The sequence below is a fragment of the Salarias fasciatus genome, unplaced genomic scaffold (assembly GCF_902148845.1).
Source record: "Salarias fasciatus unplaced genomic scaffold, fSalaFa1.1, whole genome shotgun sequence".
NCBI lineage: Eukaryota > Metazoa > Chordata > Actinopteri > Blenniiformes > Blenniidae > Salarias > Salarias fasciatus.
In genome coordinates this window covers 120,924-257,326 of record NW_021941403.1, presented here as the reverse complement: position 1 = coordinate 257,326, position 136,403 = coordinate 120,924, and the positions used below count along the sequence as shown (strand labels likewise).

The 136,403-nt window shown below is 43.3% G+C and overlaps 4 protein-coding genes and 1 long non-coding RNA gene across 10 annotated transcripts in view; 3 read left to right on the top strand and 2 right to left on the bottom strand.

Annotated features, from left to right (window-relative positions):
* Nucleotides 1–16,536: 16,536 nt before the first annotated feature.
* Nucleotides 16,537–41,982, top strand: LOC115385757 (major histocompatibility complex class I-related gene protein-like). Of its 5 annotated transcripts, none has more exons than XM_030087836.1 (11): nt 16,537–16,721; nt 23,201–23,467; nt 24,433–24,711; nt 24,994–25,308; nt 25,689–25,776; nt 26,327–26,343; nt 26,452–26,528; nt 28,844–28,944; nt 29,008–29,077; nt 29,151–29,212; nt 29,284–29,599. In XM_030087836.1, the coding sequence occupies exons 1-7, from the start codon at nt 16,643–16,645 to the stop codon at nt 26,457–26,459; spliced, it is 1,053 nt and encodes a 350-aa protein (XP_029943696.1). In that variant the 5' UTR covers nt 16,537–16,642; the 3' UTR covers nt 26,460–26,528; nt 28,844–28,944; nt 29,008–29,077; nt 29,151–29,212; nt 29,284–29,599. The 5 variants fall into 5 exon arrangements, with proteins under 5 accessions (XP_029943696.1, XP_029943694.1, XP_029943695.1 ...); XM_030087834.1 differs by having other exon boundaries at nt 26,452–26,574; XM_030087835.1 differs by having other exon boundaries at nt 28,844–29,077.
* LOC115385762 (uncharacterized) lies at nt 41,376–58,507 on the bottom strand. The gene is made up of 3 exons (XR_003931169.1): nt 58,497–58,507; nt 48,654–48,658; nt 41,376–41,508 (listed from the first exon to the last, which is right to left on the bottom strand). It is a non-coding gene; the product is annotated as an uncharacterized LOC115385762 (long non-coding RNA).
* LOC115385758 (class I histocompatibility antigen, F10 alpha chain-like) lies at nt 54,278–67,562 on the top strand. The gene is made up of 5 exons (XM_030087837.1): nt 54,278–54,444; nt 54,836–54,941; nt 63,749–64,015; nt 66,469–66,747; nt 66,946–67,562. Exons 2-5 carry the CDS (start codon nt 54,887–54,889, stop codon nt 67,314–67,316), a joined length of 972 nt encoding a protein of 323 aa, XP_029943697.1. The 5' UTR covers nt 54,278–54,444; nt 54,836–54,886; the 3' UTR covers nt 67,317–67,562.
* Nucleotides 67,479–126,030, bottom strand: LOC115385756 (class I histocompatibility antigen, F10 alpha chain-like). Of its 2 annotated transcripts, XR_003931165.1 has the most exons (9): nt 125,862–126,030; nt 122,093–122,359; nt 81,888–82,166; nt 81,375–81,689; nt 80,859–80,942; nt 80,712–80,729; nt 79,978–80,463; nt 69,325–69,331; nt 67,479–67,490 (listed from the first exon to the last, which is right to left on the bottom strand). XR_003931165.1 is itself a non-coding variant. In XM_030087830.1 (7 exons), exons 1-7 carry the CDS (start codon nt 125,914–125,916, stop codon nt 80,396–80,398), a joined length of 1,086 nt encoding a protein of 361 aa, XP_029943690.1. In that variant the 5' UTR covers nt 125,917–126,030; the 3' UTR covers nt 79,910–80,395. The 2 variants fall into 2 exon arrangements, 1 of the variants encoding a protein (XP_029943690.1); XM_030087830.1 differs by lacking the exons at nt 67,479–67,490; nt 69,325–69,331 and having other exon boundaries at nt 79,910–80,463.
* A 9,063-nt stretch (nt 126,031–135,093) lies between these two features.
* Nucleotides 135,094–136,403, top strand: part of LOC115385763 (class I histocompatibility antigen, F10 alpha chain-like) — a 16,454-nt gene continuing 15,144 nt past the window's right edge. The window contains exon 1 of the mRNA XM_030087838.1: nt 135,094–135,148. Coding sequence (XP_029943698.1) covers nt 135,094–135,148 — 55 coding nt within the window. The remainder of the gene's footprint in view (nt 135,149–136,403) is intronic.

The following is a 136,403-nucleotide window of genomic DNA, read 5'->3' as shown; positions in this document are numbered from 1 at the left end:
GAAGGGTTTTCCCATCCACTTCAATGTTAAAAATAATTTGAAAAAGTTGAAATATTTCAAAAAGTTGAAGAAAGTTGAAAAAGTTTAAAAAGGTTGAAGAAAAGGTTTAAAAAGTTGAATATTTTAAAAGTTGAATGGTTAAAATCGGTTAAGATTTGAAGAAGTTATAAGGTTCCAAAGTTTGAAAAAATCTCCATCCGTTAACATGGGGCAAAAAGTTGCACAAAAGTTGAAATATTTCAAAAAGTTTAAGAGATATTAAAAAGTTAGAACATAGCCGGAATGTCCTTAAAAAGCTGCACAATTTGATATATGAATGGTTCAAATCGGACAAAATTTGAAGGAGGAGAAGCCTGCCAAAAAACGGCGGAAGAAGTCAGAATAAGTAAGAAGAAGCAGAATAATAAAGCTTAGGAATGTAATAGTGTGAATGCCTTCAGCATTCACACAACTAGAAAAATTTGCAGTTCCTGAAGAAACTGCAAGTGTGAATGCTGAGCTGAAAATGCTAAACTGTAATGCAGAAGAAGTTCAAGAAGAAAGGTTGAAAAGGAAGTTGACAAATTTTGACAAAGTTTGAAAACACTGCAAAGAGTTGAAAAAGGTTGATAAAGGTTGAAAACCGTTGAAAACACTGCAAAAAGTTAAAAAAAAAACCTTGAAAAAGGTGAAAACGCTGCAAAAAGTTGAAAAAGGTTGAAAAGACTGCAAAAAGTGGAAAAGGTTGAAAAAGTTTTAAAATACTGCAAAAAGTTGAAAAAGTTTTAAAAAAGGTTGAAAACACTCTAAAAAGTTGAAAAAGGTTGAAAAAGGTTGAATACACTTCAAAAAGTTGAAAAAGTTTGAAAAAGTTGGAAAACACTGTAAAAAGTTGAGAAAAGTTGAGAAAGGTTGAAAACGCTGCAAAAAGTTGAAAATCGTTGAAAAAGTTGAAAAACGCTGCAAAACCTTGAAAAAAGTTGAAAAAGTTTGAAAACGCTGCAAAAAGTTGAAAAAAGTTGAAAAAGTTTGAAAACGCTGCAGAAAGTTGAAAATCGTTCAAATAGTTGAGAAATGCTGCAAAAAGTTGAAAAAGGTTGAAAAAGTTTGAAAACGTTGTAAAAAGTTGGAAAAACTTTAAGAAAGTTGAAGAAACAGCAGAGTCAGTGTCAGAGTAACAGAGGATCAATGGAGCTCCAGTCTGAATGGAAAAGTCCAGACTCATCAAGCAGCAGCAGCACAACAGGTGTGTCTGTTGCTATGGAGACCAGCTGCACAGCAGCCATGACAGTGAACCAGCAGTTCTTATGGAGTGCGCATGGTTGAGAAAATGTCATTCCTCGAGGACCCAGAGGTGACATTGAAAAAGATTTGTTCACAATCAGATTCAGAAGTCTTTCATGAATGTAATGGTGCAGGAATAATGTCTGTAGGATCTTCCATTCAGCCATGGCGATGGTACGAACATGAGCGAAGTTTTGGATTTGAGTGAGAAAATCTCTCTCCAAAATGCATTGGAGCAGATGGGAGAAAATCCTGCGCTCTCCTCACAGAAATGCAGCTGAAGAGAGAACCGTTTGAGATAGAGACAAAATGACTCAATTGTACGGGTCACAACAAAAATGGCTACGTTTAGAGAGGTAATTGTGCAGATTGAGCCAGAAATGTGGCCAGGGGGACGAGAAAAGAATTATTTTTTCGGTTTAAATTCAGAGCCTCCCGCACTCTAAATTCCTTTCTCCCACTCTAGCTTTTCCAATACACACCCATTGTAAACTCCAAAAACGGCTGAAATGCTCTCCGTACTTGAAGGCTCACAGTTTAAATTTGGTAAAAGATCTGGACATGATATAACATACCTGAATAGAGGACAAAAATGCCTACATTTTGCAAGTAAAATGACGTGTCTACGTCAAAGTATGACAAAGTTGTAAGGGGTCAAATTTGAAGGAGTTGAAAGGTCAGTTGAAGGGTTTTCCCATTGACTTCAATGTTAAAAATAATTTTAAAAAGTTGAAATATTTCAAAAAGTTGAACAAAGTTGAAAAAGTTTAAAAAGGTTGAAGAAAGGGTTTAAAAAGTTGAATATTTTAAAAGTTGAATAGTTAAAATCGGTTAAGATTTGAAGAAGTTATAAGGTTCCAAAGTTTGAAAAAATCTCCATCCGTTAACATGGGGCATAAAGTTGCACAAAAGTTGAAATATTTCAAAAAGTTTAAGAGATATTAAAAAGTTAGAACATTGCCAGAATGTCCTTAAAAAGCTGCACAATTTGATATATGAATGGTTCAAATCGGACAAGATTTGAAGGAGTAGAAGCGTGTCAAAAAACGGCGGAAGAAGTCAGAATAATAATAATAATAATAATAAAGAAACAGGAAAATAAACGTGTGAATGCCTCAGGCATTCACACAACTAGAAAAATTTGCAGTTCCTGAAGAAACTGCAAGTGTGAATGCTGAGCTGAAAATGCTAAACTGTAATGCAGAAAAACTGAATAAGAAAAGGTGAAAAACCCTGAAATAAAGTAGAAAAAGTTAGAAAAACACTGCAAAAAGTTGAAAAAGGTTTAAAACACTGCAAAAAGTTGAAAAAGTTGTAAAAAGGTTGAAAACACTGAAAAAAGTTGAGAAATGTTGACAAAGGTTGAAAACACTGCAGAAAGTTGAAAAGGTTATAAAACACTGCAAAAAGTTGAAAAAGTTTGAAAAAAGTTTGAAAACACTGCAAAAAGTTGAAAAAGTTTGAAAAAGTTGGAAAACACTGTAAAAAGTTGAAAAAAGTTGAGAAAGGTTGAAAACGCTGCAACAAGATGAAAACAGTTGAGAAAGGTTGAAAACACTGCAAACAGTTGAAAACAGTTGAAAAAGGTTGAAAACGCTGCAAAAAGTTGAAAAACACTGAAAAAGGTTGCAAACACTGCAAAAAGTTGAAAATCGTTGAAAAAGTTTGAAAACGCTGCAAAAAGTTGAAAATCGTTGAAAAAGTTGAAAAACACTGCAAAAAAGTTGAAAAGGGTTGAAAAAGTTGGAAAACACTGTAAAAAGTTGAGAAAAGTTGAGAAAGGTTGAAAACGCTGCAAAAAGTTGAAAATCGTTGAAAAAGTTTGAAAACGCTGCAAAAAGTTGAAAATCGTTGAAAAAGTTGAAAAACGCTGCAAAAACTTGAAAAGTTGAAAAAGTTTGAAAACGCTGCAAAAAGTTGAAAATCGTTGAAAAAGTTGAAAAATGCTGCAAAAAGTTGAAAAAGGTTGAAATAGTTTGAAAACATTGCAAAAAGTTGGAAAAACTTTAAGAAAGTTGAAGAAGCAGCAGAGTCAGTGTCAGAGTAACAGAGGACCAATAGAGCTCCAGTCTGAATGGAAAAGTCCAGACTCATCAAGCAGCAGCCAGCAGAACAGGTGTGTCTGTTGCTATGGAGACCAGCTGCACAGCAGCCATGATAGTGAACCAGCAGTTCTTATGGAGTGCGCATGGTTGAGAAAATGTCATTCCTCAAGGACCCAGAGATGACATTGAAAAATATTTGTTCACAATCAGATTCAGAAGTCTTTCATGAATGTAATGGTGCAGGAATCATGTCTGTAGGATCATCCATTCAGCCACTGTGATGGTACGAACATGAGCGAAGTTTTGGATTGGAGTGAGAAAATCTCTCTCCAAAATGCATTGGAGCGGATGGGAGAAAATCCTGCGCTCTCCTCACAGAAATGCAGCTGGAGAGAGAACCGTTTGAGATAGAGACAAAATGACTCAATTGTACGGGTCACAACAAAAGTGGCTACGTTTAGAGAGGTAATTGTGTAGATTGAGCCAGAAATGTGGCCAGGGGGACGAGAAAAGAATTATTTTTTTGGTTTAAATTCAGAGCCTCCCGCACTCTAAATTCCTTTCTCCCACTCTAGCTTTTCCAATACACACCCATTGTAAACTCCAAAAACGGCTGAAATGCTCTCCGTACTTGAAGGCTCACAGTTTCAATTTGGTAAAAGATGTGGACATGACATAACATACCCGAATAGAGGACAAAAATGCCTACATTTTGCAAGTAAAATGACGTGTCTACGTCAAAGTATGACAAAGTTGTAAGGGGTCAAAGTTGAAGGAGTTGAAAGGTCAGTTGAAGGGTTTTCCCATTGACTTCAATGTTAAAAATAATTTTAAAAAGTTGAAATATTTCAAAAAGTTGAACAAAGTTGAAAAAGTTTAAAAAGGTTGAAGAAAGGGTTTAAAAAGTTGAATATTTTAAAAGTTGAATAGTTAAAATCGGTTAAGATTTGAAGAAGTTATAAGGTTCCAAAGTTTGAAAAAATCTCCATCCGTTAACATGGGGCATAAAGTTGCACAAAAGTTGAAATATTTCAAAAAGTTTAAGAGATATTAAAAAGTTAGAACATTGCCAGAATGTCCTTAAAAAGCTGCACAATTTGATATATGAATGGTTCAAATCGGACAAGATTTGAAGGAGTAGAAGCGTGTCAAAAAACGGCGGAAGAAGTCAGAATAATAATAATAATAATAATAACTAGAAAAATTTGCAGTTCCTGAAGAAACTGCAAGTGTGAATGCTGAGCTGAAAATGCTAAACTGTAATGCAGAAGAAGTTCAAGAAGAAAGGTTGAAAACACTGCAAAGAGTTGAAAAAGGTTGAAAACCTTTGAAAACACTGCAAAAAGTTGAAAAAGTTTTAAAAAAGGTTGAAAACACTGGAAAAAGTTGAAAAAAGTTGAGAAAGGTTGAAAACGCTGCAACAAGTTGAAAACAGTTGAGAAAGGTTGAAAAAGTTTTAAAACACTGCAAAAAGTTGAAAAACATTGAAAAAGGTTGAAAACACTGTAAAAATGATGAAAAGTTTGAAAACACTGCAAAAAGTTGAAAACAGTTGAATAAGGTTGAAAATGTTGAAAACGCTGCAAAAAGTTGAAAAAACCTGAAAAAGTTTGAAAACACTGTAAAAATGATGAAAAGTTTGAAAACACTGCAATAAGTTGAAAACAGTTGAATAAGGTTGAAAATGTTGAAAACGCTGCAAAAAGTTGAAAAAACCTGAAAAAGGTTGAAAAAGGTTGAAAAACGCTGCAAAAACTTGAAAAAAGTTGAAAAAGTTTGAAAACGCTGCAAAATGTTGAAAAAGGTTGAAAACACTGCAAATAGTTGAAAAAGGTTGAAAACACTGCAAAAAGTTGAAAACAGTTGAAAAAGGTTGAAAATGCTGCAAAAAGTTGAAAAACATTGAAAAAGAAAGAAAACACTGCAAAAAGTTGAAAAAGGTTGAAAAAGGTTGAAAAAGTTTGAAAACACTGTAAAAAGTTGAAAATCATTGAAAAAGTTGAAAAACGCTGCATAAAGTTGAAAAAGTTGAAAAAGGTTGAAAAAGTTTGAAAACACTGCAAAAAGTTGAAAATCGTTGAAAAAGTTCAAAAACGTTGCAAAAAGTTGAAAAAGGTTGAAAATGATTGAAAAAGTTGAAAAACGCTGTATAAAGTTGAAAAAGTTGAAAAAGATTGAAAAAGTTCAAAAATGTTGCAAAAAGTTGAAAAAACTTTAAGAAAGTTGAAGAAGCAGCAGAGTCAGTGTCAGAGTAACAGAGGATCAATAGAGCTCCAGTCTTAATGGGAAAATCCAGACTCATCAAGCAGCAGCAGCACAACAGGTGCGTCTGTTGCTCTGGAGACCAGCTGCACAGCAGCCATGACAGTGAACCAGCAGTTCTTATGGAGTGCGCATGGTTGAGAAAATGTCATTCCTCGAGAACCCAGAGGTGACATTGAAAAAGATTTTTTCACAATCAGATTCAGAAGCCTTTCATGAATTTAATGGTGCAGGAATCATGTCTGTAGAATCATCCATTCAGCCACCGTGATGGTGCGAACATGAGAGAAGTTTTGGATTTGAGTGAGAAAATCTCTCTCCAAAATGCATTGGAGCGGATGGGAGAAAATCCTGCGCTCTCCTCACAGAAATGCAGCTGGAGAGAGAACCGTTTGAGATAGAGACCAAGTGACTCAATTGTACGGGTCACAAGAAAAGTGGCTACGTTTAGAGAGGTAATTGTGTAGATTGAGCCAGAAATGTGGCCAGGGGGACGAGAAAAGAATTATTTTTTTGGTTTAAATCCAGACCCTCCCGCACTCTAAATTCCTTTCTCCCACTCTAGCTTTTCCAATACACACCCATTGTAAACTCCAAAAACGGCTGAAATGCTCTCCGTACTTGAAGGCTCACAGTTTGAATTTGGTAAAAGATGTGGACATGATATAACATACCTAAATAGAGGACAAAAATGCCTACATTTTGCAAGTAAAATGAAGTGTCTACGTCAAAGTATGACAAAGTTGTAAGGGGTCAAAGTTGAAGGAGTTCAAAGGTCCGTTGAAGGGTTTTCCCATTGACTTCAATGTTAAAAATAATTTTAAAAAGTTGAAATATTTGAAAAAGTTGAACAAAGTTGAAAAAGTTTAAAAAGGTTGAAGAAAGAGTTTAAAAAGTTGAATATTTTAAAAGTTGAATGGTTAAAATCGGTTAAGATTTGAAGAAGTTATAAGGTTCCAAAGTTTGAAAAAATCTCCATCCGTTAACATGGGGCAAAAAGTTGCACAAAAGTTGAAATATTTCAAAAAGTTTAAGAGATGTTAAAAAGCCAGAACATAGCCAGAATGTCCTTAAAAAGCTGCACATTTTGATATCTGAATGGTTCAAATCGGACAAAATTTGTAGGAGGAGAAGCGTGTCAAAAAACGGCTTAAGAAGTCAGAAGAGGAATGTAATCGTGTGAATGCCTCAGGCATTCACACAATAATAAAGAAACAGGAAAATAAACGTGTGAATGCCTCAGGCATTCACACAATAATAATAAAGAAACAGGAAAATAAACGTGTGAATGCCTCAGGCATTCACACAATAATAATAACTAGAAAAATTTGCAGTTCCTGAAGAAACTGCAAGTGTGAATGCTGAGCTGAAAATGCTAAACTGTAATGCAGAAGAAGTTCAAGAAGAAAGGTTGAAAACACTGCAAAGAGTTGAAAAAGGTTGAAAACCTTTGAAAACACTGCAAAAAGTTGAAAAAGTTTTAAAAAAGGTTGAAAACACTGGAAAAAGTTGAAAAAAGTTGAGAAAGGTTGAAAACGCTGCAACAAGTTGAAAACAGTTGAGAAAGGTTGAAAAAGTTTTAAAACACTGCAAAAAGTTGAAAAACATTGAAAAAGGTTGAAAACACTAAAAATGATGAAAAGTTTGAAAACACTGCAAAAAGTTGAAAACAGTTGAATAAGGTTGAAAATGTTGAAAACGCTGCAAAAAGTTGAAAAAACCTGAAAAAGTTTGAAAACACTGTAAAAATGATGAAAAGTTTGAAAACGCTGCAAAAAGTTGAAAAAACCTGAAAAAGGTTGAAAAAGGTTGAAAAACGCTGCAAAAACTTGAAAAAAGTTGAAAAAGTTTGAAAACGCTGCAAAATGTTGAAAAAGGTTGAAAACACTGCAAATAGTTGAAAAAGGTTGAAAACACTGCAAAAAGTTGAAAACAGTTGAAAAAGGTTGAAAACGCTGCAAAAAGTTGAAAAACATTGAAAAAGAAAGAAAACACTGCAAAAAGTTGAAAAAGGTTGAAAAAGTTTGAAAACACTGTAAAAAGTTGAAAATCATTGAAAAAGTTGAAAAACGCTGCATAAAGTTGAAAAAGTTGAAAAAGGTTGAAAAAGTTTGAAAACACTGCAAAAAGTTGAAAATCGTTGAAAAAGTTCAAAAACGTTGCAAAAAGTTGAAAAAGGTTGAAAATGATTGAAAAAGTTGAAAAACGCTGTATAAAGTTGAAAAAGTTGAAAAAGATTGAAAAAGTTCAAAAATGTTGCAAAAAGTTGAAAAAACTTTAAGAAAGTTGAAGAAGCAGCAGAGTCAGTGTCAGAGTAACAGAGGATCAATAGAGCTCCAGTCTTAATGGGAAAATCCAGACTCATCAAGCAGCAGCAGCACAACAGGTGTGTCTGTTGCTATGGAGACCAGCTGCACAGCAGCCATGACAGTGAACCAGCAGTTCTTATGGAGTGCGCATGGTTGAGAAAATGTCATTCCTCGAGAACCCAGAGGTGACATTGAAAAAGATTTTTTCACAATCAGATTCAGAAGCCTTTCATGAATTTAATGGTGCAGGAATCATGTCTGTAGAATCATCCATTCAGCCACCGTGATGGTGCGAACATGAGAGAAGTTTTGGATTTGAGTGAGAAAATCTCTCTCCAAAATGCATTGGAGCGGATGGGAGAAAATCCTGCGCTCTCCTCACAGAAATGCAGCTGGAGAGAGAACCGTTTGAGATAGAGACCAAGTGACTCAATTGTACGGGTCACAAGAAAAGTGGCTACGTTTAGAGAGGTAATTGTGTAGATTGAGCCAGAAATGTGGCCAGGGGGACGAGAAAAGAATTATTTTTTTGGTTTAAATCCAGAGCCCTCCCGCACTCTAAATTCCTTTCTCCCACTCTAGCTTTTCCAATACACACCCATTGTAAACTCCAAAAACGGCTGAAATGCTCTCCGTACTTGAAGGCTCACAGTTTGAATTTGGTAAAAGATGTGGACATGATATAACATACCTAAATAGAGGACAAAAATGCCTACATTTTGCAAGTAAAATGAAGTGTCTACGTCAAAGTATGACAAAGTTGTAAGGGGTCAAAGTTGAAGGAGTTCAAAGGTCCGTTGAAGGGTTTTCCCATTGACTTCAATGTTAAAAATAATTTTAAAAAGTTGAAATATTTGAAAAAGTTGAACAAAGTTGAAAAAGTTTAAAAAGGTTGAAGAAAGAGTTTAAAAAGTTGAATATTTTAAAAGTTGAATGGTTAAAATCGGTTAAGATTTGAAGAAGTTATAAGGTTCCAAAGTTTGAAAAAATCTCCATCCGTTAACATGGGGAAAAAAGTTGCACAAAAGTTGAAATATTTCAAAAAGTTTAAGAGATGTTAAAAAGCCAGAACATAGCCAGAATGTCCTTAAAAAGCTGCACATTTTGATATCTGAATGGTTCAAATCGGACAAAATTTGTAGGAGGAGAAGCGTGCCAAAAAACGGCATAAGAAGTCAGAAGAGGAATGTAATCGTGTGAATGCCTCAGGCATTCACACAATAATAACTAGAAAAAATTTGCAGTTCCTGAAGAAACTGCAAGTGTGAATGCTGAGCTGAAAATGTTCAACTGTAATGCAGAAAAACTGAATAAGAAAAGGTGAAAAACCCTGAGATAAAGTTGAAAGAGCTTGAAAAAGGTAGAAAAACACTGCAAAAAGTTCAAAAAGATTGAAAACACTGCAAAAAGTTGAAAAATGTTCAAAAAGGTTCAAAACACTGCAAAAAGTTGAAAAAGTTTGAAAAAAGTTGAAAAAGGCTGAAAAAGTTTGAAAACACTGCAAAAAGTTGAAAAATGTTGAAAAATGTTGAAAACACTGCAAAAAGTTGAAAAAGTTTAAAAAAGGTTGAAAACACTGAAAAAAGTTGAAAAGGGTTGAAAAAGGTTGAAAAAGGTTGAAAACACTGCAAAAAGTTGAAAAAGTTTAAAAAAAGTTGAAAAAGTTTGAAAAAGTTTGAAAACACTGCAAACAGTTGAAAAAGGTTAAAAAAGTTGAAAAGGTTGAAAAAGTTTGAAAACACTGCAAAAAGTTGAAAAGGGTTAAAAAAGTTGAAAAAGGTTGAAAACACTGCAAAAAGTTGAAAAGGGTTGAAAACACTGCAAAAAGTTGAAAAAGTTTGAAAAAGGTTAAAAACACTGCAAAAAGTGGAAAAGGGTTAAAAAAAAGTTTGAAAACACTGCAAAAAGTTATAAAGGGTTGAAAAAGGTTGAAAACACTGCAAAAAGTTGAAAAAGTTGATAGAGGTAGAAGGAGCAGTGGAGTCAGTGTCAGAGTAACAGAGGATCAATAGAGCTCCAGTCTTAATGGAAAAATCCAGACTAATCAAGCAGCAGTCAGCACAACAGGTGTGTCTGTTGCTATGGAGACCAGCTGCACAGCAGCCATGACAGTGAATCAGCACTTTTTAATGGAGTGCGCATGGTTGAAGAAATGGCATTTCTCGGGGACCGAGAGGTGAAATTGAAAAAGATTTTCACACAGTCAGATTCAGAAGCCTTTCATGAATTTAATGGTGCAGGAATCATGTCTGCAGGATCATCCATTCAGCCATACCAATTGTGCGAACACGAGTGAAGTTTTGGATTCAGGCGTCTCGAAAATGCATTGGAGCGGATGGGAGAAAATTCTGCACTCTCCTCAAACAAATGCCTCTGGAGAGAGAACCGTTTGAGATAGAGACAAAATGGCTCAATTGTACGGGTCACAAGAAAAATGCCTACGTTTTGAGGGGTTATTGTGCAGATTGAGCCAGAAATGTGGCCGTACGGACGAGAAAATAATTTTTTTTTGGTTTAAATCCAGAGCCTCCCGCACTCTAAATTCCTTTTTCCCACTCTAGCTTTTCCAATACACACCCATTATAAACTCCAAAAATGGCTGAAATTCTCTCCATACTTGAAGGCTCACAGTTTAAATTTGGTAAAAGATCTTGAAATGATATAACATACCTGAATAGAGGACAAAAATGCCTACGTTTTAAAAGTTAAATGACTTGTCTACGTGAAAGTATGACAAAGTTAAAATGGTTGAAAGTTGAAGGAGTTGAAGGGTCAGTTGAAGGGTTTTCCCATCCACTTCAATGTTAAAAATAATTTTAAAAAGTTGAAATATTTCAAAAACTTTATAAAATTTGAAAAAGTTTAAAAAGGTTGAAGAAAGGGTTTAAAAAGTTGAATAGTTTAAAAGTTGAATGGTTAAAATCGGTTAAGATTTGAAGAAGTTATAAGGTTCCAAAGTTTGAAAAAATCTCCATCCGTTAACGTGGGGCAAAAAGTTGCACAAAAGTTGAAATATTTCAAAAAGTTGAAGAGATATTAAAAAGCTAGAACATAGCACCCATGTCCTTAAAAAGCTGCACAAAATGATATTTGAACGGTTCAAATCGGACAAAATTTGTAGGAGGAGAAGCGTGCCAAAAAACGGCGGAAGAAGTCAGAGGAGGAATTTAATCGTGTGAATGCCTTCAGCATTCACACAATAAAGAAACAGGAAAATAAACGTGTGAATGCCTCAGGCATTCACACAATAAAGATACGGAATGTAATAGTGTGAATGCCTTCAGCATTCACACAATAATAAAGAAAAGGAATGTAATAGTGTGAATGCCTTCAGCATTCACACAATAATGCTCCAACATCTCCATGATACGCTGCTCAACGAGCGAGCGCTCCCCCATCCGGAGTCCCGCCCCGCAAAGCGGCACGTCCCGGTGTAAAGCTCCACAGCTCTGCTCCGCCTGCTGATGTTTCTAATTAACTGGTGTTCGTGTTCACTTGTGACCAACAGATGTTGAAATACTGACTGAAACTTGTAGTCGTTCTGGTGAACGTCGGTTTTCTACAGTTACAGTAAATGTACAAGTTTAGAGTCTTATTTTAACATTTGCTGTTACCAGCATGAGTTTACAGACATTCCTCACTCTTTAGCAAGGGAACCAGTTCATCCATAACACCGGCCGGGCGGTCCTCCAGTAGTCTACCATGGAGCTCTTTGAACAACTGGCTGTTGAGTGATTTGCGGTCGTCTCTCCTCTCCAGTGTTTGTTCTCTCAGGGTTTTTATTAAAAAGTGTTTCTCAGCCACCGTCCAGTTCTTCTGCTTGTTTTTGACTTTCCTGCTTCCTGTTTGCTGCCATATCATCACATCTCTACGTACGAGGGAACGCATGGCACAACGAATAATCCCCCGTTTAATCCGCTCTGCTGTCAGGTGTTGTTTATATGAGACACAGAGCGGATTATCGATCGGCGTAGACGACCTCGTACAATCAGATCCGAAATATAATCCACTCTGAGTGAAGCGGATCCTTTCAGGTGTTTATATGACACATTTACAATCTGCTTCTCCTTAAAATGTGATTATGAGGATTTTTTGCCCCATGGAAACGTGGCCACTGACAACTCAGTGAAAATCCTCTTTGGGCTTCAATGGACATGAAGACAGTCTGGATTAGAACTGATGTGTTGAGCGAGTTTCTCTCCTCCACTGATTTCCTCCTGACTAAACTATTGATCTGCTTCATTCACTTGTTGCTTCTCATCACTTCCTTCTGATCTTTTCTTGGTTTTATTTGATCTCAGATGGTGAAATGTTTTGGACGTTGCTTCATATTGACAGCAGAAATCAGGAGCTTTTTCCTTTATGGTGTCAGTTCCTCAAAGGACTTTTAGAGCTGCTTTCATCTCAGCTTTTGCTCTTTCAGTCATATTTATTCTGATTTTTCAGCCTCTGAATAAAGTTCTCCACAATCCCTCAGTCTTTACTCTTTTTTTAGTCTTTCGTTTTGTTTGTCACACTCTGCACCTGTGTGCACGTACCAGTGCACACACACACACACACACACACACACACACACACACACACACACACGGTCTTGTATTTCTATCCTTGTGGGGACCGTCCATTGACTCCCATTCATGTCTAGCCCCTAACCCTGACCCTTACCCTAACCCTAACCCACACCACAACAAAGCCTAACCCTAAAGAAATGTTTTTGCACTTTTACTTTTTTCAGTAACAACAACATGGTCAAGAAAACACTGTTTCTCCTACTTAGGACCGGAAAAAGGTCCCCACAAGGCACGTCGTTCCACGTTTTGCTATCCTTGTGGGGACATTTGGCCCCGACAAGGATAGAAATACAAGAACACACACACACACACACACACACACACACACACACACACACACTCAGCCAGGTCCAGAGTGCTCCTCAGGAGGACTGGGACTCTTCCCGGTGGGCCGCTCTGATACTTGGACCGGGTTGTCCCGGGCCTCCTCCCTCCACTGACAGGACCTCCGCTCGGTCTGCCGTGTGTGAAACAGGTCAGAAAAAGCAACGGCGGCCCAGAAGAAGCTCGGAGTGTCTCTGGAAACAGATGCTAACAGAGACAAGTTTTTCACTGAAACTACGGTCAAAACAACAGATGAGGACGATGAAACGGGTCAGAAGTTTAACCACAGTTCAGTTTAATCCAGCAGTCAGTGAACTGTGAGGCGTTGTGTCGTCTGACTTGATAAATCAGTTCAGTAACAGTTTGATGTGACGCTACAGAAGTGGAAAACCTTGTTTTTTTAGCCCCTCAGGAACAAGATCCAGCAGCAAGCAGCAGTCCAGAGTGGGCAGGTAGGACTGATCACTGGATCCATCAGATTATTGAATATCATGAAGATCAGTGTTGGGAAAGTAATATATTACTTTCACAGGCCGGTGTTGTTCAGCCATTGTCTTGCAGGTCATAAATGACTGATCATCACTGATGAAGAGTCGGGTGTCGACCTGCTCCATGTGAAAAACTCCCTGGAAGTCCTTGATGGTTCAGCTCCACATGAATGAAACGGAGCCAGACTGATCAGAAGGCTTTGTGAAAAGAGGGATTTGTGCTGAGAATTTAGATCCTTTTTAAAATGTGGTTTAGAGTCAGAAGCAGAGCAGGAGCCAGTGGTGATGAGGGGACTGATGCTGAATGAAAGTAATCTCCTCTCTCAGTAGAATCTGCTCCCTGATGTCCACCATGTGACTGGACCGGCCTCCAGCTTCCTGTTACCACTGTCCATCACACCAGCAGCCTGGGAGGAGAGCTTCTCACTGGAAACTCATTAGAAACACACTCAGGAGCCCTTTGACCCGGAAGAAGAGGTGGAGAGCACTTCCTGTGAGCTCCTGCAGAGGTCGCTGTCCAGAGGAGAGGTGCTGAAACGCTCTGCTGCAGTTGAACAACACCGGCCTGTGAAAGTAATATATTACTTTCCCAACTCTGATCTTCATGATATTCAATAATCTGATGGATCCAGTGATCAGTCCTACCTGCCCACTCTGGACTGCTGCTTGCTGCTGGATCTTGTTCCTGAGAGGCTAAAAAAACAAGGTTTTCCACTTCTGTAGCGTCACATCAAACTGTTACTGAACTGATTTATCAAGTCAGACGACACAACGCCTCACAGTTCACTGACTGCTGGATTAAACTGAACTGTGGTTAAACTTCTGACCCGTTTCATCGTCCTCATCTGTTGTTCTGACCGTAGTTTCAGTGAAAAACTTGTCTCTGTTAGCATCTGTTTCCAGAGACGCTCCGAGCTTCTTCTGGGCCGCCGTTGCTTTTTCTGACCTGTTTCACACACGGCAGACCGAGCGGAGGTCCTGTCAGTGGAGGGAGGAGGCCCGGGACAACCCGGTCCAAGTATCAGACCGGCCCACCGGGAAGAGTCCCAGTCCTCCTGAGGAGCACTCTGGACCTGGCTGAGTGTGTGTGTGTGTGTGTGTGTGTGTGTGTGTGTGTGTGTACTGGTATGTGCACACAGGCGCAGAGCGTGACAAAGAAAATGCAAATGTACAAAAAAAGTAAAGACTGAGGGATTGTGGAGAACTTTATTCAGAGGCTGACAAATCAGAATAAATATGACTGAAAGAGCAAAAGCTGAGATGAAAGCAGCTCTAAAAGTCCTCTGAGGAACTGACACCATAAAGGAAAAAGCTCCTGGTTTCTGCTGTCAATATGAAGCAACGTCCAAAACATTTCACCATCTGAGATCAAATAAAACCAAGAAAAGATCAGAAGGAAGTGATGAGAAGCAACAAGTGAATGAAGCAGATCAATAGTTTAGTCAGGAGGAAATCAGTGGAGGAGAGAAACTCGCTCAACACATCAGTTCTAATCCAGACTGTCTTCATGTCCATTGAAGCCCAAAGAGGATTTTCACTGAGTTGTCAGTGTGAGAACTGCTGCAGGAGCCTCCTCCTCCAAAACATCTGATCCAAACACTCAAAGAGCCACAAGCTGCAGCAAGATTCCACCAAAGCAAAGTCAATCCACAGGGAGGAAGGAGCCCCGTCCTGGAGAGCAGCTCAGAGTGGAGCAATCAGCAACTTCTCCATCATTTCTTTTGGCTCTTGCTCCATCAGACTCAATGACTGGAGCCTCTCTGGACTCTTCCTTCATGCAGAGGTTTTTAACATCTTCTTCTCGGCTGGATCTTCTCCTGATGAAGAGGAAGTTTCAGAGGCTGGAAAACAAAGAGCAAAACTTGTTCTCAGTCATTTGTGTCTGAAAGGAAGAGGAGAAATCACTGAAGAGGAACATCCAAAGGAAGAAACTTGGACAAGGAGAGTTTCTACTTTACCTTGAGGTGGTTTCTTCAAGCAGACGATGAGTCCCATGATGCAGCCTGTCAGGAGGAGCAGAGCAGCAACAACTCCTCCAGCAGCAGCTCCAGTGGGAAACCCTGCAGAGAAACAGCTGCTCAGCTCTCTGAGGAGTTTGGACATTTGGTGTCAGAGTGTGAGAAGTGTGGGACGTCTCCAAAGAGCCTCAGCAGCTCCTCCAGCTGCAGCATGGAGAGCATCCTGATCAGCTGCATCAGCACTGCTGCCTGCAGAGAGCGGCAAAGACTGCTGACAAGATGACTGTGGCTGCATTGAGGCTGCATTGACACCGTCAGTGGAACGTCTCCACATTCTGATCTGCTGCTCTCATGAGGCTCACATCCCATCTGCTTTTGGACAGTGGAAGCAGGAAGAAGACGCTGCATTCACAGACTGACAGATGGGATCCAGGCCTCAGTCACATGTGGAAATCAATCCAGATGAACTCTGGAGGTTTGGATCTCTGGGAAATGAGGGGAAAGTTCTGGACTGAAGTCAACTTCACATTCTATGATGCTGGACTTGATTTCCTGAAGTGACAAATGAGAGAATGAGAGTGAAATGAAGAGTCTCTGACCTCCATCATTTGTCTTCCAGTTGGTCCTGATGTCCCATTTGTCCAGTCTCTTGGAGACTTCCTGTCCTCCAGCCAGATGAAACACACAGCTGTACCTCCCCCAGTCTTCATCTTTGAGCCCTGAAAGATCCAGATCAACGCTCATCTGGAAGCTCCCGTCATGGTTGGGGAGGATCTCTCCTTTGACCACATCCTCATGGAGCTCCTCCTCGTCTTTCTTCCAGAACAAGTCGGCTCTGTCTGATTACTGTAAACGGTAATCGTGAAGTTTTTAGCCAAAATGCCAGAACCTGTGCCATTTTCCACAACTCTGCATTTGCAGTAGCTCCCCCACCGCCCCCCCTCCCGCCGGCTCACCGCCGCCTCGGGGATCCCCGTTACTACTGGGTCGCACAGCGCTTCTTCCTCCCCTCTAACTACAGCTAGCACCGTGTCTGGGCTCTGACCGGAGGCTCAGGGGCCAGGCAGTTCTGGAGTTCAACCTAAAGTCATTTTATTGTCCATTACAAAACCTCCAGGGCAAACAGAAGGAGCTCTCCATCTGACCAGAAGCTCCTCACCAAGGACACTGAACTCCTGACCACAGGAGACGAGACTGAAGACATGACGGACCGACACACTGACAGACTCTCAACCTGAGGAGAGGGAGTCACAGAGAGAGACACCACACACACACACACACACACACACACACACAGGACTAATACTTTCACTTTCACTGTGACACTCACACTGAATCGTCATTGGTTGAGATGCAGGTTCATGCCTTGTTTTTCTTTTCTCCCTCAGTAAAGATTCTCCAAAGAGCTGTGAACTCCTCCACATGAGAATAAAGCCTGGATCTGTCACAATGAAGCTCCTCCTGGTTCTTTTCCTGCTGGTAATCTCCAGAGCGGCTGCAGGTACATTTCATATGTTTTTACAGTTGATGAATAATCACAAGAACAATGTTTTTTTCTTCCAGTTCATTTTGCTTTCTTTCTCAGCAGAGATGTGAAGCCTCATTGAAAGTTGATGTGTAGAAACTGTTGGAAATGAGCCAAATGTTCTGTGTTACAGTTTCTCAGATAGTTTACAGTTTCTCCCATGACCACATCAGAAAGAGCTGCTGCTTTTTGTGCTGTTTGTCTGTAAAAGTCCCGCTGAGCTTCAGAACTTTCTCTCAATATATGAAGGTCAATTTGGTGAAAAAAAGTTTTTTTTTTAATCCTTTAAATGTACAATTTATAGTTGTGTACATTTTAGAACAAGTTTTGAGCACCTGTAAAAGCTACATTTGTAGTTGTGTAGTTGTGTACGTTTCGTTCTCATGACACACAGCTACACATTCTGCTTTTCCAAGAACTCAGAACTTGTTATAAAATACACACAACCACTTCAGCAGCTGCTCAAACCTTTTTCACCAAAAATACCTTGATACCAAGGGGGTTGGACGAGAGCCAACGTCACAAACAAAACAAATTCCTTTCTGTAATGATGCACTATGGTCTTAAAATACTGACAGATGACGCCGTAAAAAGGAAAAATCTTACCAAATTTTTAGACTCAGTACGATCTCGGTAAGAACTTGGTAAGAATTTTATTTGTTCTATTGGCAGATTTTTTTCCAACTTATTTCAAAGTAAACACATGAATTTCTAGTGAAACAAAAACTGCCAATAGAACAAGTGAAGATTGTCTTGATTTAAGAGAAGTTGTCTGAAAACAAGTGTTTTATCTTGCTGCAGTATAGTTTTGAAGTGGATTTATCTTAAATCAAATGAATAACACATTTCACTTCAAACACATTTTTAACGACTTGGTAAGATTTTGACTTTTTACAGTGTAAGAAGAAGAAAAAAAGCACAAACAGATATATTGCCATATAAACTAGAATAATGCATTGCTTCTTTCTAAATAGCAAAGCTCTGTCGAACAAGCTGAGAAAAACAAGGACATTTTTGTGGATCTTATAGGATTCACACAAACATCATTTTCAAACCAAAAAGGAGGAAATGTACGGAAAAAAGTCTTTCCTCATTTTAATTTCTCGTTCATATAAAGCTCCTGGTGAACCTGGGATACTTGTGATACTTCTGCTCAGTTTCTGAGCCTTCATTTTCTCAGGGTTTCAAATATATGGCCTTTGGTCCCCACAGAGAGCTCCTTCCTGCTCCGGTCATGACTTTGCAAACCAGGAAAAGAGAAGGTTAATCTGACTGAAAGTACCTGTTCCCAGCAGTTTCAAATGAAGGAGTGAACTTTTGGGCTGTTTTGGTGGTATTTTTGCTCACTGGTCGGCTCCGACTGCAAGAGATGGGCGGGGTTACAAAGTGGACGGAGAGATAAGATTAAAGTCTGGTGCAGTGACGTGTTCTTGCCAAAAGACTTTATGAAAGGCTCAACACAAAATTGCTCATGAAACAAAAACTTTTCATTTAAACGCCTGTCCTTCGTCTCCCTGCTCGTGTGTGTGGACTGCTGGTTGGAGGAGGAGCAGAGCCTGAAGACAGCGTTCTCCCCGGTTCGGGTTTCAGCAGCTGCCTGTGATGCAGGAGGGCGGCGTTCAGCTGCATCCACCAGCCTGACGCCCTCCTCATGATGCAATTCATGATTAGAAATGCATCTGGGCCGATGACGATTTGTAATCAACACGGAGGACGTCTGTGAAGTGTTTATCTTTCCAGAATAATAATCCACTGCAAATTAATTACAATAATTCACCAAACACTGACGACATGTCGTCCAAATCTGCACCTCAGTGATCGGGGTGTTTTATTCAGTTTCTTTTTAATTGTGTGTCTCATTCTCCCTTTTCCCTGGTTGAATAATGGAGGCTGTGGATCCCAGATGGAGGCGTCACTCACAGCTTTCTCTGACTGATCAGCCCTCAGGGAGGGGCGAGTCAGGTTTGTTTCTGTGTTTCTGTGTGCTCTCGCACATTTCTGGTTAAAGCTGGGGTTGGCGATTTGAATGAGATACATTTTTTTAAATACTGGTTAAAATGATCTTTATGACCCGATGGGAAACAATTCATAGCGTGTTCTTAAAGTAGTTTGGAAAATATCCGCTATCTACAGCAGGAGTAAAACGGGAAAAACAGCAACCAATCGTCTTGACGGGACACCTTTTTTTAAACTAATCAAATCCCTTCGCCGTTCGACCTGCCCCCTGCGCGTACATGTCAATGTCGTGCACTGACCCTGGTTCAGTGCGCGCGTAGAAGGACGGAGCGTCGTTGCAGAATGGCGGAGAAGAATGTTTGGGGCTTTACTTACCGGTGAGTGCGCCATAACTTGGCATAGTGCAAATAAAGAAAAACAAAGAAACGAAGCGCTGAGGACAGGTTACACCAGGAACGCACTGGACGCGGAAGTGCTGCGCGCATCGCGCGTACGGAACGTCTCTGCGTTTCCGCTCCCAACAGAGCTCCTCCAATGAGGTGGGAGCTGGGCGGAGCCTTGGGGAGATGCTACATTCGTGCTACATGCTGGTTTTCAAAGATCGCCAACCCTAGCTTTAAGAGTTAAGAAAAACTACTTTTTGATTTATGTGCCTCGTAACTCTTAACCAGGATTGTGAGAAGGCACAGAGAAACAGAAATGAGCTGAATTCATCTCTGTCTGTGGGCCGTCACAGAGCAGCACGTCGCTCACGGCAAAACGGAGGAAATAAAAAGTAATTCATCAAAAATTCAGAGACCACACACTGGAAGGTCAGGAGAGGAAAATCTGGTGCAATCTATCTTCTGTTGTCTGTAGGGACCCATGGTAATTGTTCAGAGGAAGTGGCACGTGATGGTTGTACAGCAAAAACTTATGTTCAGGAAAATTACACTGTTTTGATAAGTACATCATAAAACACGGGAAACTACAGTGTAAGACTCCAGCACTTACACTGTAAGACACAAACGTAACTGCCGTAAGATGATGCCAGACTGGAAGTTTGAATTTGCTCCTGCTCAGAGATATTGACCTTTGAACTTTGACTTTGGTGCTTCTTTTAAAGCTTCTATTGTGACAATGAAAAATGCTAGAATCATGGGACCAGCTGTTATACAAAGCTCTTCAACTCCACTATCCTCTCAGCTTTGACTTGATATTATCACCAGCAGGGGGCATCACGATATGTGGTAATTTCACCTATGTATATCAGTTTTATTTGGAAATAAAATCCAAAGGAGCATGTTCCTCATCACTCTAAACTCCTAAATGTGCTTATTTTGTATATTTAGGGAAAAGGGGTATTTTGAAGATAGAACTACAACTTCCATGGCGGCATGATGTAAATTCATTGATGACATCATGGATTTTGTAGTTCTTTTTGGGGTTTGAACCAGTGGCGGCTGGTGCAGTTTTCTCCGGGGGGGGGGGGGGGCAATAACTCCAAAAACAGGGTTTCTGTCGATTTTAATGAATTTCAGAGTTTTTAAAACATTTTCAATTAAATTCAATATAGATGCAAAGTCAGAAGGAAAATTACAAGTGCAAAAAGCAACAATACTTTTGTATTACTACTTTTTGTATTACTACTTTTTGTACATAAATTTTGCCCTTCTGTCCTTGAGAGAAGCAAATTTCTCAATGATGACAAACTATTTATTTTATGATTTAAATGTGTTAATTTTATGTCAGCAATGCAAATTAACTATAAAAGTAGACTATTATTTTCTGCAAGGCCTATATTAAGATGTGTGTCTCACAATATAGCAGTGTTAAAAACATTGTGTGTACACCATTTACACTATTTAGCTTCCCTCTGTAGCTCCTCTCTGATCAGCTGGACCCAGTGTGCGGAGTTTCTTGGCCACCTGAGATACACTGCCTCTGTGTTCTTCAGAGTGTAATGGGGTATTTTCACAGCTTCACTACTTCCTGAAAATAGCTGTGCACATTCATTTCCTGTCTTGTGTTTTCTCTGACATCACGCCCTTACGCAAGTTAAGCCCCTCCCACAAGAACGTGTGACGAACGCTCCTCGACCAATCATGGTTAGAGCCTCATGGGTTCTTCTGATTGGTCAAAGATACCTGGAGCTGTCGAGATTCCTTTTCAGCTCAGAACAGAGACAGATGGAAACGCTGCGCCTCGCGGTAGTGCAATTATGCTGCACTCCTAAAGGATTTATCAATGGGTACTCTAACATTTAATCCAAAGAAAACACAGAAAAATTAGCATTGACTAGCAAAATCCTGCCTACAGCACCTTTCACTGGAATATTGACGGAATAATACATTACATGGCGCACAGCCATATAAACATGTGCAAAACCCTGAATGTGCTCATATTCATATTTAAAAACCCGGTCGAAAGGGACATGAAATATTGTTCTGTGCATGTTCTATCCGCAAGGAATCTTGATCTTTTGAGTACACAAACTACTTGTCATACAGTTTAATTGATACGATGTAAAGAAAATGTGCGGAAACGGTCGTTCAGTTCTTCTCTTTTATTGAAAAAACGGTGCATCGCATCAATGAACATTTTACCACGTCTTACCGGCTCACACTCTTTTTCTAACAGCATGCAGAGAGAGCCTGCAGCGGCTGCAGCGATCTTCTTCCTCTGTGGTGTCTGTGTAAAATAAGGTTGAACATGCAAACAGCACACCTAGTGGCATGAAGTGCAAATGCAGTCATGGCGTCGTCTGTGCGCCGCGGTTTGAATGGGAATAGGCGAACTAGGCGGCGGCCTAGGGTGCAGTGTAGAGCGGAGGGCGCCGTGGCCGTACAAGGGTCACCCCGACCCGACACGCCGTGTTCCGTGTGAGCACTGCTCTGCGCTGCTCCGACGCTGCATGTGAGTACCCCGACGCTCCTCACAGCTCACATCTCGTGGACTCAATCTCGTGAGACATCTCGTCTCATGGAATTTGCGTCTCGTCCCACCCCTATTCTTCAATGATTTGAAAGATGACAAGGGAAGTAAAATGCAGAATAAGAGCACATTTAAAAAAAAAAAAAATACATATGTTTTTTAGGGCTGTCACTTTAGTGCATTAATTAGATTAATTAATTACACCGCAAATTAGTGCACTAAAAAAATTAATCTGAGATTAATTGTAGCACACTTGGTTGGCAATTCAATGTGAATGAAACACTTGTCTTATTTAGAGGCATGTTATACTTGTAGTATTCATTTTAAATTGCTGTATTAAGTTAGCTTTAGTATTCATTTTGAATTTAGTTTTAGTGGCTATTTGAGACTCAGCCTTATTTTATTTCAGAATTTTTTTAATCTGTATTTGTACTGGATTTTTGAATGCCCAATTGGTTTGCTGGGATGTACTTAAACTTTTTCTTCTTTAGAATTTCTTTAATGAAACACACTGGAAGCGTTATTTAAGTTGCCTGATTGGGCTTAGAATTTATTTTAGACAAGACGTCCTGACTTAGTTTCATTCATCATCAAAAATGTGGATTTAAAATCTTCTCTTCTCAGTATATTTATTTGATGAGTCATGAACTACAATTCTGTAACGTCCCTGAATTTGAATTCTTCACTTGGGGACCTGAAGCAGACATGAGATTAAAATGCGATTAATTAGATTAATTAATTACAAAACCTGTAATTAATTAGATTAATTTTTTTGATCGCATGACGGCACTAATGTGTTTTGTGTTGTGGAATTACGTCTTCGCGAGGTGGTGCATCTGGTTACCATGGTACCGGCCGGGGGTCACATGATCAGCACTGAGGGAAAAAGTTGGGAGCTGCGTGTCTGAATCGCCAACGGATTCAGGGCACTATAAAGTCCACTGTGTAGTCCAGCACTACGTAGTGATTGAGGGGTTAGGGCATAGTGTGGACATTCGGACACAGCCAGAATGACATGCAATGACAATTCAATTCAGCTTTATTTATGAAGTGCCAATTACAACATGGTCGTTTCTAGACACTTTTACAGAGAAACCCAACAGATCCACATGAGCAAGCATAAGCGACCGTGGAAAAGAAAATTTCCCTTTTAAAGGAAGAACCAGGATCAGAGGTGGCAGCTTTCTGCTATTCCGGTTGGGGTGAGGGGACAGAAGGAGAAGGAGATAGGACAGTTTCTTGTATCTACATACAATTCATATACAATCACAGGGTACATAGGCTACAAGAGGAACAATCATCAATGACATGTAGTAATACAATGAAATTACAGTAATACAATGAAATTACATTGAAACAAGAGAAGGAGCAGAACTGGGAGCCGGTTCCACATGGTAGGAGCCCGGGGTTAAGTAAACCTTACACCCACTGGGTCCGGGTTCCTCGATTAATCAGTGGAGCAGCTTTTTGATGAACATTTTTGTTGAACATTTTTAAAAGTAAAATGTCTCATTTGTGATTGTAATAATGTTGACAGTGAATATTGTTGAGTGATTTTAAATTTGAACTTGCTCTTTTTCTTACAGGGAAGCACTCTCTGAAGTATTTCTTCACTTCATCCTCTGAAGTTCCAAAGTTTCCAGAGTTTGTGGCTGTTTATTTGGTGAATGAAGTTCAGATCATTCACTATGACAGCAACACGAGGAGAGCAGAGCCCAAACAAGACTGGATGAACAAAATCACAGAAGATGATCCAACGTTCTGGGACGATGAAACTGAGAGGTTGAAGCTGAATCAGCAAACCAGTAAAGTAAACATTAAGATCTTGAAGCAGCGCTTCAACCAAACTGGAGGTTTGTTCAAATGTATTCTTTTTTCCTGACCTCTGTCTTCAGTGTGTTCACTGTTTTTGTGTACAGTCATGAGTTTTGTGTGGACACAGTTGACTTGACATTGACTGATAGTAAATGCTGGTTTCAGATGACAGATTCAGTAGTTTATCAATTGACTTCTTCTGTTCTCCAGCTCACATCCACCATCTGGATGAACCTGATCACAGTGTGTTTCAGTGCTTTGACAAAGACACACGTTCATTGAACTCAGTGACTGACTCGATCAACTCACTTTATTCAAGTTCAAATACACAAATGAAATAATCTTTGAAGGTTTTCATCACGTCAAACTCTGGTAGTTTCTTTTACTTCTATGAAGTGAAAGACTGCTGACCTTAATTTCTCTTGTTTAGCCCACAGTCTCTATGTTTTTTGTTTACTCCAAATATTGTTGTACAAATATAAAATGCAAATTTTTCGTGAGAAATCAGCATTTCTCACAATGAACTTTTGTCAGTTTTAGAACATTTTAAATTTAGATTAAAAACCACAGTTTGTATCTTCTGCTTTTCACTTCTTGTTTATTTTAGTTTAAACTGCAGGGTTAATTGTCAACAGTCATGATGTCTCGTGGGCAGCATCATCCCCTCACAGCAGGAAGACCTCAGTCTCAGTGGAAATTGCATGTTCTCTCTGTGCCTGTGTGGATTTCTTCTTCCATCAATCCACAGATGTTCTTGTTCTGAAGTCATTCCTCTTTGTGGCCATGAGACTTTAATGAGAGTCAAACTACTGCGAGTGTCTGCTGACAGTTCAGCTCAGCAGTTTAAATGAAACACTTTTTCCACTGAAAATCAGCATTTTCTAACCTGAAATCGGAGATTTTCACACATATCCGTGTGTGTGTGTTTGTTACATCAAAAGTTGACAGATAAATGTTTTGGATGTGACTCTGGTTGAATGAAGTCTCTCTTTCTGTCTCTCAGGTCTTCATATTGTCCAGGTCATGTATGGCTGTGACTGGGACGATAAAACTGATGAAGTGAACGGATTTGAACAATATGGTTACGATGGAGAAGATTTCCTGTCTTATGACTTGAAGACAGAGACATGGATCGCTCCAAGACCACAGGCTGTCACCACCAAACTCAGGCTGGACAATAACAAAAGCTATCAGACATATTTAAAATATTATTTTACCCAGGAATGTCCTGAGTGGCTGAAGAAGTTTCTGAACTATGGGGGGAGTTCACTGATGAGAAAAGGTAAAATCACTCCTGCAGTTTTGAACATTTTATCTGTTGTTCAGCACTCTCCTGCTGTGTTCTCTACATGTTTTCTGATCCACCTCTCACACGTTTCTCTCATCTCTCCATCTTAATTTTCCTCTTTAACACCACATTACTTCCTTCATCAGACTTCACATGGCTCATATATTCATAGTTGTACTGAATTCCATTCCAACTGCAGGACATGAGAGAGAATCAGTGATGTTTTCCAGGTGAGACTCTAATAAAGTGTGAGGTGTCTTCCTGCTTGTTCTCCAGATCTTCCCTCAGTGTCTCTCCTCCAGAAGACTCCCTCCTCTCCGCTCACCTGCCACGCTACAGGTTTCTACCCCGACAGAGCCGACTTGTTCTGGAAGAAAGACGAGGAGGAGCTCCATGAGGACGTGGTCAAAGGAGAGATCCTCCCCAACCATGACGGGAGCTTCCAGATGAGCGTTGATCTGGATCTTTCAGGGCTCAAAGATGAAGACTGGGGGAGGTACAGCTGTGTGTTTCATCTGGCTGGAGTTCAAGAGGACGTCCTCATACCACTGGACAAACGTGTGATTCTGACCAACTGGAGCAGTGATGAAGGCGAGATTCACATTCATTTACATTACCCTCAATTTTTTCACTTTCCAGGTCATTTTGAATCTGATTCTCTCCATTTATTTCAGTGCAATTTGTTTCTGACACTGTGTTTCATCAAAAATTTTGATTTTTGAGTCAAGGTTTAATACATCATCATAATTTTCCTCCCTGATAAAAGTTCCTCAGCTGTGTTTAACTGTGCTGTTCAGATTGAACCTTCACATGGTGGATGGAACATGTGCCGACAATGAAGAAATGCTGACATTGTTAGTGTGTGCATGAGAAGAAAACAGTCACCAACAACAGATCATTTAGTGGTTCACCAGTGACATCAACTCTCAATGGAGACAAAACAAGCTGGTATTGTGTTGGTTTCTTTACAGGGTTTCCCTTTGCTGCTGCTGCTGCTTTTGGATTTGTTTGCATGATCATCCTGACAAGCTACATCTCTGGACGCCTCATTGATAAATGGTAAAACTGTAAATGGACTACACTTATATAGCGTTTTTCCTCTGCAGTAACAGACTCCAAAGCGCTTTACACTGCATTAGAATGCATAGAATCTATCCAGGTGGAAACATCCATTTCCTCATGAAGTCAGAGAGCGTTGACTTCTGGAGGCGTCAGTTTCTAGAGTGAAACATCAAGTGTAGTTTTAGTCCTCCAGCCTTGTTATCAGGGGCAGATTGTAGTTTTCTCTTCACAGTGAATGATTTGAAGAAACACAACCAGAACAAAACAGTTCATCAGACAGACGATGTCACATTTCATTCAATTATTACACTGCTTTGATCGTAGTAGCTCAGAGGAAAGACTTAGTGGAAATAAAGTCAGCCAGTGAGAATTCATTAATATTTCGCAAAAAAAAAAAAAAAAAATGTAAAAAGGTCCTGGAATTGAACCCTGAATATTTCTTCGTGCTCTGACCGCTGCAGTAAAGACATGAGATCTTTTTCAATCATCAAACCATCGAAGAAAATTTGCAATAAAAGTAAAAGTCTCTATCTTTCTGTTTTTCAAGGTGCAGACGCATCAACAGTGAGTATTTTACTGCTGACGTTATGATTTTAAATTCAACACAAACAGCTCGACAGAAACCTCTGAGAGCAAGTTTTCTGCTTTAACACATTAAACTTTGTTTTCTAGTTGCTTGAAGTTCATCAAAGGAGAAGATCCAGCTGTGAAGAAAGTGAATACATGAAGAGAACAGATCATATAAATAAGTCTGTAGTCTCCAACGTTACGGTCTAACCGATCAAAATCTGACAGGTTACTAACATCTGATGTTTGAACTGAAGACCTTTGACAAATTTCTCTGTTTCACCTGCTCTGTTACAGTTTTTCTCCATTGGTTTGGCTCATTTCTTGAAACCGAAATTACATTTTCAAAACAACATGGACAAATCTCCAAACTACCCTGTAGCTGCTCACAACAGAACGGCATTTCTCATTCATGTCATCACATTTAAAATGTCTTAGTGCATGTCTCAATGTCTCAGAAAATCTTTACAAATGATGAAGCACAGTAAGGATAGATTTAGCACAATTCCCAAGTGAATAGGTCATGTTGATCTAAATTGATTGATTGATTCTCAGTCTGATGGTTGTTCTCTCCAAAACATATCGGTATAATTTCATTGTATCAGTCACCTCCTGCAAAATCATCTGTTCAGCTGTCAAAATTAGTCAAAAACACACGTCAATACCATGAAGACCAGACATGGAGGTGTTTGCATGAGGAGGAGGAGGACAGTCAGGAGATTGAGGAGGGAGACCAGTGAAGAAGTGAGCTGTGAAACTCCAGCTTCATTTACAGCACATTGGGCTACATACAATTTTCCTTTTTGTTTTGTTACCTCCACCAAGGAGGTTATGTAATCACATCGGTTTTTTGGTTGGTTTGTTGGTTGGTTGGTTGGTTGGTTGGTTGGTTGGTTGGTTGGTTGGTTTGTGAGCAACATTACGGAAAAAAGTTATAGACGGATTGCAATGAAACTTTGTGGAAAGGAGGGTCTTGGGCTAACTTAGAATTCATTAAATTTTGGTGACGATCCGGATCACTGTCTGGATCCAGGAATTTTTTAAAGGATTCTTTATCATTGAGAGATAGGGAGTCTTTCACATGGTTGGGCATAACCCAACAATAAATGACAAGGGGGCTCAGCAAACAATTACAGTAAGTTCTTCAAGGACTCTAACAGATATCAGCTGCTGATCCAGATCAGGAAGTATTCCGGATACCAGGATCCACAACACACAAAAATAGGGGGATTCCGGAGTGTCAGTCACTGTGAGGAAACACACTGAGATATGAACATGCAACGAACAGCTTTCTCCCATAGATCGTTTCTGTTGGGGAGAAATAAAATGTTTTTTTTTTTTTTTTTATCACATATGGTGTTCTTATTGTTGTTGGTGACTGATTTGAGCTGTGGCGGAGGTCTGCGCCTGTGCCTCTCTGAGTGTCAAATTGTACTTTTTTGTTTTTTGTTTCTTTGTTTTTATTTTACAGTATATTGAACTCTGATGGATGGAAGTTGCTTTGTGTATAAATAGAAATTATAACAGTTTCCTTGGAGGTATGAGAGCGATGTGTGAATCAGAACTTGAAGGTTTTTCTTACTGAAAAATGCTTTTTGTCTCCATTTTCTTATACACAATATTTTCTGTTAGCTAAAAAACCCAAAGAAGAAAATAAAAACTATCATAGTAACCACTGTGAATGAAGGACTGGGCCCAGACAGAAAGGTAGATGAGGAATGTTTCAGTGGTCCTTTGCCCTTAATGACATAACAGCTAAACATTTTGACTGTCAGTGCTCGCACAATGTCAAAAGGACAAAGCATTTTGAGGACACTGACCATCTGATTGACAAAGAAATTTAGTTTTTCCACCTGAGTGAACTGTTTTGGAAGAGACCTGATCTCTGACAGGTGAACCGTGGTTCTGCTGAACCGTCCAGGTTGTTTTTGGCAAGAGAACAAAGAGAACTGAGAACATCCGGTCTGTTTTGAAAAGTGAGCCGAAGCTGTTGAGAAGGATCTTTATATTTTGGAGGCTCTGACTATTTATATGGGAAAGAAATGAAGCTTTGAAACATGTGTGAACAGTTTTGAGAGAGAGATGAGCTTTTGCAAGTGAACTATGGTGTCGAGCTGAACAGTAAGACCATTTTGCCAAATGATCTTCGAGTTTTGAAAATGTAATTTCAGTTTCAAGAAATGAGAATAGAATAGAAGAATAGAATAGACTATATTGTCATTGCACGGGGGGGGGGGGGGGGGGGGGGGGGGTAGTACAACGAAATTACATGGGAGCTCATATAAAGCTACAATTCACCTCGATTAAAAAGTCAAGGACAAGAAAACTTAGGAAAAACATCAGGGACAAAACAGAAAACAACACAGGTGTAGTGGTAGGCGTGCACCGGCCTCCAGCACGCCCACCGAGTAGCCAATCCCGCTGCTGCAGAGTTGTGATTAGAGTAACTCGCCTCACCTGTGCGTCTCCTCTCCTCTGGCGTCCACACTCCATGCAGCCGATTCCAGAGACACAGACACTTCTCCTTAACGCTAAAAGAGCTGGTCACAGATTCCTAGCTCAGGCTTGGTGACCTTGCGGCCGTTCATGAGCTTTGTGGTGAGTTGTACTCGCTCGTTGTTCATTCATAAAATTATATGCATCTAATCCGCGTCATCATAGGTCTCCGGTCTCGTATGTGTGGGCTGCCTTGTAGTACCTCGCTCTCTATTTTTGCGGAAGCGCTTTATTGGTGAGTGTAAGCGAAACGTTCATTCATAAAGCCATGTGCAAATTATCATGGGATGTTTTGCGCGCTGTTTCAGACTTACAGCTGGGTGCGAGGTTTGTTTTCCCCCTGCTGCTCCTGGTTCAGAGCGCCGCCTTGGTGAGTAGTGGGGCTCTTCAGTCACAAAGTTAATCCATAAAAACATAGGCTAATACAGTTTGCTTGTTTAGGTTTCCAACCGGGCCTCCTCTTCTCCCCTGATTTGGTACTCCTCTCTGGATTTTTTGCGTTCCTCTCCTACTTCCTACTGGCTCCTTGTCTGCCGCTACGGAGCACTGTGAGCAGGGTGATGTATAGACTGTTGGACCGAGCGACCACTTGAGGGCGCTGGTGCCTTCCACAAAGACTAAGTGTGCGCTCTAAAACAAAATGAAACCAAAACAAACTGCTGTGTGAAAGTGTTTGGGTGGAAAATATTTTAAACCAACCGGAAATGTTTTATTTGATTAATACACTGTAAAATAAAGGTTATATTTTTTTTCTAAATTGCCTCTGTCCTCTTCAGTCCACCTACTTGTGCTGCCTTATTTAACTGCGGGGTTATTTTAGTTTAGTTGCTGGTTATACCAGCTGGCGTTGTCATTGTTTACAGTTTCTAAGTTAATGTTTATATCATCCCACTTCTGATGCCGCTCGGCTACACAGGCATTAGGTAACAACAGAAAAAATACAAGGGCAAGTGTAATTTGCATAAGCGCATCCACAAGATGCAAGAGTAATAAATAACAGTGTAACAGAGTGGTGATCATGCTACATGAGGCACAAACTCTTAAAGTGCGAGGACATAGTTGGGTGACTTAGTCCATGGGGGGGTTATGGGAGACTGTTCATAAGTGAGTGTGCGTTTCTGTATCCGTGGGTGTTTGCAGTGCGTATGGCCCAGGGGAAGAAGCTGTTTGTCAGTCTGCTGGTGTGTGATTTTATTGACCTGTAACGTCTACCAGAGGGCAGAAGGTCAAACAGGGAGTGGGCAGGGTGTGCAGGGTCTCCCGTGATAGCTTTGGTCCTCCTGAGGCAGCAGGATGTGGAGATGTGCTCCAGAGTGGGCAGGGTGCAGCCGATGATCTTTTGGGCAGTGTTTATGACCCTCTGCACCGCCTTCCTGTCCCCAACTGTGGAGCCTGCATACCACACACTCAGACAGTACGTTAGTACACTCTCCACAGAGGAGTGATAGAAGGCCAGCAGCAGCTTTGTGTTCAGGTTGTTTTTCCTGAGCACACGGAGGAAATGTAGCCGCTGCTGTGCCTTTTTGACCATGGCTCTGATGTTGTCAGACCAGGAGTGGTCTGCGGAGATGTGGGTGCCCAGAAACCTGAAGGTGGTGACAGTCTCCACCTGTTCTCCATTTATGAGGAGGGGTGTGTGGACCTGTCTCGTCCTCCTGAAGTCCATGATCAGTTCTTTAGTTTTGAGGACATTCAGGGTCAGGTTATTTACTGAGCACCAGCGTGAGAGCTCCTCCACCTCGGCCCTGTACGCTGTCTCGTCCTCGCCTCGGATGAGTCCGACCACAGTGGTGTCATCCGCATACTTGATGATGCGGTTGGTTGGGTGGGTGGGAGAGCAGTCGTGGGTGTACAGGGCGTACAGAAGAGGGCTCAGAACACAGCCTTGGGGGGAACCAGTGCTGAGTGTGATTGTGGATGAGTGGTGGGGACCGAGTCTCACAGACTGTGGGCGTCCAGTCAGGAAGTTTTTAATCCAGTGACAGGTGAGGAGGGGGATTTGTAGTTTGAGCAGTTTGATGGTGAGGATGTCTGGGATGATGGCGTTAAATGCTGAGCTATAGTCCACGAAGAGCATCCTCACGTAGCTGTTCTTGTTCTCCAGGTGGCTCAGCGCTGTGTGGAGTGTGATGGCGATGGCATCCTCTGTAGACCTGTTTGGCCTGTAGGCAAACTGGTGAGGGTCGAGCGAGGGAGGGAGGCAGTCTCTGATATGCTGAGAGACTGATCGCTCGAAGCACTTCATGACTACAGACGTCAGAGCGATGGGTCTGTAATCATTTAGGTTGGCTATGACCGGTTTTTTGGGGATGGGGACGATAGTGGAGGCCTTCAGACATGTGGGGACAGTGGCATGTGTCAGAGAGAGATTGAAAAGTCTGGTGACTACCTCTGTCAGTTGGTCTGCACATGCCTTGATCACTGCCCCAGGGATCCCATCAGGACCAGCAGCTTTTCTGGGGTTCACTGCTCTCAGGTTATTCCTCACCTCATGCTCCTGGAGAGAGAGAGGAGGATTTCTGGAACTGGGGGGGAGAGGGGTCAGTGACTGCTGATGGGAGGAGTTGGTGGTCTCGAACCGAGCAAAGAAACCGTTTAGCTCCTCTGCCAGTGTGCTGCTGTTGCTGCTGGAGGATGTAGAAGGGGGGTTACCTTTGTAGTTGGTTAGGGCCTGGATGCCCCTCCACATCTGACGCGGGTTGTTGTCCGTCAGATAACCCTCCATTTTCCTCCTGTAGGACTCCTTGGCCTGTTTGATGCCGCTCCTCAGATCGGCTCTTGCGATGCTGTAGAGAGCTCTGTCCCCCGCCCTATAGGCTGAGTCACGAGCTCTGATCAGGGTCTGGACTTCCGTTGTCATCCAGGGTTTTCTGTTTGGAAAGACCCGGATGCGTCTGTCCTCTGTGACGTTCTCTACACAACACCTGATGTAGAAGAGAACAGACTCGGTATATGTGTCCAAGTCCTGATCTTCAAAAATACTCCAGTCTGTGTGTTCAAAGCAGTCCCTCAGTTGGTCTAGAGCATTTCCAGGCCAGGCTTTAATGGTCACTGGGGATGGTTTAGTTTGCCTTCTGAGGGGGGTGTAGGCAGGGAAGAGAAGCAGAGAGAGGTGGTCAGATTGTCCGAGGTGGGGGAGGGGGGTCGCCCTGTATGCATGTTTAATGTTCGAATAAACATGATCCAGAGTGTTTTCTCCTCCAGTTGCACACTTAACGTGCTGGTGGAATTTGGGGAGTACAGTCTTGAGCTGTGCTTTATTGAAATCCCCAGCGACGATATGTACACCATCTGGATGGACCCTCTGTTGTTCGGAGATCCTGAGCCGAGTGCCGTGCTAACGTTAGCATCTTAGCATCTTAGCATCGTATATATACCGCGGTGATGGTGGCTACCGTTATCTCCCGTGGCAACTGGAAGGGACGACACTGCACGGACATGGCCTCTAGATCCGGTGAGCAGTAGGTGTCTATCACTCTGCTGTCCGAGCACCAGTCCTCAAGCACATAAACACAGAGCCCTCCACCTATGCTCTTACCGGAGGCTTTGGTCCGGTCGTGGCGGTGGATGGTGCGGCCTGCTAGCTGGACAGTAGCATCAGGGATGTGCGGGCGCAGTCAGGATTCGCTGACAATCAGAAGACAGCACTCACGGATGTAGCAGTTGTAGGCGATCTGTGATTGTAGTTCATCCATCTTATTTACGAGGGATCTTGCGTTTGTCAGGAATATGGAAGGAAGCGGTGGTCTGTGCGGTCGTCTCCTGAGCTGGGCTTGCAGGCCTGCCCGGCGTCCGCGTTTCTGCTTCCTATCTCCAGTGGGATGTTGTGTGTCCGTGAGAAGTCACTTGTAATATCCGTTTTAGCCCAAAGGCCGATGTCTATCAGGTCTTGGCGGCTGTATAAGTGGTCGCTGTGACACGGCTGTGTCCCAAAAAGAGTTAACAAAAAACATGATATAAAAAGGTGCAAGAGTAGCTTGGAGCCTCGAGCCGCTGTGACTGTGCGCGCCGCCAAACCGATGGAGAAAAACTGTAATGTAGAATATGGATTGAAAACTGGATTGTAATCAAATTAACAGATTTATTATTTATTTGTCTTGGCAGGGGACCAGTTAGAAGAAAACCATGTGTAGCCCTGGGAAAATTTAGGATGTAATTAATTTAGGCTCTATTACAGTTTTTCTTCAGTGGTTTGGCTCATTTCTTGAAACCGAAATTACATTTTCAAAACAACATGGACAAATCTTCAAACTACGCGGTAACTGCTCACAACAGGATGGCATTTATTATTCATGTCATCACATTTAAAATGTCTTAGTACATGTCTCAATGTCTCAGAAAATCTTTACAAATGATGAAGCACAGTAAGGATAGATTTAGCACAATTCCCAAGTGAATAGGTCATGTTGATCTAAACTGATTGATTGATTCTCAGTCTGATGGTTGTTCTCTTCAAAACTTATCGGCATAATTTCATTGTATCAGTCACCACCTGCAAAATCATCTGTTCAACTGTCAGAATTAGTCAAGAACACACACAATACCATGAATACCAGACATGGAGGTGTTTGCATGAAGGTGAGGAGGACAGTCAGGAGGGTGAGGAGGGAGACCAGTGAAGAAGTGAGCTGTGACACTCCAGCTTCATTTACAGCACATTGGGTTGCATAAAATATTCCTTTTTTTTTTTTTTTTTACAGTATATTGAACTCAGATGGATGGGAGTTACTTTGTGTGTGATTAAAAATTATAACAATTTCCTTGGAGATATGAGAGCGATGTGTGAATCAGAACTTGAAGGTTCTTTTTACTGTAAAATGCTTTTTGTCTTCATTTTCTTATACACAATATTTTCTGTTAGCTAAAAAAACCCAAAGAAGAAAATAAAAACGATCACAGTCACCATTATGAAGGAAGGACTGGGCCCAGACAGAAAGGTAGATGAGGAATGTTTCAGTGGTCCTTTGCCCTTAATGACAAAACAGCTAAACATTTTGCCTGTCAGTGCTCGCACAATGTCATAAGGACAAAGCATTTTCAGGGCATTGACCATTTTTTTGAGAAAGAAATTTAGTTTTTCCACCTGAGTGAACTGTTTTGGAAGAGACCTGATCTCTGACAGGTGAACCGTGGTGTTTTGCTGAACCCTCCAGGTGGTTTCTGACAAGAGAACCAAGAGAACTGAGAACGTCCGGTCTGTCTTGAGAAATGAGCCGAAGCTGTTGAGAAGGATCTTTATATTTTGTACAGAGGCTCTGACTGTTTATATGGGAAAGAAATGTAGCTTTGAAACATGTGTGAACAGTTTTGGGAGAGAGACGAGCTTTTGCAAGTGAACTATGGTGTTGAGCTGAACTGTAAGACCGTTTTGCCAAATGATCTTCGAGTTTTGAAAATGTAATTTCAGTTCCAAGAAATGAGCCAAACCAATGGAGAAAAACTGTAAGTTGGACATCAACACCAATATATTATGTCATGTAAATATGTTTTGAGTCTACAAGTTTGTTATGTTACAATGTGTGATTTGGAAAAGTGTGGAACTGTTTTAAGAAGAAAAACACAGAAAACTCTGGAAGTGTAATTTTCTGTTGTTTGTTTGATTATGGAGCTGGAAGGAAGTGTCCAGTTACACGAACTTGGGTGGAGCCTGGGGAGGAGAAGCAGCTGGAAAAGGATGGGACTGAGATCCGAGGAGGAAGAAGTAGAACGGGTAGAGCGGGAGAAAGGAGGCAGCGTAGAAGGAGCTGTGGAGAGAGAAAGAGAACTCTTAACTTGGAAAAAGTTGGAAAAAAGATCGAAAACGTCCGGTGAATGCGTTCCGGGAGTGGCTAACGAGGAGCTGCGTCGTCGCTCCATGTGTGGCTCTGAATGTGGAGGTGAACTGGCGTCTTCTGCACAGCGTGGAGGAGGGCGGGAGACTCCACGTGTCTCACCATGGCGGATCTGCGGCGGAGACGGCTCGGTTTATCCCGGCGCGCTGGAGGAGAGTGACGGGCGTGGCTGACTTGCTAACCTCAGGCTGGAGGACGCTGCACCTGCAGCACGGTGTGTTCCATGGGTTCATTGCTGCCCTGCACCGTGACTGCTGAGGAGGAAAAGGGTTCATACTGCCCTGCGCTGTGACTGTAAGGAGGATTTTGCCTCCCTTCTCTGCTGCTAACAGGCCTGCAACGTTTTCTTCATCCCCCAGGGGTAAAGTAACTGTGAGTGAGTGAGTGTGTGTATGGGGCCCATGTGTTTTTTCTTACTGTGATTTGAATATTAATTTGTGTAAATATCTACTGGTGTGGTTCAGAGTTTCTATTGCATATTTTGATTGCCATTAACTATTGGGTTGTTGTTCTATCTGCACATTGGGTGCATAAATTGAAGAGTGGCAGACGTTTATGTCATTTTTACTGAGGAAGGGAGTTTAAGTTCTGGATTTACACTGGTTGAAGATCAGATATTTGTTCTAATAAATTGTGGCAAACTGTTATTTTTCTCTGAACTGGTCTGGTGTCATTTTTGTTGAATTTTGTGAGGAAGTAATTTGAGTTTCCCCTGCTAGGTAACTATATACCCCAATATGGGTCTTTTGCAGTCACGTGACCATGTCACGCCCAGGCGCCATGTTGGGAAGTTCGCGGAAGAGCCTGTCAATCAAAACAGTAAGACGTCAGTTGATGAGTGCAGCAAATTGATCATTCTTTTCAAAAAATGGATATTGAAAATAAGACAGAGAGAAGCTCAACAAGGACGCTAGAGACCGATATTTGGTAAAGCTGACCTCTATTAGTAATGTAGATCCTTATGAGCTCGCAGCTAACGCATGGACAACCGATCCGCCCTGTTTCCTCCAACAACAAATATGGACATCATTTGCTATCTTGTTCATGGTGTCAGTGCTTATACATTTGAAGAATTCCGAAACTATAAATCCCTCGAGGCTCATGGACTATTTACCAACGGCTGGGTACAAGATTTATATTCATTTCAACCTGATGGATGCACTAACACTGTCATCACAGCAAAGGTAAGGCACCAGTAGCAAAAGCTCATCTAATGTGTACAACTTTTCACTTAACGTGTATTTAATTGTATATCACTGTACTGTAATTTTGTCAGTCAGTTCAAAACCTTCATAATTTATACATTTAAAATGCAAAACAGTGCTATACAGAATACAAAACAACACACCAACAATCCTATCTGTCCACACTTCATCACCTACACCTAACACTCTTACTGAACCATTCTAAGTACTTTGTTCAGATCTTTTTTTTTTTCTGTCATTTTGATTGTCGGTTTTGCTCTCCCAACGCCTGCGAGAAGCACCTCTCAAACCCTGGGCTATCCTAGAATCATCAGGGGCCATATCCTCCGCTCACTGTACCTGTATGGCGTGAATAGGAGAATCCTGTACACATGTTGCAGCAATGCTGTTCAAGTTGGAGGCGGTTGTGAGATGCAGAGAGACGGTGACAGTGACCGGCAAACCTGCATACTGGATGATACCAGGAAATCTTTCAAAAGTAGAACCACAACCAGGATACAGAATTGATTTCACAAGTTCAAAAGCAAAGAGAAAGGCTCTGAACAGACTCTTGGAAGGAAAAACTGTAGATTCGTCTTCTATCAGGGCAACACGAACAAAGGCAACAGGTTCTGTGTCAAAGGAGCAGTTGGACTCATTTTTTTAGAGCAGTTAACAAGGCATTGCCTCAAGCTGCTGTGCTATCCTGTTTGCCTGAATATTGTGAAGCATTTATTGATCCAGTTCAATCACTCACTGTACCACATTCCCTTCAGTCTCTTCGTGATGTGACAATGGAGGGCAAGGAGATATCCGTTTTGCATGAACACTGTAAATCACTTGCTGGCAGAATCTCGCTTACAAACGAGCAAGCTGACTACATAGAAAGTACAACAAGAAAGCAAAACAAATCTTCAACGTGGCATCAGTACCGTGCAGGGAGGGTCACAGCATCAAATATGCATTCTGTTTATGTCTCAAGTTTAGACAAACCTTCACAGTCTGTTGTTAATTCAGTATGCTATCCTAAAAACACAACAAACAGCTCCAGTGCCATTGAGAGGGGTAGACAAAATGAAAACCATGCCAGGGAAATGTATAGACTACAGTCTAACAGACATCACTCTGGCTCAGAGGTGACACAGTGTGGTTTTTTTATTAATCCAAAGTTTCCAGAGGTTGGGGCCTCACCTGACGGACTTGTGCAGTGCAACTGTTGTTGAAGAGGCTGTATTGAGATTAAATACTCATACAAATACCGTGATCTTACAGTGAGTGAGGCATGCAGTAGATCTGACAGGGACTTCTGTTTGGAATTACATGAAGGAGAGATTCGTCTCAAGCCAGAACACCCCGACTACAAACAAGTTCAAACTCAGATTTTTGTTACTGAGACTGAGTACTGTGACTTCATTGTATGGACAAAGAAAGACTTTGCTGTGGTGCGTGTTGCTCCGGATGCTGAACTTTGGGCAGCTCTTCTTGAAAAAGCAAAACAATTTTTTGTGTGTGTGAGTCTCCCAGAACTTGTAAGCTGCCATTTCACAAAGTTAAACAGGCCTGAACCAAGAGAGATTCCCCTTTCCTCCTGCAAAAAAAGAAGAAACAAGACACAGCATCCCAGAATAAACATAAGCAAAAATCTGTTGAAAAGTTATGGTGCACTTATCGTTGTCCTTAGAGCAAAGATGACATGGTTGCCTGTGATAACGAGAACTCCAAAACTGTTTGGTTCCATTTAAGTTGTGTGGGTCTGCAACTTGTACCTGCACAAGAAGAGACATGGTTTTGTTCGGCATGCACATATAAAATGTAAGTCAGTGTTGCTGTAATAAAGATGGCTCTACCTGACACATTACTTTGTATTGTCTAATATGTTTGAATACAGAACCCACTGTTAAGATTTTTTTTTTATAGTGAAAGAAGACAAAAACACCTGAACACTTGACAAGGAAAAATTTAATAACAGAATACTATCATTTATAGTCTAAACCAATTTCTGTGTTCAATGATCAATCAATCAATCAATCAATTTATTTTTGTATAGCCCAGTATCACAACAGTTGCCTCAGAGGGCTTCAAGATGTTACATTGGTCGGTAAAAGTAAAAACAGTGAATAAGCATAATGGTAATATGTCAATATTTACAGTAACGAGACAGAACGAAGCAACCACCGCCTTCGACCCTCACATCCGGCAAGAAAAAAACTCCAAAAACCCAGTGGGAAAAGAAGAAATCTTGGGGAGAACCACAGTATGGAGGGATCCCTCTCCCAGGGACGGACGCTTTGGCAACAGCTAGCATGAGACAATAAGAAGTAAAGCCTAGGACTATGTTGAGTACAGTCCGTTGGACGGTCCAGCACAAGAACCACGGATCCCAGCAGTAGAACTGAAGCCAGTCCACGGGCAGGACCGACAGGAGTGTCCTCCCGGTCCGGCCGGAGCTTGTTCGTAGGCCCTCGTGATAGTGGAGTCAGCAACTGAAACTGGAGAAGACTCCCCCTCGAAGGGGGGGACAACAGGTGAAAAGCAATGAACGGACTAAAGGGAATAACATTCAGACATTAGAGGACAGGGCTCAGTGCACCGTACTTCCCACAGCATTCTAGCTCCTAGGGCAGCTTTGTGGATACTTAACTGTTTAAACTAGTATTTAGTTAGTACAGTTTAGTTTAATTTAGTTTGGTTTAGTTTAATTTTGTTTAGTGTGGTTTAGTTTGGTTTGGTTTAGTTTAGTTTAGTTTAGTTTAGTTTAGTTTGGTTAGGTTTACTATAGTTTAGTTTGGTTTACTGTAGTTTGGTTTGGTTTACTTTAGTTTGGTTTGGTTTAGTTTAGTTTAGTTTAGAATCCCTAGCTGACCTGATCATAGGCTGCATCGAAGAGAAACGTCTTGAGCCTAACCTTAAATGTGGAGACTGTGTCTGCCTCTTTGACACCACTTGGAAGCTGGTTCCATAAAAACGGTGCCTGATAGCTAAAGGCTCTTCCACCTAATGTCCATTTAGAGACCCGAGGAGTCACCAGTAACCCTGCATTTTGAGAGCAAAGTGCTCTGATTGGTTGATAAGGCGTTAAAGCATCTTGGAGATAGGTCGGAGCCATCCCATTTAGGATTTTGTAAGTGAGGAGAAGGATTTTAAATCTAACTCTAAACTCGACAGGAAGCCAGTGAAGAGGTTTTAGAACGGGAGTAATGTGTTCATGTCTTCTAGTTCCGGTTAATAATCTGGCGGACGCATTTTGAACCAACTGAAAGTTTTTTAATGCACTATTGGGCAGGCTGCGAGAAGGGAGTTGCAGTAGTCCAGTCTAGTAGAAACAAATGCATGGATGAGTTTTTCTGCATCGCTTCTAGGTAGAATGTTTCTTATTTTAGCTATGTTGCGCAAGTGGAAATATGCTGTTTTACAAGCCAGGTTGATGTGTGCTTTAAAGGAGATATCCTGATCAAATAAGACTGTGGCATACTACTTACAAACAGTTGAGCAAAGATTTGTTAAAGCACCACACTGTAACTACCTTATCCAAAAGTGTGACATCTTCGCCCTCACATGGCAGTATGAGCGAAATTGGGATTGTTCCCGCCAACAGCTTATACTTCTGGTTCACATTTCCAATCACTCGTTCAACATGGATTCGAATGTGCGCTATTTTCCTGGTTTCCTCCACGTCTTTAGCATCCAACTGAGACATGCCTTTTGTGAAAGCTGGGACTTTAACCTCTGCACACAACATTCCAACATTTTCCTGAATGTCAAACCCTCTGTCAGCCAAAACAATGTCCCCTGGCATCAGTTTGTTTAGAAATCCACTATTCAGGGTAATATGCTTGTCACTTGTACGGCCCCCCCATCCTTTGGAGAAAAAACATATGGCTCCTTTAGGTGTAATTCCTATAAGATACTTCATGGTGTGGTTGTGTTTGTAACTTGAAAACATCTGGGCACATGCTTTTACATTGGAAGGTCTCTCAAATGTCAAAGCAATCAATAATAACAGCAACTCTGTTGCCAAACGATTGAACAAACTGATGTGGCATAACTTTCCGCAAAGTGTCTCTGTCTGGCCATGTAATAGAATGTCGTAAGAATGAATATAAATGTGATACTGTATCATTGAAAACTCTATACACAGTACTTGTTGAAACAAGGAACAGGTCAGAAAGAACATAAACAGATACATCTAGTCGCAGCCGCATGAGTGTTAGAAGAAGCATCTGGAACGGTGTAAGCAGAGTCTTTTTGTAGGAGGTGACAGAAAAAAGGACAGCACTTCCATGTATGTTTGATAATTAGGCAGTCCTGTGTAGTGCCTTACTTTATCAGTGTCATTTTCAGAAAAAAATCCTTCACTGAACTTGACCCTATTAAGTTGCTGCCTCAGTTTTTGATTTTCTTCTCAAAGTCTATTAATTTCTCCACTCTTCGTGATGCAGCCACTGCATTGCGATGTATCACTCTCCTGTTCAGGATGCGATTGTGCTTCACCAGTCTGATCTGTAATGGATTCTTCAGTCCCATCAGCATGCACCTCAGCATTGTCCAGGACATGATGGTCACAAAGTTCATCCTGCTGAGGCATTGTCTCCTGCTGCATGTTGTTTCTTAGCTGCTCACGGTTGCATCGTCTTTCACAGCGTGCACAGTCAGTTGGTTTGATGTCAGTGTGTCCCAGACGCAGCTATGGAGCCCAATCAGCATCACTCTCCATCATCTCATACGCTGGTTGTCCTGAAATCACATGATCAGATGAGAAATAAAAATGTTCTGTGAAGAATACGATGCAATACAGAATAATATTAATGTACATTTATTAATTAAATTGCTGATTCCTCCATGTTTTTGTCACTTTTCCTAAACCACGCTATTATGTGGCCAGACAGACACACTTGGTGTTAAGTTATGTCAAATCTGTGAGTGCAATTATCTGGTAACAGGGTTGCTGTTGGTATTGATTGGTTTTAAATTTTCTTCAATCTAAAGTAATACAAATGCATTTGTAACTGATGGTGTTATGAGTGCATGAAATGTAATTTAAAATCCAATAGGTGGCGGTGTTGCACTGTATGTAATTTTATACTACGTTCATAAGAATTAAATTTCTACTTGAATTTATTTACTTAAATGAAAGGGGAGTTCCACTTCCGGGTGATGTCATGTCAGCATCTGAACAGCTGATGGCGGAAGATCGCCTCACTGAGAAAAGTTTATCTTGGAAAAGAAGACTCAGCCTTAGCCATACGCAGGCCAAAGCGATATGCTCGTTTTTCCTTTGTAAATATGTGCATATACTGGTATTTGGGTTAATCACTTTGTTATGTTTTGTGATTAGTTCTACAGTGTTTGGTGTGGTGTTGATAAAGCCAATGAACGTCTGTGAAGGAACATCACGTCTTCACTTTGTGACTGAGGCTGGAAAAGCATTTGTCTGCATAAAATGCTATGCTAACATTAGCATCACAGACCAGGAAAACAAGCACAAAAAGATTTAAACAGTTAATGTACACTTACCTTTATGGAAATGAAGGGAACATACTCGCATCCCCTCTGATATGTGATTGAAGGTAATATTCTTTTGCCTGACAGCGGCAACCCATGCTAACCTGCGCCTTCTGGTTATACTCTCCATTTGCTGTCCTCGATCTTTCCTATGGACAGGAAACCGGAAAAACTTTATACCCAAGTGTCTTGTGTAACTCGAACAGCCTTTCACGCAACAGTAACGCGGCATTTTAATTAATTAAGGACAAGCGGAGACAGGGAAAAAAACACGGGAGGTATGCAGCCAGACTCTCTTAAACGCAAGCTCCCCAACATGGCGCCCGCTGTAACCATGACGTCATGTGCAAGAGACCCATTGGTAAACCCTTTGTGGTAGCTACCTTCACTCTCGAACCCAAAACACCCCATCAGCCTAATTGAGTAACATACCCACGTTAGTTGGTGTATATTGATGGGGTGCTACACATGTTAGAAACCAGGGGCCTCACCAGCCGGCTTGGCCTCTGGAGGGAAGTTCTCTTTGGCATCTAAGTGGCTTCATTCACTCCAACTGGTTTCTTGCCTCTCGCCACAAGTTGTTATTGCACCTCGTCATCGAACACGGCCAAATATGTACAACAAACAAATCTGGGGGAAATGGCAAGCCGTGTCGGGGGGAGGGGCTGGGAGGGTTTTGGGGGGTTGTGATACCCTGGGTCTCGGGGTAAGCAGCTGGAGCACTGGGCCGCGAATTGTTTTCTTCTTGCGAGGGGGGACGTAACAGAAAATAATTGAGAAGCACTGGTCTATGTACAGGGTTCTTGGCTCGAGCTATAGCGCCCTGGTTGTCCTCATAGATTAAACACCTGTATACCTGTCCATCAAAATATTTCAGCAGCTGTTTCAAGTACAGGCATTCCTTCATGGGTTCAGCTAAAGCCATATACTCAGCCTCACAAGTAGAGAGTGTAACTGTAGGCTGTCTTTTAGTTTTCCATGACACATATGGTCTGTTGCTGTTCAGGCTGATACGGTAACCTGTGGTGCTTATTTGATCTATTTATTTGATCTATATCTGCGGCCCAGTTGGCATCGCTGTAAGTATGGATTACATTTTCATTTTTGTGCTTTCTGAAGCATAGTTCTTTGTTGTGAGTACCCTTTAAATATCTCAACACATGCTTCACCGCTGTCCATTGATCAGTAGTTGGTTTAGTGAAAAACTGGGATAGTTTACTCACTGTAAAACTCAGGCCTGGCCTTGTACAAGTTGCTAGGTGTATTAAGCTCCCAACTGCCTCTCTGTATTTTTTCACATCGTCCATTAAGTCAGCATCAACACTGTAGTCTTGTTTCTGTTCACAAGGGGTAGCTCTGGACTTACAATTAGACATGTCAAATCTCTTTAGTATTTTCTGTACATATTTGCATTGTGACATCTTAACACAATCTGCGGACTGTTCAAAGTCAATTCCCAGAAAATGTGTTAGTTTACTCAGATCTTTCATTTTGAACTTAGATTTCAAGTTCTTTGACACGTTGTTTGTTTGGCTTTATTTCGAAAGCATGTATCCCATTATGGATATACAAGAGTACAAAAAAACCTCCACAAGATTCGAAAAGGAGTAGGAAGAAGTAAAAAACTTATATGAATCCTACCCCTTTGTCCAATACAAAATCATCAGCAAGAATCAGACAAAAGAAAACAAGAAAAAAAAAAATCACAACATTTCAGAACTAGAAATTGGCACTCAGAGAGCGCAGACCTCCGCCACAGCTCAGATCAGTCACCAACAACCATAAGAACACCATATATAATCACACAACAATGTAATCGGGGTGTGATCAGAGCGGAGCGCTGCAGCGTGCGGTGCCTCTCTCTGTCGCCCTGTCGCCCTGTGTGTGTGTGTGTGTGTGTGTTTATCTGAAAAGGAAAACCGAAAAGCAACATAATTTATGTTATTTTACTTCATTTTAATTTGAAAATTGACCGGATTCTCTCGTATTTTCCGTTCCCGACTTCCTGTGTGGTGCGATCTGCTCTGTCCAGCTTTACAACTGGCGGTGCACGGCGGGCGGCTCACGGAGAAAATAGAGAGGAGCAGAGCGGCCGCGGTCCACGGCGCGAACCGCTATGGACGCGGCGGTCCCCCGCGCCTCCTGTATGAACCGTCAGATAGGTTAACAGGGGCGCCGATCTGACAGTTGGTGCGCGGCGCTTACCACTTCCGCGTCGAAAGCGGCGCGTCCTGTGTGAACCAGGCATTTGTCGCCCCCTGTCGGCGGGCCTGCCCAACCATGTGAAAGAGTCCCTATCTGTCAATGATAAAGAATCGTTTAAAAAATTCCTGGATCCAGACAGTGATCCGGATCATCACCAAAATGTAATCAATTCTAAGTTAGCCCAAGACCCACCTTTCCACAAAGTTTCATTGCAATCCGTGAATTACTTTTTCCAGGATCTTGCTAACAAACCAACCAACCAACAAACCAACAAACCGACATGATTACGTAACCTCCAGGTGGAGGTAATAATTATTCACCAATTCTCTCAATTCCTAATAACTAGAGAATAATGGTTGGAATCAATCAACATTTTCTCAACATAAATACTTTCATTCATTTCTATAGTTGCTGAACACAAGATCTTTATATTTTCTTTTCAACACACTCAAATTAGCGCTTTTCTTTAGATCCTCAGTTAGTTTATTCCATAAATCCACACCACAAATTGAAAGACAAAAGCTCTTAACTGCTTTTTGAAGTTTGAATCCCCTCTCAGATTGTACCCTCCTTGCCTATTTGAAAACAAAACTTGTATATCACCAGGTAATGTGTTTTTCGTGCCTTAAACATAAGTATTGCCGTTTTAAATTTGACCAGATCTGGGAATTTTAATTCCTTGGATTCCAAGAACAGTCTGTTGGTATGTTCAAGGTATCTAACTTTGTGCACTATTCGTATTGCTTTTTTGTGAAGTACCACAAGTGACTGTAAATTGCTGGGATATGTATTGCCCCATATCTCCACACAATAACCAAGGTATGGCTTTACTAATGAAGAGTACACAACATATATCGTGCTTTGTAATTTAAAAAGGGTTTAGTTTTGTTCAGTAATCCAACACTCTTTGCCAGTTTTATTTTTATATTACTTATTTGCGGCTTCCAGTTCAACTGTTCATCAAGTATTACACCTAAAAATTTAGTCTCAGTTACTCATTCAATTTCGTTATCTATAATCATCCGTTCCTCAGTTCTTGTGTTTTTGTTTCCAAATAAAATATGTTTAGTTTTTTCCATATTTATTGATAATTTGTTTAGCCTGAACCAGTGATTCAGATATGTTAGTTCTGTCATTACATCATGCATCAGATTCCTTAAATTTTTTTCCAGAGCATAGGATGTTGGTGCCGTCTGCAAAGAGTATAAATTTCAATTTTTTGGATGTCATACAAAGATCATCAATAAACAATGTAAAGAGTGTTGGACCCAATACAGAGCCTTGTGATACTCCAACTGTGATGTCCAATGATGATAATCTATAATCACTAATCTGTACATACTGTTTGCGATTTTCCATGCAACTTTTTAACCATTCCAGAACAATGCCTCTGATCCCATATCTTTCCGTTTTCATAAATAATATATCATGGTTAATTGTATCAAATGCTTTTTTTTTTAGATCCACGAAAACACCGATCACATGATTACTTTTATCAATACAACTAGATATTTCTTCAGTTAGGTCAAGCAATGCAAGTGCAGTTGATCTTTGTTCTCTGAACCCATACTGGCTATCCAACAAAATGTTGAATTTTTCCAAGAAAACTTTGAGTCTTTTTTCAAACAGTTTTTCCAGTACCTTTGAGAACTGGCACAATAAAGACACCGGCCGATAATTTGAATATAATTTGCTATCACCTAATTTGTAAAGTGGCATGACTTTGGCCATCTTCATTTTCTGTGGAAAAGCTCCAGTAGTAAAAGAGAGGTTAACAGATGTAGGTTAGTGGATTTGCTATTAGGGGTGGGTTAAAAATATCATTATTTCGATATTGTATCGATACACATGTGTAGAGATGATAATCGATTGATAAATCCCACTATCGATATTTTAAAATGCAATAGATTTTACCCGTTAGGTGTTTTTGTTTGACTGACCCCTTTAGTCTCGCGTGGTTTCGTGCTTCGCGCACCATTAACACAGTCAGATCTCGCTAGATCCAGGCCATCCACGTCAGAGAGAACAACAATGGCGGAGGAGGAAGAAAAACTTGTGACACCCGGATATTTAAAAGCTGACGTCTGGCGGCAATTTGGATTCAAGAAAAAACAAGACAGCGAGGAACTGGAGAAGAACAACGCTGTGTGCAAAATATGCAAAGTGGAGGTGAAGTACAGTGGCAACACAACTCATCTCCGGAGCCATTTAATCAGGCACCACCCGGGGCATGCACAACAACCAGGCTACGCTAACAGGTCACTGGCACTGATGCAACCGACGCTGGAGAAAGCATTTGGGACGAAGTTTCCTTCCACGTCTCGGCGTGCAGAGAAAATCACGTCGGCTCTGGCAAGTTTTATCTGCAAGGATCTTCGACCATATAGCGTGGTGGAAAATGTAGGCTTCAGACATTTTGTCCATACGCTGGAACCACGTTATGTGATACCGACACGTAAACAACTGAGTGAAGTCACAATCCCGAAGATGTATGGTGATGTTAAAAACATTGCAACTGCACTGAAATCAGCAGAGAGAGTTGCTGTCACTTGCGACAGCTGGACAAGCAGAGCTACGGATTCTTATCTAACCATCACTTGTCACTACATCGACGGCAACTGGCGCCTTGTGTCCCACGTCTTACAAACGCGGGCGACTGAAGCCAGCCACACTGCGACTCATCTTGCTGAGCTGCTGACCGAGGTGCTTCGAGAGTGGGAGCTCACGGACAGAGTCCCAGCTGCCGTTACCGACAACGCGACCAACATCGTCCGGGCAGTGGCCTCAATGGGGCTGCTGCATGTGGGCTGTTTCGCTCACACGCTCAACTTAGCCTCCCAGGCAGCACTCAGAATACCCTCTGTTGCCCGACTGATGGGCCGAGTGAGGCGAATTGCAGCCTTCTTACATCGCAGCACAACGGCGAGTCACATGCTTAAAGAAAAGCAAAAGATTCTGAACCTGTGTCAACACAAGTTGGTGATCGACGTGGTGACCCGCTGGAACAGCTCTCTGGACATGCTGGAGCGCTTTTTGGAGCAACAACCAGCAATCACAGGTGAATATACCATTACCAGTCTTTGTCTTTGTTATCTGTTTTAAAAACTCGTTTGTTCTCATGTTGTATTTTGATCACTGAAGCATTATGACTAGAAAGGAGCTATATAAATAAACTTAATTCAGAAAGTTAATTCATAGTACTGTGCTGACCCGAGGTGGGCAGTGTGTGTGTGTGCAGGGTGTCGGCCTCATGTCCGCTCAGACAGACAGACAAAGACTGTGCCTGTGGCAAAGATGGATTTCAATTTAATGTATATTAATTGGACAATAAAGTTTTTCTTATCACAGCAGCGCTGCTCTCACCTGAAGTGCGCAGGAATGAACGAGACCTCTGCACCCTAACAGAGGCTGACATGAGACATGTGAAAGTTGTCCAACCACTGAAGGTATCACTCATGTTTTATAAATATTTTGTATATTCTCATTTTTGTTTCTTTTGTCATTTGTCTTGTCTTAGCTCATACTTTACTGCAGCACTTGAGATCTGTTTCAGATAGTGCTACACACAAACATAATGTATTATCATTTTTAATATTACTGAAGACAGCCACACTGGTCATGTCCGAAGAGATGACTCCAACACTCTCCGTCATTGCACCCATGCACGCCTGGATATTGGATCAGATGACCAGTGTCCCCGACGACTCACCTTTGATTAAGGAGCTCAAGACTGCTGTGCACGTCAACTTGAGTTCAAGGTATGCTTGGTTAAAATACACTGGGGTGTGTCTGTGCATGCAAGTGCACTGTATACACACTGCCTACCTGTATGTATGCAAAGCCAATGAAATGACTCAATGATGCTACACGTTGCTATGAACTCTCTTTTTTAAGATACGAGGCACTAAAAGAGACACTTTATGAAGCGTCAGCTCTTGATCCTCGCTTCAAGACTCTGCCCTTCTTATCTCAAGAGGCCTGTGATGACACCTTCGCCAGGCTGACGACAATCTTGATGGAAGCTGCTCGTCTGGAGCAAGTGGAGGCATCTGATGTAAGTTAATGAGTTGTAATGTACGTTACTACAGTATTTGTACACACACACACACACACACACACACAGGCACGTATGCACAATTAATTTATTATCCTGATCATGAATATTTATCTTTACACAGGCACAAGCTGAGGGAGCTGCTGTTTCTGCACAGCAGGAAGACAACTCCCTTGCTGCTGATGCTGCTGATCCTCCCCCAACAAAGAGGTCCAAGGAGCCTTCTGCGCTCATGTCTCTCCTGGGTCCAGCCTACAATCCAAAAGAACCAGCTGTACCAGTGAGAAGTGCAGCTGAGAAGGCAATGGACGAAGTAAAAGGATACAGACAAGTAGAGCCTCTCCCACTCTCTGCAGATCCACTGAAGTGGTGGATGAAGCATGAGAAGAGCTACCCTCTGTTAGCTCGCCAAGCGAAGCGTTATCTTTGTGTGCCTGGAACCAGTGTCCCTCCAGAGAGGGTATTTTCAACTGTTGGTGACATTATTACAGCAAAAAGGAGCTGCCTCACTCCAGAACATGTTGATCAGCTGCTGTTCCTGCAGAGAAATCTTACAAGTACCCAAGTAGTGATTAAGCAGTCATGAAGAATGGGCCTTGAGGCTGATGCCCAGGCACCCTGTTAAAAGTGAGATACACATTAATTTACATTTCTCACACTTTTTCACTTTCATGATTATTTTGAATCAGATTCTCTCCATTCATCATATTGTGAGTAGTTATTACAACAATTTGTTCATAAAACATATTTTACCTTCAAAATGAAAAGTAGCACCTCTTTTCAACCTCTACATATATTTTAAACCTGTAGTTGATGTTAGATTTATTAAGCTAAAGCTTATAATGAAGAACTGCTGACTTTCTTAGTGTGTTCAGGAAGATATAATACTGTATAAACCACAGATCCTTTAGTGGTTCAACAGTGATATACATGTGAATGGAGATAAAACAAGTTTCCGCTCTGCAGGGTTTCCCACTGCTGCTTTTGTTGGAGGTGTGGTTGGACTGCTCCTCCTGACAGGCTGCATCACTGGACTCTTCCTCTGGAACAGACGCCATCAAAGTAAAGAAGAAACATTCATTTCCTCCTGGATAGATTTTCAGAATTCTGGAGCCTTCATTTGTCAAAGTGACACATCGTGTTTAGTTTTAGTCCTCCAGACTGTCCACGGACCTTATTTTTAATGCTCACGGGACATAAATATCTTTTGTTGGTTATGAGGATCAATTCTGAACAAATTTCTTTCTCTTCCTGTCTTTCAGCGTTCAGACGCGCTAACAGTGAGTTCTTTATTATTCACTTCAACGTTATATATTCAACACATACAGCTTGAAAGAAATCAGTGAGAACAAGATTTCCTCTTTCAAACATTAAACTTTGTTTTCTGGTTTCTTGAGGTTCTCCTCCACCAGGAGAAGATGAGCTGTGAAGAAAGTGAGTACATGCGTCAGGTGACCAGATCTCATGAATAAACCTAAAGTCTCCAACAGTAACTCAAAAGCTGACAAATCCTTAACATCTGATGTTTGAACTGAAGACTTTTGACACATTTCCCTGTTTCATCTGCTGTGTTTAGAGAAAACAACACATGTAGGGTGTGGATTCAAAGATAGAAGCTGGACTGTGATCAAACATCATTTACAGGAGATCAATGAGATGCAAACCATGTTAGAAAGAAGAGAATTAACGGAGAATCAAGTGTCTTCCTCTGATGAACATTAAAGGATGAAAGACAAAGTCTGAGAGGAAATCTCATGGTTCTGATGTGATTTCTGTTTTTGTCCTTGAGCCTCATCAACTCTGCTCACCTGTATTCCTGCTTCATTCATTGATGGACCTGCAGTGTGGCATTCTGGGACCATTTCATTCATGCTGATGCTGTCGTCCAGCTGTGTGAGCAGATGTTTGGGAGTCAGAAAGTCCTGCAGCAGCAGAGAATCAGAGGAAAGGCAGTTGTCCTTCATGATGTTCAACATTTCTGTCAGTCAGTCATGATTATTTAATTGAATTAAACTAAGAGATATTTAACTGGTTTATCACAGTTAATGTAGGATTTTTTTCAGTATCGTAGTCGAAAAATGCTTTGAATCTTAATGTCTGTTTAGATTTTAAGGGAAACTGTTTTTTATTTTCAAATCAATTTTGAAATCACTGCAGTGACCGGTATGTAATGAATTTGTAGCCTCGGTCCTCCATGCTGCAGTCTTCCATGCAACATTCTTGTATTTGTTTTTGTTCTCCCCACTTTGCTCAGTCCCTTTACGTGTGAATATTTGTGTGTGTGTTGTATATGGCTACTACTGTGAATATCTCCACTGAGAGATAAATAATGGCTTAACTGTAATCTTAAATCTCTTCTGGAGTACCAGGGGTGCTGTGGCACTTTTCGTGGATCACAGCTCAGCGTTCAATAAGATCCTCCCTCACAGACTGCTGGACGAGCTCTTGTCCGTCTCCTTCATGCTTCCTGCATGAGGATCAGGAGTTTCTTGTCTCACCAGTCAGGCTGAGCGACCTGAGCGCCGACTCAGCACAGTGCTGCACGCTGAGCTCCCTGCGCTGCACACAGGACTGCACCCCCACCCACTGCTACATTTACACTTCCCAACACAGCAGGGAAGGAGCAGAGTCTTCACTTCCTGAGGCCGCTGAGGAGGAGGAGCATCTCAGAGTCTTCTGGTGTCCTTCTGTCACCGCTGTATTGAGAGAGAGGTCCAGCAGCGCCAGGGCTCAAAAGATCATTGAGTATCTACAATCATTGGAAGAACTGACAGTTCCCATCCTGGAACGTTCCATTTGAACTGCTGCCGTCAGACAGATGACACAGAGCATTCAAGAAGTAGGAAAACCAAACTTAAGGACAGTTTCTGTTCAACAGTCAGCAATCACCACACTTCCCAACTGCAATGACTCTGAATGATGGGTGTCTGCTTGTGTTTTCATCGTTTTTTTTTTTAGCACTATTAGTAGATTTTAAAGTGTTTTTCATGGAAGTACAGATTGGATGATACTTTTAAATTCCGTTTGACTTGTTACAATGACAATGGAAAGATTCCATTAAACTTTTTAATAGCTTATATAATGTAATTATTTTTGTCTTGAACACATGAAGGATTGTAGAAAAGCAAAGGACTCCTTAAAGTGTTTTCTGTCTATTTGTTGGTCATTTGAAGCCTCAGTGGATTTGTAACATAACAGAATATTTCCTGAAGACAATTCAGTAAATTCAAGAAAAGTTTTTTCTCCCTGTGGTCCATCAGACAAGCTGCTCCCACATCCCCCGAGGGGGTCTGGGAGCAGCTTGGCAGCTCTGAAACTTGAATGGAATGCAAAAAAAAAAAAAAAAATGTGCAAAATGACTCAGTAAATATTAAATGACTTGTATGTTTAATGCAAAGGAATTCATAATTTGGAGTATATATCTTTGTGGAAAACATCAAAACTGTCAACAAAGGAAACAACAAGGAAAAGTCAGAATGATTCCAGCTGTGCCCCATCTGAAGAAATTACTTTTCCACACAACGTTAATGTATAAAAAGCAGATGTTTTTCTGACAAAATGTGGTCAATGAAATTATTGTATATGTGTCTTGCTGAATAGATCCTGTTGTACACTTTTATTTGTGAGTTTTCAGTTAAACAGGACTGAAGTTTTACTGTTGACAATCTTTGAATGTAATTTTTTTTTTAGAGGAATGTGGAAAAACCACAAAGTTGGTGCCATGGCTAAAGAAAGAGAAAACTGCAGTGTTGTGTTCATGACACTGACCACAGCACCACCATGTGGTACATTTCAGTAATACTGAGATGACAGTTGATTTCTTGCTTGCTGGTGTTTAAACCCGGCTCTACGTGGCTTCAGCTCAGTTCAAGCTGACAGAGACACAAACGCCTGTGGCAGAGAGTTCACAGAGCAGAGAACTCACCCTGTACATGAACAAGTGGAGCTGTAAGGCATGAACGCATGAGAATAACCACGTCTGCCAGGACTGAGAACTGGTTTCCCTGAGTGTGCACCACTACTGCTCACCCCGGGAGTTTCAACATGACATTGTGCTCAATGTGTAAAACCCACCAATGCAGAGGAAATGTGCGATGTCATCCACTGCACTGCTGCTAAATTGTACAGTTTTTTTTTTGATTGCTAAAACACAAAAAGCAAAAATTAGGCATAATTTTCACAACCTTTACTTCTGTCCCCGATCGCTTGACTCACTTTGTTACTACTTTAGATTTCATTAGGACTCTAACTTTCCTTCTTTGCACTCTGATGTCAATTTCACATCATCTTGTTGTCAAAACACAACACACAAGTTTTCAGGTGTGCACACACTTCTCACATAAAATCTCAAAGCATCAATCCACGACACACAGATATGCAAATCTCTAAACTTTGGTCCCACTGCTTCAGTCAGTGGAGGATTGTGGAGAGGTGGGCTTTGAGGCAGAGCCGGCCGGGCTTGTTCTGCACCCCAGACGAGTCCGAGACAAGCGCCCTCATTCAGTAGGGGGGGGCAGAGAGAGGGGCTCACGTGCTGTCAGAGCCGTGGGGGGGCGGTGGTGGTGTACGCCAAGAGGAGAGGAGAGGAGAGGAGCTACGTTCCCATCCCAGCTAATTGTGGCTAAGTTAGCAAAAACTGTCAGCTCGTCAGCTGAGCCACCTGAAGACGGTGGAGGAGCTGACTTTATGAAAACACTGGCGATGGATGAGAAAATACAGCTGAGATGAGCGACCTATCCGGGGGCCGACCAAAGGCTGGATTCTCTTCCGGGGGGGAGTGGCGTTCCTCTTCCTGACGTCGAGAAGAGGAAGATTTCAGAACAGCGTGTTTGATTGTATATTTTCTTAAAAGTGGAGCCACAATTGAGGGAGTTGACTGAATTTTTCACTTCTGGGGATCATACAGAGGCTCTGGGAGGCAATATGACTGTAAAGACACCTTTTTAAAGTGAGTTTTGCATAATATGACTCCTTTAAAGGTGCATTGAGGAGTTTGCACGTTTTATACGAAACAGCACCCCCTGCAGGCCTTGGGCGTAATGCAGCTTAGTGGTGCCTGTGGCTCGCGTGCACGGAAGAGAGGAACTCCTTCTTCGCTCGTTTAGTAGCGCTCAAGTAAGATTTAAGTTTCTTTTACCTGGTGGAGTCTGTGTGGAGCTGTGGCAGTGCTAGAAGCCAGTCTGTTCTTACTTTCTGGAAGCTTCTGCTCAGTTGTTGCTCACTAAGCATCTGGAGGAGTAATGGCGGACAAGACGAAACTTAATGAGCCGGAGCGAGCATTACGTCATTCCTTTCAAATTCTCCCCAAAAAAATGCTGGTGCCGGACCGGCACTGCAACTTTCAAGTGACAATTTAGCGCTGTTAGAGGTACTTGTAATGAATATGTCAGGGCACATTGTACACATCATTAAAAATGTGGAACATATTTATGGTGGAAAATAAGTATTTTCAAGGTTGTAAAACTCCTTAATGCACCTTTAAATGGGGAAGTCTTTTAGACTTACAGCTTTTGTGCTTTTGTTCCTTCAACTCATTTTAGGGATTTCAGGTACAATTTAAATTCAGACATGAAAACAATAAATCTGGGGGATGATTTCATGACTCTGTACTTGTGGATAAAGAATTTTGCTCGACATTGAATCACATTACAACAGAGTCCATCAGTTTTGTTTTGCAGAATCACACCAAATGTTATATTGTCTCTAGAAAAGGAAGTTAGGAATGATGGAATGATTTGTTTGACCAGTTGTGAAAATCAAACCAGAATGTCTGCACGACATCACAAAAGAAAAATATATGGTCCTGAGCTCCCCAAACTGCTGTCACATCTCTGGAGTTTCCTCTGAATCTATTTCCACTTCAGGCTCCAGCATCCTGCCAACCTTCAGGTTGGTTCCTCTGAAGGGGATCAGAGGAGGACAGTAGGGATGTGAATCCACCACTCTGCTGGTCTCCTCCTGGTTCAGCTGCTGCTCTCTCATCCAGTGTGTCGTCATCTTGTGCCTGAGAAGAATCAGTGTGAAGAATTAGATTTATTTCAGCTCAAACCTTTAAAAATCGTGTGAAGAAAAGCAGAGTAAAGGAAAGAGTGGGAGTAAGACTGCAGGAGCTACTTATTAGTTTATATTTTCTGAATGTTCATTACTTTGTTTTTGCTTGTATTATTGTATATAGTGTTTATTTTGTTTGTCTTTATTATTTCTTTATTTTACAAGTCTGTTTTTGGGTAAATGACACATTATTTTCTGTTGGGTTTATTTCTGTAGATTTAATTATTGCCACGGACACCTGGAGTTTATTTAGGGAGGCTGCAGGCAGAGGACCAGCATGCATCTGGGTGGGCCGATGGTTTTTTATCAGAGCAAGAGAGGCAGCAGGAAATGAAGACTCCTATCTGTGTGCTCACTTCAGGAAATAAACCAAGATAAAACTTACTTGATTTTTCAACCCATGATTCATCAGTGGCAGTTTGAAGTTTCAGTGGAGCCGCTACGTTCATATCAGTCTTTAGTGATTCCTCTTCAGACTCAGTGGATTTCTTCAGGGCTTCAGGCTCACTGTGTTTCCTGGTGATCACGCCCTCCAGGTTATCTGCTCTTTGATTTACTGTGGTCATAAAGTCTGCTGAAGATATCTCAGCTTTTTGTTTTTTTATTAATCTTTGGCCTTGACCGGTGTATCTGTGGCAGAATCTGGGAGAGGTACAAAGTCAACAAGTCAATAAAGCCATCTTGGATGACGGCTGAAGTTTCAGAGGCTGAATGTTCCTGATCGGTGTTCGCTGACGGCAGCAGATGAAGAGTCCCTCCAGCCTGCTGGAGTCCTGTGAGTATTTCAGTGTTTTACTAAAAATGTACCTTCTTCGTGGCCATGAGGTCTTTTCTCTTTGCGTTTCATGGTTACTCGTCTGTTTGGTGGAGTTTTATCTGATGCTAAAGGAGGCGGGGTCTCCACACAGCGCTCAGCGTCTGTACGTTCTGGTTGGCAGCAAAGAGAATGAAGTCAGGAATAAGTGGTTCACTGAGAGGCTCGACAATGTCTTTGTACTGTTTGTAGGCATCATCATGGATGTTTTTATGTACTTAAATATAATGTTGGTTTCGTTTTTACAGCCTCAGTGTGTCACTTTCACCCAGCAGCTCTCACATTGAACTCTCATTACTGCTCCAGCAGCCTCACACTGCTCCTTTATTTCCTCTTTGTTGTTTCTCTTCAGCTCAGACGCTCAAAGTGTTTCAGTGAGAGAAGAAAGAGAGGACAGGTGAACATGCAGCTCTTCCTGGCTCTCTGCTTTCTGCTGGGAATCCCCAGCGGGGCTCCAGGTAGGATTCACAGGCTCTCCAAAGCCTTTTTCTGAAAATCAACTGTGTGGAAAATATCTGTTAAACTCTTCTTGTCATTCAATAATAGTAATGATAATGATAATAATAATAAATTTGATTTATAATACACTTTTCATTTCTGTAAACTAGTGCTGTCAATTTTAATCGCGATTAATCCATTGAGGTCTGCCAATTGGGTCAAAGAAAAGAACTAGAGGATAATAGTGTTTTTCCTGACATTGGGACTGATTTATGAGGATTAGATTCTTCATTGCGATTAATCTCAACTTTAAAAAAGTTAATTGTTGACAGTTCTCCATGAATTAATCACGATTAATTGCGATCAATGCGATTAAATTGTGATCAATGCGATTAAAACTGACTACTGTAACTACTGTAAACTCAAAGTGCTTCGTCAGTGCTGGAACAGTAAAAGGCTAACAGGGTGATAAAGGAAGCCGATCAATGTGGATGTTGGCAGGGGACGGGGAGGGGGGTGCCGGTGTCCTGTGATACAGCTGTGTGTCATCAGCATAATGCGAATGACGTTACCCAGGGGGAGGAGGCATGCGGAGAAGAGAGCACCGAGCCCTGGGGGGCAGAGCAGGTGGCATCATGGGAGTGAGGTTTTGCTTTGGCCTGGGCCTCCAGCTCGCTTCTCTCTCCCACACTTCAGGTTCGATCTTTAGCGTTGCAGACAGCAGCCTTCAGCTCCTCCCAGTGTGTTTCTATCTGCTCAAACGGGTCACCACGGCGTATCACGGTCGTCCAATCACATGACCCGCTGGTCGTCGATCACAGAGCTGCTTGAACAACTCGCTGCTGCTCGGTTTGCAGCCTCTCGTCTCTGAACAAGGTTTTGCTCTCTGGGTTTCTGTTAAACTATTAGGGCTCTAAATTGACGGCGCAACTTGGCGATGATCAGCGGCGGAGGCAGCGCATTCCTATTTTCGACAGGCGCAGAAGAGGGTGTCTGGCAGGTCCGCTGCACTTGCGCCGAGATGGGCGTGGCGGCGCACCAGGGGGAGGGGTCGACAGAATCAGCTGGGCGCAGTGATAGTTTCGTGCAGAAGGTGTGAGCAGGCTGGGGAGCGGAGGATCTAATGACACTGACAGCTTGTCAGTGTCATGAAAGATACACACAATCACTCATGAACCACATAATTGTTTTTATTATCTTCTTTAGCACTAGAACATCCAAGACAATCTGACAGACCATTTGGGTTTTTAGAATTCAAATAAATCTGTTAAAAATAATTCCCCTGTCCTCTAATTCTTTGACTTTTCCTAAATATGTGTCTTGTATGTTTTTCTGAAGCAAATAAGGTCCTAACAATAACACAGATAATATTACAAAGCATTTATACCTCCAAAGGCCAACAGTGGTCTGTGAGACTTATTATTTATTTATTTATTATTATTATTATTATTATTATTATTATTATTATTATTATTATTATTATTATTAGACTGATTAAAATGATGCACTTCACGGGGCTTTTTTTTCTTCTGTGATTGATTTGTTTTGGTTCATGCGCGCATCTGAACAGGGGGCTAGCTCTGACAGCAGACAATCAGACAGATGACCAAAAATATCAAGCAAATCCCAAAAGAAAGATAGTAAAAACAGGCATAAATAAGAGATATAAGGTGGAAGAAGCTTTAGCAATGATACAGGAGGTCAGTGAGGGGGAATCGGATGGCGGAGACGTGTCGGACATCAGCGATCTTGACTGGAGTGAAGAGGAGGAATGTTCTGAATCAGAGTCAGAACAGTCGCGGGACAAACAGCGAAACAAATATAATGCTGCTGCCCCAAAAATACCCGACCGACCTCCAGCTGCTGTACAGTCCAGCGTAGAACCTGCAGTGGCGCATGGAAGCGCTCACGCGTCACCTCCAGGTAGAGAATTACTGTAGGCTGCTGTCAGTTTACAACTAAATAATAATAACATAAAATGGTGTAAAATTATTATTATTATTATTATTATTATTATTTAAACTAATGTAATAAATCTGAGCACAACAGTGAACACGGTATTGACAGCAGGGGCACTGCAGCGTCTCCAGATGTGCCAGTTACAGATTCAGGTAAAATATTATATCCTCCATTAAAGTACAGCAAACCATGTATTTTTCGTTTCCAAAAATTAATTTTAGAACGAACATATTTTCTGAATAAATACCTTTGTCCTGTTGAGCCTGCAGTCCCAGAATAAAATGAGCAGGGTGAGGACGGGTCGGTGTGGGAAGGTGTCCGTCCTGGTGCGCAACCGGGGAGACTTATTTTACTAATTTTAATATGTTCTTGATTATTATTGACAGTTAATAATACAACTATTTTGTGTGTGTTGGCGTGTGTGTGCGTGTGTATCAGGGAAACGAGTGCGCGGAGTGTGAATGAGAGGTACGCTGCGCAAATGCGCACTGTAAAAAGTTCAATACATTTTAAAACCTGATTTTAGGCATTAATAAAGCAGATATGAGGCAGACGTTTTGCTGATCCACTTGATTTAATATTTTGTTTCTTTACCTTAATTTCTAATGCATTAGATTACAGAAAAGCAACCTGTTGGTGTGCTCCTGCGCAAAAACACTGCATATGACAGCCTGGCTGACCATAGTGGCCTTTGGAGGGGGGTAAGAATGCTGGCAACACGTGAAGCAGAGTGGAGGACGGAGCAGATAGCAGATGTCGCCACCATTCTCTCATAAATGATTATCCTTCGTCTGGGATGGCCGGAATGCCATGTGTGTGATAGGAATTACAGGGAATCATTTCAGAGGACATCGATCTGATGACAACTGAACCAGCAGTCCTAAGTAGACTCACCCAGCTCCGCTGTGCAGCTGCGCTGAGTGATTGGCACCTGTAATTCTTTGTGCTTTCCCAAATGTATCTTTAAGAGTTATGATGCACACAAATAAAAACAGATTTTCCCTTTCCCTACAAAGTCTGTATGTAGCCGCTAAATGCAGGGTGTCTGCATTTTTATTTCATTTGTCTGGCTCCCCAAGCTCTACAAGAGATTATTTATTTCAAAATGCAGTCATATACATTGTTGCTTCACTATGGTTTAGTATTGAGGCCAGGAAATAAAATGTATTTCATCATGTTAATGTAGCAGTGTCCTTCTTTGAAAAAAAGGAGAGGTGTTCATTTGATTGGTCAAATTGCGCTCAGCTGGGTTAAACCCACTTTCTCTCCTCTCTCTTGTGCCACCTGCGCCGGTGGGCGGGATGGAGGCGTGACTGCGCCTGGTTCACGAAATTGGGACAATTTTCTGGACACGCCCCGTTGACTTTATCCGCCGACGGCGCACTCTGCCCTCCGCTGACAGCGGGCGGATTCGGCGCAGTCAGCGAAGTTAGAGCCCTTAGTCTCAGCCACCATCCACTTCTCCTGCTTGTTTGGTTTGGAATTTAAGTCCTGTGTCCCAGTCAAGTCTCAAGTCTGTAAAAAATAAATATCTCGTGTCTCTTCGCCAAATTTTAATAAACTAAAGAGGAAAAAAATCACCTGCTTCAACAACCTGCTTTGAGCAACGCCTTGACTATCAGCCTCTACATGATCAGTTTAATTGGTGTATTAGGACTCATGTACAGGTTTACTGATTCCACGTGGTTTTTAATTTATTATTAAATTATTTGACATTTTGTCAGGGACCCCCAAGCTATGGCTCACGGACTCCTAAGGGTCCGTGGACACCAGTTTGAAACCTGCTGCTGTAAAAATGCTGTTACCATGAAAACCTATGAATTTGCAGTCCTTTTAATTAAAAAAAAGAAAGAAAAGAAAAGAAAAGATAAAGGGGAATACTAATGAGTAATTTATCAGTCTTTTAGTTTGTGACATTTTGTGCTCGTGCACACACATCGTTCACTCACATCTCGAGCCTCTCCTGGGGGCTGAGCCCCCCGTCCTTAAACCCTCGTGACGCCCCCGCTGAACCATAACCTTTAGTTTCTGATTGCAATGTATTTATTCCAACAGACTGTATAAATTGTGAATTATAAAAAAGCAAAGTATATTCCAGTATAAAATAGTACACAAACAGTCAAATATATCACAGTGAAAATGACAATATCCTCTTTGCAACCTGGAAGAAACAATGTGTAATATAGAAAGGCACAATGAAGTAAAATGTGCATTTTCAGAATCTAAATAGTCAAATATATCACAGATAAAATGTGGAATTGCCATCGGCCTGCAATCTCCGTGCCTCATTGATCCAAGATGGCAGCAGCGCACCTGTGTTTACGTTCAAAGATTTCTCCCTGATGGATGGAGTATCATTCCAGTGTAATATAACATTCAAAAGCTCAAGAGATGTAGAATGTCAACAAAATGTATTTACTGTAAATTCCAAAGATTAACAACAACCCAACTCGATGGCCGCAAGAGGCAGCAGATCAAATGATGGCGCCTGACGGCATCATTTGATCTGCTGTGTCTCCAGCTTCTCTATCCATGTTGAGGAAGGATCACACGTTATATACATCTGTTTCTGCTGTCTGCATTTCCATTTAGCACCAGGAGAAAAACATCGACAGCTCCTTTCAGAGAGTTTCCACTCACAGAGCATTAACGTAAAGTGTCAAGTTACATTAAATAAAAAAAAAAAAAAATTCACAATGGGCCATTTTCACAGCTCCACTACTTCCTGAAAATAACTGTGCACAGTCATTTCCTGTCTTGCATTATTGGCCAAAATGATTAATCCAGGTGTGTCTTGTTGCAGCAGTCTAAACCAGACACACCTGGATGTTTGGCCAATAATGCAAGACAGGAAATGACTGTGCACAGTTATTTTCAGGAAGTAGTGAAGCTGTGAAAATACCCCATAGTCAGATGTATATTTACATTTAGGGCTGCAACTATTACTTGAGTAACTCGAGTACCTCAAGTACGAAACATGATCAAGGAAAATTTGATGCCTCGAGGCTTCGTTTAATTAACCTCAAGTGGCGATGAGGTGCACGCGCATGTTTGTGTGTGAGGGAGAGAGAGAGATGTGGTGTGGATGTGTTTCACCCGGATTGATGTGATTGGCTGACATATCCAAGCGATGCCGGACCAGGTACTGACACCTGTCCCGTCATGAATTCCTGTCTGCTGGGGTCCACGCGGATCGACCCGCGGACGTCCATGCGCAGCCCTGAGCGTGACCGTGTTGTGTGTGTGTGCCGGTCGTGCCGGTGTACACTTCTGTCGGAGCGCCACAGCAAAGAAACCATGCAGTAAAGTGACTCTGAATCCATCAGGCTGTAGCTCTGTCTACAAAGACTTCCAGAGAATGGAAAACTGGTGGACGGAGAGAGAAGACACTGTCGGGAGGGATGATGGTGCGTTCACACCGGACGCGTCGCGGGCGTCGTCGACGCTTGGGACGCCTTGAAGCTGACGCTTGTGACGCTTCAAGCACGACACTTGACACCAGGTGGTCACAAAGCTCGCAACGCTCGCGACGCGCGTCATTTTATTGGTGCGCGGGAGGCTGATTTCTGTTTCCCGCTATGGCGGATCGCATCAGGAGAGTGGCTCGGCTTTATTTGTTAAATAAAGCTAGACCGCGTCGTCGTCGGAAAAGTCGCTATTGTCTGGTCTGCTCCTCTCTGCTCTGACTGCAGCGGGGAGCGCTGCTGAGACTGACCGCTTGTGAGTGCTTTGGGACGGGGGAGGGGCTCACGCAGCACCAGCTGCTCATTGACGACAGCAACGAGACGTCCTGTCACGTCTCCAGAGCACCGGAGAAGGTTGCTAGATTTGTCGCTAGTTGCTTTTGACAAAAAAACGTCACCAAGACGCTTTGGAAAGTCGCCAGATTTAGCGAGAAAGTCGTCAAGTTGGCAACACTGACTGGCCCGCATCGGTGCTCGGATCACTCGTAGTGACGTAGCACCGGAGGGATTGTTTCTGATTGGTTGACACCCAGCGGCAGCGCGTCGAAAGTTCAGTTTTCCCAACTCTCAAAAAGCGTTGCTCACGACGCTCCTGACGGCGGGGACGCGCGTCGTGGGCGTCGACGCTTGAAACGCTCGAAAAGCGACGCTCATGACGCTCCTGACGCTCCTGACGCTCCTGACGCACCGCCCCGCCGCCTGTCGCTCCACGACGCTTGTCCACCATATACTTTGCATAGAAAAGCGCCGCTCACGACGCATCCGGTGTGAACGCACCATGAGAAGGTCTGCCGACAGAAGTGAAAGTGTAATCGCTCAGGTGCCACCCCGCGTTTCAGAAACAGAAAAGGCTAAATAAACTCCAATACTAAATGGTAATAAACTAACAATAGCCCAGTTTACATGGGTGTTTTTTCAAGCAGATTGAAAACAATTGCTTTAAATGCGTGTGTATACATAGACTGCATACAAAGCGATCCACGATGAATCCTCGTTTAGAAGGACCCTGGGTGAAGCGGATTATACGGCGTCCTGTGTCATGGGCACAAAATCTCTGGAGGAACTTTCAGGTCTTTAGCTCTGCAGCAGCAGTCCTCAGCGCCCAGCAGTGTTTTTATCTGCTGATATCTGCTCAAATAATGTCCCAAATCTCCATGATACGCTGCTGAAGGAGCAGGTGCTCCCCTGGCTGCAGCACGTCTCGGTGTGATCTCTGCTCCGCATGCCAATGTTTTGAATTAACTGGTGCCCGTGTTAACTTGTGACCAATAGATGAATGAAACTTGTGATGGTTCTAGGGAACGTTGGTTATTGACCGTTACAGTGAATTTATAAATTTAGAGTCTTTTGTGAGTGTTATTTTAACATCTGCTGTTACCAGCATGAGTTTACACACAGGTATGTACACACTAAAAAATGTTGGGTCATTTTGTTAACCCAATCACTGGGTTATGAAATCAGTCACCCAATTTGGGCTATTATGATACATTTGGAGTTATTTATTGCAACGCTTGTGTTGGGTTGGAGTCCATCAGACCCAAAACAGATTTTTAAACTCAGCACATGGGTTGTTTTGACCACTGTTGGGTTGTCAACGGGTCCATGTGCCACTTCTGTTCTTCTGCAACACAGAAGAACAGAAGTGTTCCTCTGGCTCTCTGATGCAGTACAGGGTTGTGCTTATTTACATTACATGTCTAATTCACACAGCTGTGCGGCGTCATGTCATGTAAATTAGATATGTAATGTAAATAAGCATGTCCTCATGTAATGTCATCCACAGAAAAATATGCTTGAGCGAGCGCCCTCCATGCAGTTAGCGTTAACCAAATAGCTAGCTAATGTGTGCAGCTCGCTAGCCACACTATGTTTGCATTGCACATTTGCATTGCCTGCTGTCGGGACGACTGTGGTTTAGTGGGGAGCACAGTCGTCTTACAATCAGGAGGTTGTTGGTTCAGTTGGGTTAAATATTAGCACAATATTCAACCCAGTCATATGGTAGAATCAACCAGGACTAAAACTCATTTGACCCAATGATTGCATTAAATCTGTGAACCCATCTGTTGGGTTGAAAAGACCAACCCATTTTGTTGGGTAAAAATAACTACTGTTGGGCTGGTCCAATATTGATTAACTGTTGGGTCAAAAAATAAACCAATTTGGGTTGTTTTTTACCATTCATTTTTTAGGGTGTACGCACACCTCCATCATTCATCAACAAGGGAACCACTTAACCCATAACACCGACCGCGTGTCACTTGTCGTCCGCTACAGAGCTCTTTGAACTGTTGAGCTCTTTGAACACTGTTGCGCAATTTGCGGTCATCCAGTCTTTGTTCTCTCGGACTTTTTATTTAAAAAGTGTGTTTTTTTCACCGTTTTTGTCACCATCGAGTTCTTCTGCTTGTTTTGGTCTGTCCTGCTTCCCGTTTACTGCACACGTCACACGTCACTACATACCAGGAAACGCATGCGCGGAACAAATATTCCCCCGTTTAATCCGCTCTGCTGTCAGGTGTGTTTATATGAGACACGGAGCAGATTATCGATCGGTGTACACCACCTCGTACAATCGGCTCCGAAATACAATCCACTCAGAGTGAAGCGGATCCACTCCGGCATTTACATGACACATTTACAATCCACTCCAAGTATAATCTGCTGTTAACATGCTTGACATTGCTGGATCTGACAGTGGAAGAGAAATTGAAAGAAACAGAACATGAGAGAAACAAACAAGTGAACAGACAAGCAAACAACTACAAAAAAAGATATGACGGTCTTTAATTAATATCAACACTCCAGACCAGCCACTGCACCTGCATAAAGATATGACAGATGGCATCCTATGGACTTTTGTTGGAGATTCTAGCTGGTAGTGAACTGGGGCGTGAAGCTGAGGATCCAGGTATGAAATTACACCAGAGCATCAGGAGAGGTCTACCACAGATCACCATGAGAGAACAAGGTAACTGAGTCCACAGGCAGAATGTGAAGAGTGATCAGTGTGATCATGCAAATGTGATAATGATAGAGATCGTGCATGTGTGACCTCTGACCCCTGAGAAGACCAGAAACAGGCCAGAGAGGCCCCCTGGGCCCAGATAACCGGCAGCCATCCCAGAGCCCAGATCCAAGCCACTCAACTAGGCAGATGCCCACACGCCAGTCCAGAAGGGGGCCATAGGGCCCAGGCCTCAGGGAGCCAGGACCGGCAGGAGCACCCCCCCCCGCCAGTTACCGGACAACCAGGGCCCTAGAGCCAAAAAGCCAAAACCCCCCCTATCAGCTGGAATTAGAAGAAAGGAAGAAGCGGCCAGATCAGAGGGAAAACAGAAAGTGTCCAATCAGGCTGGACTGTCAGTGTTATTGATTGATTTACTCTCTTCTCTTTCTTCCAGAAATTCACTCTCTGAAGCATTTCTACACTGCTTCAACTCAAGTTCCAAACTTTCCAGAGTTTGTACAAGTTGGATTGGTGGATGAACTTCAAATCACTCACTTCGACAGCAACACCAGGAGAAAAGTTCCCAAACATGACTGGGTGAATAAAATCACGGAACAAGATCCAGAGTACTGGGACAGATCCACTGAAAGGAATTTGGAACGTCAGCAAACCTTCAAAGTAAACATCAACATCATGAAGAAGCGTTTGAACCAAACTGGAGGTTTGATTGAACTTTGTCTTTTTTCCTGATCCTGTCTTCACTTTCCCCGTATAATCGGATTGAAAGGCGAAGCAGATTGTAAATGTGTCATATAAATGCCCGAGTGGATCCGCTTCACTCGGAGCGGATTGTGTTTCGGAGCCGATTGTACGAGTTAGTCTACGCCGATTGATAATCCACTCCGTGTCTCATGTAAACCGCTGCCTGACAGCCGAGCGTATTAAACAGAGGATTTTTTTGTTCCGCATATTCGTCCCCTCGTACGTAATGACGTGATGACGTGCGAACGGGAAGCGGGACAGTCAAAAACAAGCAAAAGAACTTGGTGGTGGTTGAAAAACACTTTTTAAATTAAAAAAAATCAAGAGAACAAACACTGGAGAGGTGAGATGGATGCAAATCCGCAACAGCGAGTTGTTCAAAGAGCTCCTTAACAGACTACGAGTGATCGCCCCTCCGGTGTTTTGGATTAACTGGTTAACATTTTAACAAGTGATAGCGGAATTCTGTGTAAACTCATGCTGATAACAGCAGATGTTGAAATAAGACTCAGAAAAGACTCCAAATGTACAAATTTACTGTAACTGTAGATAACCTACATTCACTACAACGACTACAAGTTTCAGATGGTATTTAAACATCTATTGGTCACAAGTTAACACATAAACCAGTGAATTCGAAACATCGGCATGCGGCGCAGAGCTCACACTGAGACGTGCTGCTCGGCGCAGCGGTGCTCCGGCCAGGGGAGCAGCCGCGCCTTGAGAAGCGTATCATGGAGATGTTGGGACATTATTTGAGCAGATATCAGCAGATAAAAACTCTCTGCTCAGCGCTGAGGACTGCTGCTGCAGAGCTAAAGACCTGAAAGTTCCGTAAGAGACTTTGCGCGCATGTCACAGGATGCTGTATAATCAGCATCACCCAAGGTCCTTGTAAACGAGGATTCATTGTGGATTGCTTTGTTTGCCGTCTATGTATACACGTGCGTTTAACAGAATCGTTTTCAATCGGATTAAAAAAAAAACACCCATGTAAACTGGGCCACTAAGTCCAAACACACACACACACACACACACACACACACACACACACACACACACACACACACACACACACACACACACACACAGCTTGCTGGTCAGGTCAGATCCAGTCCTCCTCCAGTAGAATCAAAGCAGATCCATAGAGAAATGTGAGAGCTGCTTTGTGAAATTCAAAGAAAACTTTTTCCAAACAGAGTTTGAATGAAAACTCCCAGTTTGTCTCTTGTTCTTTGAGCTTTGAGTCAGCAGCAGCAGCAGCAGCAGCAGCAGCAGCAGCAGGGGTGAAGTGGTTAGCACTGTCCCCTCACAGCAGGAGGACCTGGGTTGGATTCCTTTCTCTCCTCAGACTTTCTCCCAGCTCAGTGTGATGCTCACACACTCCATTCAGGCTGCTGACTGTTGACAGGAAGCAGATCAATATGTCCCACTGATCCTGAGTCAGCGTCAGCAGCCCGTTAGCTCCCTTGTTGAGCAGCCAGCAGCTCCATTCAACACTCTGAATGTGAAAATGGATCCTTATTGTGGAGACTGAGTGAGAAGCCAGATGTTCTTCTTCTTGGAGCTGATTGGAGAACTAATAGTTTGCTTCTCCTTCATGTGTGGATCATCTGCAGCTGCTCTCAGGAGACACCAAGACATGAAAACGTGGAAAAGACTGATCAGCTTCAGGATTCAGTGTCTGCTGACAGTAGAGCTCAGCTCTCCAAAGAAAGGGTGCTTTCACACCTACAGCATTTGGTCAGCTTGAAGCGGACGAGCGTCCCCAACTCCTGCAGGTTCGGTTCGTATGCGCTGGTGTGAAAGCAGATCAGTTAGTTTTGGTCCGGGACAAAGAACCGCACCGAGACCTCCTCGAGGAGGCGGTCTCGGCGCGGTCCGCTGCTGGTGTGAACGTTGATCAGCCTCGGTCCTGTCCGCTCTGTTGTGGAGAAGGTTTTTTGGTCGGCGGAGGCTTCCGTAGTAAGCCGCACGGCGCATCACGTCACACATGCTGGCCAATCAGGGTTCACTTCCGCCACCCAAAACACACTATTATGTGAACAGCGCCACCAAGGGGCAGGAGGGTCATAGTGGACAGTTCATCTGCAAAAACAAGTGGTGTGAATGCGAACCGAACTAGTTGACAGCTGCATCATTTATGAATAATTTATGTCCGAACCGAACCACTCTAGCGGACTAGTAGGTGTGAAAGCACCCAAACAGTAGATCCAGTGGAAATCAACACAACACAGTGCAGCTGCTGCTATGAAGCTGGATTCACTTCCTCATCATCAAATAGAAGCTCAATACTGTGTGTGTGTGTGTGTGTGTGTGTGTGCGCGCGCGCGCATATTTTTCTATCGTTGTGAGGACCAAATGTCCCCACAAGGATAGAAAATACAAACCTGTGTGTGTGTTGTCTCTCAGGTGTCCATATTCTCCAGACCATGTATGGTTGTGAATGGGACGATGAAACTGATGAAGTGAACGGAAATTGGCAGTACGGTTATGATGGAGAAGATTTCATCTCTTTGGACCTGAAGACAGAAACATGGATCGCTCCAGTTCAACAGGCTGTTCCCACAAAACACAAGTGGGACAATGACAAAGCAGATTTGGTTTATCTTAGAAACTACCTCACCACAGACTGTGTTGACTGGCTAAAGAAGTATGTGGAGTTTGGTCGGAGCTCACTGATGAGAAAAGGTAAAATGTTTGGAGTTTGTCTCTCAGCTTCTCTTCTTTCATGCTGCTCTCAGCATCTCCTCTCCTCTCTCCATCTGGCCTTCCTTCATCCCTCTTTCCATGGCCCGTCTCTTCCTGGCTGCAGTGGCTGACATGAGAGAGAAAGAGTGTAGAGAAGAATCCAGTAAAGTGTGAGGTGTCTTCCTGCTTGTTCTCCAGATCTTCCCTCAGTGTCTCTCCTCCAGAAGACTCCCTCCTCTCCGCTCACCTGCCACGCTACAGGTTTCTACCCCGACAGAGCCGACTTGTTCTGGAAGAAAGACGAGGAGGAGCTCCATGAGGACGTGGTCAAAGGAGAGATCCTCCCCAACCATGACGGGAGCTTCCAGATGAGCGTTGATCTGGATCTTTCAGCGCTCAAAGATGAAGACTGGGGGAGGTACAGCTGTGTGTTTCATCTGGCTGGAGGACAGGAAGTCTCCAAGAGACTGGACAAACGGGACATCAGGACCAACTGGAAGACAAATGATGGAGGTCAGAGACTCTTCATTTCACTCTCATTCTCTCCTGTGTCTTTTGTTCCGTTCTGATGTTTCTCTTTGTTGACAGCAGCTTCACTCCTATCAGTGTGTTTTTATCTGCTCATCAGTTCAAGAAGCTCAAGAACTTCCTGCTTTTTCTGAGTTTCTCTTGAAAAGTTTTTCTCACCACCGTCCAGTTTTTCTGCTTGTTTTGGTTTTGATTCTCTGAATTCCTGTTTTCTGCTCACATCATTCCGTGACTCTGTGTCTGAGGAGCTCATCTGAAGAAGGAAGAATCTGCTCTGATAGCACAATCCACTGCTTCTGCTGTTTCTATGAGGCAGGAGAGGATTATTGATCAGGGGAGACGACCTCTGACAATCCATCTGGAATCTAGATGATGGAAACAGAGACACTCCTCACTGAGCAGCTGTTTCTCTGCAGGGGTTAACATTGGACTGATTGGAGGAGTTGTTGCTGCTCTGCTCCTCCTGACAGGCTGCATCATGGGACTCATCGTCTGCTTGAAGAAACCACCTCAAGGTAAAGTAGAAACTCTCCTTTCCTCATCAGGATCATTGATGTGTGTGTGTTGAACCTGGAGGAGGGTTTGGAGTGGAAAAGAGTGGTCGTCATGGTAACCTCCTCCCTCTTTCTCCTGCTGTTTTTCAGGGTTCAGAGCCACTAACAGTGAGTACTTTCCTATTTCCTTTCATCAGGATGTTTCAGTGTTGTTTGATGTTCCTTTCTGTTGTTTCTGCCTTCAAGCTGACTTCTTGCTTTGGAACATGTTTCATGTGTTTCCAACTAGTTTTGCTCTTTGTTTCCAGCCTCTGAAACTTTATGAGGAAAAGATCCAGCCATGAAGAAAGTGAGTCCATCAAGTGAAGCATGTCAGAAATCAGGCCGTAGTCTCCAACACTCCAGTCCAGCTCCAGATGTGACATGTCATGAACATGTGGTGTTTGAACTGAAGACTTTGGACACATTTCTCTCTGTTTGATCTGCTGTGTGGACACAAACATGGATTCCAGGTTAAAAGTGGTTTGAATCCCACTAACATAGGATTCTTTGTCTTTCTTTGTCTTGACAGGGGAGCAGTGAGGAGCAGAGCATGTTAGAAACCTCTTCATGAAAGGAAGAGTCCAGAGAGGCTCCAGTCATTGAGTCTGATGGAGCAAGAGCCAAAAGAAATGATGGAGAAGTTGCTGATTGCTCCACTCTGAGCTGCTCTCCAGGACGGGGCTCCTTCCTCCCTGTGGATTGACTTTGCTTTGGTGGAATCTTGCTGCAGCTTGTGGCTCTTTGAGTGTTTGGATCAGATGTTTTGGAGGAGGAGGCTCCTGCAGCAGTTCTCACACTGACAACTCAGTGAAAATCCTCTTTGGGCTTCAATCTTTCATTTGATTCAGTCAAACTGTCAAACTAGTGAGGGCTTGGTGTTTTCAATTTGGCTTCACTTGATTTACAAACTTGAAAAATCAATCAATACATTGGATTCATTGACAGAAAGATGATTGAGGCCAGTTCCCATGAAAAACTGCTTGTTTCAAAAATATGAAGAGATTAATAATACTTCGTCCTGAAATGAATCACTGGCTACACAGTAGAGTGGATAAGACCAATATTTGTGGCAAATCGTGCAAATCATGATCCTTACAACCCGAGAGGACTACGGTGGCCCTGAGGTGCAAAACACAACGGCAAATGAGAAAACACGAATGCAAATGAGAAAACACAACACAAAAAGACAAAACACAACGGCAAATCAGAAAATACAACACAAAAAGAGAAAACACAACGGCAAATCAGAAAACACAACACAAAAAGAGAAAACACAACGGCAAATCAGAAAACACGAATGCAAATCAGAAAATACAACACAAAAAGAGAAAACACAATGCCAAATCAGAAAACACAACACAAAAAGAGAAAACACAAGGGCAAAAGAGAAAACGGAAATCGGGTGACATCAGTCTTCTTCTTCTAATGATTTCCGGCAGGCTGTACGCTTGTTTAGCGCAATGCTGCCCCTTCAGGTTAAGTAGTGGGTGACATCAGTCGTCGCTGATTGGACGAAAGAACTGGTCCGTCCTTTGAACCGGAAAGAGTCACAGTTCGCCACTGAAGCCCCTTTTCCACAGCTTCGGTACGGTTCCGGTCTGCTCAGTTCGGATCGGATATGCGGCGTTCTAGCCTGCGAAGCAGCCAGCCATCTGTGACGATCTGTTCCACCGGTCTCACCGCGACAGCAACGCAAACCTTTATAAAATGTCTACTGAACACCGGTCTTCACCGGAGGAGCAACGGCTGCTTTCCATCACTGCAGAGGAGGTTCAACGGAACCGAACAGTGCCGTTAGAAATGGAAAAAAGGGGGAAAAATCACCGCAAATGGGGAAAAAAGGGAAAAAACACCGTCGTCTCCGAGCGGCTGCTCTCTATCGGCTTCAGACCCGGTCAGCACCGCGCAAAATGCAAGAAACGGAGGAGAGGCTGTGTGGACTGTGGCTGAGATGGAGCTGATGGTAAGTTTTAATACTCTGAACTGTACAACCACCAGTGTTACCATGCCGCTATCTACCACTGAAATCTGAGGTTTTTGTCTTAAAAGTGTATCCACGCAGCGCGCTAGCATTAGCACGCGGCGAGGCTAGATAGCTTTGCACCCAGCCATGTAGCGTCGTGGTGTTCCATGTGGTTTGTGTAACGTTTCTGCAGGAGGACAGCAGTCGTCCTCCTCTGGGCCCAGGGGTGGAGGAGAGAGATGTAGCGTCGTCAGGATGGAGCATCCACCTCCAGCCGGACTCTCCTGTGTTATGAAGCTCCAGCAGCTGGGAGGTGAGCAGCAGCCTTGTTCATGCTGTAGATAATGCAGGAAACGATTCAGCATCTATACTGGTATTCTATCAAGCAGAATTCTATCAAGTATCACATTGATGCGTTCACCACTGCTGCTCCAGCTGGATACAGGGCCCAGTGTGCAGTACTATTGATGCAGAGTAGTGAAATAAATCTATGCTGCTGTTTCTGCAGCTCCAGTTGCTCTGAACTGTGGATGTTTACGCTGAACAGCTCTCTTCGTCCAGTGTTACAGTGAACACAAACTGGTGAAGTAGCAAAAACTGCTGGACAAACGACAATAGATCATATTTAATCCATTACAGAAGTGCAGAGCAGTCAGCTGATAGGTCACACTCTGCATTTACACCCTGGGAATTACATCCAGCAATGTTACTGTCCAAAATCGTCTCCACCAGCTGCACCACAGGGTCTGATGGGTGGAGGCAGGGTGTGGGTGGTAGTGTCTTGCTGAACTGCTCTATTTCCCCCTTTGCTTTTTACCCAGGAGGAGGCTGGAGCACCAACCAGACCTGACGGAGCCCCTGAGAGAAATTCAGGCTTTAGGTGAGCTGGGAGCTGCAGCGTGATGAACGGCATGTCCATCAGGAGGAGCAGCAGGAGGAGCGGCGTCTGAACCTGCAGTTCCTTGAAGGTGAAGCAGGGCAGTGAGGCTGAATCAGGCTGATTTGGCCTCTCAGCAGCAGCAGAGCCAGGCCTTCAGATGTCCCTGCAGCGGGTCTCTCTGCAGGTCCAGACCCCGAGAACCCACAGGAGTAACTCAACAACTGGTGGTGTTGATGTCCTTTCCAATAAAAACCGTTTTCACACCCATATGTGTCTGAATTCACTGGTTCTTGCTCAACACAAGCACAGCAGTGTTTTTGCATTTGGCATTTCTTTCTAAGTAGTGGTGCTGAATGGAAATGAAATAACTCCATTTGTAAGGGATGTACATGGTGGTGTTTTGAATATTTTACATGGTGATTATCATGAACTTCAATCCAGACAATTCTGCACTGCGACATGTTACAGTAACGGTGCTTTATGGAAACACACTTCAGTCTGACTGCAGTTGAAGAGCGAAAGGTAAGGTGGAGCCAGTATCATCTACATGTAGGGAGAAGCCAGTACTGATTTAATATTACCCTGTTACAGCTTTAAACAACACTGTCACTAAATACAGCCTTATAAAACAATTCTCCTGTCATCAACCAACTCTTCTGAGCTGGCCTCATGTTGACAAGCATGTAGTCTCTGCACAAGTCCTAAGACTGGTTTGAAACTAAACCTTTAACAGCAAACTGTTTTTTCTGTCAGAAAAAAAAATTATGAATTTTACCCAGTTATGAGCAGATCTGTGCCTCATAAAGAGCAGAATAGACTATTTATCTCACCATGAAGACATTTAGTTATGGAGGCTCATAGAACAAGCTGGTGCAAATAAATGAGGACATTTGCAAATAAAGAATAAGTAATCGAAATCAAAAAGAAGAAAACATTGAACTTGATATACAACAGATCTAAAATATAACACTACTACTACTAAAATATAACTGGAGCTATAATATATAGAAGTATGTACAGATATTGACTTAATACATTTTGAAAATGTGATGATCAAGGGTTGTTTTGTTTTGTTTTTTTGTACTACCCACACGTTTTCAGCACAGCGTTTTCAGCCATGGTGATTATAATTCGTGCAAATCGATATTTTAACCCTCTGAATTTCAGTCATTTATTCTAGCAGAGAAGCTGGCAATGTCTTGGATCCATTGTTTTGGTGTCGCTGTGCTCTCTGCTGATTGGCTTCAGAAAAATTAGACTTATTGGCTGTGTTTTTCTGAGGGCAGAGCTCATTAACATCTTATACAACGACGTAAAAATCGCGCGTCTTGCTGATTTAAAACGCACGTTTTTTACGGCATTTTATTAAAAAAACAGACGTTTTTTACTGCATCTTAAGGATCCAAGGCATTGGATTAGTGGCGAACTGTGACTCTTTCTGGTTCAAAGGACGGACCAGTTCTTTCGTCCAATCAGCGACGACTGATGTCACCCACTACTTAACCTGAAGGGGCAGCATTGCGCTAAACAAGCGTACAGCCTGCCGGAAATCATTAGAAGAAGAAGACTGATGTCACCCGATTTCCGTTTTCTCTTTTGCCGTTGTGTTTTCTCTTTTTGTGTTGTGTTTTCTGATTTGGCGTTGTGTTTTCTGATTTGCCGTTGTGTTTTCTCTTTTTGTGTTGTGTTTTCTGATTTGCTGTTGTGTTTTCTGATTTGCCGTTGTGTTTTCTCTTTTTGTGTTGTGTTTTCTCTTTTGATGTTGTGTTTTGTCTTTTTGTGTTGTGTTTTCTGATTTGGCGTTGTGTTTTGTCTTTTTGTGTTGTGTTTTCTCTTTTTGTGTTGTGTTTTCTGATTTGGCGTTGTGTTTTGTCTTTTTGTGTTGTGTTTTGTCTTTTTGTGTTGTGTTTTCTGATTTGGTGTTGTGTTTTGTCTTTTTGTGTTGTGTTTTCTGATTTGGTGTTGTGTTTTCTCTTTTTGTGTCGTGTTTTCTCATTTGCCGTTGTGTTTTGCACCTCAGGGCCACCGTATGTTTGAGAGAAAACTGATTTCTCCAAGACTGCCAGCTGTGTGCAGGGTCAGAGGTCACTGCTTGAGCCATTGACAGGTTTGAGAACGGTTCCCTGAGGTCAAACTCTCAGGATGATTATTCATGATTGTGTTAAAGAGAAAAGACAACCTTAATTTGAGGCTATCAATTTTTTTGACAAAACTGTTAACCCGCATAGCATCTGTTTTTTTAAAAAAAAAAAAAACAAGCTGAACATGGAGTTCAACTTGTTGGGATTGCAACATAAAAAAACTCATAAATTTCCAGTTTATTTTAAACCCTCCAAAGTGAACTGCAGAAAGCAGTTCTTTCAGTGGTTCCTCCTTATCAGACTGCTGAGGAGCCGAGGACCCTGAACAGAAAACAATCCAGAGAAAATATCAGCACTAGTGAGAGAATGGAGACGAAGGTCCACCAGTCACATTGTTTGATAGACAAATATGATAATATACTAATATGTTTTTCTCTCTTGAGTGTTTGTTTTGTTATAAAGTCCTGTACAGGCACTCGCCGCTCCGATCCACAGCCCCGATCCTCACGGCCAGCTACACTGCACCAGCCAACCGGGAGGGAGAAGCTCTGTCAGCAGCGGGAAGTGCAGACACACACACATAGGAGTGACGAAACTCAGATTTTAGCGAGAAAATTGGTTTTTCTATGATGATGACATGTGTGGTGATTCTCTGTTCTTCTGTTCTGCTGAGACTTTCCATACAGGAGGGGAGATGTTGTGACTGCGAAAGCAGTGGACACATTCTTGGAGACGGCTGCTCCTGGTGTGTGGCTGGCTGGGAGGAGGCTGTGGAGGCGGTGGGTTTGATTACGACGTGAAAACATCGGACGTGAAAACATCGGACGTGATAACGGCGTCCCGCAACGTGATGAAAAATATGAGGCAGCATGACCACGACAAGGTCAGGCCATGAACACACACACTGGGGGGAAGAGAGATTAGACTTTAAAGAGTTTTAAATTCCATACTTTTTTAGCTTTTGAATGAATTATGTGTTTTGTTTGTTTTATAAGTCACTAGGGAGATATCAGTGGGTCGACGGGCTGAACAGTCCTGATCAGACTGAACCAGAGGCAGCAGGAAGCCTCCATGATGGTCACTTCTCCCCCACATCACTGTAACCTGAACACAGGGTGTGGGGCTTTAGTGAAATGGTTTTAATTATTGACCAATTGCTGAGATGGGTGAAGAATTAAAGTGAATTAATTAAATGAATTTGTTTCAATACAGTTTCAATGAAATAACTTGGAGGTCACATTCCGGGTTTTCAAACTGAGGGAAGGGGGAGACAGAAGCAACAGGTTTATCTCGACCTTCCCCTTCGACATAACAAAACTAGCATGACAATGTTTTTACATGACTGTGCTACAAGAATTTGTTACTGTCTATGAATCTACATTCCTAACTTTGAAATCTACTGAAATGAATTACATTTGCACCCTTATTTGATTTAGTTGGAGAATTTGTGGACTAACTATAAAGAGATTACTCAGATTTAGCATCGACTAAACCTCGAAGAATCACACTGGAGCTAAATGCTAGAGATAGAAAATAAAATATTTGTCCAGAAGTCATGGGAGGTATTGAATGTTTTATGAAGTCATTGAATGATTCAGTGATGTTTAGTACCGACTCTTTCTACACCAACACGAGGAGGACCTGATGGGTGGACATTTTTCCAAGATTTTATAGAAATCAACTGAACTGTACTATCTACTACTTCAAAATCTACTGATTTTAAAATCATTTTGTCTTTTGGACCTCTGACGCATGCTACTATCCAGTCGTTGACCTGTCTGACCTGTCTGCTGCATTATTTTCACTCGGATTGGATCCTGAAAGGCAATATTTGCCTGCATTCACCTAAAGAGGTTGAAGGAAGCTTGAAGAGCCTGACACTGTTCTACTCCTGAACTGTCTCCCTGAGGGAGGCCACCGAGCATCCTGAGCCCAGCTGCAGCTGAAAGTGACGTTCCTTGGACACGTTCTGGAGGAGAAGATCAGGAGGAGAAGAACCGGTCCTGGTCTTCGGGAAGACCTGGACTGTGGTCTAATCTGTCACTACAGACTAAAAGAAGAGACGTTGTCTTTTCTCGGTCTGGCAGAATGCTGTCGTCACTGGATTTTTGGTTTCAGCTGTAGACTCTGTGTTAAGAACAACCACACAAGGATGTTTCTGCAGGACTGGAACAGAGACAATGTCACAGGAGGGTTAACATCTGGAGGAAGACTAAACATCAGCCTCTGGTCTGGGATTGCCTGGCTACAGACCGCCCTGTCAGCTCTATTCCAGGAGAAGGGATGGTTCTCTACAGGTATTCTGGTTCGGACACATGGATCACGGTTTCACCCTGATGCTTATTTCTCTTGCAGACTCCTGATTGTGATCCTGGGCTCCTAAATAGTCTGTGAGCAGCTGATGCTCCAGCAGAGATTATCAATGCAGCAGGTTTTGGTTCGGGGCGACGGATGCGTAGTACATGCGTCACAGTCTGCTGCTGGTGAATAAAGCACAGAGTGCCTGTCAGCAGGGAGGTCGGGTTATGAAGCCATGTTCTGTGGTTTTAATTTTACCTTTGAAATATCTGCTCAATTGAATATGTGTGAATGTGACTATGACTGTGTTACGGTTGACAAACACACTTACTAACAAACTAACATTGACATTGATGACTGACTTTGAGAACGACCAGATGTTCAGTGTTTTATTGTTGTTCAATGTGTTTGCTAATTTTAAGGGGTTTTCTTTCTTTTCTTAGTTTAGCTTGATTGGACACATCGCGGCCACTGATTGTCTTTTGCCTTCCTGGTTGATTGGCCTGGACCAGGATTGATTGTTTGGCATGAAGGTATTTCCAGCTGTCACTGTCCCATGGGTTGCTGGTTTGTTTAAATTGTACATCCATGACTGAGTGCTGCTTGGTGTTTCTGTGACAGTGGATCAGTTGGAAATGGTCGTTGAAACATAGGTAACTTAGGACATATAAAATAAAAATGACAATGCACTTGGAGGAACTGATCTTATTAATGTTTATGGGAAACATTAATATTGACGTGTGACACAAATGAAAAGTGGTTTTATTTTGTCTGGCTTTACTGTCTCCGATAGTGAGTTAGATTATTGTTAAAATTCAAATTTATTTTGTGTCTGGTTTTGTTTAAATTGAAATTTAACAACAGGAGGGATTGATGTGGAATAATGCTTTGTTTTCAAAGTTCTCAGGAACACAGTGTGAAGGCCGCTCTGTTTTGTCTGAAGTCACTTGGAAACAGCGTCTGCTAGTCTCGTGAGATCTATATGAGATGGCGTGGCCGGAAGTCATGCCAGAGTCGGGTTGGATTCTCTCCGGAGCAACAGCCTTGCTCTCAATCAGCTGATTTGTGTGTGCTTCCTCTGCAATCCTCAATAAATCCTCCTTGTGCAGCGTCAACACCTTGACTCGTCATCTTTGGCTCTGATTCACCAAAAATTCCACAACAACAATGTTTATTTTTTTTCCATACTGACCGAATAAATCTACTACTACTACTACTACTACTACTACTACTACATAAACATATTAATAAGACAACACTGGCAACTTTTCAGTAAAATACAGTCTCACACTAGTTAAAAGCCAAAGAAAAGAAGTGTCTTAAAGCTAGTGTAACCCCCGTTACAAATAAACATAGCACTTAATGATTGAGAAAATGGGTCAATAAATAGGAATAAATAACTTTATTAAAAACATTACAAAAACAGTTAAAAATGTTGTTACATAAATATTGTTATCATTTATATAAGTAATTCATTGGTTTTAATGTTGTTTAAAAAGAAAAAGTATTTTACACTTTTGTTTCGATAAAGTTTTTCAAACGCGCCCCTCCCCCACCCGTGCGAGCTGCGTGAGACGAGAGAGCAGCCGCTGCAGCACGGTGATCTCGCCGGCACGCAGATCAGACATTAACAGAAAGCTACGAGAAATACTAAGAGATATCAGCGCAAAACTCTTGTCTAACCGAACCGGAGGAGGGGTGTGAGCCAAAAAAGGAGTTTTAGCCACTACCAGAAGAGTTTTGGTGAGTTTTGTCGTTTTTTGCCTGTCTTTGCACAGTGTGCTTTTTCGTTGTAAACAAGATGTCTATTCACATTCAAACTTGATCAACACGGTTGAAAATGGCACATTTATGTTTTGTAATTTCATATTGACGTGATCTGAGCCAGAAAGTGTTTTATTTTATGTGTTTTGAGTGCATTTTGTGTGAAAAGAAGTTGGTTAAGCTGCACTACAGAGTGGTTTGGACAAGGAGTAGCTGCCATCTTGAATTTTCAGTTAGTCACGTAGCCCCGTGAGGCAGCTCAGTTTTAGTTTTAGAGAGGTTTTATTTCTATAAATGGACTAAAATTATATTCTTCAAGGCCTGTCCTGCAGGCCAGGTTTCTGATTCCCCCCGGAGGAGTTGGGAGAAGTTTCTGGGGTTGAACTCCTCACTGTGACACAGAGGCGAGCCTACCCAAGGAGCACAACTCATCGGACTGCACTACATCATCACGTGGTCCTTTTCTACACAGGCAACACAACCCACGAACTCACTGCCAAGGTTTCGGTAGGAGATTGACATTTTTTTCTGTGGATCCAAAGACTTTAAAGGTTCATTTTCATCAACGGGACACGTTGCTGAAAGGACATAAGAAGTGTTTGCTAAGCCAAAGAACATTTAGAAAAAGCTGTTCTGAAGTTGCTTTTGCATTTTGTATTGTTTTTATTTTGATTTTTGACAATTTTGTAAACTTTAAAGGTGCCATTGGTGTAAACTTGAAGTTGCAAAACTGATTCAAAAGGTGAAAAGGGTGAACATATAGAACATAAAATAGAGCTTAAACCCAAAATTAAGCAGTTTATTGTAGTTTCTAACTGAAAACCCATAGAATTACATGACCGGTCATCTGAACTAAAAATAGATTGAAACATAAAAAGGAACTAAACTAAACCTTTTGTTTGAACCTCAACTGAAAGATTAAGGTGAAATCAACTTAAAGGGTTCTTTCAAGGGTGCGTTAACTGAGTTAAGTGCCAGTATTTGTTATTTGTTTGTCTGTCAACTTGTAAATAAATTTATGCCGGCTTTTCCATTTGAATTTAACCTGGCTGTGGTTGTTTATTCATTCACTCACCACTCCATCGAGCCTATATCTGGTCCAGTAGCTTGATTATCTTTGCCTGATAGCATAGGTGCTACACTAGGGTCGGCAATCTTGGAAAACTAGCATGCAGCACGAATGTAGTATCTCCCCAAGGCTCCGCCCAGCTCCCACCCCATTGGAGGAGCTCCCGTTGGCAGCGAACGCACTGGATGCGGAAGCGCCGCGCGCGCGCACGGGAGCGCCACTCGCACAGAGTTTGTGATTGCCTCCAATGTTATTAACCTTTCTGACTGCCCGCACACAACGCGCATAGGAGCGCAGCGCGCCCGCTCCGCTTCCTTATATTTTTCACGCGAGCCGTGAGCACCGAGAGCTCCTTGGCAACGTGCGCGCGCACTGAACCAGGGTCAGTGCACGCCATTGAAATGTACGCGCAGGAGGCTGGTAGAACGGCGAAGGGATTTGATTGGTTCCTGAAGAGCGGTCCACGCCTTACGATTGGTCGGAGTTTTTACTGTCCTGTGGCCGCTACAGTTGTCAGATTTTTTCTGCACCTTTTTCCGTCCACATAATGTATTGACTTCTCCCAGGGGGCGAGGAGCATTTCACTCAGTATGACAAAAAGTGCTTGAGGACAACATCGTCTACTCTAGCTTTAAGGCGGGACGTGAAAACAAGAAGAGAATCCGTTTGCTTCATGTGCAGAGGTGAATCATTCCACAATTTCGGACCGACAGTAGAAAACACTCGGTAACTCCTGCATTTGAAGTTTGTGTCAGGAACCGCGAGCAGAGCCTTGTTTGCTGATCTGAGACGACGTCCGGCACAAAAGGACAGTTCAGACAAATATGGTGAGCAAGACCATTCAAAGATCTGAAAACAAATAAAAGAGTTTTAAAATCAGTCCGGTAGCGGACAGGAAGCCAATAAAGTGACGACAATAAAGGCGACGCGTGATCATATTTCCGTCTGCCAGTTAAAAGGCGAGCTGCGGCATTTTGGACGAGCTGCAGACGCTTCAGTAAACTCTCCTCAATGCCGGCGGAAAGAGCGTTACAATAGTCCAGCCGAGTTGTAACAAAAGCATGAATCAGTATTTCAAAACTGTGTCTTGAGAGGAAAGACTTCACCTTAGCAAGTTGTCTCAGATGGAAAAACCTTGATTTCACAACAGCACTAATTTGCTTATCAAGCTTGAGGTCATGGTCCATTTTAACACCAAGGTTGGTAACAGTGGGCTGAACAAACTGAGTCAAAGGCCCCAAGTGAACAGGTTTACTGCTGACCTCACTAGGACCAACCAGAAGAACCTCAGTTTACTGTCACTGAGACACAAAACATTTTCTGACATCCAGTCCTTAGTGGCATTAATGCTCTCCAAAAGAGCAGCACTGAATGAATCTTCACACTTCAGAGGCACAGAGATTTGACAGTAATCAGCATAAAGATGGAAGGATACATGAAACCTCCGTAGAACAGATTCCAGAGGGAGCAGAAAAAAGAAAAAAGAAGTGGCCCAAGGATTGACCTGTGTTGACCTTTGTTGTCGCCGTGGAACCGTCGGCCAAATGACTCCATCATGGAAATAGATTTAAGGTCATCAAGTTCAGAAGATTAACACACAAGCTGTCACAGGTTCCAATATTCATCCTCAGATTATTTCATCTTCCTCTTGACAGGCTGATCAACTCCTTCCTGTGGTTCAGCAAAAGAGATTCTCCAACTGCTGAAGGCCAAGAGAGGCCGAGCACTGCCAAGCTTCTGTCAGGACCAAACTGGAACATCAAGAAACTCCAGAACTCCAGATGTGGACATGATGAGCTGCTGCAGTAGAAACAGTGGAGATCTCCTGGTCCAACCTCTGGCTGTGGTCAGTGGAGGGTTCCAGTTCCATCTTCCATTCAACCAACCAACCAACTGAAGAACCTGGAGTCACTTCAGGAAACTCTTTGTTCTACATGGAGTCACTTCAGGAAACACTTTGTAACGACTGAGAATACTAGAAATCTCAAACAAAGATGGAAAACAAGAAAATATAAATCCGAAAAAGATGAGAAGACTGAGGGATTCTGGATTATGGAAAACTTTATTCAGAGGCTGAAAACACACCATAAATACGATTGAAAAATAAAAACAACATCTCATGAAACCACCAATGAATCTGTGGAACTGACACATTAAAGGAAAAAGCTCCTGGTTTCTGCAAAGAAAACATTTCACCATCTGAGATCAAATAAAACCAAGAAAAGATCAGAAGGAAGTGATGAGAAGCAACAAGTGAATGAAGCAGATCAATAGTTTAGTCAGGAGGAAATCAGTGGAGGAGAGAAACTCGCTCAACACATCAGTTCTAATCTATTGAAGACAACCTGGATTACCGTAATCCCCTCATCCTCATCACTTCACTCTGATATTAAGAAAATGGAAACTGATTCATTTCATGTTTCATCCTGGAGAGCAGCTCAGAGTGGAGCAATCAGCAACTTCTCCATCATTTCTTTTGGCTCTTGCTCCATCAGACTCAATGACTGGAGCCTCTCTGGACTCTTCCTTTCATGAAGAGGTTTCTGATATGCTCTGCATAGATGGATCTTCTCCTGATGAAGGGGAAGTTTCAGAGGCTGGAAAACAAAGAGCAAAACTTGTTCTCAGTCATTTGTGTCTGAAAGGAAGAGGAGAACTCACTGAAGAGGAACATCCAAAGGAAGAAACTTGGACACCACAGAGACACAATCTACAACCTCCTAAAAACAATGAAACACATGAAACATGTTCCAAAGCAAGAAGTCAGCTTGAAGGCAGAAACAACAGAAAGGAACATCAAACAACACTGAAACATCCTGATGAAAGGAAATAGGAAAGTACTCACTGTTAGTGGCTCTGAACCCTGAAAAACAGCAGGAGAAAGAGGGAGGAGGTTACCATGACGACCACTCTTTTCCACTCCAAACCCTCTTTCAGGTTCAACACACACACATCAATGATCCTGATGAGGAAAGGAGAGTTTCTACTTTACCTTGAGGTCCTTTCTTCAAGTAGATGACGAGTACATAGATGCAGCCTGCCAGAGTGGCCAGTCCAACAAGTCCAGTGTGAAGTCCTGTAGAGAAACACCGGCTCAGTTGAGGAGTGTCTCTGTTTCCATCATCTAGATTCCAGATGGATTGTCAGAGGTCGTCTCCCCTGATCAATAATCCTCTCCTGCCTCATAGAAACAGCAGAAGCAGTGGATTGTGTTATCAGAGCAGATTCTTCCTTCTTCAGATGAGCTCCTCAGACACAGAGTCACGGAATGATGTGAGCAGAAAACAGGAATTCAGAGAATCAAAACCAAAACAAGCAGAAAAACTGGACGGTGGTGAGAAAAACTTTTCGAGAGAAACTCAGAAAAAGCAGGAAGTTATTGAGCTTCTTGAACTGTTGAGCAGATAAAAACACACTGATAGGAGTGAAGCTGCTGTCAACAAAGAGAAACATCAGAACGGAACAAAAGACACAGGAGAGAATGAGAGTGAAATGAAGAGTCTCTGACCTCCATCATTTGTCTTCCAGTTGGTCCTGATGTCCCGTTTGTCCAGTCTCTTGGAGACTTCCTGTCCTCCAGCCAGATGAAACACACAGCTGTACCTCCCCCAGTCTTCATCTTTGAGCCCTGAAAGATCCAGATCAACGCTCATCTGGAAGCTCCCGTCATGGTTGGGGAGGATCTCTCCTTTGACCACGTCCTCATGGAGCTCCTCCTCGTCTTTCTTCCAGAACAAGTCGGCTCTGTCGGGGTAGAAACCTGTAGCGTGGCAGGTGAGCGGAGAGGAGGGAGTCTTCTGGAGGAGAGACACTGAGGGAAGATCTGGAGAACAAGCAGGAAGACACCTCACACTTTACTGGATTCTTCTCTACACTCTTTCTCTCTCATGTCAGCCACTGCAGCCAGGAAGAGACGGGCCATGGAAAGAGGGATGAAGGAAGACCAGATGGAGAGAGGAGAGGAGATGCTGAGAGCAGCATGAAAGAAGAGAAGCTGAGAGACAAACTCCAAACATTTTACCTTTTCTCATCAGTGAGCTCCGACCAAACTCCACATACTTCTTCAGCCAATCAACACAGTCTGTGGTGAAGTAGTTTTTCCAATAAGCCAACTCTGCTTTGTTACTGTCCCACTTGTGTTTGGTGGGAACAGCCTGTTGAACTGGAGCGATGTATGTTTCTGTCTTCAGATCCAAAGAGATGAAATCTTCTCCATCGTAACCAAACTGTCGAAATCCATTCACTTCGTTAGTTTCATCGTCCCATTCACAACCATACATGTACTGGACAATATGAACACCTGAGAGAGAGAAACACACACACACACACACACACACACACACACACACACACACACACACACACACACACACACACACACACACACAAACACAAACACAAACACACACACACACACACTGAGTGAGTGAGTGTTGGTGTGTGATCAGGACTCTGACTTGATGGATTTCTTCTGGATTCAGCTCCATGTTGATGCGTCGCAGCTTTTTCATCATCAATCAGTGGTTTGGATTCATTCAGCAACTTTGTTCAGTGTGGAACTGAAGACAAAGTCAATGAAGTGAGGTTCTGAATGGCTGCAGTCAAATGTTTGGACGCTATGTTGAAAAGTCTTGAAGTGAGATTCACATTGATGTGAGGAAGCAACAGAAACTTTGGATTTCCTCCACTCTGAGCCTGACTTCACAACGCTCTCATGTGACTAGAATGTGTCGTCCTCATTCTTCTCCTCATCGTCTCGTTGGGACTGGAGGAAATTTTTCACTTGATGCCCTGTGAGCAGAGCAGCAGCTCATGGCCGCTGATCTGGAGCCTCGAGGTTCAGCAGCTGCTCTGCATCACCATATCTTAGACCCTCCAGAAAAACGCAAGAAAAAGTTCTTGATTATGCATACTTAAATCCCAGATTATGCGAGCTAAAATGCTTGATTATGCAAATGAATATGCGGGGTTTTGTGCCATTTTATGCAGTAAAATTGCATACAGTTGTGAAGTATGCTAATCGTTGTGAAATATGCGAAAAGATGCCAGATATGTCAGTTACCCACACACATACACTCTCTCTGTCTCTCTGTCTCTCTGTCTCTCTCTCTCTCTCTCTCTCACACACACGCACACACACACACTTTGTCACAGGTTTTAGCAATTGCACACACACACACACACGCATACTGTGTGTGTGTGCAATTGCTAAAAACTGTGATAAAGCGGTCAATACAGTGTTTCAAATGAACTGGTTTCCTTGTTAACTGGTGACTGACTTCCTTTAGCACTTCCTGCTGCTGCTGCTCGTAGCAGCCGATGTTGAAATCAGACTCATTAAAGGTCTGACGCAGCTTTTTGGCTGTGTCCGAATGTTCATGGTTTGGATTCTTATAAACAGGCCAGTGATTTCTTGCCTACCTTTACATGTTTCGGCTGCCAAGCTGCAGCCTTCCTCAGAAGTGTCACGTGATGTTTTTGTGACATGTCTGGTCAGCTTGTATTATTGTATGGCCATAATGAGCGGCTTCTTCATGGAAGACCTTGAAGCCCGGGCCCTCAAAACAGTACCACCACACTGCGGCCTTTCCCTCTGGAAGAGGTACGTGGATGACATTTTGGAAATAACAAGAAAAAGACACACACAAGAACTTACGGACCATCTCGACACACTGGATGACACAAACAACATCAAATTCACCCACGAAGAAGAAACAGACAGTACAATACATTTTTTGGACCTGGACATAAAACATCTGGAAGATGGCAGCATTAAAATTCACATATACCGGAAACCCACTCACACAGATCAATACCTCCTTTGGATGTCAGAACATCCCATTAACCACAAACTTTCAGTCGTAAGAACCCTTTTCGAACGCGCAAACTAATCACACAGGAAGAACACAGAAAGGAGGAGGAACAACACATCATAAAAGCACTACGAAAGTGCAATTATCCGATGTGGGCCATAAACAAAGGCCGCCAACAAGCAAAACAAAACAAAGACACAAAAAAGAGAACAACAACTAAACAAACTGAGAAACAAAACAGGGCCATGGTGACACTTCCATACATCAGAGGGATCACAGAGAGAATACAACGGGCCATGAATAAGCACAACATCAGCACCCCAGTAAAACCACACATAAAACTACGGCAGTTACTAGTACATCCCAAGGACAAAATAGAGCCACAACACAAATGCAATATTATTTACGAAATACCTTGTTTGTCGTGCAACAAATCCTACGTCGGGGAGACTGGCAGAGCCTTCAACATCAGGAAAAAAGAACATCGCACAGAATGTGAAAAAGAAACATCTAAAGCATGCACACGCTCCTCCAAATGACAGGCAGAGCAGGAACAGCTAAAGTCTGCCATTTCCGAACACTGCAAGAGGGAAAACCACCTCATGGACTGGGATCATGCCCAGATCATCGGCACGGAAAGCAACAAATGCCACCGCTGGATCAGGGAGGCCATCGAGATCCGGAAACGCGCCCCCCAGACTGTGAACCGGGAAGAGGGGGCGTATCAACTTTCTCATACCTGGGACACAGTACTGAAGAAGTCGGACTGCAGATGGCGCTGTCGTCCTACTGCACCCAGTAGGAAGCTGGCGCCAAAATCTGTATAAATCAGCTGACCAGACACGTCACAACAACATCACCTGACACTTCTGAGGAAGGCTGCAGCTTGGCAGCCGAAACATGTAAAGGTAGGCAAGAAATCACTGGCCTGTTTATAAGAATCCAAACCATGAATACAAAAAAAAGGCCTAATGAACCTGATCGGACTGTGTCCAAATGTGCACCCTATTCCCTACATAGGGCACTACATAGTGAAGACACCATTTCTAGGGGTGTCTGAATGTGCAGACAGCAAAAAAGTAGGGCACTCGAAATTTCCCACAATGCATCTTGAAAAGTAGTGAGCATCGATGCTCCCTAGACGGCTCGATATTACCCATCGTGCATTGCGAATCTCCAGCAAAAAGACGTAAGAGCAGCCTCGCAGCAGCAGTGCGAGCCCGGAGCCGGAGCTGTGACATATAAACGTAAGTATTTCATTACAATGTTGTTAATTTGCTGGGCATTAATATGTTAGAACATGGTAAAGGTTAAAGATGTGTAAAGTTTCGGCCACTGTGAACGTATATTTGACCCAATGAAGTTGAAAGTTAGCCCCGGTGCTATTATTTAGCCTGTGTTAGCTACAGTGCATCTATATCTTCGGCATTTTCTAACGTAAATACTTAATGATTAACAGTTCATCTGATAATATGTCAGGTGTAGTGACACCCAAGGGCTTATATCCGAGTGTGATATATACGTGTTGTGTCTTTCAAGGGACAGACGAGGTCGTGGAGCGGCTGGTGCTATGGACATGGAGCTAGCCTCTTCAGTGGGAAGAGATTCGCCTCGGCCGCCGGCTGGGAGGAAGCTTATTATTACTATTTCTATTGTGCCCGTTTGTGTTGTGTTACATAATATTGCGTGGTTGTATGTGATTGTGGAACTATAACTACTTTAACGCCAATTCATGTGCTATTGCATAAAACTGTGTGGTTGTGTGTGATTGTAGAGAGATTGCGGCCAAGAGGTCAAGGCAGAGTGTGCTGCAGTGTTAGGAGGGAGAGAGAGTAGGAAAGGGAGAAAAGAGGAGAGACTGTTAAAACTGCTAGAAAAAATTGTGGGCAAAATTAATTGAGTTTGTTTTGTGTGTTATTTATGTTCACAGTGAAAAGTTCCAAAATCAACAATGTTATAATAAAGAAATAAAATCAAAACAAGGATGATTAATAAAGAAAATTTGATATATTAGTTACGTTTCAGGATAGACAATTAAATGAACTATTTACACAAACTATCTACATTATATTAATCTGTTGCTGTACATATTAACATTTATTTTAGAACAAACATGAACAAAATGGCACCAGTAGAGTCAGTAATCATGGCCCAGGAGAGCCTGATGCCTGACCCTCGCTGCCATGGCTGCCCGCAGTGACTCCCCCGCTCTGCTGGCCCAGGTCGTCCTGCTCCTGGACAGCCTGGCTCCTGGTGGACAGCCTCTGTCTCTGGCTCTGGCTCCAGCAGGTCCCCGTGATGAAGGCAGAGGTTGTGCAGGACAGCAACAGACGATGACCTTCACAGCAAAAGTGGGTTGAACCTCCAATGCCTTGAAAAATTTGGCCGGCACCTGGCCTTCATGACTCCAAATGCTCTCTCCACCACAGATCGTGCCCTGGAGTGGTGCCCGTTGAACCTGGCTTCAACAGGGTTCCTCACAGGCTGCCTGTACGGCGTCAGGATGGTGACGGGCCGTGACAGGCAGGGGGACCCACCATCACCGAGGAGGACGAAGCCGGCGGGAGGATCCAGCTACTCGGTGTAGATGGGGCTGTTCCTCAACACAGTCGTGGACCGAGCCAGGGTAACCCACAAAGACGTCTAGAAATCTTCCTCGGTGATCACACACCGCCTGAAACTGCACCAAGTGAAACATCTTGTGGTTAAAATAACACTGTGCGTGTTCTGCAGGGGGCTTTATCCTGACATGGCAGCCGTCTATTGCCCCCACAACCCTCCGAAAAGAGGCAGATCAGCCAACTGCTCGAAACCAGCAGAGATCTCTTCCAGCTCTCCTGCAGGAGGAAAGGAGGTCAGGTGCCTCCGTATCCTCAGGATCTGGTCTGCCACCTGGTGGACAACATCACAGACCGTGGACCGGGGTACATCAAAGGCCCTCGCTACCACTCGGTAGGAGGTTCAATTGGCCAGCCAGAAGAGGAACACCAGGGTGTCCAGGTGCCTCCCCCAGCCCTGGAGATGGTGGTGTGGTGTAGCCCGAAGTCTGGCCGGAGCTCTGAGTGGCCAACAAAGTACCCGGCCAACAGGGGAATGTTCCTGTTGACCACACAATACAGTACCGGTGGTGTCTGAGGGGACAGGTCGGTTAGTTTGTTTGTGTGACTAACCTGGAACCACTTTGCAGCTTTAAGCTCCTGAAAATGCAACTCCTCATGGTAGCATTTGTGGGAGTTTAAAGCTGTGCAAAGTGGTTCAATTTTCTTGTTTTGTAGGTTTATCTTTTGCACTTCAATGTTATTGTATGTCTTTCTGTTGTTGTTGCCTTAATAAAAACTAAAACACAAGGTTGGTGACTTCTCATGTGTTTTTTTATGGGTAAATGCTTTATTCACAGGTTGTAATCTGGATTTTCAGAAGATTTATTCCTTCCTGTTTGTACTCCTGCTATCATAATTATGTTTTAACTAGTACTGTTTAAAATAGTAAAATGGTTCAAAATGTGATTGAGTAAAAGTAAAAAATACGTTTCAAAAACTACTTAGAAAATTACAAATTACTCATAAAAAGTACTCAATTACAGTAACATGAGTAAATGTAATTCATTACTTTCCACCCCTGGTTTTTAACATCTATCAGCAACAAGGGACGTGAAAGAAATTCCCGATTCTACTTCACACCCCTTCAGACCGAGGGGGAGGGCGGAGTGCTAGGGCTATCTGGCCCTCGAAACGGAGATTTTCCAGGAGCACACTAGAAAATGAGGTCTATATGCTGGGAAATGCCGGCAAAATGGTGAAGAAAACATCCGCGGCAGTCAAAGAAATCTACAAATGTGAGTATTTTTGTAAAAAAAAAAAAAAAAAAAAAAAAAAACGCTATTTGAAGGTCGCTGCAATGTTAGGTGACAGCATGTTAGCGTTAAGTGCATCTGCTCATGTAACGTTAACTTGTTTTAATTTCTACACGACCATGACACGTTTTATTGATATTACCATAGCCTGCTTTTCTGCTTTGAGCGTATAAGACACCCGAAAATATGCCATCGTGCTCCGCTAGTAAAGTAAACATTACCGGAGCATTATGCAGCATCACGGACTGTAACGTTAACATCACTGAGCACCGCTGGGATCATATGAGCAATGAAGAATGAAACGTGTGGGTTGTGAACAAATAATTCCTTCACAGCAGTGTTGCATATCAACCAGACAATTGTGAAAACGTTATATAATAAAATAACCCGCCTGGCAGCAGATTACAACAGCATATTACTTGTGCTTTTATTCACATATAACAGCTGTACACCTCTTTTGTGTCATAACTTTCCACTCATATTTCACTTTACTTTTTATACAGGCAAGAAGAAGAAGAGGAAGAAGAGCAACAACCTAATTCACTTTTTGAAAGAGGAAAGTGCTAAGGAGCAGAAGTGCCACAAAGAGAATGAAGTCAAAACTGAGCGTTTTTTGAGCCTTTTTGCCAGATGCAAATAATTAATCCTTGTCCAACCATGTTGTGTGACCCTTTTGCACATTTTATCATTGTTATGGTTAGTTAAATATATGAGTCTGTTTTTTGTTTTACAGAACTACTGGTTTGAAAAAAAATGTTTATTTTGGTTGTTGTGCAATATCGATGGTGGATGTTTACACACAGCTTCATCCTTTTACATGTTTATAATATTTTATTAATTTTGGAGCAAAAAAAGTTAAAACTGTTGCTGGTAATGCCAATTGCATAATAAAATGCATTCTTTCTAATTTGGAAAAAAATTATTTTTAACATATGCATGCACACAGAACCTGAGGAGAATCCCCCTGAGCAGCTTTCCCACCAGACTGGGATTTCTAAAGGGAGAAGAGCTGCAGGTGAGCGTGTGACGCTTTGACAAGTCCCACTGTTTTTGGAGCAGCAGACTTTTACAATGGATCCAGCTCATGTTTTAGAAATGAGGCTCCTGGACAGTCTGGAGCTCTGAGTTCACTTGAAGGCCATCTGCTGGATCCAGCAGCTTCTACTGGAGCTGGAACCATTCAGCTGGATTACACTGGATGACACTGGATTACAATAGATTCATCTGTATTACACTGGATTACGCTGGATTCATCTGGATTACACTGGATTAGGATTGTACTGATTTAAACAAGCCAGATGACATTTAAGATAGTTTTTATAACATGCTATCAGTAGTTTAAGCTAGTTTTTTTTTACAAGCTAACTAATGTTTAAGATAGCTTATTGAACATGCTAGGTTTAACTAGCTATTTTAACGAGCTAGCTCATATTTGAGCTAGCTCTTTAACAAGCTAGCAGATGTTTATGCTAGATTTTTTGACATGCAAGTAGATGTTTAAGATAGCTTATGTAACACGCTAGATGATGTTTAGGCTATCTTTTATAAAATACTATCAGTAGTTTAAGATCGCTTTTTAACAAGCTAACTGACGTTTAAGCTAGTTTTTGTAACATGCTAACAGATTTTTAAGATAGCTTATTTAACATGCTAGCAGATATTTAAGCAAGCTTTTTTAACTTGCTGACATTTTACCGAGCATATTCAACATGCTAGCAAATGTTTTAGCTAGCTTTTCTCCCAAGCTAACTGGTGTTTATTCTAGTATATTTGACAGGTTTCAGATGTTTAAGATAGCTTTGAGCGAGCAGATGATTAAGCTAGCTTATTTGACATGGAATACTATTTACTGTAATTGCAACAAGTTACAGAAGTTAGAATTTAAGCTAGCATTTTAAAACATGCTTGCAGATATTCAAGCTAGCTTTTTTTTTAACATGTTAGCAGATGTTAAAGCTAGCTTATTAACATCCTAGCAGATGCTTAAGATAGCTTTTTTAACAAGCTAACTGATAAACTAACCTAGCGGAGACTGAAGCAACGACCAATGACCTGCAAGTTACGATTGCTGTTGAACCCACAAGTGATGTGGACCAGAGCATTGGCTCTGAGTAAGATTATGGACAATATCACAAAATCCTTTAATGACAAGATCGACACTGTTCTTGAGACACGATGCGAACCCTACAAGCTAAAGTGACAAAACTGGAGAAACAAATCAGTGACGTGACAGACCACATGGATGACTTGGAGAATCGCAGCTGGAGATGTAATGTCCGTCTTATTAACCTACCTGAAGGTACGGAGGGTAAGGATCCAGTAGCATTTTTGGAGAGGTGACTGCCCACTCATCTCGGCCTTGCAACTAAAGCTGGAAAGATCAAGTTGGACCATGCGCATCACTCTATTGGTCAGAGGAAGCCGGGACCAAGTCAGTGTCCAAGACCTATCATCATGAAGTTTCACAACTTTACTGATAAACAGCGCGTGATGACCATGGTACGGCGCCTTGGTACAGAACCAAACCAGCCAGAGGGCCGAGTCCATATTTCCTTCTTCAGTGATTACTCTGCGGCAGTGGTGATGAGGCGCAAAGCCTTTGATGCTGTGAAGAGCCGACTGAGGAGCAAGAATGTGCAATATGCGCTTCGTTATCCCGGTACCTTGAGGATGATCATCAATGATCATCCTCCCTGGAGGAGGCTTCTGCCTATGTGGAGTCACTGCCATGACTGTATGTTTCCATCGGACTTTCCTCATGAGATTTGTGAGTACGAGTTCAATCCGGAAGATAGTGACAAACCTGCTCATTGATATGTCTTAACAAGGTGAATTGTTTTTCATCGGGTGCCTGGTGGATTGTGTTTTAGTTTATGGAGATGAGTGAGTTTAGCGTGGGTTACATTTGTATAGTGTACGCCAGTTTGGTTTTTCCCTACATGTTCTGTAGGGTTGTTACCCCATTGTTACTGTTTTGTGTTTTTGTTGTGAACCTCATGTTTTTCAAGTTACATTTTCATACAGCTCGTTTCTTTTTCTTCTTTTATTTATTTGCTTACTTTTATTTCTTTTGATGAGGGAGTATGGTGGATCTTTTAGTGCAGGGGTCGGCAATTAGACTTGGCGTTCGGCCACTTTTTTTTTTGGGCACTTCAATCGTGGGCCGGGGGTTGGGGCTCGTATTGTTGCTCCGGGGAGGGGGGGGAGGGGGGGGGGTGGGGGGAGCTGTCCGGGGGTGCTGATCGGGTGCTGGGGACAATGGCAGCGGCCGAGGCATGCACCCGCAGACCGGGGGGGGAGAACCGTTAATTTGGGGTGCGTGCGTCCACTGGAAGGCCCACGGCTTAATGCATGCATACGTGCGTGCGCGCATTTGTGCATGCACGTGTTGGAATCCGGCCAGATTGGACGGTTCGGCGGGCTGGATCTGGCCCGTGGTCCGCCTATTGGGGAACCCTGTTTTGCTCACCCTGGTCAGCATACCGCGGCTGACGGGGATCCCTTTCTAGTGGTTGAAACCCAAGCAAAAAGAAAACAAAAGTGCTCATCTTAGCGTCATGGAATGTAAGAACTCTGCTCAACAACATCAGAGCTGACAGACCCGTGAGAAGAACTGCGCTTGTGGCTAGAGAACTGGCTCGGTATAAAGTCGACATTGCAGCTCTCAGCAAGACGCGCTTTGCAGATAAAGGCCAGCTGACAGAGACTGGCGGCGGCTACACATTCTTCTGGAGTGGGTGCGGTAGTGAGGAGCGCAGAGAGGCTGGTGTAGGTTTTGCCATCAAAACAAGTCATGTCCCAAACCTCGTAAGCATCCCGGAGGGCCTTAATGACCGACTGATGAAAATGCAGCTACCACTGGGATACAAGACCAATGCTACTCTGATCAGTGTCTACGCTCCAACCATGACAAACCAGGATGAAATCAAAGACAGGTTCTACGAAGAGCTTGCCTCCCTAATCTCTTCTGTTCCTCAGTCAGAGAAGCTCATTGTTCTTGGCGATTTCACCGCACGTGTTGGCACCGACCACCAAGCCTGGCACAACGTCATTGGGAAACATGAAATAGGCAAATGTAACAGCAACGGACTCCTCCTCCTCACAATGTGCGCTGCACATGACCTGGCCATCACCAACACCATGTTCCGCCTACCAACCCGCAACAAAACATCATGGATGTACCCACGCTCTCAGCACTGGCATCTCATCGATTATGTCATTACTAGGGCTAAGGACAGGCAAGACGTGCGACTGACCAAAGCCATGTGCGGTGCCGACTGCTGGACAGACCACCGCCTCATCATCTCCAAACTGAACTTCTTCATCCAGCCAAAGAGAAGGCCACAGGGACAAAAAGCACCCAAGAAACTAAACACAACCAAACTGAAATGTCCCCAGATAGCTCACAAACTTCAACTGAACGTGGACTGCAAACTTGAGTTCCTCCAGGCTGACCACAAAAGCTTTGAGGAGAAGTGAGCATCCTGCAGGGATGCAGTCCGCTCTGCTTCTCTGGAAGTGCTCGGTCACGCTACCAGACACCATCAGGACTGGTTTGACGAGAATGATGGTGAGATCCGCACCATGCTGGAAGAAAAACACTACTTGCTCCAAGCCCATCAGAATGACCCCTCCTATGTGGCAAAAAAAGTTGCCTTCACCAACATGCGCAGCAAAGTTCAGTCCAAGTTGCGTTCCATGCAGGACTCCTGGCTCAGCGCCAAGGCTGATGAAATTCAAGGCTATGCTGACAGACATGACATCAAGAGGTTCTACGATGCACTGAAAGCTGTCTATGGACCATAGTCTTCCAGATCATCCCCCTTACTCAGCGCAGATGACTCAACCCTGCTCACAGATAAGAAGCAGGTCCTCGAGAGGTGGGCAGACCACTTTAATAGTGTGCTAAACCGTCCCGCAGCGATCAACGATGAAGCAATCGCACGCCTCCCACAACTGGAAGGCTGAAGGATTGCGCTAATCAGCTGGCTGGTTTACCAACATTTTCAACCGGTCGCTGTCCCAGTCCATCATCCCACCCTGCCTGAAGTCTTCCACCATCGTCCCCCTGCCCAAGAAGCAACACATCTCCAGCCTCAATGACTACCGGCCAGTAGCTCTCATTCCAGTGGTGATGAAGTGCTTCGAGAAATTGGTACGGGATCACATCACCTCATTCCTCCCTGAAAGTCTCGACCCCCACCAGTTTGCCTACAGGGCTAACAGATCGACAGAGGATGCTGTAGCCACAGCGCTCCACACGTCACTGTCCCACCTGGAGCAGCGAGGGACTTATGCTTGGATGCTCTTTGTGGATTATAGCTCTGCTTTTAATACCATCCTTCCTCTCAAGCTGGTGGAGAAACTGAGAGACCTTGGACATCCACACTCCATCTGTATGTGGATCTACAGCTTCCTGTTGGACTGCAGGCAGAGGGTGAGGGTGGGAGACTACACATCTGGGACCGTCAGCCTTAGCACCGGCTTCCCCCAAGGCTGCATGCTGAGCCCTCTGCTTTATTCCCTCTACACATCGGACTGTACCTCTGCACACCCCAGTAACACCATCATTAAGTTCGCTGACGACACCACAGTAGTGGGGCTCATCTCCGGGGGGGATGAGTCTGCATACAGGGCTGAGGTGGAGCAGCTGACTGGGTGGTGTAGAGAAAACAACCTGCTCCTCAACACAGTAAAAACCAAGGAGTTGATCATTGATTTTCAAAGGACTAAAACAGACATCCCACCACCCCTTCTCATCAACGGGGACTGTGTGGAGAGGGTAGAGGACTTCCGCTTTCTGGGAGTCCACTTAGAGAACGACCTGACCTGGACTATGAACACCTCTGAGCTTCTGAAGAAGGCCCAGCAGAGACTGCACTTCCTGAGGGTGCTCAGGAAGAACAACATTCCCCAGAGACTGCTGGAGTCCTACAGGAGTACCATTGAGAGCATCCTGGGGTACTGCCTGTGTGTGTGGTACACCAGCTGCACAGTGGCCCATAGGACGTCTCTGCAAAGGACCATTAACATGGCCCAAAAGATCACCGGCTGCCCTCTCCTCACACTGGAGGAACTGCATCACTCCCGCTGCCTCCGAAAGGCGAGGAAAATAACCCAGGACCCCTCTCACCCCGGTCACCACATGATGAATCTGTTACCAAAATGAATAAGCTATGATTATGTACATGGAAAGTGAGGGGCATCCACAGCCCTATTAAACGAAGGAAGATATTCTCTTGTTTAAAGAAAGATGGTTTACAGAGTTCTCCCGTCAGCTGCTGCATGGAGTAGAGCTCCTGCTACTCTGCTCTTTTCTCACTCATTCACCCCTTTAACTTGCAAACTGGATCATTCATATTGAATAATTCATTTTTTTTCTTTTTCTCTCTAACTTACGTTTGCTTCATAATGACTTCACTGCGCAGCAGACCAGGGAAAAAAGATGATCAAACTGCCTGCTTAACTATGGAGGCTATCTCTGAGCGACTTAACCAGCACAGACAAGTGCTAGCTGCCGACTTTAAAACCTCTTTCAACCAGCTGGAAAGCAAACTCAACCAGATCTGCTCCACAGTTGATGATCACGGTCAGCGACTTTCGTCTCTCGAGCTCGGAGCTCTCATCTCTCGGAGGACTTGAGCCAACGTGTCAGCGAACTAGAAAATGTTTGCTCCAGCCTGCAAGAAAGCAATTCTAAGCTAACAGCTAAAGTCGCTGACTTAGAGGGTCGCAGCAGAAGACAAAACATCCGCATTCTGGGCCTGGCGGAGTCTATTGAAGGTGGCAAACCTACAGCTTTTTTTTCCGATCTGCTGTGCGAGGTTTTTGGAAAAGAGATACTTCCATCCCCGCCCGAGATTGACAGAGCTTATTGCTCGCTAACAGCAAAACCAGCCCCTTGACAGAGACCGCGTCCCGTCATCATCCGTCTGCACCGCTACCAGATCAAGGACCTCCTGATCCGCGAAGCCCGCCGCAGAGGGAAGCTGGATTACCGCGGGCAGCAAGTCCGAGTTGTTGAAGACTACAGCCCTGAGGTTTTGACTCAGTGAGCAGAATACAGGGAAGCTATGACGGATCTTTACAGCCGTGGGTTCAAACCCTCTCTTCTATATCCTGCACGGCTCTGCATTACATTCCCCGATGGAGACAAGAAGTGGTTACGTTCGAGGCGCGGAAATACATCAACGGCCTTCCTCGCACATCTCCTTCATCATAAATGACTGTGTGATGACTGCGCCCTACGGATTGACCTGTTATCATGATATCTTTCATCTCGGTCGGGCAGTCTATTGAACCATTACATCATACTGACCCCGGCTGCACGCACGTCTGTGAGTATGTTCCCCAAACTTGAACTCAGTGAACTGTTACATTTTGGAGTGAGGAAGACTTGCAAGTTTATGTTTATATTTGAAGCAACGTACCTCGTTTTTATTTTTTTTTCTCTTCATTTCTATAGAGCTAACAGAATATAGAATCAGAATCAGAATCAGAATAGCCTTGATTGTCATCAGATCAAGTTACCGAAGTTACAAGTTACAACGAAATTACTTGGGTTTTAAAGACGCCCAGGTAGCCAATTACGGTGCTCCGTCTAAAGATGTTCAAGGAATGTTGTTTTTTCTGTTTGTGCTTCCAGAATAGTCTAAATGTGGAGTGTTGAGTACATTTTAACACTAAAATAAGTAGTTGAAGATATTAGATTCAAATGACAGGAAGATTTTTTTGTAGGAATGTTAATTATGAGGGTATTGGAGAGCTTACTGCTATGTTTTTCAGCAGCTGTCTTATTTTGGGGTGGGTGGGCAAGGGGTGGTTTTTCTGATGCCAGTATTGATTTCTTAGCCTATACAAGTCATGTACAGGGTTTTTTTGGTTTATTCTGTCCTTTATATCCCTGGAACTTTGTGATAATTCGTACTGATCATCCTGCAGCTTTAGTTGGAGAGAGTGGATAGATCATTAAACTTTGTTAGCTGGAATGTCAAAAGTTTAAATCATCCTGTTAAGAGGAGGAGGGTTTTTTCACATATAAAACAATTTAAGGCAGCATTTGTTTTGTTGCAAGAGACACATATGCGTGGCTCCAATAGTACTCGCTTGATGACACGGTGTGCGGGTCATCATTTCCATTCCTCATTCCAAGCGAAAGGCAGGCGCGTTTCAATCCTTGTTGACAAAAACATCCCTTTTGTGCATCACAATGTTACATCGGATACCAATGGCTGTTTTGTCATTGTCTCAGGGAAGTTATACGAAGGGGAACCGGAAAGTAACCGGACTGTGTTTATAAAATTAAAACAAGAATGATTTCAGACTTTTGGCCTTTATATGTCGCTATAGCATAGCCTTCAGGATAACTGTGAAAAATTTCACCTCCCAAAGACACACAGGCAGCTCACAGGCAGTGTTTATGTTATTACAGTCCCGCCCCCTTCTTCGAAAAATGCGAAAATGGTCCCGCGTCTCTTAACCACGGAGCAGAAACAGGCTCGCGTGGACATGTGCCAGGAGCTGAAAAGGCAGCTGGAGGACGATGGAGGCTGATTGGGAAGATCATCACTGCTGCGGCGGCTCCGGGAGGGGGTCAGGCTGAAGCGGCTGGCGCTGTGGGAGAATGGAAAGTGTTTTACGCACAGGGCTCTGCGCGTAAAACAGTTCCTGATGAAAAAGGGCATTGCCCTGCTGCCCCATCCTCCGTATCCCCTCGATTTAGCTCCTTGCGGCTTCTGTCTCTTCCCAAGAATGAACAAGGAACTGAAGGGGCGGAGATTTGATGAAGTGGGAGAGGTGCAAAAAAAACCCCAAGAACGCTTTTAAAGGGACCATTACGCATCAGCATGCTGACTGTATTGAGCAATGGAAATCCCGGCTGCAGGCCTGTATTCAAGCCGAAGGAGAGTACTTTGAAGGTGACAGTTTTTATTAAATGTGAAAATAAAAAAATTAAAAGTTATAACCACAGTCCGGTTACTTTCCGGTTCCCCCTCGTATAATACAAAGATAGTGCTCACCAATGTTTATGCTCCAAATCTGGACGATGTGGGCTTTTTTGAATGATTTTTTTGCTTCTCTCCCAGATCTGAGCTCATACTCGCTTGTGCTTGGCGGAGATTTTAACTGCTGGTTAGATCCTGGGCTGCATCGTTCCTCTCCTAACCCAGGCTCAGTTAGTAGGGCTGCCTCAGTCATTCAATTTTTTCTTTCTGATTTTGGTGTTTCTGATGTGTGGCATTTCCTTCATCCAAATAAAAGAGAATACGTCCACCATGCTTTCACTAGGATCGATTACTTTCTCATTGACAATGAATTGATACCATCTGTATGTTCCTGCACTTATCAGGGCATAGTGATATCAGATCATGCGCCCGTTGTACTATCTCTGGCTCTACCTGACTTACCTCAAATTAAAAAACACTGGCACTTCAATTCAACTCTCCTGTTAGATAATGATTTTGTTAAATGTATGGAAGAATATATATCCTTTTTCTTTCAGACAAATACCTCCCCAGATACATCTAGTCTTGTAGTCTGGGATGCTCTCAAAGCATACCTCAGGGGGCAAATAATTTCTTACACTGTAAATATGAAAAAAGGCCCAAAAAGAATGATTAGAATTAGCCAACCAAATCAAGGAAATAGACAATGTGCTCAAGTTAAAAACCCAAACTTTTATAAAAGGCAAGTGGAACTTCAAACTAATTTGGCTTGGCTTCAACTTATCACATTGAACGAAGCTTTTGAGAAATAAGAGTTTGTTTTATATCCATGGTGAAAAATCGGGGAAATTATTAGCTAACCAGCTGAGAGGACTCAAAGCAAAGGGGCATATTACAAAGATTAAAGTGGAGGACGGCAACGTTACTTCAGATTATGTAAAAATTATTGACACATTCAGGAATTACTATTCTCAACTCTACACCTCTGAATTGTCAAATAATACTGTATTAATGGATAACTTCTTGAATCAGTTTCATATTCCCACACTCTCCCCCTCTATAAAAATGAGACTGGACGAACCCATAACAAAAGAGGAGATAGATGTTGATATCTCTTTACTGCAATCAGGGAAATCCCCAGGCCCTGATGGGTTTCCCGTGGAATTTTTTAAGGCATTCTCCTTACTACTGTCTCCGCAGCTGAGCACAGTGCTGTCTAACTCATTCCAGCAGGGCAAGGTCCCAGCATCATTTTACGACGCATGTATCATTGTTATTGCTAAAAAAGACAAGGATCCGACGGAATGCTCGTCATATAGGCCAATCTCATTATTGAATGTTGATGTTAAAATTCTGGCTAAAGTTCTAGCCCGAAGAATGGAGAACGTTTTACCATCTGTTATATCCGAAGATCAAACAGGCTTGTCAAAAATCGTTACTCTAATTTCATCATTTGTCAGCTATTCAATATTTTGTATCTCCCCTCCGGTGTGGCTCCCGAATGTGTTCTTTCTCTAAACGTGGTGAAAGCGTTTGATCGAATAGAGTGGGCCTATTTATTTGTGACTTTAAAAAATTTTGGCTTTGGCCAGAATTTTATCACTTGGATGAAGTTATTATATTGAAACCCCATTGCTGCGGTCCTTACAAACTCCCAGCTGTCACAACCTTTTAGCCTTCATAGGGGAACCCGACAAGGGTGCCCTCTAAGCCCTCTACTATTTGACTTGGCCATAGAGCCATTGGCATTAGCAATCCGCAGCTCCAAGAATATTTCTGGCCTATGGAGGAATGGAGTAGAACATAAGGTGGCCCTATATGCAGATTACCTGTTATATTTTACCTCATTTCCAGATGCTTCCTTACGCGCCTTGTTGTCTTTACTGAACGATTTTGGCCAGTTCTCGGGATACGAATTAAACTTAAATAAATCTGAACTTTTTCCTGTCAGTGAGGGAACGACGGCATCAGACTACTCCAATTTCCCCTTTAGGATCGTGGACAACAAATTCACTTACCTTGGAATTACAGTTACGAAAAAACATAAGTGCCTCTTCAAAGAAAATTTTCTGACTTTGCTAAACCACACAAAACGGTGCCTTAAACAGTGGTCACCCCTTCTGACATCCCTGGTTGGTCGAATTAATTCCATCAAAATGAACATTCTCCCAAAATTTCTGTTCTTTTTTCAATCAATACCGACCTTCATTCCTAAATCATTCTTCGATACATTAGATTCAGTTATATCATCTTATATATATGGAAGGGTAAGCACCCCCAGCTAAATAAGGTCCATCTTCAGAAGCCTAGAGGAGAGCAGGGAATGACATTGCCCAATTTTCGTTTCTATTATTGAGTAGCCAATATCCGCTGCCTTGCTTTTTGGTCAAATTTTCGTAATCGACCGGACTGCCCTTCATGGGTGGCAATGGAACTGGGCTCTGGTAAAAAAAAAATTCTGTTCTAGCACTTCTTGGATCTTCACTCCCTCTCCCAGCAAATAAACTTATAGACAATCCAGTAGTCCGGCACACGCTGAGAGTGTGGGCTCAGTTCAAGAGACACTTTGGTTCCCTGGACTTTAGTCTCTCGAGTCCCATTTCTGCCAACCATTTTTTTCAGCCTTCATTGCTGGACCCAGCATTTCAGGAATGGCAAAGACTGGGCATTGAGCGCTTCAGAGATCTCTTCACAGATAATAGTTTTGTGTCGTTCGAGCAATTGTCAAGAGAGTTTAATCTCCCAAAGTCTCATTTCTATAGGTATCTACAAATAAGACACTTTCTCCGCTGTCAGATACCAAACTTCCCTTAGACACCTGATGTGAATATTGTTGATGTACTTCTGACTATAAAACCATCATGCAAGGGCTTGATCTCCATTATATACAATCAAATCAAATCAAATCAAATCAAACTTTATTTGTAGAGCACTTTTTCATATGAATAAAAACAACTCAAAGTGCTGAACAGTAAAAAACAGTAATAAAAACAAAAGAATGAAAACCGCACCATCAATAAGTATACACCACACACACACACACACACACACACACACACACACACACACACACACACACACACACACACACACACACACACACACACACAGAGACATGCTCCCAATTTTTTACACACAGGAAAGCAGAGGAGACATGGTATGGCACTAAACATCACGGGAAAACACTGCCATTGGGGCCGTCCACACCATGAGAAGGTGAAGGTCATTAATACTGGGGCCCCAGCGCTTGACCCCCGACCCCGCCAGACCAAGGGGACCCCGCACACCGAGGTGTGGAGACCCCCAGGCCAGCCAGGACCAAAGGACTCGAACGCAGTAACCCCAGCCAACTCCCGGTGTGGAGGACCCCCCTCAGGAAACACAAGAGTTAAGCAGCTAAAAACATAAAAAGACATGATACAAAGTTAATAGAAAATAAGTAAGATAAGATTATAAAGTAAATAAAGTAAAATAGAATAAATAAACAGGATAAGTAGATTAAAAATAGGGCGGGGCACTAATGCGTTAACGCACTGCTTCCTTAACGCCAACAAATATTTTCATCAGGCTTTAACGCCCCCCACGCCCCCCCCCCCCCCCCACACACACACACACACACACACACACACATTGCGCTCCAGCTGACCATCAAAGAAGAACACACAGCAGCAGCACTTTCTGCGGTGAAACACGGTCCATTCCTCATTAGTTGCCATAATGAACTCAGCCGAATTATCAGAAAAATCACGAGGAAAACGCTGGTATGAGGTACAAACTGAAATAAGGAGCGCAAATATGATGTAAGTGAAAGTGAAACTTAAATCGCGTCTTTTACCGGCAGAACGCTTCGGCCCGCTGGGCAGTCTTCAGGCGCTGAAAACACGCAAAATAAAGTAAATTTCCCTTCAACACACCATCTGGCTTAATGAGGCACAATTCGGCGTGACTGAATTTATCCTGTCTTCTCTGTATTGGGGTGACAGATAGAATGAAGTTTGAGGAAGTGTGCACTGATAACAAACTTTGTTTTTCATCTGCTCTGCTCTTGCTGGTGTGTGTGTGTGTGTGTGTGTGTGTGTGTGTGTGTGTGTGTGTGTGTGTGTGTGTGTGTGTGTGTGTGTGTGTGTGTGTGTGTTGGGGGGGTCGGGGGTGGCAATCTTGGTAAAGACTTAGTATTTTAAGCTATTCAATATATTTGATGAATTGTAAAATTTTTATGGTAAAAATATACTTCTTGCAAAATTCTGGCAAAAAAAAAAAAAAAATGTTCCTGTCCCCAGCTGGGGGCAGGATGATCATTACAGCGTACTTTTGAATTCATTTATTGTATTTTGTGCATAATGCGATTAATCGCGATTAATCGCAGTAAAATTATGTGATTAATCGCAATTAAAAAATTTAATCGTTGCCCAGCACTAATTAAAAATAAAAATGACAAAAATAAAAACGATGGAGATAAGAACTATAAAAGGTCAATTAAAAGCCAGATTAAAAAGGTGTGTAATAAACTGCTAGGCATAAGGCAGGTCCCTCTTAATACTATTAAAACTGCATGGGAGCAAGATCTGAATCTAACCTTATCTGAAGATCTGTGGGACACCATCGTTAACTCAACTTCTCTCTGTGCCAGACACTGCTTGTTGCAATGTAAAGTTGTTCATAGGGCCCATACATCCAAATCAAATTTGTCTCACTACTACCCCGATGTGGATCCCTGCTGTGACAAATGTAAACAAGAGGAGGCTTCACTTATTCATATGTATTGGAGTTGTCCTAACTTGGAGAAATACTGGGGGGGAAGTCTTTCAAATTGGCTTGGACTTGAAACCCAACCCTCTGATCGCTCTTTTTGGCACCTCGGACGACATTGCTGTGTTCCTGACCCCTGCTAAATGCCGAACCCTGTCTTTTGCTTCTCTCTTGGCCAGACGTGCAATGTTGATGAGGTGGAGAGACGATGCCCATGCTCAGTGATTGACAGATGTTATGTCTTGTTTAAACCTTGAAAAAATACATTACTCAATTTGTAACTCCAAAGAAAAGTTTCAAAAAGTGTGGGGACCCTTTCTGAAATACTTCCATAACTTTCAAACTAGCTAGAGAAAGGATCCCTCTCCTACAATTTCTTCTTGGTTCCTGTATCTGCAATATCAACTACACCTATCAGTCTTCGTCTCGATGCCTCCTTTTGACCAGTGTGTGGGTTCATTATTTGTACATATATTTATCTGTTTACTCTATTTTTTTTACTCCATCACTTTACTTGTGTTTACCTTCTTCAATTGAAACATGACATCTGGCTGTTACCTGTATCTTCCAGGAATTAAGTACAGTTTGTCGACTATTTTATGTGGAAGTCTGACTTGGAAATGATAGGTGGGTTTGGGGGGGAGGGGGTTAGATAAGGGTTGTGTTTTGTTTTGTTTTGTTTTGTTTTGTGTCTGTTTGTTTGTTTTGTGGTTTTACTCTCGTTTTGCTGTTTATGGACAGGAGTTTCTCTTTGGTCTTGAGTAGATTCTGTGCTTTGCAGATCCCCTGTCACTACTTTATATCCCATACTACGTATTTATGAAAAAATTCAATACATTTTAATTTTACAAAAAAAAAAAAAAAAAAGATGCTATCGATATCGCTCTGTTAATGGAAACTCATTTGGATGACAAAGAGCATTTGAAGCTGCAACAAGGGTTATTTGGACAAGTTTTTTTCTCATCATTTACCAAAAGAAGCAGAGGAATTGCATTGCTGATTAAGAAAAATCTCCCATTTAAGAGATTTTGCAGGGCCAGAATATTGTTTCAATGAATGTATACTTCCCGCCAGCCCACCCAGCTACTTTTCTTACTAAACTGTTTTTGCATTTGGCCCCACCTACATTTAATTCCACTGTAATTATTGGAGGGGATTTCAATTTAATTTTAAACCCATCTGCCGGAGGCGCGGCGGAGCCGGAGTCGGTCTCCCATAATGTCAAAGCACCAACAGGAAACCAAAAGAATGCAACATCCATTTTATCAAAACAAATTACGGCAAAATTAACTTTTTTTTTTATTCCGAGGCATATTATTTGTATAAATATCTATGTGATCCAGGATCTAGGATGTGGCCTTTTAGATTGTTTGATTTTTAGATTTTTTTTTAATGTGTGCTGTGACTTTGCTGTGTTTTTATTTAGTATTTATTTTGCAGTGCATTTTATTCATTTGTGTTTTTGAATGACTGGCCACTTCACCTGCCACATCTCCACAATCCCTCCAATCACTGAGTGTCCTGCACAATCAGCGCACCTGTGTGCGCTGATTAGAAGGATAAAAGGGGGAGACGCCAGCGAGGTGTGTCCCAGAGACTTTGCAGCAGGTGGGAGCTCCAAGGGAGGACGGCACGCACACAGCGGATTAGGACCACTCTGGGACCACCAGTGCTCCAACACAACGAACACGCAGACGCAAGGGAAACCCTGCCTGGCCCGTGAGTACTTTGAAGGCTCAGTAGCACTGGTCAGATGAGCTGCGCTGAGAGCGTGGGAGTGTTGGATCAAGTCACCTCCGCAGCTCTGTTCCAGGTAGGGTTCCAGCGTACAGCCCCAGCCCGGAGGGAGCGAGGCGAGTGGATGGGTGTGTGACGTCATACCCCCATGCATCGGAGCAGTGGAAGATGCTGCCTTTGGGGGGAGACCTGGCACGCGTGAGGGATCCCCGGACCAGACCCCAGGAGCAGTACAGAAGACCTTGGAGCTTGGAGACCGGAATTTGTTTTTTAAAATTTTTTTTTACATGGCCCCATTTGTTTTATTGAGCTTTTAACGGACTGAATTTTATTTGTGGACTGAACTGGTTTTAATATAACTTATTACCGTGACTTCCTGTGTTGTGTTCTTCTTGGAAAGTGTGCTCACACCCGGTCAGATCCCTTTCGTTGACAGCAAACTTCAATCAGGTCAACTTTCCCATTATTCAACCCTTCCATAGCCCCATTTCACATCTATATAGATTACTATTGAAGCTGTCACACATGTTTTTACATGTAAATAAAAGCGTAAATATATGCTTTTATGGATGAGTATTTTATTTTGAAACCTGAACACGCTCTGGCGTTGTAAAACAAAGGAGTAGCGGAAGTTTTTAAACTCGAGAGCAAGCATGGTTGACAAAGAGAAACTGATCCTGGAGGTACAAGAGCACAAAATACTCTCTGACACCAGTCATCCTTGATATAAAGACACCAGCAGAAAGGAGAACACTTGGGCAACAATAGCTGAAGTTATTGGCATGAGTGGTAAGTAGGACTGGGTACCGTTTAACGGTACTTCAGTGGTACCGACAAAAAACTTCGGTACATACTGGTACCGAATAAGAGACGTGTGTACGGGTGTCGGTTTCGGTTCTTAAAGTGGCTGCGCGGTCAATAAACATGCGCGGAAACGATCGTTCAGTTCTTCTTTTACTGGAAAAAAAAGGGTGCATTGCATCATTGAACATATTAACACATCTTGCTGGCTCACACTGGCTGTGTTCGAAACCGCATACTTACCTACTACTCATACTAACTTATTGAGTATGCAGTGCGTTTACACTGGCAGTATGCGATTTTGAGTAGGCGAGAAGTTCCCGGATGCATACTGCATTCGCCAGAAATGTTGAGTAGACATCGTGAGTTCACTACTCATACAGAAATTACCCAAGATGCAACGCGACGGACATTTGAATAAACTTTATTCAGTTCACAATGACAGTTTCTTCATGATGTACATTTAGCAAGCTGAGTGTGGTTCTAGATATATTTTTCCCTCCAATTTTTCGTGCTAGTAGGTATGTTATGTTACGAGATTTCTGATTGGATTGACATTGATTCAAAATAGTTAAAAAAACCCCCACTTACGTCTGACAACAAGTCCATGTTGAAAGCGACCATGATGTACCGAAGACGGCGAGCCGATCTTTGTTGAAGAGCCGAAAATACTCTCCGTCGGTAAAGCATCATAATTGGCATAATAAGTGGTCCGTTAACGGGACACCGGTCCACACGGCGATGTTAAGCGAGATATATTGCTGAAAGATTGGCTTCTTGTTTTCAAAGTAAAAGCACAGATTTATCACTGAGGTTGTTTTGCATGAGAAAGGGAAAGGGGTGGTTTATTTTGGTGAAAATAACCGGAAGCGCGTTGCTCACTGTGGCTGGCTTGAATTTCGCCGAATTCGTCCGAACAAAATCATAAACGGCTGATATTCAGAGAAATAAACGACACACTCAGGCTCTAAACCACCACTTTGTCGTCTAATTTACAAAAAAATCTCGATAAAGTTATACATTTGAAGAGTTTAGAGCTAAAGTGAAATCAGCTTTAGCTGATCGATTTCTGCTCAGGGAGGAGTGCAATGCATTGTGGGTTATTATGTAGTATGCTGTAGTGTAAACGCTTTGCATACTGTTTGATGGACTGAGTAAGCAGGGTGCAGGATGGATAGTATGAGTATGGAAGGATGTAGTAGGCAGTATGCGGTTTCGAACACAGCCACTCTTTTTCTAACATGCAGAGAGAGCCTGCGGCGCCCTTCTTCCTCTGCGGTGTCTGTGTAAAATAAGGTTGAACATGCAAACAGCACACTTAGTGGCATGCAGTGCAAATGCAGTCATGGCATCGTCTGTGCACCGTGAAGGCAGGTACCGAAAAAAGTACCGTTCAGGAACCGGTACCGTACGTGAGGTATTGAAAAAGTACTTGTACCCAAAAAATATCAAACGGTACCCAGTGGTAAGTAAATTGTAAAGATATAAAGTGCATGTTCAATCATGTTTACATGGAGATTGTCATGGAAACATAATCGCACGCATGCGCTGAGCGCATGTCTGGTCAAAAGGCGGAGTGCTGTGACGCAGCCGTACCACATCAGGTGGGCGCACAAGTACGGCTGCGCAATGGCTGCGACCTGCGCAGCACAGCGGAGTGGAGCCGTTCCGCAGTATGTGGGCTCTCGGCGTTATAGCGTGTTGCAGGCAAACACCTCCTCCAGACAATCTCAGTGATGGAAGAAGAAAATGCCTGTCACTGCATTTTACATCTGCAAAAATGGCCACATTATAGCATTTTCATGAGCTTACCCACTGAGCAAAAAGACATTGAATTAATGTCTTTTTAAGGTCATTGTTGGACGTTCCAGTAAGGTACCCACAAGGTACAGAATGTAACGCCAGATGACGTCTTTTTTTTACGTAATTTCGACGTTGGGTATCGACGTCACCAGGACCTTCAGACAAGGGCCATGAAAAAGAGGGGAAAACATAATTTAAATTGACCAAAATCTAATCACCAGGTTTGCGCTCCGAGTTTCAGGCATATTCTTTCAGCGACTTCAGCATTTCATTTCAGACTGGTGACACATTAGATTTGAACTCACGACTTACTGGTCAGCGATTCTCAGCCTTACCTGTTGAGCTGTTAGTTTAAAGGGACAGTAACCACTATTTTACGGAAAACTACTTCTCCTGAAACACAGTGCAACACACACAAAACAAAGTGGTGGTTTTAAAAATGTTTGTTTTGTGTTTCTCCAAAGTTCACAATTTGATGAAAATACGTACTAAATTTAACCGCTTGGGCGGCTCTTTTATTAGACATAATTCTATCTTTACAAGACAATGAAAACAAACAGACTCAAAGAAAAAGAAATACAAGGCGGGGTTAACATTCACATAAACACTTTTTCAGTGGTAAATTCTTATTATTTATACTGTTTACTATGCATAAAGTCCCACTGTAGATGGTGACATGCTTGCCAAGGTTATTTTTCCTATTACTTCATTTGAATCAATCACCTGCAGATGCTAACTCAAAATGCATAAAGACGGCATCCAACCTCCTGACAAGCCAAAATTCACAGGTACAGGAAACTACGATCACAAGCCAATTCTTTTTAAACAGATTTTATTGCAAAAACTTCACAGTACTCAAAATACCGGACCAGTGAAGAATCTGCAGCTAACTCTTCCTCCCATCCGCTGTGCCAGCTGCTATGGTGCTGATTGCCCTCAAAAGGGACTGTGACCGGCCGGTCCAAGGTGGCTCCAGACTACCGTCGGTCCACAAAACAGGAATCAGGGTTCCCCGACAACCGCTGGAATAACGATTAAGGGAAAAACACTTAAAGGTGTAATACAATATTTTGATTTCTGGGTGGATCACCTAAATAATTGGTGGGTCTGTTTGTCAATCATTCTGACGAGCTGCTTTCGTAAGGCGGTTCTCCGTGCTTGCGCCCAATCAGCTTCTCCCTTTTGCACATTCAGAGCGTTTATGTAGCCGGTGAGCTTCTGAGCTCGTACTTACCGATGGCGAATCTGACATAATGAAACTGTAGCTGTTTCGGAAAAAAAAAGCTTTATTTATGAGCGAGGCGGATCGCAGAAACTGTACAGAGCCGTGCACGCCGGAGAAGAGGAGATCGCGCTCGTACACTTCCGCGTTTTCTGGGAGAAGCAGGAGAGCCGGGCGGATGGTCTGGCGCATGCGCATTGTTCAAAAAGTGAGTAACAGACGTGGGGCTTCGTCTTTTCGAGAAAATGTTGTATTCCACCTTTAATTAGCCCGACAGCAGCATCTCCAGCTCTGTACGCTTTTGCAGTAAAGCTATGCATCTGACACACCTCCACTTCCGGGTTCACTCAGTCAAGTTAATATACACTATCGCAGCCAATAAGTGAACACAGACACAGAACTTCCTGTCTGTCGCCCTTCAAAATAAAACAAAAACAAAATACATCAAAGCCCATTTCATACATAATACGTCATTCATCATCTCGTTCCGATGGTAAACATTTTTAATCAAGGAACATAAAATTTCCCCGACTTTCAAATGTTCAACCACATGTAGACGTCGACATTGGGTCCTAATTTAGACGTCCAGATCTTCAACGTCATCTAGACGTCGAAATTGGGTAATAATAAGACTTCCAAATACCTCACCTATTTTGGACGTCCAAAATAGATCTATAATTGGTCTTGGACGGGCGGACGCAATATGGACATGATCTGGACGTCCATACGACATCCAGTGTTTAAGGGGTATTATTTATTGGATTTACTTATAATGGCATATCATAGCATGAAACTGGTTTCAATCACATTTAGCAGACATGTTCCAGTTTTTTAATGGCTCTTCAGTCCAGAATGAATTTAAACATGGAGTTCCTCAGGGTTCGGTCCTGGGACCGATGCTCCACTCTCCTGTACTTTCTCCCTCTCTCTCCCTCCCTCTCTCTCTCCTTCCCTCCCTCACTCGACACCTGGATCCCCGAGGTTTGTGGTCTGAAGCCTTCGTACTCTGATCCACCTGCAGCAGGTGTACTAATGCTGAGCTGATTCAGAGAATCAAACTATCTAGCTTTTCCTTTTCTCTTCCTGTCTCCTCACTCTAACCAGAATAGCAGAAAGCCTCCTCCTCTGAGCCTGGTTCTGCAGGGTTCTTCCTGTTCAAAAGGAGTTATTCCTTTCCTTTCCTCAGTCCCTTCTTGCTCATGGTGAACTGTTGGATTTCTTGGTAAAAGTGTCTGGCAGTCACTGTATTTGGTGCTATATACATAAAGCAAAGTTGAATTGATTCAGAGTTTAACATAGCCCTGCTAAAATGTAATGTAGGGATTTTACAACTGACTTTTGTACATACCAGCATTTTACAGTATTTAGAACTGTCCCTCTTTTGAGACATGTGTTTTTTCCTCATAGGAATCAAGCTCAGGCTCAGCAGATCCGTGTCTCCCTGAAAGCTCAGGCGGTGGTACCAGTGATGAGCCAGACGTACCACCTTTGACAAGATCCGACAGTGTGCTTGTGAGTTTGCCCTCTGATCAGCTGAGCACCTAACATAGTTAAAACAACCCCACTGAGAATACACCAGTGGAAATTTTTTACTTTGCATTTCTTTTTCCCTTGGAAGAGTCCCCCTCTGAGTAACCTCAAACACCCTCTGAGAAGCTTCAGGTGAAAAAGGTGAAAATTAAATATTCAGTGGGAATAGCATCTGTGACCCTGTGTCTATCATTGTTTCTCTTGGCTCTGCTAATTGTTGAAAACACAAGATTGGTTGTCATGTTAAATTGTGTAGGTTTAAGAGTGTATTATGATCAAGTTAAGATTTACTAATCTGGAGACTGCTTTTTCTTTTTTCGGCTTACCAAAGAATACCTCAAGCAGATCTCTGGGAAATCTGATTCTGAAACATCCATCAGCTGCGTTGAAAGCAGCGGTGATGAATACATCCCTGCTAAAGAGTCTGCAGATGAGTTCAGAGGCACCCAGTCCGTTCAAACTTCCACTGCCAAAAGATCTTAAGTTTGAGTTGAAAGACAGTGAGATGGATACCCTGGCAAATTTTCTGGGCCATGACATCCGGGTCCACCAGCAGTACTACCGACTTCCAGAAGGAACTATGGAGCTGGCCAAAGTCAGTAAAGTGCTGATTGCCTTAGAACAAGGCCGTCTGTCTGACTTTATAGGAAAGAGCCTGGATGAAATCCAGGTTGATCCCAATGGTACATCCAACTTCCTCTCAATGTTACATGATTTAATTTCACAGCAGATGTGTTGTTTCACAGATGTTTGTTTTTCTTCTTGTGTTCAGAGCAGGTATGTGAGGCTGTGGACAGTTACCTGTCAGAGACGGAGAGGGAAACATCTTTTTGCTCGTCAGGTGAGTTCCACATGAATTTCATTAAGATCAGCCATATGTCACTTTTTCATTGTAGCTTTAGTGACTGAACTCAGAATCATTTAGATCTAGAGGATATATATGAACAGGAGTTCCCTTGTTTATACAAGCACCAGTAAACACATTTAGAATTGAACAAATAATAGCACTCTCACTGTGGTTTATACCAACGACTGCACAACAAACTAAACTTTAAGCATCAGGTTCATGAATTACCTGTCTTTACAGAAACTATGAAAAAAGTGCAGATATTTATTCTTGGTTCATCTTTGAGCAATCTTTTCACATTTTTTTCAAAGACTTGTGTTGTTTTCTCTGTCCACACAGTTCTTTCTCCTTTCTGTTCTTTCCTCTCTTCAGTCTCTCCTCTCTTCTCCTCTCCTCACTCTCATTTCTTCTCTCTGCTGTCTCCTCTTCTCCCTACTCTCTTCAATCTCTCCTCTGCTGTTTCTTCTTTCTGTCCTCATTGCTTCACTCTTTCTGACATCTCCGGCTTCTATGACGAAAGAAAAGACAAAACTGTTATATCATTCACAGTGAAGGTGTGTTGCCATATTGTATCACTACCTTGAATTGATATATTTTGTTTTTTTGTTATTTTAGCAGGATCCTCAAGCTCCAAGAGCAGATGTCAACCAGAATCTGACAGTGATGACGACCTGACAGGTATTTCCAGTCGAGCTGAGCTCTACTTCACACGGCTAGAGCCTCAGATACATGGCAGAGCTGCAGACAGCTGATCTACTGCTTCTTGCTAATCTGAGACTGGACAATAATTATAATAATAAATAATAAAACCCCAAAGATGTCGGTCCACATCGGCGTGTCTAATATATGAAAATGTAGCAGTGTGCTCACTCACAACAACATGGTTATTTCAGCTGCTTTATTTGATGTGTAGTTACTGTCTTACATCACTACATTTAGTGTCAGAGTGTTTTATAACCACAAAGACAAAGCGTAGGTTTGCTGACATAGTGCAGTTCAGAGTCCACGACATCCGAACGAAGGTCAATACACCCCGCCCGTCTGCTCTTGTGACCACAACAATGCACACCATGAACTTCAGGGGTGGAGCATGAAGGGAGGGGTGGAGCCTGTATTTGTTTTCATTTCAAATGTCAACACACTCGCTCCTTTTCTCCCAAATCACTAACTGCACCTTTGGTTTGCCGTTTTTTTCTTCTGGTATTCATGATTTTGTTTTGTGCACTGTGTATTTTTTTGACAGAAGAACTGGAAAACTATGATGGGCCTATGAAGGTAAACTAAAGACTCAGTAGTGGCACTCAGCACATGCTCTGTTTGAGTAAACATCTAAAAGTTGGGTTACCATCGCTCTCATCACTGCAGAGCACTAAGCTAACAGCAGCTCAACATTTAAAAATAATGTGGTGCTTTAAAGGTTCGTCCATGCTTCACATGTACGCATTTCACCGTCCGCTTTGGAGCCTCTGCACACCACCGATGAGCACACGTTTTCTCCCATGCTACATTTTGGGCTCAGCTGTGCACGTTCCATGCAGGCGCACTAATCCACGCATCCTCGAGAAGCTTTTCTGGCTCTACAGACTGTTTATCTGCTCCTTTATTACAGAGGAAATTAAGCACATACATTGTGAGTACATAATCAAGTTTATTTAGCCTTTTTTTTTTCTATTTCTGAATCGCGGGGCGGCATCAGAGCAATTAGATACTTTCACTTCTGTCGGCAGACCTTCTCCTCCTTCCAGACAGAGTCTGCTGTCTCCGTCCAAGAGTTTTTCACTCTCTGGGTGTCTTTGAGTGGAGCCATCAGGCTGCAGCTCCGTCTACCCTCACTTTTACCTCATGTTTTGTTTGCTGTGGTGCTCTGGCGCATGCGTATACCAGCGTGACCTGCACGCATCGCCGTCACAAAATCTGGCTGCTGCGTGGACGCCAACGGATAAGTCTGCACAGACCCTAGCGGACTGGAATTCATGACGATTTTTATGTCACATGGACAAACGTGCAACGCACACCCACGAGAACATGTGAAGCATGGACGGGCCTTAAGTTACAGATGTCGTTGTACACATGCTCTTCAGGGTTGGCATCCTGAGTGGTTTAAGTCCATCCCAGTAACCAAACAGCTGATTGGAATGAAGGGCTTGTCATTGGACTTTTTTTCCAAGCTTGAGGAACATCAGCATGACACTCTGATGTGCGGATGTTGAGAAACATCCAAAACATGCACAGAAGCCCTGAAGGAACAGTTTGGCACCCCTGCTTTAAGTTTAAAGGGACCTAAGGCAACTTTACAAAATTTACCTCAGTGGTGCCGTGATAGGCGCTGTGGGTCACTGCAGCCACCAGCCAAGGCGGCACGGGAGAGTGCACAAACACTTTACAGACTGTCCGTCTTCACAGCACTGCACCAGGGATTCTAATGCTGTTTACTACATCGTGGTTTACTGCAAGACCACAGTGCATATTGTATATAAACAAGCCACCATGTCAAGTGACGAGGTGAGTAACAGACAACCAGTTAGACTAAACTATTTGTATCCCAGCAGTGTTTGAGTCCATGTCCACGGCGGCCATGTTCTTCCTGTTTAAGAGCTGTCGGCAGCGCGCATACAGTGTCAATTTATGTCACGTCCCCATGATTACGCAGGAAATTCGGACCCCGAACAGCAACAAATTATGTGGCACACAGCCTGTATAAGGCTATAAACAGATACGCGGATTGGCCTGTTATTTTAGGTTTTTAATGCTTCACGGCCCATTAGCATTGAATAAACTGGAAATGCATGTGTAGTTTTTCACAAATCTTGCCTTAAGTCCCTTTAAAGCCACTAGTATAATGTATTGCTGTGTGAGAAAAGCAAGATGGAGAATTTAATGTTTGTTTGTTGGATCATTATTTTTAATGAAAAAATATTTTGAATTTTTTATTTTAACAGGACCCTCTGGCTCTGGGAAGAGGCATCAACCTGAGTCTCACACTGATGACTATGAAGGAGGTATTTCCTCCCTTGAGCGTTGTGTTTTTCATTGGTTATTAAGATGTTTTCTCTTAGTACGAGCAGACAAACTCTTATGAACTGCACCGTTACAGTGACAATCAGGTATTTTTAAGTCTTACTGCAGGTTGCCTTCATTCAAACAGCAAAGCAGTTATCACTTATTATCTTCTATTAATGTAGTAACTATTCCTTAAACAGGACACTCTGGCTCGAAGAAGAGGCGTCAACCTGAGTCTCACACTGACCCTCAAATCGGTATTTCATACACTTTTAAAAGCACTTAAATAGATACTTATTGGCTTTCTTTAAGTTTCTAAAGGTTTGTTGCCAGGTAGCTGACAGTTTTTAGGCTGATATTCACAAAAATCAACATAATTCCACTTTCGACAGGATCCTCAATGTATCCTGAGTCTTCCAATGACGGCTGTGAAACAGGTATTACACACTGATTACACCACGGTTACTCTTGGTTCTTAGTGCTTTTGAAATAACAGAATGGACAACTTGTGCATGTAGTAATATGATTTTCCGGAGGAGAATATTCAATTTTCTGTTACGTTTGAGAGATGTAATAATGAGGAACGTATGTGTTTTTTTGGTTTCATTAAAGAAAAAAATAAGAATATTTCATTAGTTGTGGTTAAAAACCCAGATTAAATATTAAGAAGATTATAATTTTGTGTGAAGCCTATTTAAGGGCGTATTGTTTGCCGCTGGTGGTGGGGGGGGAGCAGACCGGAAGCACGACGCTCCGTGAGAGCGTCTGGAGAGCCTGTCAGACAGACACGGAAGTGTGCAAGCCCGCTACAGGCTAGCGTGAGCGGAGCTCAGTTGGTGTGACGGCCTGGCCAGTGACTCCTGTCCTCCCGCGGGCGGCTGAGGAAGACTGACCGCAGCTCGCACCGCGGCGAGAGTCAGTTGAGCCGACAGGACCCGATCAGTGTGGTTAAGGTAGCGTGTGGCTAACACCACTACACCGAGCAGCCTCGTTAAAAGCCAGAGCGGAGCTGAGGGACGCGCTGCTGTCTGGTTGCTTGAACTCACCTGCGTAAGAGAGATCGCAAAGAAGAGGAATCCCCTGCGCACCGTGACTCCAATCCGAACTGGAGGAGGTTCTCCCAATCCACTGGTAGGATTACGCCATCCACACAATCACTGGATCAGAGCTCCAACGCGCCAACGAATCTCGCAAACTCGCGTCAATTAACCCCGGAGTGAACGGTAAAAAGAAAAGAAAAAACTCCGGAACTGAATTTAGTGAACTTGATGAATTTTTTTTTTTTGTTTAAACCTTCATATTTTTTTTTGTTTATCTGAATATTGCTTCAGTGCTTCAATACAAGGAATTATCTGCACTGCATAGTGGCATGATTTTTATTATTATTATTTTTCAATGAAATGTCTCTTTTGCCATAGCGTGTACATTGGGAAGGAAGTGACACTCACTTCCCTGTAGCGAGGCAGCTTGGAAAAGGGTTACATTTTTGGGGGCTCGTCCGGGAAACTTACCTCCCACCAATTGTTTATGCAGTTTTGTGCAGTTTACCTTTTTGTCAAGTTTCCTGTATCCTGTATGCTGCTGGGTGTTTTGAGCGGCTGAAAAATTCCGTGCGTGGAGTTTTCTGTGTTTGAAGTGGATAAAGAGAACTATGGAGGCCGCAGAGATTAAGGCTTGGTGCAAGGGATATCAATTAGATCCTGCTCATGCATTGGTAATAAGTGGGGTTTCTGATGTGTCAGATGAGGTTCTGAAGGAAGTTCTGAGCTCGGTAAAAATTCTTGGAAAGACGAGGATAATTGACAAACGGCCAGATATGACTTCCAAGACTGTTTTCGTGTTAGTTCAGACTGTAACTGACGTGACTGAGCAGACTTTACCTGATCAAGTCGGCATCCCAGGTGAAGTTGGTCCCTGGCCTGTGCACGTTATCCCAGCAACCAAATTAAAGCAAGAAGATTTTCAAGCCAAGCTACTGTCATTTTTGGAGCATGAAGGCAAGAGCATATCTGATGTTAAAGAGCTGTTAACCCCTTCATCCCTGGATGTGAACACTGCGCTTGTTAATGCCATTAGCTCTCTGGTGGACAAATGTAATGCTCCAAGTGCTGATATTCAAAGCTACAGGAAGCTTAGAATGTTTTCTGGTGTGCGACCAACGCCGGTTGGTGAAGAGGAATAAGATGCTTGGGCAGAACAAACCACCCATATGTTGGAAGAGTGGCAATGCAGTGACAGCATAAAGAAACAGAGAGTAGTAAAGAGTCTGAAAGGTCCGGCCGCGGATATCATAAGATTCTTGCGTGCACAGAATCCAAATGCTACCGCTGATGACTATATGCAGGCGCTGGAAACAGCTTTTGGGACAACTGAAACGTCATCCGATCTCTTAGTTAAGTTTAGACAGACATTTCAAAGTGAAGGGGAAAAACTGTCTATGTACTTGCTGAGGCTTGACAAACTGCTCCACTGCATCTTCAGGAAAGGAGGCCTGCAGTTGGCAGATATGAATCGACTCCGGATCGAACAAGTCGTACGAGGTGCATCACCAGATGACATGATTGCAATGCGCATACGTATGACACATAAGTTAAGACCACCTCCTTCTTTCAGTGATCTGTTAAAAGATGTCCGAGAGGAAGAAGATATGTTACAAGGCAGAACTGACGTAAAAAGAAAGGTCATGTCAAAACCAGTTACCTCAGTTACAAGACCAGTGCCTGAAAACAAAACTGATCCTGAAGTGGAGAAACTCAAGAGAGAACTCAGGGAGTTAAAAGCTGAAATGAACAACCTTAAAGTTACAGCAGCAGCTGCTCAAGTTGAAACCAAAGGTCCTAAATGGGATAATCCAGCAGCCAGCAAATTCAAAAGAACCTCAACTTCTCCAAGGCCAAAGCATAGCCTAGATCGCTCTGGAATATTTTGTTATAGATGTGGAGAAGATGGACACTACATGAGGGAGTGTGATCGGCCTGAAAACCTACAAAGAGTCAACAAGCGGCTTGTTAAACTTACAAAGAAATCGGGAAACTACCACGGGGCCCAGTAGGGGAACGGCCTGGCGTCCTGGAGGTAAAGACACGTTCCAAGAGCATTAAAACAGCGGAAATAGGGAAAGACACGATCCCAAAAGGCTTAGTTGGACCAAGTTCTGCCGTATCAGTTCAGATTGAAGGCATTTACTCGAAAGCCATTCTTGACACGGGTTCACAAGTGACATTATTGTACAGATCTTTCTACGACAGATATCTGACACACCTGCCATTGGCACCCCTTAGTGCGCTGCAGATTTGGGGTCTCAGTCCTGCTGATTATCCTTATGATGGCTACTTGTCATTGAAGCTGGAATTCAGGGAAGTTGATGTTGGCGTGACAGAGACTATAGATACGCTTGTACTTGTCTGTCCTGATCCAGTGGTTAAAGATAATGCAGCTATACTTGTTGGCACAAACACCCCAACAGTAAGACGACTCCTAAACAGTTACAGAGAACGACAAAGCGAAAACATTACAACAGTTAAAAACATTCATCCTGCATTCCAAAAGGCGATGGTGGGAATGTCAGGGTATCCTTCTGAAACTGACAGCCAAGTAAGAGGATCCGTATGGTTTGTACAGCCAAAGCCAGTGAAAATATGCCCAGGTGGTGTTGCAAGGATTAAAGGTGTGCCAAGGTTTCCGGGGATACCAAAAACCCAAGCCATTTTGGTGGACTTACCCGATGATCTTTCTGAAGAACCGAGGTTTCCCGATCAGCTTCAAGTAAGACCTGAAGTGCAGTCAATCAATGTGGTGACTTCCAAAAAGATCACTGTTCTCGTGAGAAACTGTTCATCTAAAGAAATTCTGCTGACCAGAGGTATGCCAGTTGCTCACCTGTTCCCGGTTGATGTACTGCCAGCAACCCCTGTGAATAAAGAGCCTGACCTGAAAAAGAAACTTACCTCATCATCTTTCGATTTCAGAACTTCACCTGCTCCGCAGGAATGGAAAGAGAGACTTGTGAGTAAAATGTGACAGCGCAGCAATGTTTTCTCTACTCATGAATTCGATGTGGGTTGTAGTAAAAGCACCAGGCATGAGATCCGAACCAACACTGATACTCCGTTTAGAGAGCGTTCACGGCGCTTACCACCGGCGGACATTGAAGCACTTCGAGAGCATCTGTCCCAACTCAAAGAAGCTGGCATAATCACTGAGTCACGCAGTCCATATGCATCCCCTATAGTGGTGGTACGAAAGAAAAATGGGAAAATCCGCATGTGTGTGGATTATCGTACCCTCAACAGGCGGACTGTCCCTGACCAATACACAGTGCCTAAGATTGAAGATGCCCTGACGTGTTTGACTGGAAGCAAGTGGTTTAGTGTCCTAGACCTTAGGAGTGGGTACTATCAAGTGCCTATGAGTGAGTCAGATAAAGAAAAGACCGCTTTCATATGTCCCCTGGGGTTTTATCAGTTTGACAGGATGCCTCAGGGTGTGTCAGGCGCTCCTGCAACTTTCCAGCGAATCATGGAAAAAACAGTTGGAGACATGAACTTGTTGGAAGTGTTGGTCTATATAGATGATCTCATTGTGTTTGGTTCGACACTTGAAGAGCACGAACGACGACTGTTGAAGGTACTTGATCGCTTACAAGAGGAGGGCCTTAAATTGTCATTAGACAAATGTCAGTTCCTCCAGTCATCTGTGTCATACGTTGGCCACATCGTGTCATCAGAAGGAGTGTCAACAGATCCAAAGAAAACAGAAGCAGTCACTAACTGGCCCAGACCGACCACTGTAACTGCCTTGAGATCTTTTCTGGGGTTCTGTGGATTTTACAGATGCTTCGTGAAGGATTATGCTAAGGTCGCATTTCCCTTAACCCAACTTTTGTCTGGTTACCCACCTCATGGGAAAAAACCAAAGAAAAAACATGACCAGGTCTATTTCAACTCAGCAGAGCCATTTGGTCATCGATGGGATGATAAATGCGAAGTGGCTTTCAAAGAGCTAAAGGGAAGACTCACCACGGCTCCCGTGTTAGCCTTTACGAACCCCCGGCTGCCTTATGTGCTGCACATTGATGCAAGTCGGGAAGGACTTGGTGGAGTGTTGTACCAAGATCAAGGTGACGGGTTAAGACCGGTTGCCTTTATTAGTCGCAGTTTAACTCCATCTGAACGCAATTATCCTGCTCATAAGCTGGAGTTCCTTGCTTTAAAGTGGGCTGTTGTTGACAAATTACATGACTATTTGTATGGAGCAAAGTTTGAGGTGAGAACCGACAATAATCCTTTGACCTATCTGTTGACGTCAGCCAAGTTAGACGCAACGGGTCACCGTTGGCTCGCAGCTCTCTCAACATATGACTTCAGTTTAAAATACAGAGCAGGGGTTCAAAACGTTGATGCAGATGCCCTTTCGAGACACCCTCGTTCTGATCAAAGTCGAGGAGAACAATGGACAGACATCCCTGCAGATGGTGTCAGAGCTATGTGCCAAGTATTCAAGGTGACCAAGGCCAAGACAAATGCCTGTCACGAAAAGGGAATCGATCACCTTGGCTTGTCTGTTGATGCTGTACCCAAAGCTTACTGTAATCTGTCCACACTGAGTCTCAAAGGTATGCCAGTTCTAATTCCCTCTGAAATCTCAAACGCTCAACAAGAAGATCCCACACTCAAAGAAATATGGAGAGCTTTAAAGCAGAGTGACATCAATCTAATTAAATCCAGAAACCCGGCAAGTTTGCTATTATTGAGAGAGTTTGCAAGGCTGGAACTTCAAGACAATGTTATGTGTAGAGTCACAGTTCCACCCGGCCGAAGCCACCATGCACAACTACTTTTGCCTGAAAAATTCAGAAGGATAGTCATGAAATCACTCCATGACGATTCTGGTCATTTAGGCGTGGACAAGACCTATGGACTCATTAGAGAAAGGTTTTATTGGCCAAAGATGAAATCAGACGTGGAAGACCACTGCAAAAACTGTGTGAGGTGCATACAGAGGAAAACGCTTCCGAGAAGAGTAGCTCCACTGTTTCACATCCAAACTAATGGTCCTATGGATTTGGTATGTATGGATTTCTTGTCCATCGAGCCAGACAGCAGTAACACACAGAATGTTTTAGTGGTTACTGATCACTACACCCGGTATGCACAAGCTTTTCCTACAAAAGACCAGAAAGCTGTGACCGTAGCCAAAGTTCTCCTCGAAAAATACTTTGTCCATTACGGTTTACCAAAACGTATGCACAGTGACCAGGGTAGAGACTTTGAAAGTCGCCTCATTCATGAAGTGTTAAATTCCCTTGGCGTTTCAAAATCGAGAACTACTCCATATCATCCTCAGGGGGATCCTCAGCCAGAGAGGTTTAATCGAACTCTACTTAACATGCTTGGAACCCTTGAACCTGAAAAGAAAAGGAATTGGAGTAAGCACATTGCACATCTCGTTCACGCTTACAATTGTACACCGAATGAAGCTACAGGCTTTTCACCGTATTATCTGATGTTTGGGCGTGAGGCGAGGATGCCTGTTGATTTATGTTTTGGAACATCCAGCGACAACAGGTCACAGGAGACCTATCTTAAATATGTGAAGGATTTAAGGAAGGACTTGAAAGCCGCTTTTGACCTTGCTGAGTCCGCCACTGCTAAACAAAACCAAGGAAACAAACAAAGATATGATCAGCAAATCAAGTTCTCACAACTCTTACCTGGAGACAGAGTTCTGATCCGTAATCTTGGACTACAAGGAAAGCATAAGTTGGCAGACCGTTGGGGTCCAATGCCTTACATTGTTGAAAGTCAAATGTCAAATTTACCTGTGTTTCGGCTAAGGCCAGAAAATGGTGACGGGCCTGTCAAGATCCTTCACCGCAATCACATCTTGTCCCTAGGACAGAGAGTATGTTTGGAACCAGAGCAGCTCCCAAACATGATAACAAAGAGGAGACTGAGAAGTAGAAGGCACAATAACGATGACAAAATCTCAGTCAAGGACCATGAAAAGTCAGCACCAAATAACGCCAGAAATGAATACTCAGACTCGGACTCAGAAGATGAAATGATTTATGTTCCATTTGCAATGAAAAGGCCCAGTGAAGATGGTGGAACGTCTGAACCATTCAGTCTAGATTTCGACTTGGAGCCTGGGGATCAGGGTGAAGAGTTGCAAGTCATCCACAATGAGCAAAGTGCCGACAGAGAGACTGGACTTGAGACTGTGCAACAGTCTGACTCGCAGGTGACAAGCAATACTGAGACGGAGACGGAAGCCTTATCTCTTGGTTCGAAACCTGACTCACAGGAAAACTCAGAGACTGTTGGTGAGATCAGAAGATCTCAAAGAGTCGGGAAAGCTCCATCGAGACTCGCTTATGACAGACTAGGTAATCCCAGTGTTACCCCAGTGAAATTTGTGTCCTGTTTGTACAAGTGGTTAAACGCTTCTGCTACACCTCGGGTGAAGTTAACTAATCCTCCTACCTACCAAGCCATGAGGGCATGACTTTTTTTCTGGTGAGGGGGAGTGTAGTAATATGATTTTCCGGAGGAGAATATTCAATTTTCTGTTACGTTTGAGAGATGTAATAATGAGGAACGTATGTGTTTTTTTGGTTTCATTAAAGAAAAAAATAAGAATATTTCATTAGTTGTGGTTAAAAACCCAGATTAAATATTAAGAAGATTATAATTTTGTGTGAAGCCTATTTAAGGGCGTATTGTTTGCCGCTGGTGGTGGGGGGGGAGCAGACCGGAAGCACGACGCTCCGTGAGAGCATCTGGAGAGCCTGTCAGACAGACACGGAAGTGTGCAAGCCCGCTACAGGCTAGCGTGAGCGGAGCTCGGTTGGTGTGACGGCCTGGCCAGTGACTCCTGTCCTCCCGCGGGCGGCTGAGGAGGACTGACCGCAGCTCGCACCGCGGCGAGAGTCAGTTGAGCCGACAGGACCCGATCAGTGTGGTTAAGGTAGCGTGTGGCTAACACCACTACACCGAGCAGCCTCGTTAAAAGCCAGAGCGGAGCTGAGGGACGCGCTGCTGTCTGGTTGCTTGAACTCACCTGCGTAAGAGAGATCGCAAAGAAGAGGGATCCCCTGCGCACCGTGACTCCAATCCGAACTGGAGGAGGTTCTCCCAATCCACTGGTAGGATTACGCCATCCACACAATCACTGGATCAGAGCTCCAACGCGCCAACGAATCTCGCAAACTCGCGTCAATTAACCCCGGAGTAAACGGTAAAAAAAAAAAGAAAAAACTCCGGAACTGAATTTAGTGAACTTGATGAATTTTTTTTTTTTGTTTAAACCTTCATATTTTTTTTTGTTTATCTGAATATTGCTTCAGTGCTTCAATACAAGGAATTATCTGCACTGCATAGTGGCATGATTTTTATTATTATTATTTTTCAATGAAATGTCTCTTTTGCCATAGCGTGTACATTGGGAAGGAAGTGACACTCACTTCCCTGTAGCGAGGCAGCTGGGAAAAGGGTTACATGCACAAGTCCGAAAAAGAAACCAGTGTTCCAGGAGATATGTCTCAGGCCAAAAAAGAACTACAATCACACCAAAATGCTCTTCAGAATGGATGCAGCTGTTAACTTTCAGCCAAAATAAACCCCGAGATTCTATGACATGTAGATGAAGTTATAAAGTTTTATTCCAGGTACATGGTCTGCTGTCATATCTGACCCCAGAGGGTTAATAGCATCATATTGTCAGAAGTTACCTCCAAACAGATTCTATGTAGAGCAGGTCTAGACTACACTGTCAACTTAAAGTGACCAAACAAATCAGTGGCGGAGACATTTATTTGCAGTTGACTGATTTGTCTTCAATCTTAGTTGTATTTCTCCCCCTCTTTTCTTTCACAGAAGCCTCAAAGAAGAGAAGCTGGACAAAGGAAGAAGTCCAAGCAATGGCAAAGACCTTGAAATCATCAATCATAAATGCAAAACGAGTTTATTAGACAGTACACTGCAGATGTCATTGTTTAACTTCGAGAATTTTTCTGTTCAGGGACGGTTTGTTCTGTAAAAGCCTCTTGTCCCGTTCCTGTGAAATCGCACTAACATGGAGGACAAATATTAAAGCAGTTTGGATTGCTATAAGAGTCCTCTTTTTTATCTAGTAACACTTCCCTAGAGATCAGAATCATCCTTCTAACGATCATATACAGTGTTGTTTGTTCAAGTTCCATCACTGGAGATCTGAAAAAACTGCTTCTCTCTGTTTCGGTCAGGCTAACAGACATAACATGGCTGAATGGTCCCCATCGGGGACTAAAAGTCTGACTGAGGCAACAGGTCAAAAAAAATCAGGTTTTGAATTTGTGTGAGAGTTTTTGAAATTTTAAGTGATTTTCTAATTCACAGGAATTTTTTAAAAATGTAGGAGTTAAAATGGCATCTATACACTCTTCAGAAAGGGTGGATCCCACGAGGAGCCTCCCTGTCAGGGATCTCACGGGGTAAGAAAAACGGGTACATATGTGTGTTTGTGTGTGTGTGTGTGTGTGTGTGTGTGTGTGTGTGTGTGTACACACGTTTTTCCATCCTTGTGGGGACATTTGGTCCCCATAAGGATAGGAAATTCCAGTACGATGTGCCTCGTGGGGACATTTTTTGGGTCCCCATGAGGGGAAACAGTGTTTTCTTGACCATGTTGTTGTTACTGAAAAAAGTAAAAGTGCAAAAACATTTCTTTAGGGCTATGCATTGTTTTGGTGTGGGTTAGGGTTAGGAGTTAGATATGAATGGGAGTCAATGGAAGGTCCCCACGAGGATAGGAAGACAAAAGTGTGTGTGTGTGTGTGTGTGTGTGTGTGTGTGTGTGTGTGTGTGTGTGTGTGTGTGTGTGTGTGTGTGTGTGTGTGTGGACTCAGTGAAGACAGGATCAGGAAAAAAGACAAAGTTCAATCAAACCTCCAGTTTGGTTGAATCGTTGCTTTGCGATCTCAATGTTTGCTTTGAACCACTGCTGAAGTCCCTGAGATTTTCCAGTCTCGTCCTCCCAGTATGTTGGATATGCTTCTGTCATTCTGTTCGCCCAGGTCTGTTTGGGGACAAATCTCCTGGTGTTGCTGTCGTAGTGTTCAGTCAGAAGTTCATCCACCAAACCAACGATCACAAACTCTGGAAAGTTTGGAACTTGAGAGGCTCCAGTGTAGAAATACTTCACAGAGTGAATTTCTGGAAGAAAGAGAAGAGAGTAAATCAATCAATAACACTGACAGTCCAGCCTGATTGGACATTTGCTGTTTCCCTCTGATCTGGCTGCTTCTTCCTTTTCTTGTGTAAAGTGTTGAGCTGCTTTAAAGCCTGAATCCATGAGATTCAAAGAGCATCTCTTCACTCTTTTCTTCACTTCCTCTGGTTGGAAACACTTGATGAGACCAATCAAAGCTCACTTTCTTCTCACTGATCAACTCTTCAACTCACTGACTGATTCCAGCTCACTAGAAACTCACTTCTACCAGCAGCAGAAACACAAGTCACTGTTCTTCATGTGGAGAAGAAGAAGCAGGAAATGAAAGGAGCCAGAAGAGGCTGAAGCTGTTTGAACCAATGAGAATTCAGAGTGAGTGTTGCTGGGTGGAAGACACTCAGTCAGGTTCCTACATGAAACTAAATGTGATGCATTCAAAATATGTGATTACATTCATGCAATCAAATTATCATTTTAGTTTGTTTATATCAAATCACTGCATCACCAGTGCTTTCATTGTAATTAATTTGAGATTTATTGTGATCTGGACTGAGTTTATGCGACAGATGAAGAGCGGAACCAGTGTGCGGATGGTGTTGTTCCGACCAGGTTCCTCTAGGTGTGGGCCCTGCCCGCCTCCTCAGAGGAGTTTTGGGAAGAAACACAGGCGGTTTGCGTCTTCACTTCTTTAAACACATTTTCCTGTTTTCCAGACGAGAAGACAACGGACCGCAATCTCTTTGTTACAGTGGTCACCAGAGTTGGGGTCCGTTACTCGTTACTTTTGAAAAAAGTAGTGCCTTACACTACTTGATTACTCCATGGAAATAGTAAAGAAGTTAGACTACTCGTTACTGCATAGTGCTCCGCGGAGCTGTGCTCCCTTATATCCTTCCGCGGAGCACTGTGCATGCGCAGATCTGTGTGTGTCAAAACGTTATTTTAACTTATTGAAAAGATAACACGTCTTTTAAAATGTTTTATAACCATTCAGATTTACTTCATGTGCTAATACGCATCCCCTGGACCACTGGAAGGAGTATTTTGTCCACTTGTGTAGTCCAGCTCTGATTGACTTCCAGCTAAGCTTCGAGCTAAGCTACTACGATGCTAACAGCTGGGAACCAGCCAGACCAGAGACACAAGGTATTTATGGGATTGTCTAACTTTGTCAATGGATTCGGGAAAGGGCGTGGGTCACTAATCTTCGGAGTGTTCCTTTAAAAGCGGCATTTACAGTAAGAGGGAGAGCAGTGTTGTCAGTGGGGCCAGGGCCGGTCCGGTCCGGTCGTCTCCGACGCCCCAGGCGAGCCCGACACGACCAGCCCAACAGTTGTTGCGCGGGGGGGGGGCTAAGAAATAATTCCTTCTCGGCATCGCCCGGACACGATGCCGAGAAGTGCGCTGCTCACTCGAACCATCAGATCGGTGCAGAGCGGGGCTCACACTGACTGTCGGGACGCCCCTTGTACGGCCATGGTGCCCCCCCCCCCCCAGTACGTAGCGCCCCAGGCAATGAATTGTTTCGCCTGTAGGACGGACCAGCCCTGAGTGAGGCACAAATTTACTTTGACGGTTCCATCAGCCCTGATCCGGAAGCCATAGCGAGTAGTTGCTCTTATGGCCACCGTTCCATCTACTGGTGGTAATAAAAAAAACTCCGCTTAAATAATAATATTTTGGTTGCTCTATTTGCAGTCATTGTAAAAGTAACGATGATAGCGTTTCATTTGTAACTCTAGTTTAACTACCAATCTAGGAGGAGTAGTGCCGTTACACTACTCGTTCCCATCAAAAGTAATTTAACTACTTGTAACGCTCGTTACTTGTCCTTACATACACAACTCTGGTGGTCACGTTACTTTTGGGACCCGTAACATAAACTCCATTCAGCTTCAGCGTTTCTCTTTAGTAGTTTTTCTCTGTTCATCGCTGTGGAAACCAAACATCTTTCTAATATCAGTGAAAGTCAGGATGGATCTGAAGAATAAAAATGATGACAGATTCCAAAAAACACAGGAAGAGAAGCAGTTGATGGACGACAGTTTGAGGGAAAGGATCAGAAAGGAACAGAACATCAGCACATCCCATCAGAACCTTCCTGCCTCCAGAGCAGAGGTGTGAGCAGCAGCCCTGAGGGCAGCCGGGCCACGTGTCCAAGGTCAGAGGTCAGACTGAATCTGGACGGAGACGCTGATGCTGGACGCCATGGCAACGGTCAGAATGCAACAACACAACCCCCACTGACCGGGAGGAGAGAATGACACACATGTTGTGTCTGATCTGCTGTTCATCAGCTTTAAGATCAGGATTCATCACAACAACAGCTGAGAGGTCAGGATGAGAACAAGAATAATAATAATAATAATAATAACAATAACAGTAAAAACCATTTCTCTCAATAAATCATGAATCCTCCTGAACAGTTTCTGCTTCTTTGTTCTATTTCTGTCTGAGTAACAAACTAGAAGCTGAAAACTGCTGATTCAGGAGGATCTTCATGGTGAAAACATGTCTCTCCTGCAGCTCCTCCAGTGAACAGCGCCCCCTGTGGTGAACTGGCTGCCTGCTGGGTGAAATGGCTCTGAGACTGTCAGCCAATAGCTTTGCTCAAACTAACGGCAGCAGGTGATGAACGGAGCTGTTGAACATCTCGGTGGAAATCCAGGAAATAGCTGCTGAAACTCTTCACTCTGGGCTCAAACTCTTTTCCTCTTAAAGCCAGCTGCCTTCCCAGAACAGAAACTAAGAGAAGAGGCTGAGTTTGTTATTTCAATCCTTTAAAGCTAGGGTTGGCGATCTTCTGAACTAGCATGTAGCACGAATGTAGCATCTCCCCAAGGTTCCACCTAGCTCCGCCCAGCTCCCACCCCATTGGAGGAGCTCCTGTTGGGAGCGGAGATGCGGAGACGTTCGCGGCGCTTCCGCGTCCAGTGCGTCCAGTGCGTCCCTGGCGTAACCTGTCCTCAGCGCTGCGTTTCTTCGTTTTTCTTTATTTGTACTACGCCAAGTTATGGTGCTCTCAATGGTAAGTGAACCCCCAACATTCTTCTCCACCATGCCGCAACGACGCTCCATCTTTCTACGCGCGCACTGAACCAGGGTCAGTGCACGCCTTTGACATGTATGCGCACGGGGCAGGTCGAATGGCGAAGGGATTTGATTGGTTTAAAAAAAGGTGTCCCGGCAAGGCTATTGGCTGCTGTTTTTCCCGTTTTACTCCTGCTGTAGATAGCGGATATTTTCCAAACTACTTTAAAAACGTGCTATGAATTGCTTCCTATCGGGTCATAAAGATCATTTTAACCAGTATTTAAAAAAAATTATCTCATTCAGATCGCCAACCCTAGCTTGAAGGACTGAATCTTCAGCTGCGGTGAGGGAAGTTCTCACTAATAGATTTAGTTCTGGAGACACGTTCATGATCCAGAGGAGACAGATTGTTGACTGAAGCTCTGAAGAGACTTTAGAAAGCTGGAATCCTACCTGGAGCCCCGCTGGGGATTCCCAGCAGAAAGCAGAGAGCCAGGAAGAGCTGCATGTTCACCTGTCCTCTCTTTCTTCTCTCACTGAAACACTTTGAGCGTCTGAGCTGAAGAAGAAGGAAACCAAGAGGGAGGAGGAAGCTGCTGGAGCCAATGACAATTCAGAGTGAGAGTTGCTGGGTGGAAGACACTCAGTCAGGTTACTAAATTAAAGTAAACTGCTGCTCTGCTGCTCCTTCAGCTCTGATCATTCAGGCTGTGGCGCCGTCTAGCGGCCACACTCAGCAGCTGCTCAGCATTACATCCCAGCGTGGAGCTTCAGCTTCTTCTTGTCTTTCACTGAGTTGGTTTGAGACATTTTAGAGAGACGGACTAACATGGACTCCTGGACTCCACTGATAGGTCTGTCACTCTGTTTTTACTCTGCAGAAAAAACAGAGACTTTCCAGCATCAGTGATGGACAGGAGTTCTTCCCTGCAGACTCCTCCTGGAGTTTTCTTCTTGTAAACGTGGCCATGTTGGTGTTTTGTGTTCCATATCTGAGCCGTTTTCATCAGAAGCTCTCGATCCCTGCTGGAGCTTCCTCACTCAGGTTTCACTTCCATGGAAGTTCACCTTTTCCCAGAGTTCCTTTAAAGACTCCAGTTTCTCAGTGGAGTCTGGTGTGAAGCTCCTGTCTGCCGCCTGCTGGTCAGAGGGGGTTTTGCAGCCAGACCCAGTTGGAGCTTCATTTGTCTCTGGAGGCTGAAACATGGGATTTATTGATTTATATTCATAAAAAACTGACAGAAACCACAAAAACAACGTAGCAACAAACTAAACTCTTCTCTTCAGCTTCACTAAATAATATACAAGTGATTCTCACAGTTCAACTCACTTCTACAGTGAAATGTGTCTGTGAGGTTTTTCCTCCACCGTCTCTTCACAGCTTCACTCAGAAGCAAACAAACCCTGAGAGTCTCTGGATCTCAGCAGGACGTCCAGCTCTGGAGGATCTTTGCTTCTCCTTCACTCTGTCAGCAGGTCCTGCTGGAGCTCTTTCTGGATGGAGAACAGGTGTGGCAGGAATCCGGCCTGGGGGCTGAGAGCCTGAACTCAGGTGTGATCAACCACAGTGAAGCTGAGTTTTAACGGGGAAACACTTTTTCACACAGGGTGATTTGGATTGTTTTTCTCCCTCAGTGAGAAAAAGCTTCACTTCAAATCTGGTTTTGTCTTTACTGTGTTTTCTTTGTCTGACATTTCCATTTGTTTGATGATCTGAAACATTCAGGTGACAAATGTGGAAAAAAAAAGAAATCAGGAAGATAAAAACACCTCTCATAAAAACTTTCTAATCCAATAAGTCGATTTAAAACATGGAGTTTTTCTTTGACTTTTCTGTTTTTAGAAACAGAAACCTAAAATAAGTCAATAATGCTGAAAGAACAAAATGCTGCTAAAGTCTGTCACTGATCACTGTGACTGATCTTCTATAGTTTGGTAGTGAAATCACAGCTTCATAGGTAAACATGTAATTCAGTGTTGCAGCAAGGCCATCAGGACCGGAGCAACGTGCACTGGAAGTCCAGCTGGACATCATGGAGTCTGACATTCTTGCAGGACGACCATCTTCAAATCAAATCAAATCAGATTTTATTTATATAGCACTTTTCATATTAATAAAAACAACGCAAAGTGCTGAACATTAAAAACAGTCATAAAAACAAAAAGAATAAAAACCGCGCCATCAAACAGTATGCACCACACACACACTCACACTCACACTCTACCATTAATTCGCACAGAACAGAGGAGACATGGCATGGCACTGAGCATCTTAGGGAGAACGCCACCAGTGGGGCCCCCCACACCAAGGGAAGTCGAGGGTCAATTAAAACTGGGGCTCCAGCGCCCGACCCCCGACCCCGACAGACCATGGGAACTCGCACACCAAAGTGTGGAGCCCCCAGGCCAGCCAGGACCAGAGTACCCGGGCACAGTAACCCCAGCATTGGACCAGCACCAACTCCCGGTGTGAAGGACCCCCCTGAGGAAACACTGGAATTAAACAGCTAAAACATAATAAAATATGACACGAAATTAAAATAAGATAATAAGATAGGATTATAAAGTTAAAAAAAAAAAAAAAAAAAAAAAAAGTTGAATGTGCAAAATAAAATAGAATAAAATTACACAAATAAGAATGGAATAAGAGGACTATAAAAGGTCAGTTAAAAGCCTGATTAAAAAGGTGTGTTTTCAACCTCCCTTTAAAAATATCAACGGTCTCTGCGGTCCTGAGGTTCTCTGGCAGGCTGTTCCACAGGCGGGGGCCATAATGGCCAAAAGCCGCCTCACCATGAGTCTTGGTTCTGGCTTTAGGAACACACAATAAGGCACTGCCAGAGGACCTCAGGGCCCGCGAGGGTCGATAGGGTAAAAACAGATCAGCTAAATAAGAAGGCGCAAGGCCATTAAGACATTTAAAAACTAATAAGAGAACTTTAAAATCGATCCTGAAGCGGACAGGGAGCCAATGCAGCGACTGTAAAACCGGTGTAATGTGGGCCCGCCCCCTGGTCCTCGTCAGCACGCGAGCGGCTGCGTTTTGTAATAGCTGTAAGTTTGAAATATTCTTTTTGGGAAGACCAGAGAGCAAGGCATTACAATAATCTAATCTACAGGAGATAAAAGCATGCATTAGCACCTCTGTACTGGCCTGAGAGAGAAACGGGCGGACTCTAGCTATGTTCTTAAGATGATAAAATCCAATCTTAGTTATGTTTTTTATGTGTGGAATAAAACTTAGCTCAGAGTCAAAAATCACGCCCAGGTTCTTAACTGATTGTGCTGGTTTAAAATCCCGTAATTTTGGTAAAATCTTCTCTCTCTGACCTTCAGGACCGATAACTAAAACCTCAGTCTTGTCCTGGTTGAGCTGTAGGAAATTCACTGCATCCATGACTTGATGTCTGAAATACAGTTAAAAAGGGTTTCTATTGGCCCTGAGTCATCAGGAGACACAGCGATGTACAGCTGAGTGTCGTCAGCGTAACTATGGAAACTGATGCCGTGTCTCCTGATGACGTCCCCAAGTGGAAGCATGTAGAGATTAAAAAGTATGGGACCTAAAATTGAACCTTGGGGAACCCCACACCTAATTTCATGGGTTCCTGAGGAACAAGTATCCAAACTTACATAAAAACATCGATCTGTGAGATAAGAACTGAACCAGTTAAGAACAGTACCAGAGAGGCCCACCAGGTGACTCAATCTATTTATTAAAATGTGGTGGTCTACTGTATCACATGCAGCACTCAGGTCAAGTAGAACCATCACTGTGAGCTTTTTATTATCTAAATTCCACCTGATATCATTTAAAATCTTTAAAAGGGCCGTCTCGGTACTGTGGTTCACTCTAAAACCAGACTGATGTCTTTCTAAAATGTTATTAATCATTAAAAAGTCATTGACTTGGTTAAAAACCAGTCTTTCTAAAACTTTACTTAAAAATGGTAAGTTGGATACTGGTCTGTAGTTATTAAAAACATCGGGGTCTAAATTGCTCTTCTTCAGAAGGGGCTTCACCACCGCCGTTTTAAAGGCAGTGGGGAAGACACCCATCTGAAGAGAGCTGTTCATGATATTTAAAATCTGTTCCTCAAGGAATCCATAAAGTGATTTAAAGAGTGGTGTGGGGATGGGATCTAAAAGGCAGGTTGTTGATTTTACTTGGGAGAAAACTCGACCAAGAGTCCTCGCATCAACCAGGTCAAAACTGTCCAGTGTTTCCTCAGGCATGGACAACGGTTCAGCTGTGTTCACTGATAAAACCTGTTGGGGTAAAAGACTAGACCTGATGTCCATGATCTTAGTTCTGAAGTGGTCTGCAAAGTCTTCACAGAGAGCGTCTGTCGGCTCCTTAAAAGCTTTATTAAAATTAGTGCCAGTTAAAATGTTGAAGGTGGAGAAGAGGAACCGGGGGTTGTCTTTATTGTCTGAAATAAGTTTAGAGAAGTGGGAAGTTCGGGCCTGTTTAACTGCATTATTGTAAATTTTGAGTTGTTGACGTAGAATCTGGTGATGTACAGTCAACTTGGTTTTTCTCCACCTTCTTTCAGCACTCCTGCAGTTTCTTTTCAGTTTGATGATTATATCATTTTTCCTCCACGGGGGTTTGGGATGGCCCTTGATTGTTTTAGTTAAAAGTGGAGCGACTGAGTCCAGACTGGACTTCAGTTTACTGTTAAAATCGTCAACAATAAAATCACAAGATGCAGGTAAAATCACTGCAGGAGTGCTCTGCAAAATCTCTATAAAATCTGCAGCCACTTCAGAAGTAAGGTAGCGTCTCCTCACTGTTCTCACCGGGGCTTCCTGCTGGTTAAAACTGGTGATGTTAAAAAACACGCAGTAGTGGTCAGACACAGCCAGGTCAACAACAGAGGACACACTGATGGACAGGCCGTGGGTTATAACCAGGTCCAGGGTGTGTCCTCTGTTGTGAGTTGGCTGTGTGACATGCTGTTTAAAATCTAAACAATTTAAAAGGTTTAAGAATTCTCTGGACATAGAGTCCGAGTTGTCATCAAGGTGTAAGTTAAAATCACCAGTTATTAAAATTCTACTATATTTAGAATGAATTATTGTTAAAAGTTTTGAAAATTCACAAATAAAAAGACTAGAGTATTGAGGGGGTCTGTATACCGTTAAACACAGGATCGGGGGACTGCTAAAAATAAAGGCGTGGTGCTCAAAGGATGTAAAACTGTTAAAAGCTACTGCACACGCACTAAATGAAGTTTTTAAGATGGAAGCAGTCCCTCCACCCCTCTTACCCTGTCTGGTTGAAAATAAAAAGTTAAAACTCGGTGGGGAAGCCTCAGTGAGGATAACAGGTGCATCGGTGCCAAGCCATGTCTCAGTTAAAAGCAGACTGTCCAAGTTATTATCTAAAATCAGATCATTAATAATAAAGGATTTGTTTAAAAGAGAGCGCACATTCAGCAACGCCATTTTAATGGTGGTGGGCGGGCTGAATGTGCGCTCTCGGTGAAGTTTCACTGTTAAAAGAGTCTTTTCTCGTTTAAAAACAGTCCGAGGGATGTGGTGTCTGGAGGAGATGATAACTGGGATGCTGTGGATAGTGTGTGGTGTGTCCGGGGGCAGTGAAGGTGTGTGAGGGGTGTGTGTGGCGTGTGGTGGATGGGGGGGGCTTGCAGGTAGTCAGTCAGTGGGGGATGTGTGGACTGTATGCTGAATGTTACCTGCTAAAATGGAGCTGCCCAGCGTGCTCGGGTGAAGTCCGTCCTGATGATAAAAAGCTGGGCGGTTCCAGAAAAGGTTAAAATTATCAATGAAATAAAAGTTGGAGGCTGTGCAGGAGCGCTGAAGCCAGGTGTTTAAGCCGAGCAGTCTGGAGAAGCGTTCAGCGCCCCTGAAGAAGGTCGGCAAAGGTCCAGAGATAAAAACCAACCTTCCACAGCTCTCCAACAGGTTAAAAAGGTCCTTAAAATCCTGCTTGGTGACCTCCGACTGCCGCCGGGCCGTGTCGTTAGTCCCGACGTGAACGATGACCCGGCGGACAGTGGAGGGGAGTGACTGCAGGAGCTCCGGGAGTCCGTGGAGGATCGTGGGGACAGTAGCACCAGGAATACACCGCGTGATGGCGTTAAAAAAGTGAATATTCCTGATGCTACTGTCCCCAACCAGGAGTGTCGTGGGGGAAAAGAGGGGACGGGGCGGGGGCGGCTGTGGGGCGACGTCGTGGGTGTCCGGGGCGGCGGTGTCAGCGCCCAGGGCTGGGGAGCGCTCCGCCGGTACAGCGACGCCGCCGGCAGCAACCTCGCTGCCGGAGCGATGGTCCTGGCCCTGGTCCTGGTTCTCCCCGCGGTGGTGGCTCACGGAATGCCTCCTCACCGCCTCCCTAATCAGCCTCAGGCGGGCAGCGGAGGCCGCGGTCCGGGGCGATCGCCGCCGCTCCGGGACCGGCGGGGAGCGGCCCGGCTCCCTGGCCGCGGCGGGGACATCCTTCTTCGGGACAGCGGCGGGGAGCTCCTTCTCCGAGGCCGAAGTGGAGTTGGCCCGGGCCGCGGCGGGGAGCTCCATCTCCGAGGCCGAGGTGGAGGTGGAGTTGGCCCGGGCCGCGGCGGAGTGATCCGTGGCCGGGGCGGGGAGCTCCTTCTCCGAGGCCGAGGAGGAGTGGGCCGCGGTGGAGGGAGCCGTTTCCGGGGCCGGGGTATAGCGATCCAGGGCCGTGGCGGAGCGACGGCAGTGCTTGGCGGTGTTTGGTGGCGTGGCTTCCGGGGTGTCGTGGCGTGACCCGCCAGAGGACGCGGGAGCAGCAGCGGCCGCAGCAGGCCGCGAACCCACACCACCCGCCGGGCTGTCATATTGCGCCAGGGCGTGGAAGCGGTTCGAGAGGGGCAGTGGAGGCAAAGCCGCGGTGGACTTAGGCTTGTGGCCCCGCACCACCACCTCCGCCCAGGAGCGCTGATGGTCCGGTGTTGAGCAGGAGGGAGCCCAGGGAGCTGGAGCGGTGGTGGTCATGAAGGATGTGATGATCATGGATTGACCTTCGGCCAGCGTCCGGGCCTGCTCCAGCAGATCGTCTTTTTCCCTGAGCTCCTCCGACAGCCGGCGGATGTCCTCCCTCAGGTCGGAGACGATCCTGTCCGCCTTCACGACCAGGGGGTGCAGGCGAGGTCCGCGGTGCAACGCTGCGGCCATGTTGGGCTGGCGGCACGGCCTCGCACACCGGTACCCACGGGCACACGCCTCAGTCCCTGGTGCCCGGGTTCACTACCGGTGTAACCGTGCCGCCGTCTTGCCGCCTCACCGCTCCTACCGGCTCGCCACTCGTGAGCCGCCGCTCCGCCTCGGATCCAAGCGTCTATGCTGCTGCTGCGCGCTCTCAATGCTGCTGCTGCGCGCGCTCTCAAGGAACTCGCTGTTGGGTCCACACGAGGTAACAGCTCCGTGTTACCTGGAGTGACCGTTTCCTTACACCACCAGCTTTCAAAATAGCTGAACTCTTCGGAGAGTCAGTAGGAACCTTTAGAAGGAGAATGCATCCCATGGTTTGAGGTATTTTTTAATTTTACATTCAGTTTGACAATAAAAATAATTTGACTTGTTTATAAATGATCATAAATCAACAAATCATACTTATAAGTCAATATGTTGCAAATTTCAATGTTTTCTGAAAGGTTGTCAGATGTATATTCTCCACTCACAGATGATGAACTTGACGGTGTTGTAGTGGAGATCCACAGACATCCTCCCAGAGCGGGATCAGGATGGTCCATGGACTCCTGAAATCACAGGGTGGACATCAGCACAGTCAGTATGGATGCTCACAGCCAATACTGTACCAGCTATACAATACATAACATACACCGAGAGAGAAAGAAACAACCTGAGTGAGCTAAACTCACTGTGGAGACTGGATCCTGAGGAGACTCTTGCACGGCAAATATCCATGCATGTGTTGAGGCACAGAGTGAACAGAGTCCCTGCTCCAAACAGCTTCTGGCTCATTGATGGAAACCACTAACTAATAAGGCTGGCTGTGTTTTGTCCTTGTTGCACTGACTGAGATCATCTGTCCTTGTTCCTCATTACTGTGACATTGCTGTCAGTGTACCTAGAACTGTAATGAACAACCTGGATTCATGTTTCCACTGTGACTTTTACAGATGGAGAATCATGATCCATGCAGCAGTGGATGGGTTTAGCAGACTCACAGTTTCCACAGGAGCAGCTCTGTTGTGGACGGTTTGATTCCAGCTGCTGCTCAGCGGCTCTCCGTCTCCTGAAGATCTGATCAGCTCCAGTGAAGATTGTCTGAACCAAAACCAGCCTCTCCTGCCACTGAGGCAGAAGGAGGAAAGAGCAGAACTTCTCTTCTTCTTCTCTTCTCAGCTGTTTGGAGACGGACTTCCTGAAGGGAGGGGAAAGCTGTGGCCCCGGTCCATGGAGAGCCACAGAGGAGCAGGACCACATTCCCACATGGACGCAGTGGACATCATCACCTGATTCCTGACTGAGTCTCTGATGAGGATCAGGTTTACTGTAGAAATACTGAACTGATCATTCTCCTGATATTCATGCTGTTGTAGAATTTGGACGAATCTTTTCTTTATTTCATGATGAGCAGGACTGACAGGTGATGGAGGGTGTGTGGAAACGTCCTGGACTTGTTCCAGACTGGTTCTCAGTGTGGAACTGGAAGCTGCAGTGAAGTGGAGCTGTGGGCTCTCCTCTGGATCTCTGTCCCACAGCTTCAGCAGCGTCTGCAGCGTTCAGGGAAGCTGGAGTCAGAGAGAGGCCCATCCCCGATGCAGCTGAGGCTCAGTCAGCCCCATGAGGGAAGAGCTGCTGGTCCAGCTCCGGTCCAGAACCCTCTGCTGCCTGCACCTCCCTGGATCTCTTCACTTTACTTTATTTGAGGTGAACTTCTTTCTACTTTGGCGCTTTAGGTTTCACTTGCTCTGGAAATCAGTGTCCAGTGTGTTCGCTCCCTTTCTGATTCACAGTCCAGATTATTTCGGTTTCTTCAGCTGATGAACAGACTCTGAGCAGACCTGAGAGTCAAACCCACATCTGGAGTCAGACAGAGTCAGAGCAAAGAGGCCAAGTCTGATCTAATGATGTGTATTTATCAGTCTTCCTCTTGCAGGCGGCGACTTCTTCATTCTTCTGGCTCAAACATCCCTGGAGCTGGTCTGGACTGGCTGGACTCTGCTTCTCGTGCTCTGATGGGGATACAGTGTTCCTCCTGTTGCTCCAGCACAGCCTCTCTGGGTCTGATGAGGAGTCTTTCTGCACAGAGATACTCAGAAGTCCTTGCAGGAACATTAGTGTGTCTGACTGGACAAACAGGATTATATGAGTTCACAAGCTGCATTTTTCCTTCATAGTAAATAGAACAGAAAACAGTAAAATAGTAATAGAAATAGTAAGTTTCCACAGAGTCTACTTGTCTATTATTGTTTGTCTTTCTTTATTATTTATCTTTCAGAGAAAGGTCTGTGCAGCTGCTTGAGCTCTGTTCTGTCCTTGAACTCAGAGATTCTTAACGACAAGTTGAGTTATTGTTTTATACTCAGTTTAATGACACTTCCTGTCCAGTGAACAGCAGACTTTGCACCTCAGCGCCATTTCCTCTTAGGAAAAATGATCAGGACTCAGGAGGAAGAACGCTTCAACTGTTGTTGAATCTAGAAAGAAGAAAGAGGAGACGTAAAGCATGCAGCTCCTCCTGGCTCTCTTCTTCCTGCTGGGAATCCCCAGCGGGGCTCCAGGTAGGATTCCAGCTTTTTCTCCACATCTCTGATTCATATAGAGGACCGAAACGGCCATAATTCCAAATAAATACAGAACTATAAAAACGGGTTAATAAATAAATTTATGTGCCTATAAATCATACAGACATCATACAGATACATAACAAAGATTTTTTTCCATGAGAAATGTATAAAATGTGACTGAAAATATATATTTATTTTGCCCTTCTCACATCAGTCTATTTATTTGGTGATTTTTTTTGTTTTTATTTCGTTCCTTATTGTCTTTGACACCTGTATTTATTTCTGTATTGTTTTACTTTTAAATTTTCTTTTCTCCAAATAATGTGTTTCTGTATTTTATTTTGATCTGACATTTTATTAATTTACTGACACTTTTTTATTCACTGTCACATTTTTATCTTCATTATTTCCAATCTTGGATTTTCTTCCTTTGTTTTTTTCCATTCGTATTTCTTTCTTTCTGCGTTACTGTGTCAATATGAAAATGAGGGGTCTTGGGTCAGCTCCTCGCCTGTTGACCAGTCAGCTTTAACATGCTCGACACCCACAGGCCGACGACACCTGTCTGTTTCTCTTGGAGGAATGAAGGAAGCATGTGTTAGCTTGATTTTCTGTTAAACTGACATAATCAGTTCCATCAAACGAGTCCTTTTCTCAACTTTCATCTAATCCTTAGTTGTGTGAAAAATATCACAAAAGCATTTTTCCAAATATCTACAGCTTCATATCACCATCTGTGTTCTGGACCTTCTCCTTCCAGAATTGAACAGTTGACTCTGTCACATATTCTGTACATGGTAGAAGTGAACACTCCCTGTCCTGTAATCGATGGCTGAAATCCTTTAAAGACTCGTCTATAAAAGAACAGTCGAGGCTTGGAAACACAGTTTGATGTCTCCTCACAGCAGTTATTGCTCTTTAACTTTGGACTGTCATTTTAGAGAGAAATGTCTGCACTGCTATGGAATCAAGTGTTGGACGGTGGATTGAAGAACAGCTGAATGTCTTTCCAAAGACTAATATTGTTAAAGAGGAAAAGAAAACTGCAGGTATTTAGGTTCTAACAGGGTTTTCTTGGAAAACCATGATAATCCATGATTAGATTCTTATTCTGTGCTATAACTGAACACTGCAATGGTCTGTTTTTATAATTTTACAATTATGCTGTAATTTTATTTTACTTATTTACATTTTCAGTTGTTAATTTATGGTTATTTTCTGCTACTGAAATCTTTATTAGTAATTTCCC

What these genes read in the sequence shown, in the direction of transcription:
- LOC115385757 (XM_030087831.1), top strand. Translation starts at nt 16,643, where the DNA reads ATGAGAATAAAGCCTGGATCTGTCACAATGAAGCTCCTCCTGGTTCTT. An exon ending in AATCTCCAGAGCGGCTGCAG is followed by an intron (nt 16,722 to 23,200) that starts GTACATTTCATA and finishes TTTTTCTTACAG; the next exon opens with GGAAGCACTCTCTGAAGTAT. An exon ending in GCGCTTCAACCAAACTGGAG is followed by an intron (nt 23,468 to 24,432) that starts GTTTGTTCAAAT and finishes TCTGTCTCTCAG; the next exon opens with GTCTTCATATTGTCCAGGTC.
- LOC115385756 (XM_030087830.1), bottom strand. Translation starts at nt 125,916, where the DNA reads ATGCAGCTCTTCCTGGCTCTCTGCTTTCTGCTGGGAATCCCCAGCGGG. An exon ending in ACGATTCAACCAAACTGGAG is followed by an intron (nt 82,167 to 122,092) that starts GTTTGATTGAAC and finishes TCTCTCTCTCAG; the next exon opens with GTGTTCATATTGTCCAGTAC. An exon ending in CTGGAAGACAAATGATGGAG is followed by an intron (nt 80,943 to 81,374) that starts GTCAGAGACTCT and finishes GTTTCTCTACAG; the next exon opens with GACTTCACACTGGACTTGTT.
- LOC115385758 (XM_030087837.1), top strand. Translation starts at nt 54,887, where the DNA reads ATGCAGCTCTTCCTGGCTCTCTGCTTTCTGCTGGGAATCCCCAGCGGG. An exon ending in AATCCCCAGCGGGGCTCCAG is followed by an intron (nt 54,942 to 63,748) that starts GTAGGATTCACA and finishes TCTTTCTTCCAG; the next exon opens with AAATTCACTCTCTGAAGCAT. An exon ending in GAGCTCACTGATGAGAAAAG is followed by an intron (nt 66,748 to 66,945) that starts GTAAAATGTTTG and finishes CTTGTTCTCCAG; the next exon opens with ATCTTCCCTCAGTGTCTCTC.